This window comes from Microtus pennsylvanicus, chromosome 14 (assembly GCF_037038515.1).
Source record: "Microtus pennsylvanicus isolate mMicPen1 chromosome 14, mMicPen1.hap1, whole genome shotgun sequence".
Lineage (NCBI taxonomy): Eukaryota > Metazoa > Chordata > Mammalia > Rodentia > Cricetidae > Microtus > Microtus pennsylvanicus.
Genome location: NC_134592.1, coordinates 16,363,379 through 16,507,557, shown reverse-complemented (window position 1 = coordinate 16,507,557; position 144,179 = coordinate 16,363,379). Strand labels below are relative to the sequence as shown.

At 42.9% G+C, this 144,179-nt stretch overlaps 2 protein-coding genes across 5 annotated transcripts in view; both read right to left on the bottom strand.

The window, feature by feature from the left end:
- The window catches only part of Fbln5 (fibulin 5), a 70,599-nt gene extending 16,180 nt beyond the window's left edge, over positions 1-54,419 (bottom strand). Inside the window, exons 1-7 of one of the 2 annotated variants that reach the window (XM_075947748.1) lie at positions 53,990-54,419; positions 49,567-49,621; positions 47,141-47,192; positions 44,710-44,964; positions 8,364-8,486; positions 5,627-5,743; positions 1,914-2,033 (exon numbers count right to left, since the gene is read on the bottom strand). In XM_075947748.1, coding sequence (XP_075803863.1) covers positions 1,914-2,033; positions 5,627-5,743; positions 8,364-8,486; positions 44,710-44,964; positions 47,141-47,192; positions 49,567-49,621; positions 53,990-54,006 — 739 coding nt within the window. In that variant the 5' untranslated portion in view covers positions 54,007-54,419. Of the gene's footprint in view, positions 1-1,913; positions 2,034-5,626; positions 5,744-8,363; positions 8,487-44,709; positions 44,965-47,140; positions 47,193-49,566; positions 49,622-53,448 lie in introns of both variants that reach the window. The other variant, XM_075947747.1, reaches the window with a different exon arrangement.
- Positions 54,420-69,343: 14,924 nt separating this feature from the next.
- Positions 69,344-142,526, bottom strand: Trip11 (thyroid hormone receptor interactor 11). 3 transcript variants are annotated; one of them, XM_075948728.1, is made up of 21 exons: positions 142,010-142,526; positions 134,794-134,855; positions 129,761-129,871; positions 126,596-126,874; positions 123,546-123,605; positions 121,799-121,964; positions 120,988-121,350; positions 118,144-118,184; positions 117,000-117,086; positions 114,434-114,646; positions 110,678-113,707; positions 108,888-109,028; positions 108,069-108,262; positions 103,972-104,135; positions 101,629-101,732; positions 96,757-96,856; positions 79,908-79,989; positions 78,375-78,489; positions 77,694-77,810; positions 77,422-77,560; positions 69,344-72,941 (listed from the first exon to the last, which is right to left on the bottom strand). In XM_075948728.1, exons 1-21 carry the CDS (start codon positions 142,146-142,148, stop codon positions 72,721-72,723), a joined length of 5,928 nt encoding a protein of 1,975 aa, XP_075804843.1. In that variant the 5' UTR covers positions 142,149-142,526; the 3' UTR covers positions 69,344-72,720. The 3 variants fall into 3 exon arrangements, with proteins under 3 accessions (XP_075804843.1, XP_075804844.1, XP_075804845.1); XM_075948729.1 differs by lacking the exon at positions 108,888-109,028; XM_075948730.1 differs by lacking the exon at positions 134,794-134,855 and having other exon boundaries at positions 142,010-142,460.
- Positions 142,527-144,179: the final 1,653 nt, after the last annotated feature.

Here is a 144,179-nt window from a genome sequence, read left to right as displayed (position 1 = left end):
AAACCTGTCACTTCTAGGATCAGCATGGTTTAGCAAGTCCCCAGAGGACAAAGGGATTAGGCTTGGGAGCGTCCAGTGTGGCAAAGAGGGGCTACTCTAGCTTTGAGGGCCAAGTGAGGAGAACAGTTTCCCAGTACCTAGGAAAAATGCAGAAAACAAATCCCTTAGGCCACTTCTAGCTGACTACAAGGCCTGCTGGAGCCAGAGCTCCCATTAAGTTAGTAGAGGTGGTATCCAGTGGCCATGTAGGAAATGGGGGTCATTTCGAGTCAAGTGAGAAAATCCTGCCAACCTAGAAAGGAGTAGAGCTTGCTGTGAAGCCCAAGGTCCCTAATAGTAAGAGAAGATTCATTATGTGATCACGCCATTGAGGAACACCAGTTTGTCTAGTTCCTATGACCACTCTGTGAAGACAGTTATCCATCCATGAGGACACTGGGCTTGGGCAGCATCCTGGCCACGGACAGCAGGACCTAAATGAGGCCTTGAACTGAGCCCCATCCGGCTCCAGAGTCCTTATCTCAATGCCCTAGTCCCAGTGGTCTATGGGATTGCCAGTAATTCTGGAAAAGGTACTAATCAATCCCATAATGCAAAGCTTCCCACGCCTCTCAGTTCTTTGGTCCAGATTCCCTAAGGAATGCCATGAGGGGAATGGAAATCTAGGAAGAAAGGGGCCTTTCTTGCCTCTGGGTGGGCTGGTATTTAATCAGGCTGAGGCTCTGTAACTGCTTGATGTGGCTCTGAGGGCCCTGGCCCTGGAGAGAGGTGGCCATTTGTTTCTGAGAACTCTGTCCCTAGAACATTCCAGTCCCAAGGGAAGCTGGTAAACAAGTCTCATTCGCAGCCTTGGTAGGTCCCTGTTACGGAGAATCTTTCCATTCTGCTGGGTAATTTTCACACCTAAATCACCACCTACTTTTATTTTGAAGATAACAGGAAACACTATTAATGTGGACAGAGCTAACTCACAACTGCAGGGGAGGTTTAAAACTGGTGGATGCTTTGACTTTAGCAGAACATTTACAAAGAACAGAAAGAGAAAGAACAAGAGAGACAGACAGAAACAGAGACATACAAGTGAGCCCATACTCTGTGTTGTATTAGATGCCACAGACTAAATACAAATAAAACGTGTATTTTAGTTTCAAAACGTTGTTACTTTCATAATAGTTTTTTAACTATCCAGGAATTTGGCTTTCTGGGGGGAGAAACAGGAGGTCAATAAAATAATTACAACAGACTCAAGAAACTAGACTAAGCAGAGAATGAGAGCAATTGGGGCTTAGATGAAATCTGTAAAAACTTTAAAAAAAAAGTCAACTAAACCACATCTGTGTTCTCAAAACAAGTAGCTAAGATTTCACTCATTCAGCTGTCACACTCGTACTTACTGACCAATCCTTGTTTACTGTATGCTTGCTCTGTGCCAGGCCTAGAGCTGGGCTGCGGTTATTTGATGACATTCCCACAGTACACAGAGTATAGGCCCTTGCGTGTATGATTTATTTACTCAAAGTCCTCCTAACCTAGTGGCCAAAGCGATTATCGCTAGCTCATTGTCCACTATCGATACCATCTATACCATTTTCAGGCCTAGGGTCTGTGCTGCGAAAAGACAGACCAACAGGCAAAATTGGGTGAGTTCTCCCTCTCACCAGCTCCATCTCCGATCCAGACAGAATCTCTGCTGACTTTGCATTAAAGGTCAGATGATCAGGAAGGTAGGCCTGAACTCCATCCCTCAGGAAGTGACTCATCTCTGTTCTCTGTGTGGTTGTGTTCCCAGGATACTGGGAAATGTCTCCAACTAGGCACACAACCAGGAAATGAGAGGAAACGCCTGCGACAAATCCCTTGACCCAGCCCCAGCTCCCTGAGCAGGTGGACAGCGTCAAAGCCAAGCCCATTACCACTGCAATGAATGCCATCTTCCTCAAGTTCATATCCCGGGTCACAGCGGCAGATGAAAGAGCCATAGGTGTTAACACAGGTTTGAACGCAGGGATTCTCAGTTTCACACTCGTTCACATCTGTACAAAACCAAAGCACATCACTATTAGTGTGTCAGAAAAAAAAAACCCACAAACAAAGAAACATGAATTGGCAGCAAAATTTATTATCACCAAGAAAGAGCCCAGATTCCCAAGTACCAAGGATTCCCCAGGCCAGGATCTATCAGATCATAATTTAATGCTCTGTGAGACTGTCCTGTCCATTTACGGGCTCCTTCTGAGCCTTCAGGCACATTTGTAAGGGATTATTTAGCTTCTGGTCATGCCTGTGAGGGATGATGCTGAATAAATTAACTGAAGTGGGCGGCGCCATTCCCTGGATTGGATCCTGGGCGGAATAAATGGGGAGCGTTGAGTATGAGCTAGCTTTCATCACTCTCTGCTTCTTAACTGTTAGTATCACGTGACCAGCTGCTTTTGTGACTTCCTCATCAGGAGGGACTGTAACCTTGAACTGGGGGGGGGTGTCAAAATGAGTCCTTTAAGTGTATCAGGGTGCTTTGTCATAACCACAGGAAAAGTAACTACGACAGTCGCCAACATGTAACCTGAAGAGTTACAGCCTCCAGGCGCATGGCCCTTCAGAAGAGGCAAGCCACACAGGAGATCAACGAAACTTGCGCACATCTGTGGATGTGCACACTTGCACCTCCCAGGAAGGCTTCTCTCAGTGCCACCCACAGAATTTCCATCAGAACCTACTCTTTCCCATCTCCAATTCTCTCCTCTCTCACCCTCACTGATTTTGAAGTTTCAGGTAGATAATCATGGCAATTCCTAGAATATGTATGTTATGAATAAATAGCCTCACAGATTATTCTTGCAACAAATCTGCTTTCAGACCATTGTCTCCCATCCTCCATGTTACACAGGTAAAGGAGGGGATCATAAAGAACACAAGGAGTAACAGTGGATGCCTCCTCCTGAGTGTGGTGATGGTTTCATGTCAGTATAGACGGAACTGTGTGCCAAGTACACATCGGCAGTGCGTGTTATTTCGATGTTTCTAAAGGTTGAGATGCATGCCCCAATTCACATACCAGCAAGGGCTTGGCTAGAACTACAGTACAAGTCAGCAATCACTTCATAATCCACGGGGTTCATTCTGTCCAGTTCAAGGGGGTGGGGGCAGAGAGAAGTTCTTGGACACAGGCATAAACTGCCCTTCACAAGCACAATGCCCCCCCCCCCACCAAGCTTCATACGCCCATGGTGGCAAGTCTAGTTGAGGGATATTTTCGCCACCTCAAAAGTCCAGTTAAGCCTCTTAAAACTCTGAAAAGGGCTTTGAACATTCCCAGAAGTAAAGGCCTTTGTGGTAAGCAGCTTTCGAGGGGCCTTGCATAGGGGAAGGCTAATCCCATGCCCACAAAGTGCCTGCTTCCTGCCAACTCTGGAGACTTCAGAGGAAAAACAAACAAATGAACAGCCATGTAGGAAGGGTCTAGCGAGATATCAGCCTGCTCTGCTGCCCATGCGCCCAGCACTCAGGGGAGGTTGGCGTTTCTCCAGCCAGACTGGGGCAGGGCTAGGCAGGAGAGTGTCCCCGGTCTACTAAATCACATACCAGTTTAGATAGGCCAACGTTGCTGCCCATTCAGGCTGGCGTCCTTAGTTTCTGGCCAGACGCTTGCCGGTGATGAATGAGCTCAATACTGTTTCCATAGCTCAGAGCTACTTCTGAGAGGGCAAAAAGGGCTCTACCCCTTGAGCCCTAACTGCTTCTCTCTGCTGGATTTTCCAATGGGCACTTAATCCTGAGTGCAGTGGATGGAGGAGCCAGCTCAGTCAGCAAGCATGGCCATCTGCTTTCAGATCCTCAGCACCCATGTAAAAAGTCAGGCATGGTTGCTTGAGCACCAAGGTAGGCTGGAATGACTATAAACCCAGGGCTGGAGAGGTGGAGATAGGAAGACCCCTGGGGCTTCCCAACCAGCAGCCTGAAACCTCAGGGCAAGGTACCCCTGCTGACTCACTGAGCCCTAGGCCTTCCTCTCCACTCTGCCACCACCAAGTCACCTGACTCTGACCGAACGGCTTCACCTCTGTGAGGTGTGATTTCTTTATCTGTGGATCACGGCCATACTCTCCTGTCTACTTCGTAAGGCTATTGCTGGGGTCAGTGAGGTTAACAGACATTAGCGCTTTAAGGAGACATGAGGTGCTACGATTGCAAAAGCTTGACAGTACTTACCACAGCCTGCGTGACCTCTGGGCCCTGCTGATGCAATATCCTGGTGGCCAAGTGCCCAGGTCCAAATGCTGCCTAAGGACACTGTGCCAGCCTCTGGGGGAAAACCTGGGCTGGCACCTCCAACCCCAGCCTTGGCCCCAAGAAATCATCATCAGTCCTTAGCCGCTTATCTCAGCAGCAAGGGAGCCAGGCGCCTGCTCCCTGCTCCGGTGGGAAGGAAGGGCCCTGTTTTATTTATTTCCTCAACCTCCTGGCCAGCTCTGCTCTCAGACAAAAAAAAAAAAATTACTGCTCCTTGCAAAAGGAGCCCATGCAGGGGCTTCTTGGAACCATTAGCAGGACCAGCTTTAAAGGAGAGAGAACCTCACAGAGAATCCAGGATCAAATCCTTGAATGCTGTGCTGATGCCTTCCTGTTTATCCAGTGATTTAGATATGATTAAACTAATGGAGACACAATATCCTCTGAATAGCTGGCCAGGAGCCTGCACGCCAGAACTCACTCAAATGGTGTGACAAGGAAATGGGCCCTGTAAAACCTGGTGGAGACTCCAACAAAGGCCTCATTCTGTGTCCCTATCCAGATCAGGCCACTGCTAGACACTGCGGGCTGGAGCCAGCGGTGGATCCCAGGCCAGATCAAGACTTAAATTCATTCTTTGGGTCTTAAGGCCTTCATGGACTTCCTGAGCTGAAGAAGCCTTCCAGCAGGAACAACAATGGGCATGTAGCTTGCCTTTCTTTCGGATCAGGGTTGGAAGAAATTGTGTAAAAACCAGAAGGTACCTTTCTTTTATCTTGCTTTTGTGGAGCCTTCTGAGGAACCAGGGAAGGTAACTCACCCTTGACCGTGCTGGGCAATAGGAGCTCCTGACACAGATCAGAGGGCACGTTCCTGAGAGAGATCTGGCAAGGGCACACGGAACGTTCGCAGCATGCCTGTGTGTTTGCGTTGTGATTCATCAGGGTCAGGAGCTCTGAAAGCCACTCCTGCTAGCAGATGCAGAGCAACAGGAGGGTCCCAAACCATACGGGATTCCCGATGGGCAACTGTGGCTCTGCCCTCTGCCATTCTCAGAGGACTTCTCTAGCTGTTCCATATACATCGCCAGCTCTAGTTCCAGGCCACGGGGATGCGTGAGCACTGACTAGGAATGAGGACACACTGTAGTGACAAGTGTCCCACAGACAGCAACTGTCAGCCACGGGGATGCGTGAGCACTGACTAGGAATGAGGACACACTGCAGTGACAAGTGTCCCACAGACAGCAACTGTCAGCCACGGGGATGCGTGAGCACTGACTAGGAATGAGGACACACTGTAGTGACAAGTGTCCCACAGACAGCAACTGTCAGGCTCCGGAGGTGACTGCATCTAGTATTGCCTATTGTGTCCAAGTTATCCACACGTCACATACCTTGGCAAGATCTTCCATCCTCATTGAGGGTGAAACCAGGGTTGCACGTACAGGAATAGGATCCAGGAACGTTTGCACAGAGTTGCTGGCAGTAACCATAGCGACATTCATCAATGTCTGGAAACAAATGCAGGCAATGTCAGGGCTCCTCCCTGAGGCCACCATCAGCATGGGACCATTGCCCTCGTCTTCTAGGATGGGACTAGAAAGGGCTGTGAAAGGGGGTGCCCGCTAAGTCAGTGCCTGCTAAGTGTCAGGAATTGTGATGGCCTTTGTATCACAGTGCTCAGCTTCCCTACAACCCTCTACCTCCCCCAAACAATCCTTGTTCCATGAACACCTGAACCTACCATGAAATCCCTGACAAAATTTTTCTGCTTTGATTGGAATATTGCACCAAATGGCTTCTCAGAACTTATCCAACTCAGGTTTAACTAAGGCTTATGCAATATTAATGTTCAATGCTATGACTCTCTATGATCTTTATGAGCATGTATAAAGATCAAGAGAAGGGCTCCAGTGGACTGTCTGCCAGCTCCACTGACAATGACTCTGTCCAGTCGGCAGGAACAGGATCCCAGGCATCGGGAGGAACTGGGCAGTGCTACAGTGAGATCTGTGAATGTAGCTATGCAAGGATGCTTGTTCTCGCCTTGGTTCTTACCCTTACACCAGAGTGGACACAAACCTCCACATAAACACATTCCTGAGCCCTGGAAAGCAGCAACACGGTGGGAAGTATGTGCTTCAGCAGAGCTGTGCCCTATGACCTCCCTGTAACGTGTGCCAGCCCCTGAGGAGCCTGATGTCATTGAGAAAGCCCTTTATAGCATCCCAGACTGAAAGAGCGATGGGTTGGGTAACTCACTTCTATTAGGCAGGTGCCTCCAACGAAGCCTCCATTCTCCAGGAAGATGGTGTCCTTACACAGGCTCAACTGGGACCAGCTGATCTGACTGTGCTATAATTCCTAATGCTCCCTCCCTGGAACCTCAGCTCTTAGAGAAATAGAGGTAGCACTCTTTGTGCCTCGATCCCTGTGCCCAGTTTCTACTACCCACAGCTAGAAAGAACTCTTCCACCCCTATTCCAACCCATTGTCTCCTTTTAGGCCTCACTGGATTCTGTGTCCTGCCTTGGGATTGTGCTTTATCTCAGTTCCATTTACTTTGAAAATGGCCCCAACAATACCTCCCTGAGATGGGCAGCTCCTACTGGGCAAGCCTTTTGGCGTATAGAGTTGCTAATCTTACCTCTTCCCAAGACTCAGCTGGAAACATCACCAATGCCTGGAGAGGCATCAGAGACAGAGAAGGTACCTTTCTTTCAGGGTACATTGAAAGAAAGAAAGGCAGCCCTATCATTTGTGATCATATCTGAAAAAAGGCAAGGTCTCTAGCAGTGCCCAGAATGGATAGTAGGTAGCTGTAGAATGTTGAAAGAGAAAGAAGAGCTTGACCAAGGGAAAGCATGGGGTCAGCCAAAATTAAGAGAGGTCTCCACGTCAGTGGTGAATACTAGTTGGCCAAGCCACGTCAGCATGCTGTGCACCAGTGAGCATCCTTCCAGTGTGCTCTGTGGAAGAGAACATCCTTCACCACCAGAGGACCAGCCTCTTTGGGCATCTCTCAGATGGAGAGATCTGCCCTCTGGGTATCTATGATGGGCCCATGTACCACGCCTCACATCTCTCTAGTGCCCTTTGTGGTAAGAAAATATCTGGCCGGGGGAGCCAGAGACATCAACATTAGACCCAACTTGTTTTAAGTGTATCCAAAATGTTCCTCCTCTTTGAGTTTGTCTCCAGCTCTATAAAAGCTAGGTGACGTAATAGCTAACATCCTTTCCAGCCCTGGAGTCCTACTCAAGAGGTTCCTGTGCAAACGACTTGCTCTTGCTGGTCTGCTTACATTCAAACCAGTAGTATCACAGTTTCCATTAGAGCAGAGGTTGGTTTAAATGCACAGGGACTATCGTATTCCCAGATGCCCTCACACATTGGCTCATTGGAGCCTCCCTGCCAAGGAGAGCCATGCCAAGGCCAGGCAGTTTATTGTGCCTCAAGGATGTTTCAGACAGGTCACAGAGTAAACCCAAATTCAGCCTCAGTCTGGAGACCTGGAAGGAAAGGTTTTTGGTTTTTGTTTTGTTTCCTTTTCTATTTTTTTCCATAATGTTATTTGAATCTAACTTTGAGCCAACTAAATGCAAACCCAGAGAATAGACCTAGCCAGTGTCAACTACAAGGGATAAAACTGTCAACTGGTGATGATTGACACCTCTGGAGTACAAAGAAAGCACAGCTGTGGGGTGGACGGAGTGGAGTGGCAGGGACCGGTGCTAGGATGAAATGAGGCTGGGATTCCTGGTCTACCTGTGAGGTTTGGAATGTTTCTGTATCTAAGCAAAAGTAGTCCCTTGGTTTAGGATCATCTAACTAGAGAAGAATAACTCTCACTTCTATTACTTCCTGGCTAGCTATAAACTTCCTGAAGGCAGGAAGATCTCAGCAAGCTTATGCCCAAGCCCTTAAAATGTAGTTTCAAAAAAATATATGAAATGCTAGCAATGGTGAAAATGTCTTTTAATGGATGCTGACACATATACCATTGTTTAAGGGCTTTCTATACACACCCAAAGAAAAGCTCACTTGGATCTCCCTAATGTATCCACATTGTATTGTATCCCTAACAACCATCAACGCCCCTGATCCTTGGGAGCAGTGGAGAGCCCTTACCTAGACATTGGCCTTCCAGAAGCCAGTACCCGTCGGTGCAGGAACAGGTATACCCTCCTTCTGTGTTGATACAGATCTGGGTAGGGTTGCACTGGTGTGAGTCTGTCGCACACTCGTCCACATCTGGAACACAAAAATTATTCCAGGGTCACCCACATCTAAAAGCCCTGGGTCCACGTGCTGCTGCTCCTCTCTCGGCTGGGAGGCTGTTGATAATATCGCTGGGCTAAACCAAGAGACAGAAGCACCTCCCTCATAGGCACTTTTGAGACACACTGGCATCAAATTAGGACGGGCAGAGCTGGTCTTGCTCAGAGAAACATACAAAGGGGAGAGGCATGGCTGTATGTCCTCTTCGTCAGTCATTGCTAACCCTTTCTGAACACACAGTACACCAACAATGACTCATCCTTGCTGATCCCGCCCTCTCCTGCCTCCCCTGCTTCCACCCCCCACCTGACTCAAGTCTTCTCTATGAGGAGATGACAGAGGACACAGTGGGGCCAGGCAGATGTAGAAGGAGTTAGCAGAAGGGAGTGAGCTTTCACTACCTCTTCCAGGCCCCACTTCACACATACGCCTGTTGATACTGCAGACTTCAGACTCTGCCCCCCCCCGCCCCCGCATCCACTCAAATGGCATCTTCGGGCTGAGGACACAGCTCTATGTCAGTGTACCTGCCTGGCATGCCTGAGGTCCTGGATTCAATCACAGATAACATATTTGCATGTGTGTAGCGGAGCTAAGGGGGTCCAGGAACCAGAAGTGCGAGCTCCTTGAGACAAGCCTTTCCATAGCACTGAGTTTGGTGTGCTGTGTGCTCAGAAAGGCAGACCAGCTGAGTGATACAGCCAGGTAAGCAGGGGCATCTCTGGGCTAAATGGCACTGCCATGATATTGCCACACCCACTGTTCCCAACAACTTGATGAATCCCTGCCAGACTCCAAAGTGACAAGGTGTCTGGGTCCTATGGGGAGCCAATCTTTACTGCTCCAAGCATGGATACCCACCAAGAGCCTCGGTCCAAGGTGGTGGCGTATCCATTCCACCCTGACACCGTGACAACATGCAAAAATCCCAGCCCAGTTCTCTGCTGCAGACTCGCGCCCCTGCCCTTTGCCTTCCTTCCACCCAAGCTCTGCCCTAACAGCCCAGCCTCCCAGGGGAGCCAGGGGATAATGCTTGGCCAGTGGCCACTACTGTCCTAATCCACATCCAAGCTTATGACAACAAATAATGCCGCCATCAGCCAGGACATATTTACATTTTCCCAGCAGGGAGTGATGGATGGTGATTATAGCCTGGGAACAACACTGCCTTGGGAGTCTCTGCTCTTGTCCCTGACTTGAGAATGGGAAGTGAGAGGGACCAAAAAGAAGTAAGGAGCTGTTAGAGAGCCAAGGCGACAAGTCCCCAAGCCTCTGCCCTGTGTGACACGCAACATAAACGACTTGCCTGCAGAGCAGTCAGGCAGAAACCAAGCACAGGACACTGATCTCGGAAGGACATGGAGGAGCTCAAAATGGGCTTACTGTACATGCAAGCAAAGGTGCGCGCGCACACACACACTTTTTTCAAGGCTCTAGTGCTATTACCAAACTAAAGACTTCACTCTGCGATACCGTTTCTGCATATGTGTATATAACTGAAAATTTAGGGCCACAAAGATGGTTCAGCGAGTGAAAAGGTACCTGCCACCAAGCCTGACAACTTGAACTCAATTTCTGGGGCACATATGGTGGATAGAGAGAACTGGCAGTTTGTCCTCTGAGCTCCACAGGCATGCCATAGCATAACCACCTACACACACACACACACACACACACACACACACTACATAAATAGATAAAGAAGTAAAATGAATTTTTAAATTTAATTAACTTTTGCTAATTTTTTAAATGGAATTGTCCATAAAAAGTCTGTTTTGAGAACTCAGTGGCTCAGTACCCTGGAACAAGAGTGCCGTTAAGCCCCAGCCAGGTTTCCTCAGCCAACTAACTGACAGGACTTGGGGATGTGGGCTTTAACAGCAGCCATCCCCTCTGCAAACCACTGTCAGGTTACCCACCTGCCAGAGGAGCCCAAACTGCAAATGTTCACTCTGTGTTTCCACAAGGGGGTGAATGAGGCATTGCAGATTCCAGCTCGCAACCGAATTGCTTACATTAAATACATCTGACTTAAATAACAGAAGGAAAAATACATAGAATGGCTCCAAGGACATTCTTTGGCAGGGCGTCCTTTTCCGCAGCAGTGGAAAAGCACAAGTTACGGCAACCTGAGCAGGTGTCATTATCCTAATCATGACTATTCCCTTTCCTGTGTGATAGTTAGGAGTGGTCTCCTCAGAGAAAAGGATGCCGGGTAAGTACAATTGCTTGTTCATTCACTAATTCATCCTTTATGCTCTATGAGCTGTGCGTGTGTCTCTGAGTGTGTCTGTGTGTGTGAGAGAGAGTGTGTGTGTGTGTGAGAAAGAGAAAGTGTGTGTGTGAGTGTGAGAGAGAGTGTGTGTATGTGTGTGAGAAAGAGTGTGTGTGTGTGTGTGCGTGTGAGAGAGAGAGAGAGAGAGAGAGAGAGAGAGAGAGAGAGAGAGAGAGAGAATGAGGGGGAGGGGAGGAAGGAAAGGGAGAGACCCAAGTGGGGAGCTGGCATCAAGCACAGCCCTCCCATCACACTACTAAATACCATCTGCTGGCTCCCCGCTTCCTCCTAGGAGCTGCAGTCAGTCAGCTGCCCAGCACCTGGGGGAGTCTACCACAGTGATTCTGGCTAGTTCCTTCCCAGGTGGGACAAAGTCTAACCACTTTCCAGGTGACCAGCCCCTCAGTAACCACAGGGAAATGCTCAAAACATTTTTTGGAACGTGGCAAAGCCCAGTGTTGCTCCTGCCCAAGAAGAAATCCTTATCCGCATCAAGCCCCACAGCTTCGTTGTCCCATGATGCATCGGCTGAGCTGTCACAGTGTTCTTCATGTGTCCCCAATGTAGTATTCTCAATTGCAGACAACTGCTCACTCAGAAGAGCCATCAAACCAGTCAAGGCTGTGCTTAGATGCCTTCTAGGATGACAGACAGCTGAAACATGAAGAGACAAGTCTTACAGAACCCCACATCCATTCCTCAACCCTGCAGGATCTGATTTTTCCCTTTCTGTCCCCTAGCTCCAATCCTGTGGACAAGCGAAGCTGACTTAGGCAGCTTCCGCTGAACGTGCCTGTTCTAGTGTGAGAAAAACCATCAGCCAAAGTGCAGCGTTCTCACTGGGCAACCAGGAGAAGCCATCCAAGAGCACTTCACGTCCACACCTTTCCAAGGACTCCGCTCTTTCTTTGTGGGCAAGGCAGAAATCATTTCTGGTGTAGTGAATTTTTAGCCGGTGAAACAACATGTTTTTCCAGCCTGCTTTTTTTGTTCCTTCCTTGCCCAAGCTAATGGGCTCTGATAAGAAAGAGGAGAATAATACTGCCACATTCCTGCGCCTCCGTGTGAAGGCTATTTCAGTCTGGCTGCTGGGCTGGGTCACTGCCATTTTTCAGGCAGCCCAACCCGGCCAAGGCTGGAAGCCACACAGGACCTACTTCCCAAACACCTGCTTAATTAAAGACCTCAGCATTTGAGAACTCGCTTGCTAAATTCCTAGCGCATCTGGACTCCATGTGCCTGATGGTCTCGCAGGATCGTTAGGAGTCAAATCCTTCTGTGTCTGAGGCCCTTCTCTCAAGGCTCACTATTTAGCATTGTACCGCTAATTAGGCAACAAATATGTAGCCCGTTTTCCAAACAACAACAAAAGATTCCTTCCATCTTGGATGGAACCAACTGGAATCTGAGACCCAGACTCTCCCTGGATGCTATTCATCTATCCATAAAGTGAGAACTTAGAGAAGTATTCTCAGATGGCCGTAGCTCTGATCTTCCAGAGAGACTAAGTACATAAGTAATGAGGATCATATTGGCTGACGGGTAATTATTCTCATCCACAGGATGCATGATAAACAGCAACGGCTGCGCTTGCTTCCAAACTGGGCAGTGAGTTGGCCCAGTCCATCCGACTTGTGCCAGAGTACGGGTGGCCACAGCAATGGGGAAGAGACAACACACGGGTCTTCACAAGCATCGTGAGTCAAGACGTTCTCAAAGTTAGAGGCTAAGCCTGCAGATTGGCACTCTGGACATGGTTTTTTTTTTGGGGGGGGTTAAGGCTTAGGCCATTATTGTGACAATAAAGCAAACAGCATAACACTCAAATTAGATTTCCTTTTATTAAATTCCTGCCATTTGTCCATCAACAGGGAAGAGTTTTGGATGTATACCAGGCAGCATTTTTCCAACCCTAACTATGCACAAGAATCTCACTGACTATATGAGAAAGTCTGGGGCTGAGGCTTGGCAAGCTCTATCATTCTGAAGTGGTCTAAATGAGTCTGGGACAGAGCAGAGGGATCTGCACGAGAGCAAGGCTTTTCAACCTCCATCTGTGTACACAACATCTGTATGCACATCTGGGTGGATCTCGTTAAAACGGAGTCCAGAGACTCCGTCCACATAACAGCTCCCAGGTGGCATCACTGCTTCTGGCTCAGGGTCATCACCAGCACAAATAGGTGCTGGACTCGTCTGAGTGCGTCTGAGTTCTGTGCCCATGCGACAAAGTCTGCTGGCTACCATAGCACACTCAGTCCTCGGTATTGGTGGATTCTGCAGCCACGGGCTCCGACATTTGCAACTTTAGGACATAAGGACACTGGAAGTGTACCAATTTCATGCCCCCCCACACACACATACTTTAACAGAGTTTTACTATGTCACCATGGCTGGCCTCAGAGGCTCAATACTTCTTCTATTCCCGGGAGCTAGGGTGACAGACGCACCAATTGGCTTTTTGTGTTATCATTCCCAGCTCAAACAACACAACACAGATGCATGGCGTGTATGTTGTATCGGGTGTCATAAGCAGTCTAGAGATGGTTTAGAGCTTTGGATGGATAGATTATGAAATTATAGGAAAACACTAGGCAAGTTTGTAACAAGATAGGACATGAGTGTCTGAGGACACTCCGGTAACCAACTCCCACCCTCCTAGATGCACTGAGCGTTTAGTCTTATTAGAGCCCATTAGAGCTGAAGAGATGGATCGGAGGTCAAGAGTGGCTCTATTGCTGTGCAGAGGGCCCAAGTGTAGGTTCCAGGACCCACATCTGGCAAGTCAACAACCACCTGCAACTCCAGCTTGTCTTCTGGCTATCATGGGCACCAGTACTTACATGCCCACATCACATACTCACTCACAGATATTGTTAAAAATAAAACATCTTTAAAGATAAATAAAAGTCCTAGTATGGCCTGGCCTACACAGATTGCTATTCCAGTACAGGGCCTCCTCCATGACTCAGTCCTGGCCTGTAGTGGTGGGTGCCTGCTGAGCTCCTGTGTACCAGGCTTTGACCTACAGAATGCTGTGTCTTAGAAGGGCCCCTCCCTCATATTAGTTCATTGGTAGTGTTAGGTTTCCCATGAATAAACTCAATTCCCTAAATCTTAACTAAATTATTAGAAACACTGCCCGCAAGGTGATGACCAAAAGAAAGCACAGAGATCCCAAGTAGAAGATAGGTCAAGACTTTCCTACAATACATGACCTTATTTTTCACCAAATCTGCAAGATTGCAGCTCATAAATGCATGGATCTTGAATTCCGAAATTTTCCTGGCTCCCCACATGTTCGGTTTCCTCATCCTCTCTGAGCCAATTCTTCCACCTCATTCTTCTTCTATATTTCATTTTGAGACAGGCTCTCACTATGTAGCCTTGGCTGGCCTGGAACTCACAGAGATCCTCCTGCCTCTGCCTCCAGAGTGCTGGGATTAAAGTCATGCACCACAGTGACCAGTGTGTTCCTGTCTTTTTTTTCTGGTGTCACAGTCTTTGAACTCCTTATACACATGTGCACACACATGCACACACACATATGCACATGTACACACACGCACACATGTGCACACACACATATGTGCATGTACACACACGCACACACATACGCACAGGTACACACACACACATGCACACACTTGCTCCTCACTCCCAGTGCTGGTCTTAGTTAACAGCGCCACCATTTTTCAGCGTCTGGGCAAAGTCCTCTCGTGGTGCAGACCTCAAGGCTCTTTGTCCCAGCAGAGGGTTCTACCCTCGTGACCTCCTCCAAATACCACCACTTTCTAAGCTCTCACTTCCTGTTCCATCAACATGTTAATTAGGCAGGGGTGGACTTTCAAAGCAATGCCTGGTAAAGCTTCCTCCTTCTTCCTCAAAAGGCTTGACATCCCAGAGAAAGGTTACTCTGAGACCTGTCAGAGGAAGAAGATGGTGGACCGCCCTGCCCTGAAAGCAGTCGTCAGCCGCATCACTTGGGACACAAATAGAATCTATTTTTCCATCCAAAACAAAATCCTCATGAGGCCTAGTACTTGTGTGAGAATACGCAGGTGTGCAAATCCACCCCAAGGAATTAATCAGTCCAGCAGCAGCAACAAACATTTCCTCCTGGGCCACCCTCGGAGCTCAGCTGGTAAGGAAATCTGCAGGTGTGCCCTTCCCACCCTGAGGTGAGAGAGCCCTTGAGCCACCTCTGACTCCCTCGCCCATTCACCAGGATAAGCCAGTACTACTGCTGACCTTCTGTATCTCAGATCCCCGATCTCTGGTAGGGGCTACTTCACCTGCCCTCTTAGAGTTTGAAACAAATACAGAAGACAGGCATAGCTCATAAACAAGTATGCATACGGGACTGGGGCATGGCTCAAATGGTAGAGTGCTTGCCTTGCAAACAGAAGGACCTAAGTTCAACCCCCAGAACCTACATAAAAATGCTGGCCTTGGTGGCACAGCACAGACTTGAATTCCAGTACTGGAGAGTCAGACTGAAGGATCCCTAATTGGCCAGCTCCAAGCCAATGAGAGACCATCTCCAAAGAAAGTAACGTGACACCAAAAATGACACCCAAGGTTATCCTCCAACCTCCGTGCATACACCTTCACAGCACAAGAATGAAAACACACATACAAAATCCACGCTTAAATTTTTAATTAAAAAAATGTGTGAGCAGAACATGTAAGAGTGGAATGTCTTGACTCTGGGAGGTGGGGACAGATGTGGATGCTGACTGATGTAGGAGACTCTTCCTCACCTGCACCCTTTCCCGTAGCCAGTTTCCCAGGGCATGGCGGAAAGAAGTAACACACTTCAAGTGAGCCAGTGGCTAAGAGTTTAACACTCCGCCCAGGGACCTGCCCACTCTACCTACCATTCTCTCCTGCCACTGCCCCCTACCCTAGAAGAGGCCAACAATCTCTCCTTCCTGGTAGATCAGAAAGCAACTTCCCTATTACTAAAAGGAGGGGAAACCTTAGTGGGTAGGAGGAAGAGGTGAGGGTATACAGGAGTCATGGGGACAGAATGAAGATGCCATGAACAGCAAAAGTCTTGGGAGACACTGGCTCTGGATGAGGGGTGGCCACATGCTCTAACCCAGAAGCAAGGGCCACCCATACAGCCCAGGGCTGAAGCCTCCCTCACCTTGCTGACCACCCCTTCGACTTAGTAAGAACTGCATTACATCACCGAAAAGTAAAATAGATGCTGGAACTGAGGAAATACTTTTCAGGATTGAGTGTTTAGCTGGCCTGTGGAATGGGTGCCCCCCTTCATAACCACCCCTCTGAGGTCAGCAGCAGCCTGGGTTTCTCCAGTGAGAAACATGGGAAAGCAAAGGAGCTGCATGGGGGGGGCCCATCAACCGGCTAGCCACCCAGCCCTCCCCAGCCCTCCCCAGCCCTCCCCAGCCCTCCCCCTGCTGCTAAGGGCATGGTTCCCAGAGCCTGGCACCCACTCTGCATCTGCACCACACACATATGCCATGCATCAGGGATTCAAAGACAAATGACACATGGGCATATCTTTGAGAATGCACAGGGGCAGGAAAAGAAAAGAAAGGAAAGGAAAGGAAAGGAAAGGAAAGGAAAGGAAAGGAAAGGAAAGGAAAGGAAAGGAAAGGAAAGGAAAGGAAAAGAGAATGCACAGGGGCCAGACTATCCCCATTTGTACAACAAAGGGAATTCTGGGGGGCAATGCAAGGCATCCCCAGCAGGGATGGGTTTGTGTGTGATGTGTAAGGGGAACCAGGAGGCTACTGTGACAGGGACTGCAGCACCCTTTAGGAACCATTCTGCCAACAAAAGGCTTCCAGCTGGGAGGGAACAGTGTTCAGTCCAGAGCTTCTTCACCTTGGCTGCAGGTTAGGAACATCTGGGAGGCTCTAGATTAGAACGTGTGTCAGATGTTCTACCCCAGCCAATTAAGTGGGAACCCCCAGCAAGAATTAATGTGTAGCCCAATAAAGAGCTCCTGACCTTGCCAATGGTATGTATAAGAATTGTCTTGCAGGTTGTGTGTGTGTGTGTGTGTGTGTGTGTGTGTTGCAAATAGAGTTCCTATCTCAGGCTATCTGGAGCAAGTTCCAGTGGGCAGTATTTTTAACTGACATTCTACATGATGTTGATGAAAGTGTTCTTATGTTCAGAAACATGGATCTTGTCTCACCGGCAGACCAGTTTTACTATTGCCTTTGTAGACTGCCCCATGCCAAGAACAGGACCTGGCACAGAATGTTCATTTAAAAGCTAATTGCCTTGTACCCACTAAGATGACTACTACAATAAATAAATAAATAAATAAATAAATAAATAAATGTGTTCTCTCTTGCAGAACAGGCACTCCGAAGGTCAAAGACCAGGGCCTCTTTGCATCTAAGTTCAGTTGCTGGCCCATGCAGCTGCTGGCAACCCGAGACAGGACATAACCATCTCAAATAACAATGAACGTCCTCATTTGTGAAGGGCTGAGTTCCTCACCAACAACATCTCACCACGTCTTTCCAGCTGCTCTCCGAGGTTCTGCAGTTCTCACTTGCTGTAACAAATGAGTTAAGGCGCATGCCCCAACCAGCAGAGCAAATTATCAGTGGAGCAAGGATTGGGCACTGTAGCCCATACTCACCCATCTTCAGGACCATAAACCCTCATGAGTCACAAGTAGACTGAGTCGCCTTGTTTTAGGGCATTCTGGGGGGGAAGAAGGGCTGACTAGCCCTACTCTGTGTGTGACAACCTGAGGGAATGCTCAGGACATTCTATTAGGCAAAATGGGGCAGTTGCAAAGGACAGACACTCGCTGACTCCTTTCCTGTGACAAGCCGACCAGTAGTCAAATAGAGACAGAGCGAAGATTGATGGTTTCCAGGGGAAGAGACAGTTGTTTGATAGTTGCAATTATGAAAGTTGAAGTTCCGAAATCTGAGGTCTGTTTCGCTTCTGTGTAAATACGCTCAGCATGGCTGAGCTGTACCCTTGAAGACAAGGCGGCACATTTCCTACTGTGTGTGCTCTGCCACAATACAAACGCTGATGGCTGAGAATAAAGCCTACTTCTTTACTGGGCTTCATTCCAGATTTTGCAAACCGTTCCTAATCAGAGTGATAAGCAAGTGACCTATGATCTACAGCTAAACCCAAAAGGAAGACCACAGAGGCCATGCTGGGTCTGTACACAAACAGCCTGCATCATTCAGCAACTTAGTGACACTGCATGGGACCCAAAACCAGAGAGAGAAAGGCTGGAGAGGAAAACCATGAAGGCAGGGGGTCAATAGAGAGAGAATAGGTACAAAGAGCTCTGAATTATCATGGGTGGTGGGGGTGAATCCAGCCTCTAATGTCTGGGTTCAAAGGGCAACAGGAAGGTGGCCACAGAGGAGCTAGGCCAGACCTGGTTCAAGTCCTCCTGTCCCCACTTTTTAGATATATAATGAAAAAGCAGATGCTGATGGGGTTCTTTTTTGTCAGCCCCTAAAACACAGATTTTCTCATGTATAATGAGAATTAGTGATCATAGTAACTGGGTAGGATCAAGTATAAGCCAAGACCTTACCACAGTGCCAGTCAGGGACTGGTCTTCCCAGTCAGGAACTGGTCTTCCCAGTCAGGGACTGGTCTTCCCAGTCAGGGACTGGTCTTTGTACAAAAAGGCTGTGGAGGAATAGGAGGAGGATCTATCCTCTAAATGGGAGAGAGAAAGAAAGGTTTGAAACTCAGGCTCAAATCCCAAGCTAGCTCTACAATGGCCTTCAGGCAAGTGTTTCTACACCCCCACCTCCTCTGAGAAAACAGGTCTCCTGACTCTTGTGTCCTAAGAGGCTGACAAACCTAAATCCTCTGAGGGACAGGTGCCTATCGGAGCTGAGGCAGGCAGAGGAGGCCCCCTGGAGGACACAAGGAAAACGGACACCAACGCTGGGGAAGAAGTCCATGGCTTGCCTCAGCATACAAAGCCAGGGAAGGGAAAAGTTAAGGTAAGAGCAGACTGATGAGGGAAACTCGCCTGATGCCACCCCAGAAAGGACTCGGGAACAGAGTGTGCTGGCCTCTGCTTTCTGGTTGGCTTGGCATACCTCCATCACAAGCACCGTTTCTACAAACATTATACAGTTATACAGTGTGTATACAGAGGGTTAAATTATGTAAGCATATTAAAATACAGGATGGTTGTTGCAATACAGCAACACACAGTGTAGGAACACCGTATAAGCACAGCCATGTTTCCTAGGATTTGATCTGAAATCAGAATGCTCGGGTATTTCCAGGTGGACCCCTCTCCGAACCTGCTTGACAGGCGTATCAAAAGGGGCTCCTGAGAAGGCGGAACAGTGGTAATTTACTCTTCCCACTTTAATACAACAAAGTAGTTATCAATTCAAAAAGGGCAGTGTGCTGGTCAGAACCCGGCTCTATGTTCTTCATCCACCAACTCTAGTGACCGATGCTGACCAGCCCGGAAGTTTTCATTCTTCGTCCGCTGCTCTCCATGAGCAGAGCTAAGTCTGGGTTTTTATTTACATACATTCTTTTAGGCAAGTCTCTGACATGACCACCTTGTTATAAGTGATAAAAGGAGCCAGAGATGGTTGAGCCAGAGATATTTTAAGAACTTAACTGACCCACTATTAACTAGGTTGATGTCAATCTTCTATTTTTTTTTTAAATAAAAGCATCATGCCTAAGTTTGGGGGAGCCAATGAGATAAGAGATTCCCTTGATGGGCTGGGTAGAAGGCTCAGTGGGTAAAATGCTTGCTGTGTAAACATGAGAGCCTAAGTTTAGATGCCAAGCATCCATGTAAAAGGTAAGCTTGGGAATGTGTGTGTATCTGTAACCCCAACACTGGACAGGCAGAGACAAGAGGATCCCCAGAGCTTGCTGGCCAGACAGTCTGGTCCAATTAACTCCAGATTCAATGAGAGACCCTGTCTCAAAAACTAAGGTGGAAAACAATTGAGGGAGCTGATGTCAGCCTTTGGCTTCTTCACCACAGGCACTTGTACACACACATACATACATATATACATACGTGTAAACACATACACATAGCACATACACAAAGAGGAAGAGAGAGATTCACTGGAGGACATGCCATCTTAAAGGAATTTATAGAATTATTACCATTCTGGAAAAATTGCCTCTCTGTAAGTCATACAATAAATTAAGTGGGAAGGTCACTATCCAAATCTATGAAGTTCAGGACTGTGATAGAGTCTCAAGCCATCAGCTTTGCAGGCAGCAAAGCCTCTGTGTCTGCTGGAAGACAGTTCTTCAGATCACCACATTTCCGGATGTGTAGGCTATTCTGCAATTCGATCTAGTGACAGAGTTGGATGGTCTGACGTCATGAAAAGACAACTCGGTGACAAATGGTGAATAGGCATTCATTCATTCATTCATCATTCACTGTCTCTGCAAATATTAACCAAGCTAATTCGGTGTACTTGGTGCTGGTCTGGGCACTATAAACACTAAAGTCACAAACATACTCCACATGAGCTTCCCAGAACCAGTGTCAGGCAGACCACATTTCCTGATGAGAATGTGATTAAATGGGAATCACCATGAAAAGATGAATCCCAATAACTGTGTAATGTGATGAATTCACCACTGCATACATCACAGGCTCTAAGATGTAATCACAATAAAATCTGGAAGATTCTTTAATCCTCATAGCAGGAAAATGCTGTGTGTCCTATGACAAAATGACATTTCGGTCAACAACAAACCACACATATTGTACTGGGCCCAAAAGATGGAAACAGAGCTAAAAAAAAATTATGACCTTGCATTTAATCTTTAATCGTGTTTTAGAAATTAGACAGCTTTCCCTCAGACTATGGACAGAGCACACTCTCTAGTATGACACCAACTCAACACCATTACACTCCAGATTCAGCAGTCACCAAGCACCCACGTTCTCCGGGATCCACCCCACCACCCCATGTTTTTTATAGTACCTTCCTAGTTTTAGATCCACAAATACTTACTCGCTGAGAGGATATAAAGTAAATATTTAAATGTTACAAGGGAACAAGGCTGTACCATGTAGTCTAGATGTGGAGAAAACCATCTGTGATGCCTTAGATGAGAAATGGCCCCCAACAGCTCATATATCAATATATATTTGGGTCCCCAGTTGGTGGAACTGTTTAGGAAGGATTAGAAGATGTGGCCTTGTTGAATGAGGTATGTCACTGGGGAGTGGGCTTTGGGGTTTCAAAAGCCCACACCATTCCCAGTTGGCTCTCTCTCTCTCTCTCTCTCTCTCTCTCTCTCTCTCTCTCTCTCTCTCTCTCTCTGCCTCATGCTTGTGTCTCGAGATTTAAGCTGTTTGTTGCTCCAGTGCCGTGCTTGCTCCCCACCGCTGTGGTCATAGACTCCAACCCTCTGAAACTATAAGCCCCAAATAAACTCTTTGTTCTATAAGTTGCCTTGGTCACGATGTTTTATCACAGATCAATAGTAAAGTAGCTAAAGGCTAGAGAGATGACTCAGAGGTTAAGAGCAATGACTACTCTCCCAGAGGACCTGGGTTCAATTCCTGAGGAATTATAAAGGGAAAAAAAGAAACTCAACGTTTAAAAAGAAGACAATAAAAAACACAGCAGAGGGCAGGATAAGTGAGAAGTTGAGAATGCGTGCTGCTTTTGCAGAGGATTTGAGTTCAATTCTAGCACCAGCAGATGGCTTACAACTGCCTGTGACTCCAGCTCCAGAGGATCAGTGCTCTCTTCTGACCTGTGTGGGCATGTACACACACCTGCTGGGAATATACTACCTACCTATACAGAGACACACCTACTGGGCATGTATATACCTACCTATACACACACACACACACACACACCTACTGAGTATGTATGTGCCTATCTACATACAATCTCGCACATACCAGACATGTAGATGCCTATCTAAACATAGACACAGACATACACATAATTTAAAACAATGTTTTTGAAAGGTAACAGCAGAAAAAAATAAAAAGAAGGGAAAACAAGAAATGAAATTAATAAAGCTTAAAGTTGGTTGTTTAAAATGGGTAAATTGTTCTATGACTTGGCAATATTTGTCCTTAAAACACAAGTTAGAGGGCTGGAGAGGTGACTCGGTGGTTAAAATCATACTCTGCTCTTGTAGAAGACCCAAGTTCAGCTCACAGCCATCAGCAGCAGCTCACAAACTCCTGTGCCTCCAATTCTAGACCATCCAATGGCTCTGACCTCAGCAGGCTCTTACACTCGTGCATATAATTTTAAATAGTCAAAACTGATCTTTAAGAGAAAACTAAGTTAGTACAGAAATATTAGAAATGAAAATAGAAAAGAAACTATTGTTGCCGCAGAGAATAAAAAGGTCATTCAGAAAACGTAGGGAGAAGTTCATTCAAATGAATCTAAAAATATAAATGGAGTAATCTTTAGAAAAACATAGCTTTGCAAGGAAGGAGCTAAGAGTCAGATATAGTGATGCCTGTCTGGAATCCCAGCAGCCACAACTTGGGGGTGGGAACACTGCCCATTAGTGAACAGCCTGGACTCCATAGTGAGTCTGAGCCAAGCCTACACTACATAGTAAGACCATGCCTGGAAAAAGAGAAACTAGAAAGTCCAAATAGCTAAATTGCTCCATAATTGTAAAAAATTTATATTGGCAGCTGAAAACCTTCCCATTCACACACAAAAATACCAGACCTCAATGATCTTACAGGCAAATTCTAATGAAATTTCCACGAAACAGTCCATGAATAGATCAGTTTAGCTTTCCAGAGAATGAGAAAGAAAAAACATCTCACTCTATCAAGATGATATGATCCCAGAATCAGCCAGAATAATTCAAAACAGGAATGTGAGAAGCCGCTTTAATTTGTAGATATTGCTGTCCAAAATCCTAAACAAAGTGCTAGCCAAACAAATCAGACAGATATTTTAAACACATTATGCTATGTCGTGACCAAAGTGGTTATCTTAGAAATGAATATGCAAAATGGATAATAAGAAAACCTACCAGGGCCTAGAGAGATGGCTCAGCAGCTAAGAGCACTGGCTGCTCTTCCAGAGGACTCAACTTTAATTCTCAGCACCCATACAGCAGCTCGAAACGTCTATAACTTCAGTTCCAGAGGATCTGACATCCTCTCAGACATACATGCAGGCAAAACATCAATGCCCATAAAATAAAAGTAAATAAATCTAAGTAATAAAAAGGGAAGGAAGGAAGGAAGGAAGGAAGGAAGGAAGGAAGGAAGGAAGGAGAAGGGAAGGGAAGGAAAGGGAAGAAGGGAGGGAGAGACAGAGAGAGAGACACAGAGAGAGACACAGAGAGACAGAGAGAAGAAAACCTACCAGGAACTGGAGAGCTAGCTCACTCAGTAAATTTTTTGATACGTAAACATAAGGACACATGTAAAAGAGCCAGGTGGCAGTTTGTCTGTAGCCCCAGCACTGGGTGGCAGAGACAGTCAGATTCCTAGAGCTCACTTCCCTGCCAGTCTAGATGAACTGGCAAGCTCTAGATTCAGAGAGAGGCCCTATCTCAAAAAACCACAGTGAAGAGCGACTGTGGAAGTCAATGAATGTCAGCTTCTGGGTATCAGAACATTAACATGTACACACATACACACAACACACATAACACTGCAATACACACAAGTCTACAATGTAATCATGTAAGCATATTTTAAAGCATATAACTATCTCAATACTTGCATTAAAAGCGTTTGATAAGTCAACACCCACTCGTTATTTTATATTATTATTATTTGCAATGTTGGAGATAAAACCCAGGGTCTGCATTTACTAGGAAAGTACTCTATCGCTGAAATATATTATAATTTTTTGCATGTGTATATGTGTGTGACATGCATATATGAATGCATGTATATTGGGGTACGCGCGTGTGTGTGTGTGTGTGTGTGTGTGTGTGTGTGTGTGTGTGTGTGTGTAGGCCAGAGGTTGGTGTCAAGTGTCTTCCTCAAACACTCTCCACCTTGTATATTAAGGCAGTCTCTCACTTGAACTCTGAGATTGCGGACTCAGCTAGTCTAAGCAGGCAGCTTGCTCCAGGGGTGCCCTGTCTCAGCCCCATTGTTACAGATGGGCTATCAGGTCTGCATTTATAGTGGTGCTGTAGATCCAAACTCTAGTCCTAGTGGTATCCTAAGTGCTGTCCTCTGAGCCGCCTCCCTGGCCCTCATCATGAGTTTTTTTAAACAAGAGAAGCTCAGTAAGTATTATTCTTCATAATGAAGCATCCAACATGACCCTTTTATTACCCAGAGACAGACAATGCCCATTGTCACCACCTACTCTACATTACGCTAAAAATCTCAAGCAGTGCAGAAACCATGAGAAATAAATGAAAAATCATAAGGATCAGAATATAAGAGAGAAAAAATCTCCCATTACCCTTGAATAATGCGATTACCTGAATATATAAGGACTAGACATGATGACAGAACTTCACCAGGCATTCTGACGCAAGATCAGCAATCAGAAATAAGTTATGTTCTTCTACATTTGCAACAAAGAGACTATTGATTTCTTAAGTACCACTTTTAAAACAAACTACCAGATTGTCAGAAATCAAGAAGTCTGCCAATGTCAAGTGTTGGTGAGCTTTCGGATCAAAATATACCCTTGGCATTGCTGACTAGAGTGTGATCTGGCAGAGCTGTTTTGGAAAACAGCAAAGCATTATTGTGTAAAGTAGAAAGTTCTATGCATTTTGGCCTCGCAATATGCTGTCCCCATGAAAGGAGCCCACCCGTCGATTTTTTTTTCAATTGCAAAGAGCTAGAAGCAACTCAAAGAACTTTTGACAGAGGAATGCCAATGCCAACGACTGTGGTGCAGTCTGGCCACCCCGGGGCAGCCACATCAGCAGCATGGAGAGTCTTGGAAGACCTGGGGATGAGGAGGGCAGTGCGGTGGGAAGGCCGCTGTAGCCTGGGTGCTAACTTCTCAGGTGTGCATGGCACACAGCCTTCCCGCGCATGTGTGAGTTACATGTAATTTGTTCCTATAACAAATAATCAAATATTGTATGTCTCTTCCACAGTTCAGCTCAGTTTCCTGGGAGACTGATGAGCAAACATCAGCTGATAAATATTATTATATCAGAGCAATTGGTTCAGGTGCTCCGCAAGCAGAGTTCTGCAGATTTTGAACAAGGAACTCTCTCTGCCTCACTGAACACCTTCTGAGGTTGGCAGGGCAGGGATGGTTACCCCTACTTCACAGAACGAAGACCCAGGAAATCAAGACTTGCCCACCATCACACAGATAGGGAGGGGTAGAGCTGAGTGTCAGACCCAGACAGCCTGCGTCCGTCATCTCTCTGTGGCTGCTGCTCCCCTTAGCCATTTACAGAGAAGATTCCAGTCTCTCTGCTACCTCGTTACTGAGTACCTAGCCTGATTCTGAGCCGTTTTCAGCAAAGCATTATTCAATTGCTTAAGAGTTTATTCTTTCAGAGGTCAGTGGCACACACTGCTCTAGACAAAGCCCTCGGAAGCCATATCTCATTTTGTTAAGTGACCAGAGAGTTTTTCTTTTTCCTCCAGTAGAAATTATCGTAATAGACTGTGGCAGAGGGGATGTCCAGCTAGAGACAGCCAAGCATTGCCCTTACTGACCACCATCCAGTGATGCATGGTCCACACACATTATTTCTGCTTATTGGCACAGTAAAACCTACAAGGTATGCTTTGCTGCCATTCTAAGATACATAAACAAGACACCAAAGCCATTCCCAAGATTGACTAAGACAGAAGATCAGGTGATAAAAAAGGGTGCTTGGTTCTTTGTGTGAGTGGATGGAGCCATGGCCAGGGGTGATTAGCACCTTAAAATGAGGTCAGGGACTGGAGGAACGGTTCGGTGGGTGAAGGGCTCGCTGTGCAAGCATGAAGATTGGAATCTGGATCCCCAGAGCCATATAAATGCCAGGTGGGTGTGGCAGCCCCCCTGCAAGCCCAGCTCTTGAGGCAGAGACACTGGGCCCTTCGACATAAACTAACTGGCTAAACTAGCTGAATTGGCAAACTCTGGGCTCAAATGAGAGACCCTGTCTTCATAAATAAGGTGAAGAGGGATTGAGCGAGACATGAAGAGTGATTGAGCGAGACATCTGACATTAATCTCTGGCCTCTACACCCATACTGAATAGGACACTGGGCCTTTTGTGTTGACTGCAAACATGGTAACAGCCTGGTATTTATTATAAAGACGATTCATGGGTTTTTATTTCTGATTATTTCCCATGAAACTGAGAGGCAGTTGCCTTTGAGGGGTATTCTGGGTACCCTGTCTTCCTCCCTAAGGACAGATGAGTAGCCCCTTCCTTCTTTACTGATAACCCTGTCTCAATGTCACAGAAGAGTGTGTGCCTACATCTGAATCAGACAGTTAAGGCATCCCTTCTTCTTCTATGGAAGCCCAGATCCCAGGCCCAGCTCTTGCCTATCTAACCTCCAAACTGCTCCCAGGTGGTGATAGTACCCCCAATTTACTCTGAGACACTTTGAATAATCTTAGCTATACATGTGTTCCAGGTGGCCTTAGAGAAGGACTTGCTTAGTCACAGCCCCACAGTGACTGAACATAGCATGAGTTCCGGGATGGCAAGAGACTCAAGCTAGCTAGCAGCGCCTGCCAATGTCCTCCCGCTGATACGCTAGGGATCAAGGCAATCTCTCTGGGATAACTCATAAACATGGAAGTTCCCAGAGTGCCAGATGCAGCCTTCTTTGAGAATGCAAAAGCACATGGACCTGCGACAAGAAAAGGCCAAGGCTCTTAGATCCAGCCCTGTCTAGAACTCACATGTCTAGGCCTTTTCAGTATTAAGATACAAAATAGGCAGAGGGGAAGTTGGAGGGAGGGGAAGATATGAAATAGAATTAAAGCAAAACATACTAGGTGTGCCATGCTTTGCATGAAGGGTTCTTTTGTCTGTTTGTTGCTTTGTGTTCTTTTGTTGTTTTGCTTATCAAGTCAGGTGAGTTAGGTTTCTGTCACTAGCAGTGGAGATCACAGCCTTGCCTGCAGGGACCTGAGCAGTGTGAAGCTCTCCTCTTGCCTTTCGTCACTCATGGCCCACAGGGAATAGCGCAAGAACGCTTACAGCACACAGTTAGCAGGTGCGGATGGCCCAACAACTCAAGCAACCAAAGTCCCTGGAACCAAAAAGAAAGACACCTCGGGCACCATGTCGCTGTGTGTCAGTACAGAAACGTGGGTCTGAGGGAAGTCTAGGGATGAGAAATCTTCCAAGACAATCTCAGGTGAGTGTCCTCTTAGTGACACAGGTGGCCTGCCTTAGACAGCGCCACTCTTCCCTTTCCATGCTCCATTCTGAAAGTGCTTCTAAGTCATATACTACTTTTCAAGGCCCGCCTAAAACCACTCAGCTGTGTGCAGAGTCAGGCTTTCTGGGGAGTGCGGCTCTGCTTCCGTGGGAAGGACCCCGAGTGCTGCTGGAGCTGCTTTTGCTTTCACCAGAAGACCCAGACATTCAGCCAAGAACCAAAGGGCCAGAAGGCCACTGGGTTGGGGGTGGAAGGAGGAGTCTTCACAGAGTCGGGCCAGAGAATGCCATTATTTAAGAGATGATTGAAGACCTTCTTCAAAACTGACCCAGAGAGCCAGAGCTCTGGGGTTGCAAGAATGCCAAGCACCCAGTTTGCAGATTCTTTTGTTGACCTGATGTGGTCAAGCCACGAGAGGAGAATGGATAGAGTTTCTTTGCTTTACAAATTCAGTAGCTGGGCTTTGTCAGCGAGGGCAAAGAATCGAAGCAAAGGTTTGCTGCAGTGGCCTTATCTTCCTGTTTATTCAGGACTTATTACTCAACATTCTTGGACCATGGACCCATCCTCAGGCCAACACACATAACTGCCCCCCTCTGTGCTAGACAGGGGGTGAGGGGCTCAAGAGATGCAAAGACAACCAAGATGGAGGCTTTAGCACGAAGGTGTGGGTGTGACTATGATCTAGAAGAAATGGTGAGAAATGGCCCAGCAAAGGTTCAAGCAAAGGATTTGGGAGCTCAAAGGAGGAGGTTCTAGTGGGCTCAGAATAGGGATAGTAAAGACCCAAGAAGACCTCCTAGAAGGAATCGCATAGGGAGTATTAAAGACAAGAAGGAAAAAGTGGCTTCTCGATGGTCCCTGACCTTAGAAGGGTCCCTGCTAGAGGAAAAAGCCATGTTCCAAGCTTTCCTCCTCTTCAAATTCATACATTGAAGACTTGACATCTAGTATCTCAGAAAGTACCTACATTTGGAGATGGAATCTTTGAAGGCACAACTGAAGTAAAACAAAGCCCCAACCCACCGTGATTGGTGCCCTTCTAAGAAGAGAAAACTAGACAAAGGGAAGAGGAAGAGCACTCATGGCGTAAGATAGCTGGCTGCAAGTTAGAGAGAGACACACAGCAGAACTACACCCCGTGGCCCTCAGAAGTCCGGCCCTACAGCCACCTTGCTCTCGCCTTCCAGAAGAATGATGTAATACACCCCTGCTCATTAAGACACCTAGTTTGTGGCCCTCCGTTATGGACACATTTTCAGACAAACATTCTGCAAGACACACACACACATACACACACACACACACCTCCCACACTAGAGTCTGCTCCCAGGCTTCAGGGAGGATGGACTACCTCACCCTCCCCTCCTTGTTTGCTCTCAACAGCCTTGTTGACGAGACCCTATTAGTCTGCGTGTGGCTCTGCAGTTTGACTTGGAATCCCATATCCTCAGCTTCATGGTCAGAAGGCTGCCCTGGAATGTGACCCTGGCAAGCCTTCCCTGCTCAAGAGAGCCAAGGCCAAGTCCGCACTGTCTCCTGTGGTCTTGATGACTTTGTTTCCTATTAACTCATTGGTGACTTATCCATCCGCAGAGGTACCAGGGTTTCCTATGCCATGTTTTTGCTTGTTTATTTTTTTGTTTTGGTATCATTGGAGGGATAGAATATTAATAGTGAAATTACTCAATTTATAACTATTTTCTGAGCTTATATATGAGGGTAAAAAGGAGATGTACAGCTTATGTTTGATATGTCCATATGGTGGTTTGGGAAAGGATTTTGTGAATCTAGACTCTCAGGAAAAGAACTGATTGTCAAGAACTTACCTTAAAGAGATGTGGCTTACCACATCATGACTGAAAGTTAACGTGGGACAATATCAGACTTCCCGGTACCGTCAGCCTGAGGGTCTGCATTACTCACTGGCTCTCCCTCCTCCCCACATATGAGACTCTACACTCACCTCTGAGCATCCTCAGTCACTAGCGAAGCAATGACATGCCCATAGTCAGTTTCTGGACCCCCATCTCTTTCCACAACACCGTGTTTGTCTTGATAATAAAGAACCCAAAGGTTTTTAAGTGAATCTGGGGCACATAACCTCATATAGCAGTGCTATTTCTACATTTCCCCGTGGAGACTGCCTGCAGGAGAATTGGCTCTCCCAGGATGCTCCGTCTTTGTGCAGCCACACCGTGGTCTCAACAGGGGTTGGACTCCCTCCACTCACTGCACCCCATTTCCCATGGTCCCTTGAAGGAACTCAAGGTAAGGAGGAAAGAGGGATTGGTTGGCCAAAGCTGTCTTTGACAATTCCCCTGGCCACTGCCTCAACTTTCAGCTTCCTTTTGTCAGTGAAAGTAAAATTTTTATGGTTAAAATCTAACCGTAGTCTTGGAAGGTATCAACGTTTTCTGTTGTGAAGTAGAATGTTGGTTTAACTATGTAATATGTGTTACATTTGTTTAGGCTGCATTTGTTTAACTAGGCAAATGTGTATTGCGTTTGTTTTGCCTTGCCTGCCGAAGGCACCTGATTGGTCTGACAAAACGTTGGACAACCAATAGTTAGGCAGTAGAGGGATAAGTGGGGCTGGCAGGCAAAGAGAATAAGTAGTAGGAGGACTCTAGGATCAAGAGAGGAAGAGAAGGAGATGCCTGGGGCCAGCCAGGCAGCCACCAGGCAGCCAGACACAAAGGAAGCAGGAAAAGAAGAACATACAGAAGGAAAGAAAGATAAAATTCCAGAGGCAAAATGTAGTTGACAAGAAACAGGTTCCTCTAAGTTATAAGAGCTAGCTGGAAACAAACTAAGGCCCAGCATTTGTAACTAACAGTGTCTACATGTCATGATTTGGGGGCTGGTGGTCCAAGAAAGCCTGCTGCATCTGTCCTTAGAGATCAAAGATCAGAAGAGGGCCTCGCCACTCAGGGACACTCTCAAGGTGCCACTTCAGGAAGTAGAAGAAGAGCTCTCTGCAAGTCAAGTCATAAAATGCTAACTCACTTATCTAGAAAGTTCCCAAGAGTCTTGCTGGGGTGACATCTGCGCCACATTGTTCCAGGTTTCTCTTAGATTACAGACACACCCCAAATCAAGACTCGTCTTGGTGCTAATCTGCTTGACTAAAAGGAAAGCCCTAACCCACTGTCAAGTTTCCTGTTCCCATACGGCTGTCTTGGAACTCCTGCACTTTGTCCTGAAGGGTGAGAAGGCACCTGCTCCTTCCCTCCTCCCTGCTGGAGAGGAAAACAGGACTTCAAGGTTTAAGTCCCGCACTGCACAAGGGCGTGGCGATATCTTTAAACATCTGCACAGATGTTCTGAGGGCCTGGGTGGGATTCTGCCTGCTTTAAGGAGTTGGATACGATGGAGATATTTTGGGCTGGGGATGTGGCTCAGATGACAATGTTTGTCCTGCATGTATAAGTACCCAGCACACATAACTGCTTGTGGTTCTCACAATGTAATTCCACCGTTCAGGGGTAGAGGCAGGAGAAGCACACGTTGAAGGTCGTCCTTGACTAAAGAACAAGTCGGCCTAGATAAGTGAGACCCCCATCTTAAAACAAACAAAAAGGCTAAGCTATCCAGATAACGGAAGCATGTCCAGGAAGTCTGAGACAGGGCATTTTCTATAAACCTCTGCCACTGTGAGTCTCTTGCACTCATAAACACTGCTCAGTCTCAGAGGGCCCTGGATTTCCAAGGGGTTGTGCTCTACTTGGATGCTGCAGACCCTCCTCACACTCTACACAGACAGTGCCAGAGTTCACGCAGGACCAGGACATGTGCTCATCATCCCCAGGGCTGGCTGCATTGCCACCCACAGACACCCTCTTTCTGGAGAGGCTTGAAAAGGGCCCAGCTTCACTCCAGTTTAAAAGAGAGCTCGATAAGGAGCCTGAGAAATGGAGTGGCCTGTCACTCGTCACTAACGGTCACTAACTTGATTCCAAGTCACCATTCACCTGCCATCACAGCACACAGCGCATAGCACACGTGTGTGTGGGATGCTGGGGAAGGTGAGCAACAGGCAGGCTTGACGTTGAGGGAGTTGCTGGCCTTCTTAGAGACTATCCAGTTCCACTCACAATACCAGCAAGAGAGGGAACTAGAGTGCACCATCGTGCAGGCTTGCAGCAGAGAGCCTCCAAAACAGAAATCTGAAAGCAATGTAACAGTAACTTTTAGTTCTCCATTTGTGAAGCCTCACTCAGCTGCGTGGCTCCCAGTAGCAGACGGTCTAGTCCTGGCCAATATTCAAAGCCTTGTCTCTCATTCTAAGTCTATCTGCTCTCAGCCTGTGCCCATGTGGCATGTTGGGTAACATAAAAGAGCAGATGACCCAGTGAGCTCACAGCCAAGGCTGCCCCCCACTAGGAGACCCGAACATAACATGAACATACTCTGCGCAACACCTTTGCTCATGCTGTTCCCCACCTATTACCTTTCCCAACCCTACTCCAACCTGAAAACCCTCTCAAACCTCCTGGAGGCCAGAAAATGCCATCTCAGTGTGGAATTCACACAGAATGCTCCTTCAGCATCTGGCTGATATAGCGCCGGATGCCGAGAGGGGCTCTGTGGGTATCTGTCTAATTAAGTGGACCTGGAAATCCATGACCTCCCTGGCTAGGGCGACCCCAGTGTGGACCTTAGTTGTAGACCATAGTGTTGAGCGGTGATTACTTTGTCAGATTTCACAATTCCCACCAACTTGCCTGACTCCTGCCAAGAACTCAAGGAATGACTGAATTCACCAGCAATAACAAGTTGGGCCTTTGTGGACGACTCTACCTATGATGCTATCCGTTCCTCTTTCTCATTCAAATCCTCCTGACTCCACTCATCGTGTGTGGCTCATCTACTCATTCAGCAGATCCTCATCAGGCACTAAAAACACAATGGTGAACAAGACAGAAAGTTCCCTCTGGGCCTCGAGAGGTTAAATAACCAGGAATGTCTATTTATCACTGTACAGAGTGTGGGCCAGAGGACAAGTACAAGATGCTACGGTCACCCCTGAGTCCCCACTGAGTTCTTCACCACTGGTGGATGGTGCCCTAGAGAACATGGCCACCCCTCACTAGGCTCAGATACGAAAAACATATATCAGCTCTTTGTCCCCAACAGGAATAAAGCAGAGGCTGGAATCTTCTTTGCATTTGCATTATTTCATATATCTGCCCTCAAATGATTATCCCCCCTCCCACAGGAACTATGGAAGATGCCAATTTCATCCTGATCCCGGATGTGAAGTCTGTTCTGTCTGACCTCAGTGATTCCCGAGGGATGTGTAAAGACCTGTGAAATATGCAGAGCTCATAAATCAGGTCTGGCTGTATGTCTGCAAATGGTCTAACTTGAACGAGAGTCAGACAGCACTGAAAATCCCCCAGGCATCATTGCCTCTCCAGCACTACCACGTCAGACGTCTCTAGAGTCCAGATGCTGACTGCCTAGGGCAGGACCAGCTCAGGCTGTCCCCATCTCCCCTCTGGCCCCGCTCCAGCAAGCTGGAGGGAAATGGAAGGTCAGTCCTTGACTTCTTGTCTGCTGTCTGGAGTACCCCAGAGAGAAGAATTCTGTGAATGTCCCTCCCTAAACAGATCCTAAGGAGATGGGCCGAGAACCTTCCCCAGACACAGCCTCAGAGTGACTGCAGGTTCCCAGGGCATGTTGGCATGAGACACAACGGAAAGACAGTCTCTGGGCTTGTATGAGGGGGACTCTAGGTGCTGGTGGGTGTGTGGGAGCCAGTCTCTCCCATTATGTCCCCAAGAATGTCCTTAAGAACAGGCCAGTAGGGATAGAACTTCTCAGGTCCATCTAAGCCCACAGATCTTCACTGGCACCTGTTCCATTCAGCCTCTCTGCTTCCCAGGGCTCTTCCCAGGGCAGCCACATGCCAGCACCATGCTGAGTGTGGGGCCCCCACAGCGGCCATCGTGGTTCCCATGGTCTCCCTTGGCACTCAGTACAGCATGAGAAATCATAGAGGGTGGGGCTTATGTGAGGGCTGAGAGAGCAAGTGAGGAAGGAGGGGAATCTCATTCCCCGGGAAGTCAGCACCCACACTTGCCTTCCATCTGTCCATCAATCCATTCATCTATTCAGCCCTGAGATTTTAACTTATTGAGAGCCCACTCTGCCACAGGCCGTGGACACATAGCAGGTGCTGGTGTAATGCCTGCGGGCCAGGAATGCCCCCACCAGGAATCCAACCCCACTTCCCGAGCCCTGAATCATGCCCTCTATATAAAAGATGTAAACAAGGCATATACCTGTTATAGGGAGCCCTCTCTTTTCTGTTTCCAGCTTGAGGTTCAAGGAAGCTGGTTAGAAAGCCTGCCTAGCCCACAGCTCTCACAAATAGTCTGCCCTGACAGAACACTGTGGAACCCATGTGTCCAGATAGACTGGCAGTTCAAAAGAGAAGAGAACAAGGGTATTCAAGTTGCTTTGGTACCAGGGTCCCAGAGATGGCACAAGAGCCACTTCAGTGGGCACTGAGTGGACAAAGGGCAGAGAAGAATCAGCATCTTGCTTAGCGAGTCAGCAACAGGATGCATATATATATGAAGGCATCTGTGGCTAGCTTGGACCACAAATACGAAGGCGCTATCACCATATCCCACTTTCGTGTACTGGGAGGCACAATAGCCCTGGCCACCTCCAAGGCTGAGCTAGAAAAACAGTTTGTACCCTGAAGCTTGAGATTAGCCAGGACCACATACTGAGACTACCATCTCTACCATGCCCCTCCTACTAATTTCAACACTATATACTTAGTACTTCCTCTGACCTTGGCAGGTGAATTTGACCCAAGGTCATCCAGCAGGTATTCTCTGGGGACCTGGTAGCATAGCCACTTTGGTTAGAACCATCACAGCAGAACCAAGTGGGGCCTGTTCTTCAGCTGTAGTGACCACACTTCATCCCTCCCCTTGCAAAACCACTCTTTTCACACACACACAGCTGGCTAATTTGAGAATGAAACACAATTACAAAAAACATGACCAGCCCAAAGAACCTAAGATGAGAGCCAAGAAGAGCATGGAGGTCATTGAGAAAACTGCCATGCTGGGCACAGGGGACATGACTATAGCACAAAGACACCAGAAGCTGGCCACACCCTAACAGTGGAGTTTACCCAGCTCACGGAGGCCAGTCAGTGTACTGTGCCTCCACCAGCTGACCAGTGCCGACTACTAAAGCTATGGCTGCAGAGGGAAGGGGCGTGTTCTCTGATGACTTCAGAATTAGCGCCACCCAGCAGAAGGTGTCACTGTTTGAAACACAAAAGTAGACCAGAGTTGTAGCATCTGAACAGCCCAGGAGAGAAAGTGTTAGCAGAAAATTCCGAGTGCACAAGCATACACACGTGCGTGCATGCCCCTGCACATTGCACATGCACACACACACACACACACACACATATACACACACTGCTGGGCAGATTTGCAATGATAGAACATTCTGGAGCTAGAGGGGACCTGACGAATCACATGGTTCAGAGAGCTGTGTATGTGTACCACAAACCTGTCTTGCATGATTGGATTCTCCTTCTCAAAACAATGCTTTTATACTACATAAAAGAAAATCCATAGGACTGCAAAGGAAACCTCTATACTGAAAAGACAGTGATCAAAACATTTTAAAAGACAAATGTGTGATAGAGCTCTATATATACTTTTAAATAGTGATTTAGTTAGTGTGTATCTGTGTGTGTGCATGTACGTGTGTGTGTGTGTGTGTGTGTGCATGTACATATGTCTCTGTGTGTGTGCATGTACGTGTGTGTGTGTGTCTGTGTGTCTGTGTGTGTGTGTGTGTGTGCATGTGTAAGCAGGCATCTGGAAGCCGGAGGTCAATGTCTGGTGGCTTTGTCAGTCACTCTCCATCTTACGTTTGGGATGCTGAGCCTGGACCTCACCAATGCAGCTAGGCTGACTGCTCAGTAAGCTCCAGAGACCCTGTCCATCTCTCCTTGCTGGGGAGAGAAGCAAAGGCTGCCATGTCCAGTTTTTTTCGCTTGAGTGTTGGGATCAAACTTGACTCCTCACTAATAGCAGGCACTTTACTGACCAAGCTGTCTCCCCGGCGGTGTATATACGTGTGTCCTTATTAATGCGCTAAATAGCAAGGTTGGGCAGCAGACATCATGTCTTCCAGTAAATTCTAGAGTAGTGACAAGCATGAATAAGACTTCAAAAGCAGTTCAAACTAACTGCCCCAGCTGCGCTGTGATCTGTAAATACACGGCTTTATACAGTCAAGGGTCCTAAGACTTCCAAGGCAAGTTACCAACATACTGGATTGGCAATGGTAGCTTTCAATTATACATTAGCCAGGGATGATAAAACTAGAGGCCTTGATTTAAATGTACTGACCCCAGATTAAGAGGCCTAATATAATACTAACCCTTTTTACAGCTAACAGCACTTAAATCAGAGAGGCCAACTGACTTTCTTAATGCCCTCAGCCAATAAGTAGTAAACCTAAGCCCAGTCCTTACTCAGCTCTCTTTGCTGTCCCTTTAATAGTGCAGCATGCTACCTCAATTTAGGCTTTAATATCATCAGTTTTTAAGAAAAGTAAGACTTTTTAATGAAGTTAAGCAATTTGGGGGTTGCAATTAAAAAAAAAAATATTTCTGTCTTTCCTTAATGAACAAATGGGTGGACAGGGGCTCTGTGGCTTCAGATGTGGTCCCAGATTAACAACATTGCCCCTCTCCACGCAAGGTCAAGCTAACTCCGACAGCTGGAGATGAAATGATAACTCAACCCTCAGCCTCCGAAAGGAGAAAGAACACAATAGCAGCAACAACTAGGGACGCTAGGGCAGTGGGGACACAATGACGGGATAGGAGAAATCAACAGCAATGGTGAGGTTTGAAATCATGATGGTAATTGACTTGTGAACCCTCTGCCCGGAGCCAGACTCTGGATTAGACCACTCTCGTTCTTGTACATTATACTATGTAATTCTCAGAAGAATCCTTGGACATTGGTTAGTGCTGTCCCTGCTTACAGTTAGAAAAATGGAGGCTTGGAGATGCTAGGAAAAGAAGCAGATGAAGAACCCTGGGTGAGGGCTGCCAGGGCGCAAGCTTGCTGGAGCAGTTCAAGGGCTTCTGCCCAAAGCCAGCCGCGGAGTTCCTGCTTCTCTGGAGATACCATTTCCTCCCCAAGCCTAGTTGGTCCCAAATCCCTCAGCGGCTAAGGAACCCTCCACAATTCACATTTTCTAAGCCTGAGGTCTGGGCTTCAAGTTACAGCTCAAGCAGGAGTCCTGGAGAAAAAAAAAAGTACAGAACAGAAAAAAAGCGAGGGAAGGTCTCCAGTTCCTCCCTCGTTTGTGCTGACCACAGACCTGCCACACTGTGGCTGGGGTTTCTACATGCTCTTGGCCTTGTCTTTGGGCTGGGAACAAATGCCACACTGGGCTGACTTCCCATGGCTTTGTCTCATAACTTAAACAAACCAAGCTTTCTGGCACTTTGAAGCAGATTCTGAGTAGTCTCCTCAAAGCCTTGACGGCCTGCAGAACGGGTGTGGTCAAGCTCAGCTTTGAGCCATTTTTAAGGTTTCTAAAGAATTAGGTCTTCGGTGCATTTCAGACTGACTCGCCATTCTAGTTGCCACATCAAGACCCTAGCAACCTCCCCCAGTGAGTGACACTCCATGCAGACTTCAGGTGAGGTGTTCTCATACAAGCAGGCATGGCTACATCTGTTTTACAGTTTATAGACAAAGACATAGAACCCCAGGCCTCAAAAGTAGGAAGCAGTCAACCAAAGAGAAATTCAGAGTCTGGATGACTTCAGAACTTCAGCTCCTCCATTTCAGAGCCTTCCTGGCTCTGCCTTTCTGTGCCACATTATCAACTCCCAGGCCCCCTTGTCTTTTAGCTGCTTGCATGGCATCTGATCTCCCTTCCTCAACCACAGACCCCTGGCTGTTCCCCTCTGTGCCTAAATCAGAGAGCCTGGAATTAATGAAGCACTCTGTGAAGTAAATTAGTAGACCAAATACTGGCTAGCTGTCAGGAAAAATAACTCAAGTGTCTTAGGCCAATTCCGTGCATCTTCCAAAAGTATCTGTTATTTGTTGTTCTCTGCCGACTTGGGTGCAGTGGTCACTAACAATGCAATGTCGGACCAACTGGGGAACCAAAGGCATGGCTTTGGTAGTCTTAGGAATGGCCAGGAGGATCCCTGAAATCCCTGGAGCAGCACAGCTCTGGAAAAAAAACAGCTTTTTCTTCTGCAGAACAGACCACATCACAAACCTCTGTGACGGGAGGCGTCTCTAACTTGCTACTGAGCCAAGTTGGTTAGCAAACCAGGCTTATGCAGAATGTCACCCAGAGAGATGACATGTTGAAGGCCATAAGGAATAAACATTCAGAGGCTAGTGGCAACCACATTCTGGGTTTGGTTCTCAGAGGTAGTGTGTCATGAGGGAAAGGTTCCAGAATCACAGCCTGAAACTAGGAAGCCACTCGCTCCTTGCTTTTAGTTGAGCACAGCCAGCCTCTCTTTCCCCAGATGGCTCTTAGTTGGCTCACAACTCTTTGTGTATTGTTTGATCTGCACTATATCTGGGTCCAGGTCAGTGACCTTGGCTCCAAAAGCCTTTCTTCCATGTCAACTATGTCCGACTGCCCTCAGCCCCCATCTAGAGAATCTGGTCACCATATCTTCTGTGGTTGTAAGAACTGGTTGACACATTGCATCCAGCCAGGAATCCCAGAAGCCTTGTGGAGCTAGTCACTCCCAAGCCAAGCTGCCATTTTTCTCCATGCAAAGCATTCTTGGCTTGGGGACTGTAATTCTTGGGTCAATATGTCCTTGTCTACAAAAGTGTCCCAAGTAATCTAGACTTGTAGCCGGGGACTCAGACACTCCAACCTGAGGCCATACTGTTTCAGAACAAATAGAATTTAGTCACCACTGAAGTGGAACCCAAAACAGAGAGGTCAAGAAGGAAGCTCAGGGATATGGGGGGAACTGGGGACTCAGGGCTCTGTCAGCCTACCGAAAGAGGACACAGGCTTCTCTGAAAGAAAATCAAAAATGCTGCAAAGCTGGGCTCCAGGGGACAGAGACAGCCTTTAGCTTGCTCAAGGTGACTCTCCCACTTTATGAAAGGAAACCAGGGAATGAATGGAAGGGGGCAGAAGCCCAAAGGCAAACCATCATAAAGAGGTATATTCCGAACACTACACCAGAATTGAGACAAGTCTCTAGACTCATTTCCAGCTTCCAGAACACCAACGGGGAGGAAGAAATGAGCTATGCATAGCCACTCTAGACAAACACCTTTGTGTCCACAAGGAAGTAGCAAGGAAAAAAGACAGAGTTAGCAACTGAGGCAATTAGGAAAGCTGTCCAAATCAGACTCTATGAAAGCAATGGGGAAAAGGCATTTGCAGGGGGTGGGGAGATGCGATGCACGTGTGTGCAGATGCGTGCGTGCATGAGTGTGTATGAGTGTGTGTATGTGTGTGTGTGTGTGTGTACAGGTACATATGTGTGGGTGTTCATGTAAAGTTCAATACCAAATAAGTCTTCGTTTTTATTATATTTTATTTCATGTTCATGTGCAAACACATGTTATGCCACAGTGCCTGTGTGTTAGTCAGGGGACAATCTGACAGCACCTGTTCTCTCCTTACCAAGCATGTAGATGAAGTATTGTGGATCCCAGGAATCGACTTGAGAACCAAGTACCCTTACCCACTGATCCATCTTGTTGGCCCTCACTTTTTTTTTTTTTTTTTTGAGGCACGGTCTTTCACTGAACTTGGAACTTTGAAACTTGCTGATTAGGCTGGACTGGCTGGTCACCAAGCTCCAGGAATCTGCCCATCTCCACTTCCCTATAGTTGGAGGTAGAGGCTAATGCAGTCATGCCTGGGTCTTCTCTGTAGGTGCTGGGGATCCCAACTAAGGCACTGATGCCTGTGAGACAAGCATTTTGCTTACTAACCTATCCCCCAGTCCTGGGAAAAGGGCATTTATGAGACAATAAATCTAAATACCATCCATATAGGTATATCATGGTAAAATGGATTCTTGCTGACATTTATAGGTTTGATAATGAATTTTAATTGTTTAAGGGGGATTTGGGGTTGGTTTTGTGGTCTTCTTATAAAGAATATTTACCTTTTTTTAGCTCTTGGGTAGAGCAGAGATACAAGGAACATACCTAAACATAATAAAGGCAATATATAGCAAGCCAACAGCCAACATCAAACTAAATAGAAAGAAACTCAAAGTGATCCCACCGAAATCAGAAAAAAGACAAAATTATCCACTCTCTTTATATCTATTCGGTACAGTACTTGTGGTTCAGGCTAGTGCAATAAGACAACAAAAGGAGATCAAGGGGATACAAATCAGAAAAGAAGAAGTCAAACTCTAACTATTTGCTGATGATATGATAGTTTACATAAGGAACCCCAAAACTTCTACCAAGGAACTTCTACGACTCATAAACTCCTCAGTAATGTAGCAAAATACAAGATTAATTCCAAAAAAAATTAGTAGTCCTCCTTTACATGGAAGATAAATAGACTGAGGAAGAAATCAGAGAAACATCGCCCTTCACAATAGCCACAAATAATATAAAATATCTTGGAGTAACTCCAACCAAACCAATGGAAGACCTGTATAACAAGAACTTTAAATATTTGAAGAAAGAAGTTGAAGAGGACACCAGAAAATGGAAAGATCTCCCATGCTCTTGGGTAGGTAGAATTAACATAGTAAAAATGCCAATCTTACCAAAAAGCAATCTACAGATTCAATGCAATGCCCATCAAAATCCCAGTAAAATTTTTTAGAGACCTCAAAAGAATAATACCCAACTTCATATGGAAAAACAAAAAACCCAGGATAGCCAAAATAATCCTGTGCAATAAAGGGAACTTCTAGAGGCATCACAATCCCTGGCTTTAAACTCTACTACAGAGATACAGTAATAAAAACAGCCTGGTATTGGCATAAAAACAGACAGGAGGACCAATGGAACAGAATCAAAGACCCAGATATCAATCCACACACCTACAAACACCTAATTTTTGACAAAGAAACAAAAAATATCAAATGGAAAAAATAAAACATATTCAACAAATGGTGCTGGCATAACTGGATATCAACATGTAGAAGAATGAAAATAGATCCATATCTATCGCCATGCACAAAACTCAAGTCCAAATGGATCAAAGACCTCAACATAGAACCAACCATATTGAACCTCATAGAAAAGAAAGTTGGAAGTATACTTGAATGCATCGGCACTGGAGACCACTTCCTAAATATAACCCCAGTAGCACAGACACTGAGGGAAACAATAAATGGGACCTCCTGAATCTGAGAAGCTTCTGTAAAACAAAGGACACGGTCAACAAGACAAAATGGCAGCCTACAGAATGGGAAAAGATCTTTATCAACCCCACATCAGACAGAGGACTGATCCCCAAAATATACAAAGAAATCAAGAATTTTTTCATCAAAAGAACAAATAATCCAATAAGAAATGGGGTACACACCTAAACAGAGAACTGTCAGCAGAGAAATCTAAAATGGCTGAAAGACACACTTAAGGAGATATTCAACATCCTTAGCCACCAGAGACATGAAAATCAAAACAACTCTGGGATTCCATCTTACACCTATAACAATGGCCGAGATCAAAAACACTGATGACAGCTTATGCTGGAAAGGATGTGGGGTAGAGGGAACACTCCTCCATTGCTGGTGGGAGTGCAAGCTGGTACAGACCCTTTGGATGTCAGTGTGGTGACTTCTCAGATAATTAGGAAACAACCCTACTCAAGACCCAGCAATACCACTTTTGGGTATATACCCAAAGGATGCTCATCCATGCCAGAAGGACATGTGCTCAACTATGTTCATAGCAGCATTGTTTGTCATAGTCAGAACTTGAAACAACCTAAATGCCCCTCAACTGAAGAATGGATAAGGAAAATGTGGTACATTTACACAATGGAGTACTACACAGCAGAAAAAAATAATGACATCTTGAAATTTGCGGGCAAATTGATGGATCTAGAAAACATACTGAGAGAGATAACCCAGACCCAGAAATACAAATATCATATGTACTTACTCATAAGTGGCTTTTAGACATAAAGAAAAAAAAGCATCCTACAATTCACAATCCCAGAGAACCTAGACAACAAAGAGGACACTAAGAGAGACATACATGGAGCTAATCTACATGGGAAGTAAAAAAAAGACAAGATCTCCTGAGTAACTTGGAAGCATGGGGACTATGGAAAAGGGTTGAAGGGGAGGGGAAAAAAAGGGAGGGGAGCGGGAAAAATATATATAGCCAATAAAACAATTAAAAAATAAAAATAAAATGAAGAATCTTTACCTTTTTTAGATAATTCTACAATATTAAACTCATTTGGCATCTTGCTTTGCTTCAAATCACAGAACGAAGTAGAAACTAAAGAGATGGTGGCTGTGCCAACAACCACTAATCTTGGGCGGCAAGAAGAAAATCAGCCATTGTGTTCTCTCAACTCTTGTCCAGTTCAAAATTTTATAGAAAACAAAATGTCATTTGAAAAGGGAGTGAGCAAGGACTTCACTGGTAACACTGACTTCCACACTGGCTCTCCAGAAATCCTTCAATAAACCTTCACAGCCCACGCACCAGGTTCGTCATCAACGGTTCAAACAAGGACCCAGCCTGACACACAGTGTGGCCACAGACAGGTCTCTTAACTTCCCTGTGATTTGACCCCTTGTAGACACAACATAAATACCAGTCTTACTGTGTTACATGCTGAGGACCCATGACCCTGAGACACAAATACCGAACCAGTGCTTGCTGTCGGGACTGGGGCTGCTGCTAGTGATGCCGTTAGGTTTGTTTTGATGGGGAGGAGATGCGCTCTTCTCTCCATGGGCCACCAAAGTCAGAAATGTCTCCGGGTCTCATGGAATTCTCATCACTTCCTCAGGAAGAAGTCATCCCTGGCTCCAGGAATGCCTGTTCTCACCTCCGAAGGCCATCTTCCCTGCACACACCTGACCATCTCTTCCCTGCTACCTTGTTCCCAGCCCCCTGCCTCCTGTCCCAGTTAGAGAACTGCCATTCCCAGGCCTTTGCCTGCTCTGGCCCCCTGCCACTACCTCTCACAATGCCCATAGGGGCTTTGGCCTTGGTAAGTCAGGAAACGGCGGGGTGGAGGGAAGGGAAGTCAGAACTCAGAACTTATGAATGCATAATGCTGAACATTTTGGAAATGGATGGGCTTAGTGCCAGTCCTTGCTGGGGTTCCAAGATTGTACTCGGCTTACAAAAGAGCCATTATTAAAGGCTCCACATGTCTATGTAACAGGTTCAGAACCACAAGCGGTATGACGTCAGAGGGATCGCAAGATGAATAGGCTTCCCAGCCACGTTCTAAGTGCCAAGAGCTTTGAGTCCCTGGAAGGAGGTATGTGGGAGGAAGGAGGACCCAAAGAGCCCTAAGGCCATGAGTGCCCAGCTGTTCTACAGAAGAGGGTAGTGAGAGGGACCAAGACCTGTCCACACCAGGACCAGATGAGACCCCTTTCAAAAGCTTTACAGCCTTCAAGCTGTTATCACACCCCTTCCTCACCACACATGTGGTCAGTCACTCAGCTCATCTGCCCTCCAGGTGTCTCCTGGGTGAGCAGGGCCTCTCTCCCTCTCCATACTTATGTATAATTTATATATATTCTCTCTCTCTCTCTCTCTCTCTCTCTCTCTCTCTCTCTCTCAATCTGTCACACACACACACGTCCTTTGGGACCATTTCTTTTCTATGAAATGGGAGCTGTGAGCTGGGCTCACATCCTAAATCTGCAATGGCCTCACTTGCTGGAATCCATATTTACCTTTCCAAAAAGAGAGAGGTTGTAGCTAAAGAATGTCCAAAAAGTCCTTCCCCATTACAATGGCCTATTGTTCTGCTCTATGTCATAAGGAAGCAAGATGCTATCTTCTCCCCCAGAGCTATGAGGCATGTGGCTTGACTGGGTTCCACATTTTCTTTCCTAGGCTTGTTTCTAGTTAAGGTAAATCTCAATCAGCATGTACACATGTGTCCTGACATACACCCCAGGTCCTTTGAGAGCAGCAATGCAAATTGTGAGCTCAGGTATACCCAGTTTTCCCCAGAGTGTTGAAGGATATATATTTACATACAGTTTGCATATATTTAAATGTAAATTCACATCATTTACATGAATATATTTATATACCGTAATCATTACAGTCTCTCTAGTTGTTGGTTACAAACCAATACTCCAAAGCCCTGAAACCCACAAAATCTTATTAAGTAGACTGATGGTCTCCCACACTTTTAAGGCCATGGGAAGAAAGTATTAGAATTTCAATTCATATTTATTTTTATTGCATTCTTTTAAATTTCCTATTTCTTATGTGTGCTTTATATTCTTCAAACCACATGAGAATAACAGGATGCATGTGTCCTATATAAACATGCCTGTAATGGGGATCCAAGCCCAAACGGATTTGGCAGAGGGGGTGCTCATTCTGAAAAGTTGGAGCTTTCGCTGTCAATCTCTCCTCACCCTAGCTCTCCCAAGACTGGAGACAAGTACAGTGATTTAGTCCAACTCCTGCCAGAGGACTGGGCAGGACCCCAGGCAATTGTACTCCAAGGCAGCACTGGCCAGCGGAATCTGAAGCTCTCCAGGGTGCTGCCAGTTCCTTTGGGACTCATGGCATACGGTGTCTGCTTTTCCCCTGCATCCCCATCATCAAGGTTCCTTTACAGAAGAACACCGGCTCTCTCCCAAGAAACCCAGTTTCTTTTCCAGATCAGCTTATGTTGGCCCTCAAGTCTACTCGGCAGCAAGATTCAGTCCATTCAGTACATAAAAGACAGGGTGTTGGCCTGAGTCTGATGAGAGGCATTGGTTATTTAATTGAGAAAACTTGAGGTTGATCATCAATGAGATCAAAAAAAGGGGATAGAGGGATGGATAGATGAATGGGCGGATGTATGTATGTATGTATGTATGGATGGATGGATAGGTTATAGATATATGATGGGTAGATTGGTGGATGGATGGCATACGGTGTCTGCTTTTCCCCAGAGTCCCCATCATCAAGGTGGATAGATGATAGATAGATAGATAGATAGATAGATAGATAGATAGATAGATAGATAGATAGAGAGATAGAGAGATAGGAGATGGATGTGTGGCCTGATAGATGATGGATAGAAGCTTGGATGGATGGATGATGGATAGATGGATGATGGACAAATGGATGGATGGATGGTGGTGGATAGATACATTGATTGGTCAACTGACAGAAAGATCAAATTGGTTTTCTAGAGAACTGTTAAGTAAAGGGTAAAACTCAATTCCGGAGTCAGACGAGGACCCAGAAATATATCTGGAAAAGAACATTATGCCATCTATAGAGAGCAGACCACTGTCTGACGGGCACATTTCGTGGCAGCTGGTTCCTTTTGGGAAGCCACATTAGATTCTGACAGTGCGCTTGAGAAAGTGTGCCATGTAGAAGGACAGGAACTGCACTACTCACCTACACACTGGTTGCCCTCATCCATCTGGTACCCAAAGCGACAGACAAGGGGCCTCGAAATTGTGGGGTAGTTGGAAGCTGGTACTGGTGGAGCAGCTGCTGGGTATGGGCCTGAGTAGGATGTAGAGTAGGGATTCGAGTAGGGCCCTCTATACACGGGGTTGGTCCGAGGGATGCACAAATACCCGCCATTCTGGTTGACACACATCATGTCCCCACGGCAAGCCTCAGGGATGGTCCGGCATTCATCAATGTCTGCAAAGGCCGCAGAAAAGACAAGTGTCAGTGGCCTCCCGCATGATCCGGAGCTTGTGCATACTGAAGCAGAGCAGACGGAGGGGGATGACCCTCCAGAGCTTCACCCGACTCATTACAATCTGATGCTCCCCACATCAGCTAAACTGACTGAAAGTGACCTGTGCTGCCAAACATTCTCTTTAAGCCCCATCCACAGAAACCTGGACTATTGTTGACTTCATTTTTTATTGAAAGAATACATTTGTAACCCAGAAAAAAATGTGCTCTTTAACATATAGGAATATAGTAAATAAAAACACCCTTGAATTAATCAAAGAAAGCAACAGCAAAAATAGAGACGAGTGCTTGTGCATATAAAATCATTCCAGGTACTATCCTGTGTGTTTCCTATAGTCTGAAAAGGAGAGCAGGCCTAAGAATCATTCCCATTTCTATTCAAAGTAATAGTTGGGCAAGAGAGAAAGAGACTTTTGCGCCCAGAAAGACAAGACTTGGCTCAGACCTAGTACTTGCTGAGAAAGCAGAACATTGCTTTCAAGTTGGTTCACACGGTGCCAGCAATCAGGACCACAACTAGCCCTGCTGGAGAACAGCTCACGCTGGAAGGAGAGTGGTGGTCTGTCTAGAAAAACCAGGCTTGCTAGGGCGAAGTCAAAAGAGGCCCCAAGTCTGGCTCCAGTGGGCAGCAGACCTGGCTTTGGGTGCTGGACCCTGTCCCCGGCTCTGGAGCCTGCTCTGTGTGGGCCTGGATCCAGGCAGCTTGCCCACCATGTCATCTGAGAAACCCATGCCAGCTCCCAGCTTGAGAACGGAGAATACTGTGATTCAGAATGCAATGGTCTGTTCTCTAGTTAGAGTGATAGGCTGGACGAGAAGGCCCCTGCCCTCTTTGTGAATCCTTGAAGGGAGTACTTTATACAGTAAATACAAGCCTGAGTCTGGGTGTCCCAATTCATTCTGCCAAGCCGTCTGACACCCCTCTTATTCTCAGTTGATGTGACTCAGGAAAGACAAAGGATTTGACCTAAATCAAATCTGATTAAAAAGCCAACTATTCTCCCAGTATAGAGGGCTACACCTTACCCTCTCTACATTCTCTGTGTTCCGTCCACAGCATGCCATACCTAAGCTTCCTTTTCATGCCTGGTCATTGTCTGTGCTGTTCCTTCCCCTGTGGATTGAGATTTCTTGGGTTTTAGTCATCCTTCAGTACCCAGTTCAAACTGGATCTTCACCACTCCTTGCTGAGTCTGGGCATAAGGCACCCACCCCCCTTGCCCCTGCTTTTCAGGATCCATTGCTGTTACCACCACTCAGCAATGGTATTGTCCACCAGTACGTCATTACAGTCACTGAGTCTAAGCTTCTCTCCACTAGATGTCGTGGGAGAGAATGCCCTTCTTCAAAGTACTTCCTCATTCCTGGGACCTGGGAATCCATTAAGCCGCAGGGCTGATTCCATTCAGGTTACTACTGATCAGCTGGCTTTGAGATGGGAGCATTCATCCCAGATTACAGACGGAATGCCCAGTGTGATTGTGTGAGTGGTTAAAAGCAAAAGCAAGAGACTTGGTCGGAGATGCTACAGTCAAAGAAGGGACCCATAAATGTGAAAGACACTTGACTGCTGAGGGTTGGGGGACAAGCTACAACCATGGAACAAATGCCGTTTCTAGAGTCTGGGAAGGGCTTCCCCAGATGACCAGTAAGGATGAAGGACATGAAACTAAAATTTCAGGAGGGCGGATCCCACCAACCACTCCCACGAGCAAAAAGGTGCTCTTTCTCGAGTCCCAGAGGAACACAGGCCCACCAACACTTTCATATTAGCATGGCAGACGGATGTTGTGCCTCTAGAGGACTCTCGGATCTGAAATGTGCACCATTGAAGCTAATATGCTTATGAAACCATGTGGAGGCGACACTGGGGAAAAGATTCAACAGAAATGCTTGTTGAAAACAGAGGCCAATGCTTTGACCCTGGGCAATGCTTAGCACAAGCACAGGAACAACAAGGATGCCATTGGCTCATTCCTTCCATCACTGTGTTCTTCCATGGAGAAGGCATACAAAGATTTGACAACACTGGACAACAGCTGTGGCAGAAATGTCATGGCAATTGGGTGCTCACCAAACATCCCCCACTGAACCAAGGACTGTCAGGATCACATACCTAAGCACTGTCCTGTCTGGCGGTCCAGGTCAAAGCCATTTGTGCACTGTTGCTGTAGAGAGGGAGAGAGAAGAAACAGGCCAGGTCACTTGACGTGCGTTCTTTGTCCCTATAAAAGCATTGCAGAGCATTTGGGAAGAGGAGTAGAAGGGAGAGGCATACATAACACCCACACAGGAAGCGGGTCTCTATTTGGAAGTTCTTACAGTCACTGCATACTTAGAGATGTTTCTCAAACCCCTACACCAGTGCCTCGTGAACCCCGCTTTCATCCTTGTAGATTTTGTCATGCCCGAGTGATGAGGAGCAGTCGTGGCCACATATGAAGCCACAATGCAACAGCCCTAATTCCAGGGACGGAGACACCCCCAGTGATGTCCACCTACCTCTCCATAGAATCCCAAAATAACTCTTTGTTCCCTATGAAATTCTCCCTAAGTCTCAGCTGTATTCATAAGCCAAAAGCTACATAGCAGACGTGACCAATTTTCTAAGCAAAGATGATGGGGACATTCCTTTATTTCAATTCCAGCAAGGCAGTGGCTCAAAGGACACACATTGGCAGTCCCAGAGAGGTGTGATTTTACCTGTAACCTGAGCTAGAACTGTATATACAATTTTTATTTAGTTTACTTCTATTTTCAAGACAAAAATTTTATTGTGTAGCCCAAGCTGGCCTTGAACTCACGGTCTTTCTATGTCTGCTTCCCAAGTGCTGTGAGCATTTGTGCTTTGGGTTGTGGCCTGAGCCACCTTTCCAGCCTTAACTTTTCAAAAGCTGAACCGGGAAGAGTTCGAGGGCCCCTAGCACGTGTCTGGCGTCTGATACAGGTACTCCTATCTCTAATCATGCCTCTAGCCTCAAGGTCAGGTTTCCCTGGGCTGAGGGGTGATTGTGAGGATGCTGAGCTTGGCCTGGGCTACGGCTGAGGGTTCCAAGCCTTAGAGCCAGGGCAAAGGACCCAGAAAAGCCTGGAGTCTGTACCACAGAACCGATGAGACCAGACTCCAGGCCTGCTCTCCGACTCGGTCCTGGGGTAGAATGGGCTCAAGCCACCGGTTTAGTTGGTTTCTTATTCTCACTGGGCCCTTACTCTCTTCACCCCTTCCCTCTGCCTCAGTTTCCCTCTCTTAAAAAATAGGGTACTGTTATTACTTTTAAGTGGTTACAAAGAAGAAGTATGTTATTATATATGTCTAGACTAATTTACATGATCTTGTGACCACTGTCTTCTTCAGGCCTAGATGTTCTTGTCTATAACCCTTGGGGCTAGATTAGAAATTGCCAAGGTTCCTCTGAGATCTAAAATTCTAAGATATTCATCTCAAGCCCTTACTATCTTCAATGGCCTGAGCATGTCTAATGGCTTCTGTATGTACTTCATAATTCTTCCCCTCGCCTCACCCCAACATATTTTTTCAGTGCTAGCCATGAACCCTTGAGCATTCTGGAGAGTTTCTCCGCCCTGCCCCCCCTGCAGCCCCTCAGCCTTAGATGGGACTGACTTTATTTCATCTCCAAGACAGCAAACAGAAGGTCACTCTGAGTCATCTCGTCCAGTGGTTCTCAACCTTCCTAACACTGCAACCCTTTAATACAGTTCCTCATGTTGTGGTGACGCCCCTAACCAGAAGATTATCCTTGATGCTACTTCATAACTGTAATTTTGCTACTGTTATAAATCTTTATGTAAATATCGGTGTTTTTCTGTGGTCTTGGGTGACTGTTGTGAAACCCTCTCCCAATGGATTTGCCACCCACAGGTTGGGAACTGCTAATCTAAGGAACCCTCCGATTGCTTAGGACTGACACACCTGGTCCAGCCCTCTGTGTAGCTTCACAAATGAGACACTACAGCTTCTCTCAGACCCTCACCTTGAACCCAACCTTACTGTCCCTTTCACACTCCTCCCAGGAGAAGGGATAGCCCCCACTCCAGGCAGCTGAATTATTCAACCCCACACACTGTACGTTGGGATGTTTGGATAACCTCCACTTCTCCCTGTCCTCCCCACCCTTTCCACTAGATATTGTGTTAATGGAGACACACACAGACTCACCCCTGGGGGCCCTTTACAGCATTCTGGGGGCATCCTGACCAAAAAAACAAAACAAAACAAAAGAACCCCCACCACAATGAACTATCAAATATTTAAGTTAAAATGAATCTCCTTGAGGAACACAAATGAGGCAGCAAGATTTGGTTTGAACAGACTTGAATTGGAGCCAGGATGCTGAGATCCAAGACCACCTTTGCCACTTGGAGCCTACATCACCTTGGGCCAACCTCAGCCTCCTAGTGCCTGGGCTAAGATCTGTGAACCATGGAGTGTCTCCTGTTCCTGTGTCCTGGGATTCTAAAACACATCGCTGGCCTCCCTTCCCCTAGTTTTGTGACATGCTTCAGGACAACTTGAAACCTTACCTGTGCATTCCCATGGTGTGGAAGCCATAGCGCCAAGATGGCAACTGTGAGTATCCTGTGGGAGGCAAGAAACAGTGAGTGAGTTCCAAGGGATGTTTAAGTCTGGAAAGCCTGGGCCTCCTTCTGCCCGGGCATTTAGACGGTGGCTTTATCCTGTGCTTGCAAACAGAGAGGGCACACTCAACAGAGCCCAAGGGAGAACCCAGTCCCTAATCACACCACAAGAACAAGCCCCTTACACTTACTTTGTGAGTTGGAATTGTGAGTTAGGTCACATGCTGAATACAAGAGTTTGCTACTTAGGAGCAAAGGGCCAAAGACCCAGTTGTCTAGGTCTTTCATCATTCTGCATGGAATCTGCACAAGTTAAGCATTATTTAGACATGACTGCAGAATCAAGAGCCACCGTATCTTTAATCATGAAAACTAGAATATGAGGTGCTTTGTGTTCACAGGAAGTCACTCAACCAGAACTTGGAGCCCTCATGAGTTCACATATGTGAGGACCAGGTTTGAGTGGCCCAGCAACCCAGGGTCCACACTAGCATGTAACTTATGAGAACCTCCATCCTAAGGGTCAAAGACTGAGCAACCCATGCAATCTCCAGAAGAAGAAAGACAGTGGGAAACAGCAGGAAATGCCATGACACCATGGCTTAGCCAACATGGCCACCCACAAGCCAGTAAACAGCTCTGCCTGTGGGTAATTTGGTTCTTTGCTGTGGCTAAGCTTTTGTCTGGTGAAACTGTGGTCACCAGTATGCTTTAAAACTTCAAAGTCCGTGTCACTCACACCCAGTAAGATGCCTGTTTGTGCATTGTGCTCATATCAGTGTGTGTGTGTGTGTGTGTGTGTGTGTGTGTGTGTGTGTGTGTGTGTGTTCTTATGGAGGCCAGAGGCTGGCATCCGATACCCTCCTCTGTCACTCTTTACATACTGAAGCAGGGCCTTTCACTTGCACCCAGAGAAATCAAACACTCATATGCATAAAGTAATGTTTTTAATCTTAAAAGAATCACAGAACAGAAAACAGCCAATATAGGAGGATGTGGATAGAGCATAGCTCTTGTGCATTCCTGATGGGAATATAAAACTGGTGACCCAGCAGGCCCAGAGCATAGTCCCCAGAGAATTGAGCACGGGACCAGACAGACACATGTACTATGGTGTTCACAGCAGCACTTTGAACAATAACCAAAAGGTGGACACAGTGCCATTGTCCATGCAGTGAACAAAATGCAAACACACACACAAGTACAAATATTATTCAGACCTAAACTAACTGGAACATGATACAATATGGAAAGCTGGGCACATTGCTATGTGCCTGTAGTCCTAGCTGTTCCCGAAGGCCAAAGTGGGAAGGTCACTGAAGCCCAGGAGTTCAAGGCTATCTTGGGCAATATAGTGAAATCCTATCTTTAAAAAAAAAAAAGAAAGAAATTAAACAGTACAAGAAGGCAGATGAGAAGGCTCAGCCGGCAAGGGAACTTGCCTTCAAATCTGATGATCAGGACCCACGTAGCAGAAGGAGAGAACCACATCTTGAAAGTTATCCTTTGGGCTGGAGAGATGGCTCAGAGGTTAAGAGCATTGCCTGCTCTTCCAAAGGTCCTGAGTTCAATTCCCAGCAACCACATGGCTCACAACCACCTGTAATGAGGTCTGGTGGCCTTCAGGCATAACGCAGAAAGAATATTGTATACATAATAAATAAATAAGTAAATATTTTAAAAAAAAAGAAAGAAAGTTATCCTTTGACCTCCACGCAGGCACCAAAGCCCCCCCCCCCCATCAATATAAACAAATAAATAACATGTAACTAAAATAAAAGAAGAAAAGGTGTAACAGCAGGGCTGACCGTGAGGACATCAAGCTGTGAAGTGAGTGGGTCTCACACAAAACCACGCAGAATTCAGCTTGCGTCACATACCCAGAGTTTTCAGACTGAGACCAGAAAGCAACATGGTGGCTTCCAGGGTCAGGAGAGTGTTTAATAGGTACAGAGTTTCTTTCGTTTCTTTCTTCTGTTAGTTTGTTTTGTTGCTTAGGCTGCTGTTTTGCTTTTGAAACAAGGTCTTACTCTGTAGCCCAGGATGGCCTACAACTCACAGTATGGCCCAAGCTGTCCTAAATCTGTAGCAGCTGCACCTCAGCTTCCTGAGTGTTGGGGTTACAAGTCACAAACCATTACAGCCTTGTTTTCTTTTTAAGACAGGGTTTCAAATGTAGCCCAGGCTAGCCTCAGACTGGCTCTGAAGTCCTGATTCTTCTGCCTCCACCTCCTGGATGCTAGGGTTACAGATGTGCACCACAACACAGGGCAGGTGCAGGAGATGTTTTGCAGAATAAAGAGTCATGGAACCATCTCGTAGCACAAGGCAAAAGGTATGCAGATGCGGGGATCTGGTGTTGTTCAGTCTGCTGGCATAGACCGGACGCCACTGCTTGAGCCAAGCTAATGGGCAGGAGCTACAGAGCTGCCACCCACCTGAGCTAGACGCTTTGCAGCATGGGCCAGGAATGAGGGTTGACTTTGATGAAAATGCTAGAAAACTCAATGTGTGCTGAGAGTCAGGCTGAGGGAGGGACAGGCTAGTCAGAGGAGGCGTCCTGGAGGAGGTGCTCTTGAATGACTCTCTCAGCAGGACTAGGAACTTGGAGACCTGGTTGACCTGGTTGGAGGCTGAGGCTTGTAGCCACCCTATACCATGGCTCTATAGTCCCCGCCTTCTCAGAATGAGTGCTCAGAGATTACAAACTCATTGACATCCCTGTCACATGGCTCAGGAGAAACAGCAGTGGGTACGTAGGGGATCCAGAATTAAAGCGGCATCCCGATAAAACTGAGCCTGATGTACTGGAAGCTGAAAACCCACTTCCTTCATGTCCTCCTGCATCCAGTGCTGAGCAGACACGTTTCCGTTTCGTCTAACCACCTATGTGAGCCAGGTTCTCCAACACTGGAGACAGCTCTGACCTTATAAAGTGCACAGCCAAATCCCGGGACTTTTTGATATTTGCAAGAGCCAGACTTTATATCTGGAAGGAATGAGAGAACAATAACAAATTTATTTTCCAGTCTGTATATTATGAATTTCAATGTTTTCCTGTTTCTTCACATGAAGTTTCCTTTCAGGGGGTTATAAAATCCTGTCTCGTTTATGTTGGAGTCAGGACAGCCTGACTGTGTGCAGTGGAGTTCAAGAGCAACTGGAAAAGGCACGCTAATCCTACCGGCTTCTCCCCCTACCCCACTCCCCATTCCTTTAGACTAGAGCCAACCCAGAGCCAGCCAGCCTCAAGCCCAGCCTCCTGGAAGAGCTGTGGCTGGGTCCTGGGGGCAAAATAAGCTGCAGGCTAATGGAGAGGCTTTCCAGAAGGAAATAGTACCCAGTTCTGCTGCACTCACATCAATAATAGCTGTACTTTGTCATGAAAACCCTAAAGAAAACCTCCAAAAATGAAGTATAATTAATACCGGAGAAGGGAATTTGCGTTTTAAGCTTTCCTTTGGAATCTGGGTCCGCCATCCCCCTCCCCTGCCCCCGCAGCACCCCCCCCCAAAAGGAAAGTGAATGAAGACAGAACCTCCAACTCTCAGAACTGTCTGTCACTGATAATGCATTGCTGGTCTGGGAAGCAGGGTGTCAATACTGCTATGGCTTACCATAATATGGCTCAGTTTGTATTAGCATGCAAGCACCCCTCCCGCATGCAAATACACGCAGAAAAAGTGTGCAGATCTGTGCAGGGCAGCTATGTTTTCAAGAGATGCTGGAGAAAGGCAGAACAGATGTCATCCTTAAAGTTCCTCAAGGCTCAAGGATTACTTGACTGGAATTGCAATTTCCGCAAAGAACAGCAAAGCATTTGCTTACGTGCGTCTCTGTCTGCAGTGTCCACTGTTCCTTGGCTCCAAAGTTCTGGGTCCCATGCCCTCTGTGAATCGCACACATAGAGCAAACGCAGCCAGGAGTGTTCTGAGACTCTCTCGGCTTCGGCTTCTCTCGCAGCCTTTGCAGCAAAGCGAAGGCTGGTGCCTGGTGCCTGGTGCCTTAGCCAGCGGTTTCCCAAATTTAAAAAATATGTAGTGTGATATTTTGTAAAGTGCTCAAAAAGTTGCTACCCTTTCCAAAAAGAAAGAGGAATGACACAGAAAGGTTGTCTGCAGCCCTCTCGCGATGCTGGCTCCTGACACTGTTAGAAAAATCCCCACTCCCAAACGAAGCCTTGGAGATGGAACCTTGAGCGAGCGGCGCAGCTTTTTGTAATTAGCAGTGTCGTTGCATCACTAGCTAAACTCTTTCCCAGTGTCCTGACACCGGGGAAATCTCAGCCATAGCCATTTTCCACCCGTCAGGTCTGGAGTTAGGTTTCCCGAGCTTGGAGAAAGACAATCTCTGGAGCCTCCGGACCTACCTTTTTAATCCTGGCATATCCAAGATGCGCGGGAGGAGAGGCGACTCGAGGAAGGCAGGCTCTGCGGGAGGACCCGGGCGGCTTGATTCCGGAGGGGCTGAGCGGACTGCGCCGAGGGCTGGGGCAGTGCTGGGTGCTGGGAGCCACTGCAGAGCCCTCGCCGCCGGCACCTGGTTTCGCTTAACCCCCTTCAGTAATTCAGCATTAAACCAATTGGAGGAGGAATGTTAAAAATGAACACTTCATTTTCTAAGTATGTTAAACAATGCAAATGGGGCCTCGGTCTGGACACAGCTGGTTCAGATTACAGCGCTCACCAACTGGCTAGACTCCTCACAACAATCTTGGGGCGTCTGCCAGAGCCAAGTGCTCAGCGCTGGGAGGGGAGCCCAGCAGAGCGCGGCTGGGGGGCGCCCAGCCTCCCCTAGGCGGAGCAGCGCGCGTGAGGGGGAGTGTCGTCAGGCCCTGTAGAAGCAGTAACTTGAACTCACTACCAGAGACATGCAGGATGCCCCCAAGCAAGGATGTGGAGCAAGGGCAGATTGGAAAGAGGAAAAGAAGGGAGGCTGTATGAGATCAGAACCTCATTGGGGAAGGCTCTCCTTGGCGGCCCTCACCTCGTTCTCCTTGGCTTTTTCTTGCTTTGATTTGAATTAGTGTCTCTGGTCTTCAAAGGAAATAAGAATGGTGGACTTCACATGGGCCCTGAAGTCCTCTTTCCTCTTTTCCCCTCTCTTCTCCAGGCTTCTTCTCTCCTTCCCTCCTTTTTGTTTTCGAGCACTGGAATCTGCTCTATAAAGTGTAAAAGTGCCAAGGACACCACTCTCCAAAAGACCTGACCAGATTGCTGCCCTGCAAGCTCTTCCGCGCCTCGCGCCTGCTTCTTTTGGGCCCCTCGAAAACTCACTCCAAAGAGGGCCCCTCTCCTTCCCACAGCTCTGAGTAGTAGGAACTGGTTATTTCCTTGGAGATGGGGGTAAGAGAGGTCGGCTGACTTCTCTACCACACAGCTATCAGAGATGCCAGCGAACCTCCCAAGTCCACATCTTTATTTAGCCTTTTCTAAGGATACTTGCTGTTTTAAGGAAATGGAATCCCATCTAAAACCTCACTAGGCTAAACAAGGGCAGCTGGACGTTGATGCTGTTGAAACTCGGCATCCGATTGGCATGATCGTGTGTGTGTGTGTGTGTGTGTGTGTGTGTGTGTGTGTGTGTGTGAACGTCTAAGAAGAAACTACTTTTAGGTACATCTCATTCACAAGATTGTGCATCCTTCCCATCGTTCCAATAGCCAGGATTATAAACAACCTAAGGTCCATCAGTACGGCACCAAGGGAGCTAAATAAAGAACATTCCAGGATTGGAAGATAAATGAGTCATGGGTCAAAACGGCTAGACAGCCGAGCATGCGCACTGACCAGCTCCATCTACGTAAAATCCCAAGTCAGGCAGGGACTGGGGGGGGGGGGGCAAGGAAGCCTCTCAGGTGCTCCTGGTGGTAGCTTCTGACCAAGGTGTAGATTCAGCCTTCATGAAGTTGTGTGGTAACATTTTTTTAATGCTAAAAAGGCTCCTTACACACAAAATCAGAGAATATCCAATATATTTTTTTATTTCAAATAGTAGAATGGTGACAGTCACATAGATCAATGTAATAGATTAATATAAAAAGTATGACTGTGGAGCTGGAGGGATGGCTCAGCAGTTAAGAGCTCTGCCCGTCTTGCAGAGGACCTGGCTTCACTTCCTAGGACCCACATGGTGGCTCAAAACTGCCAATAACTTCAGTTCCAGGGGATCTGATGCCCTCTTCTGACCTCCAGGGGCACTGTGCACGTGCTGTGCACAGACATACAAGCAGGCAAAACACCCCTACACATACTATAAAACTTTAAAAAATAAAAATAAACAAATATACGTAATCTAAAGCTTTGTAAAAGTATGATATGGAAGGAAGAAGTCAATGAGCCCGAAGTATCCAAAGTAAGTTGTGGAGCTGTGGGTGAACCACACCACATTAGGGTTACCGAGCTCTCCTGCACACAGTTTGTAAGTAAACAGTATCACAGGTATATAAAGACAGGAAAAAGCATGGTGTATAAGGGGTATTAATGACTTTGGTTTCAAACCTCCACACTGTTTATTTCACATCCTGACCACAGTTTTCTCCCTTTCTCTCCTCCCATTCCCTCCAGTCACTTCCCCCACTTACCCCTCTCCCCAGCCCACTTCTCTGTTTCCATTCAGAAAGCTGCAGGCCTCCCATAGGTATCAACAAAGCATGGGGCTCCTCTTCCTCCCCAGTGTGTAAGTGGGTGCTTGAGCATGCTAGGTAAGAACTCTACCCCTGAGCTACATTCCCAGCCCACGTCCTCGGTTCTTTCAGCTGGTCAGCAAGCGACTCCAGGGCAACCTTGTCCATCTTCCCCCCAGGCTGCAGCCACCACCTGGTTGGTACTGAAGCTGCACCAGTGAAGACCAGCTGTGCCTGACCCTAACCCTCTAACCCTAACTGACGGCCCTCCTCCATCCTCTCTTCTTAACTATAGAGTGTCTTACATATGTGCCCCTATTACACTTTAATCTATTAAAACTCTTTTTCTTCACAAATTCTGTTATCAAAAGCAAGAAGTGTGTCCCTCAGTTGTGCTGGCACAAGGTGACTTCTTCGACATGGTCAGTTCCCTGTTGTGGGATATTAGTTGAAGGTGTGTTACATTTGTTTATGCTGTGAAATATTTGTCTAATGATGCAAAGATGTGATTTATGCTGCATTTGTTTAACTCTGTGAAGCCGCATTACTTTGCCTGCCTAAAACACCTGATTGGTCTAATAAAGAGCAGAACGGCCAATCGAAGAGAGAAATCAACAGGGCTGCCAGGCAGAGAAAATAAATAGGAGAAATGAGTATGAAAAGGAGCCAAAAAAGGAGACAGAGAGGAGGATGCCAGCCACACAGTCACCGTCACACAGCCAGCCACAAGTAAGAAGAAAATAAGAAGTATTATAGAATAAAAAAGATAAAGGTCCAGAGGCAAAAGGTAGATGGGATAATTTAAGAAAAGCTGGTTAAAAATAAGCTAAATTAAGGTCGGGCATTCATAATTAAAAATGTCTCTGTGTGTTTATCTGGGAGTTGGATGGTGGGTGCCCAAAGAGAAAAAAAAAACTACAGTTCTCCATGAAACTGTTGGAAGGGCCGGGTTCCAGAGTGGAGTTCTCTGTCACTGGCCTCTTCTCTTTTCCCCACAGCTTGGAGCAGCATGTGAGCAGGCGCCACATCCTACCTCACTGCTAGGTTGTTCAAGCACCACCTCAGCTTCCCCGTGTGTACCAGTCTCCACAATCCTGACTCTCCACCCGCTGCAGTCCACGCCAGCCTCCTCCTTCTACCTCACAAGCTCCGCGCTTCCACAGGGCGGTCATCTGGTCCACAGACTGAGAGATTCTGTCAAACATCTGATAACATCAAAGAACATTACCCCAGCGCTTACTGCTCACCCTCATCTATTTTTAACAAGAAAAAGAGGATGTAGGTGTAGCCGCTCACACCCTCGACCCCAGCAATAGAAGACTGAGTAGGAAGACCCCTGGGAGTTGGAGCCAAACCTGGGCTACATGGGGAGTTCCAGGTCCATCTTGGGCTACAGAGTGAAAGCTTGCTTCAAATGTCACCTCCTCTCTTACAGAAGGGGAGGGGAGGCGAGAGAGAGAGACAACAGAGACAGAGAGATACGGAAATTAGGTTTTTGTGTGTTAAGAGCTTGGTGACCCTTGGTGACCCTAGCTGGCCTCTCAGATCACTTCCTTCACTTGGTATTTTTCTTCTTCACTTGTAAAGTGGGGTCCCCCACACCTTCCCACCTCCCACCATCAGAATCAAATACCATCCTAAGTATAAACTGTGGCCCAAGCAGAAGAGCTGGCGATCTGCAGAAGGGGTCCTTCTTATCCTGTTTCAGTTGAATTTGTCACCATGATGAGGCTGCAAGACAGATGAGTAACTTTTCTTGGATTTGTTTTTGAAGTGGTGTGGCAAATTTGGGGAAGCTCAGTTATACGTTTGACAGTATAGATCATTATTAATGTAAACATTACCTCCCTGCCCCCCATGAAAATGAATTCCATCAAAATGCCTATCTAGGAGTAAATGTAGAAAGGGAGCTTACTGAACGCCTGTCACTATTTTGTCTCTGTTCCCTCTTCTCTGGTCTCCACAACTGCTTCAAGTGAAGATTCATTTGCAGATGAAGAAGCAGGTCATTGGGTAGGGATGTAGAGCAATGGTAGAATCTTGGCCTAGGGGCTCAACGCCCTGGGTTCCAGCGCAGAAGAAGGGAGAGAGGGAGGGAGTGGTGGAGGGAGGAGGAAAGGTGAGCACCTGAGCAATGAGGGCTCACAGACACAGAGCACAACCTGTAGCCACAAGCCTGTTGACGCTAGAGCTCTCTCTCCTCCTGAGTTTACCAAGCGTGGTTTTCTCCAAGATAGACAGCCCAGGTGGTAAAAGTGCCTGCTGCCAAGACTGATGGCCAGAATTTGATTCCCAGACACATGTGGTAGAAGGAGAGATGGGATACCTCCTTCAAACTGTCCTCTGATCTCCGAACACATACTGGTCTGGGTTTGTCTACATATATGCACACAAATTACTGAGGTAATTTAATGAAAAGAGTATACATAAAAAAATCGAGCTGTCATAGCCCTTTGATCCAAAATATCCCTTGGAAAAAGCAAGTGTGTGTAGGGGGATGTTCATTTCTTCCAAAGACTAACGACTTAGTAGCATGACAGGCTACTGGGTAGGGTGCAGATTCCTAGACTCTGCCTCAAGACATGCCAGAGACAGGCCACATCAGATTAGGTTGGCCTGATACAGAATCCGTAGGTCCAGTTTTACTTCTCTCTTTCTTTAGTTTTAGTTATGTGTATGCATGTGTATCTGCATGTGTGCACAAGAGAGGAGTATCAGCAGAAGCCAGAGGTGCTGGGTCATGTGGAAATGGAGTTGTAGGCAGTTGTGGGAGCTGGGAACGGAACCCAGGTTGTCTGGAAAGCAGTGAGGCCTCTTTCCTGCTGAGCTGTCTCTCCACCCCCATAGTTCATTTTTTCTTTAATCTCTAGCTCTCCTGGAGCATTGAGACATTGCTATTGAACATAGGGATGCTATCAACTTAATTTTAAAACAGTACCATCATCAATCAATTATCCCTGTCTTCCTTCTGTAGGCATTTTTTAGGAACTGGATATAGGGGTGGTTCCCGATCCCCTGATTCGTTAGTTTGCCTGCTCCTGTGCCAGGCCAGTTTTATTTACTGCCACACAGAACAAGGTGATGTGGGATTCCCTTCTGTGAGCTGTGAATATGTTTTACTATTATTGGTTAATAAAGAAGTTGCTTTGGCCTATGGCAGGCCACAATATAGAAGGTGGGAAAACTAAACTGAATGCAGGGAGAAAGGAGGAGGAGTCAGGCAGATGCCATGTAGCTGCTGAAAGAGGACACCAGACCTCATGACAATACACAGATTAATAGAAGTTGATTAAATTAAGATATAAGAGCTAGCTAGGAATACAACTGAGCCATTGGCCAGAGTTGTGATTAATATGGTTTCTGTGTAATTATTCGGATCTAGGTAGCCAGGAAATGAAAGCACACTTTCCTTTTACAACAAGGCGCTACTCTTGCACAAGACTCAGATTCACTTCTCAGCGCCCACAAGGTGACTTACAACTGTCTCCAGGTCCAGAGATCCGATGCCCTCTTCTGGTGTCCACTGGTACTAGGTATGCATGTGGTACACAGACACACATTCCAACAAAATACTCATGCACGTAATAAAAGAGTTTTTAAAACCTTTTAAATGGCATTCTGCTATCTGATTACTTTTTTTCCTGAGTATTGATCTGTTTATAAGAATCCTGTGAATTGTCTACAGGTATTTATTCTTCCCACTTTCTAAAAACACTATATTGGATGCTAGAATTTTATTAATTTTTTGAAACAATAGTCTTTTGGGGTGAATTGTCCTCAAGAGGCCTCCCAACAGAAACATGCTGTAGTTCTCCAGTTACTAAGACTTTTCAACATCCTTCATATGAAGTTTCATGGATTCTTTTATGGAGTTGGCCATTCATTCACCTGTCCATTCACTCACCTGTCCATTCATACACCTGTCCATTCACTCACCTGTCCATTCACTCACCTGTCCATTCACTCACCTGTCCATTCACACACATGTCCATTCACTCATGTGTCCATTCACACACCTGTCCATTCACTCACCTGTCCATTTGCTCACCTATCCATTCGCTCACCTGCCCATTTGCACACCTGTCCATTCACACACCTGTCCATTCACTCACCTGTCCATTTGCTCAACTGTCCATTCACTCACCTGTCCATTTGCTCACCTATCCATTCGCTCACCTGCCCATTTGCACACCTGTCCATTCGCACACCTGTCCATTCGCACACCTGTCCTTTTGCTCACCTGTCCCTTCGCTCACCTGTCCATTCACACACCTGTCAATTCATACACCTGTCCTTTCGCTCACCTGTCCATTAGCTCTCTTGTCCATTCGTTGTCTTGTGAATTTGCTTACCTGTCCATTTGTTTACCTGTTCATTTACCCTCTTGCCCATTCACTCACCCAAGTGCTTCCTAAGTGCAGTTACCCATGAGCTCATGAGCTTTCCATGTCAGACCAATTTGGTTTGGTTTGTTCATTATTTCTTCTCTGTGAGACCACAAGATAGTTCTTTAAGTTCACTGAGCTTTATCTTTCTGCTGTAAAATGGGGCAAAAATTTATCAGTGATCAACAGTCAGTGCCTATCAGCATGCACCAGTGCACATGGCCCTCAGCAAAACCAACACACACAGCCCTCAGCAAGGATTAGGTCCCACTCTTTTTATTCCTTCCTCCCTTTCTTCCCTCCTTTCTTCTTTCCTCTCTTCCTTCCTTCCTTTCCCTTCCTTTCTTCCTTTCTTTGCTCCTTCCTTCCTTCCTTCCTTCCTTCCTTCCTTCCTTCCTGTCTCTCTCTCCTTTCCTTCCTTCCTTTCTTTCCTTCTTCCTTCTAGCTTTATTTTATTTATATGTGTGAGTGTTTTTCCTACATGTATGTCTATGTGCCCTGTGTCTGCCTGGTACCCCTGGAGTCCAAAAGAAAGTGTCATGTCATTGGAGCTGGAGTTACAGACACTAGTGAGTAGCCTGATATGGGTGCTGAGACCCAAACTTAGCCCTCTGTAAAAGCAGCAAGTGCTCTTAACTTCTGAGCCATCTCTCCAGTCCCTGCTTTCTTTTTAAAATACAGGTGCTGGTTGGTTGAAAGTTCAAATAGAGGTGGACAGGTGTCAGGGGGTTAAGAGAGGGGCGCATATGCAAGGAACTGGTACCAAAACCAACGCAAAAACTAACATACAGAGGGTATATTTACCCCAAAGCAGGAGGCAAAAGCTGTCAGAACCAGAGCTTCCTACCTTCTGCCCCAGGATCCTTCTCCCACTATTACTTTTGGTGTGTGTGTGTGTGTGTGTGTGTGTGTGTGTGTGTGTGTGTGTGTGTGTTAATTCTGTTTATTTTTCTGATGCTAGAGATTGGACCCAGAGGCTCCAAGTATGGTTAACATGAACAGGATGTTGGGATGTTCTGCTCATGCCTGGAATTTACTGGTAATTTGGCAGATCATGGACACACCTGGGCTTTTTCTATATTCTCTTAACTGTGATTTTAACATATAGTTTTGTAAAACAAAGAAGTTTCCATGGAGTTCCAGAAATGGGATGCCTAAGAAGCCTGGTCAGATACCATACCAGACAGCCCCAACCTGGAGGCCAGAGGGACACTGGAGACCGTGCCACAGAACTCAGGAGCCAGGGACACTGGAGACCGTGCCACAGAACTCAGGAGCCAGCCCACACACAAGAACTGGGACTGAAGTGAGAGTCAGTTGGCCTGGGAGTCTGAGAAAGATTGTCCGTGGGACACAAGAGTGAACACATTGAAAAGAGAAGGCAAGGGGCAGCCACAGAAACCAAGCAGAGTGGCATTTGGATCCTGACCTGAGCTTGCACAATGTGAAAAGGAAGACCTTTAACACTGTCAGAAAGCATGGCTGCCCAGCGAGTGCTGGACAACAATAAGGAATCACTCAAGACGCACGCTAAAAATTAGCAGGGAATTAGTGGTTAATGTTTAGTCATGCATACAGGTTTGTGGAAGTTCTGCCATTTTTAGTTTTCTGTTTGTGAAGGACAAACTATTTTTAATTAAAAATTTGTTTTACATTTAGTTTGTGTGCTCATGTGCACACGTGCATGTGTGTGTGTGTGGGGGGTGCGTGCATGCCACACAGTACCCATGTGGACGTCAGAGGACAATTAGTGGGTACAGCTCTCTCCTTCCACTATGTGGGTTGCAGAGATCAATCCCAGCAATAAGCACCTTTACCTGATAAACCGTCCCTCCAGGCCAGAATTGTACTTTGTTGAACCAGGCATGGTGGGGTAGCAGAGGTTAGGCAGGAGGTTGGCCACTAAGATTGAGGCTAGCCTGGGGTAAGTAGTGAGTTCCGGGAGAGAGAAATCCTTCAATTTTTCACTTATTTGTGGCAAAGTATGGTCTTTTTCATCTCTCACCGTGAGTGTACATGTGGTGGGGGCAGCCGACGGCACTGTGAAGTTAGTACTCTCTGCCCGCTTTCCTTGGGTTCTAGAGTTTAATTTAGGTAGCCAGATTTGCACAAGTGCCTTCACTGGCTGAGCCGCCTCACAGGCTCCCCCTTTTAAGTATCCATTGCATGTGCACACTTGTGTTTCAGAAAGCCTGTCTGGCAGAGGTCAGCAGAAGAGGCAGGGTGTCCTCTATTGCGCTCAATTTTCCTCTGAAGCAGGTTGTCTCCCAGACCCGGGGACCTGTGTTATGGACACCAACAGTCCCAGTGATCCTTCTGACTTGCATCCACTCAAGCTGGGGTTATGACATACAGTGGCTGCCGGCTTGTCCCACGGATCCTGGGATGTGCACTCCACTCCTTGGGACAGCACCACTGAGCCATCTTGTCAGGCCAAAGTATGACTTTTTCTTTTTCTCCTCTCCTTGGATCCATTCTCCTTTGCTTTGCTAATGCATTGACTTATCAGCAATGTCCATGGACCTCTGGATGTTTGGTCGACATGGTAATCTGTGGATCTGATGCCCGATTACTCTGCCTGGACCACTCTAAGGAACATTCCATTCTAAAATGTCCATCTGAAACTGCACTGGAAGCTTGCTGAGTGTGAAAAGTTATGACCACAAAAGGAGACTTGACATTTAATTTCATCTTAGACTGTTTAGATGTAAGAGTCTTAAGGCAAGCTTTGCTGTGCTAATTCTTCCAGGGCCATAGCAAGATGTTGATCCTGGGGCTAGTCTTCTGTGCCTAGGACAACAGACGTGGAGCAACAGGAAATGGGATCAGATTATGAAATTCTAGTAAGAAGTTGCCTGGGTTCAACCCAAGTGATAAGGGTTGCAAATCTGGGACTGGAACTGGAACTCTAGAGAAGCTGAGAAACAGACAAGGCACACCTGGACACCTTCTGCAGCATCCAACACTGTTACAGAAGTGACTGGAGTTTCCTCATTTCTAGACTTAGACATGGCCCGTGTGACCTCTATTTCCACTGCCCCAGTTTGCTGTGATGTGTGCACACATCCCTGCTTCTTCCAGTGAGCGATGGATACTGTTGGGCTTTAGAAGCTCACATCCAAGCAAAGAAGATGCCAAGCATAGAGGCTTCTGGTCCAGGTCACACCTGCAGGTGGTAAAACAGGAAGCCCCATGCCTCCCTAGCCTGGATCTATGTAGGCATCTCTGTGAATCCAGACATGATGGAGTTGTAGTTACAATAGTAGCACTCCTGGAGAGGTCAGGACTGGGCGAGGCACTTACTGTTTGATGTCTACATCATCCTACACAGACTAACTCCAAGACTGCCTCCTTATTTGGTGTGGTTTTAAGATGTGCTGCTGTAAAAATGCTTTAAAAAAAATTGGTGGGAGTCCGAGCTGAAACAAGAACTGGTGGGCTTGGATTGATGTTGGTACAGCCGGTGGCAGGCACAGAGTTTGCTGTGATCCACTACGTGTGTCTGTGTTCAAAGCTCTTATTTCAAGCCTTTGCTAACACGGCACGGCTTACCACGTGACGAGGCACAGGCGCAAAGGCTCATCACTATGCTCGGCATTCTTTGGACACTCCTGAGGTTTCCAAACTTGCAATCACACTTCCAAGCTTTTGTGAGCCAAATGCAGCATCTTGGCCCACTTTTTTCTCTTCTTTTGCTAAACATGAGCCATACTTTCTTCTTCACATTTCTCATTATTTCTGGTTGAAAACCAGGCAATTCTGGATATAGTATAGCAACTACTGACTCTTGACTAAATTATCTAACCCAGCAGTTTTTCTCACCACAGGAAAGCACAGCTGCTCCTTCAGTTCTGTTTTGCTGTAGGAAGTCTTACAGCTAGTGGTTACCTGTCCACTGGGGCGTGCCTCTTATACTATATTTTCTCGAGAGAATGTTGAGCACCGAAGACACTCCACTTGGAGCTTGTTTTCTTCCTGGCAAAACTGGTCTTTGGGCAAAGAAATGCCCATGCCTCAACCACTGACAAGATACATGATATCCGAAAATGGATAAGCAGGGCTGTCAAATCTTGCCAAGACAGGGTAAGATGGTTTTAAAATTTTTTCTGCCTCTGAAAATGGTACGTCAATTATTCTAGGCCTTAGCCAAAGTTGGTTGCTTCAGCGTTGCAAATGAGACTTTGGGTGACTGCCCAGGTAGCCAGTTGTTTCTGTCATTTGTTGCACATTTTTGAAAGTTGCTTGATAGCACTTCCTGCTTACTCAAGTAATATTATTTCCCTTCTCGGATCTTCGATGGAGTTAAAGACTAGATAATTGTAGTTACTTTCCTTTCATGACTTGGCCAAGTTATTTATTATACAAGACTTAAACTAGTTAGGATAGGATAATTATTAAATATATTTTCTCTTATTGTATATCATTTTGTTTTTTTTTTTTTTTTTTTTTTTTTTTTTGGTTTTTCGAGACAGGGTTTCTCTGTGGCTTTGGAGCCTGTCCTGGAACTAGCTCTGTAGACCAGGCTGGTCTCGAACTCACAGAGATCCGCCTGCCTCTGCCTCCCGAGTGCTGGGATTAAAGGCGTGCGCCACCATCGCCCGGCCTGTATATCATTTTGTATTAGGCTTAGAACTCTTATTTAAAGAAAAGGGGGAGGTGCTGTAAGAAGTTTTACAGCCAGCGGTTACCCGCCCACTGGGGCATAGCCTTTTATACTATATATGCTGATGTACAGCATGCATCTGGCCTCTTTTCCAGCCTCTCTGTTTGGGTTGTGGGATTCATTTTCTGATCTCCGTTCAAACAGAGAATTCTGATTTGTGAGTCTACCCCTAAATAAGTAACCATCTCTTTCTCAATTCTGAGCTAGTGTGGGAATTCTTTTAAGCATCCATCCACACCTTTTTATATTCTTGTTTGAATTTCTAGTCTGACTTCCCAGGGCCAATCCTGCCGAGACCAGTATTCAACCATGCTTGTTCTTGCTCAACCTGCAGAGTCCGAGGCTTCCACACATAGTAGAGCACTGTTTGGAAGCAGGGCAGCCCATCAGGTCCTGATCTCCCTCCCAGTCACACTGTGGCTTCCCCCACCCAGGATCGCATCACCCCAGACTAGCTACAACTCTCCCTAGCAAGGCTGCAGTGGATTCCTGCTGGCCCACCACCCACCATCCATCTCCTGCCTTCATCCCCAGCCCTGAGCCTATGCCGTTCTGCAACAAAGCTGCTGCTCTTCATGACTGACTCAGAGGTATGGGTGAGAGGAGCCACAGCAGGAAGGCACCAGATTCCAAGAATTACACACAAAGTGCAAGAAGCCTTGCAGGAACTGTTTTCAACTTCTTGATTGCCCTTGTAACCTTCCCCCGTCAACTCCCAGAGCCTCCAATGGCTGCTTTCTTGGCAAGTTAGTTCGCTTTCTGCAGGAAGGACTGGCTGATCTCTCTGTAATGGGCCATCCAGGTCCCCTAATAGCTGGATCCGGGTATTTCGCACAGGTGAAGAGTGACAGCAGGGTAAATCTCAGCAAGCAAACCTGATGCCCAAAGTAGGAAATAAACTGGATATTGTAACCACAGCACTGTGGAGACAAGAACAGGAGGATCTATGCAAGGTCCTGTTTCAAAAACAACAAAACAACACAACAGGCTGCCTCCATGGTTAGGGGTGCTGAGCTGAGCGTTCTTCCAGCGGATTCAAGCTCAGGTCCCAGAACTCACCAACCACCTGTAACACTAGCTCCAAGGGATCCAACACTTTTGGCAACACACACACACAGGAATAAAACCTTTTAAAAATGATCAGATAGATAACAGGAGCAAAGAGAACCAAAGGCAGACCGAGTGGAAAGCGGAAGTTAATATAGCTATGAATAATTTGTATTAATATAGATTTTGCTTTATTGATAGAGATTTAAGGTCAATTTTGTTATATGTAATTTTGCTATGTTAAGGTTAAAGCCTTCCTTTTTTTGTTTAAACAGAAAAAGGGGAAGTGATGTGGGAGTATCATATATCAATCTGTTGATTTCATTGGCTAAGCAATAAAGAAACTGCTAGGCCCATTTGAAAGGCCCACCCTTAGGTGGGTGGAGTAAACAGAGCAGAGTGCTGGGAGGAAGAGGAAGTGAGGTCAGACTCCACAGCTCTCCTCTCGGGAGCAGACGCCTGAGAGAGACGCCATGCTACCTGCTCCAGGGAAGACACACGCGATGAAGCTCCGACCTAGAATCTTCCCGGTAAGACCGGTGCTCACAGATTATTAGAGATGGGTTGATCGGTATATCAGAATTAGCCAGTAAGGGCTAGAGCTAATTGGCCAAGCAGTGTTTAAATGAATACAGTGTCCGTGTAATTATTTCGGGGCATAAGCTAGCCGGGCAGGCGGCTGGGGTGTTGGGGACGCAGCCCCACCACTCTTCGCTCCATATTACTACAGGAAGTCTTCTGTGAAGAGTGGATGCAGCAGCCGCATTGCTTCCCCCACAGGTGCCAACTACTAAGCACCTCCCTGGCAGAAAACACAGCTGAACAAATGTATCTAAGACTCTGCTGGTAGCAAATTTACGAGGTGTGGCAGTGCTCTGAGGAGAAGAACAAACTTCCTAATGATTCTTTTCAAAAATTTAAAGGACTAAACACCTGTAAAACCTTTAAAGATAAACAATTAACTTGTCCATTTAGAATCTGATAAACCAGTATGGTAGCTCAGGAGAGGAGGTTGCCTGACAACTTCAGTTTGATCCTTGGAATCCACATGACAGAAAAAAGAGCTCCCACCTGATGCCCTGACATTCGCACACATACAAAATACGTTAAACTGTAATAAAAAATAAACAATTTATAATTTTATCCTGATGGTCCCTGTTATTCGAGAAAGTACCTGAGTACAGACTTGGCTAAGGGCCCACGGATGATGTCAGAGTTCCTTCCACCCCAACAGGCCATACAGGAAACACAGGGTTTCTTGCTTTTTCAAAGAAATGATGCCCCTTCCCCAGCTACAGGGGCTGTGCTCTCTGGAAGTGACACGCCCGTCACGGTGAGCCAGCGCTGGGGGAGAACTCACAGGCCTTGTGTTCCGGGGTGACGACAAAACAATGCACCTTGAATTTCTGCGCTATCTAGAAGTAAATTTAACAAACTTGGTATGAAATTCAGCCAAATACTTCAAATCACTGAGATTTAGCTGAGGGCCAGAACAGCGAACTGAAGTTAAAGGTTGTTGAGCTGAAGAATGCGTAGAGAGACAGCTGGACATTCTCAGTTAGGCATCACTACAGGAAATGACTGCCATCAACCCCAGCAGGCCCGAAAGGAAGACTCCATGGTAGGAACCAGTGCAGAAAACCAACTACGGGTTCAGATGCTTGCCTCAAGTGAGCATCTGAAAAACAACCCCATCTCCAAGATAAAAATTGCTGCAATTATAAAGAATTATTAATTTATAGGATGTGCCAAGTTTTGGCAATCTGCTTGATACTCCCTGTTACATCTTTATTCACATGGCCTGAGCAAGGAAGGAGAACAAGGCTCAGTTGCTAACGTTCTATACTCCACTAGAACTGGTCACGGTGAGGACCACCATCTGCTGTCATTCACTAGCTAGCTGCCAAGATAGGCTCCTCCCATTGGACTGCCGGCCCCAAATCAGGGCCCTCTAGTGCTCAGCAGTGTGGCCCCACGGACGGACGTTCCTCACACTGTTCACTCACCCACTCGGCGCAGCCTGAGGACAGACCTCACTCCTTCCTTCTCAGACTTCCCACAACACAGCTGTGTACGACCCACCCGCTAGCTGCACCTCTTTCGCTCCTGTCCAAGGAAGGGAGTCTGCCATCTGAGAACTCCTCCACCGAGGTTCTCACAGCCTTCCCAGTCTCACAAGGCCCCTCCACCCCTCCTGTCAGCAGAGCTACCTCCCAACAGCCCTCTCCCTGTCACTCCCCACCAGCAGAGTTTTTGTTCTCACCATTCCATCCGCACCACTCTACTCAAACCCCCAAGAGCAGGAAAATTACATGTAATACACATATGAACAAATGTGTCACTGTTCTTTATTAATGACAAGGCTAGCAAGGTGGGTATACTTCAGATGTGAGCAAAATGAGGCCCTCAAAGTAATTCTGTTAATGGTCACACAAGATGGGTGAAAGTCACAACTCCAATTTGGCTGTCAAAAAAAAAAATCTCCAATAATGCTATCACACGAAGAATTAAAACCAGGTTCTATCGGGGCTGGAGAGATGGCTCAGCAGTTAATAGCACTGGCTGATCTTCCAGAGGACCCAGGTTCAGTTAATCTCCAGCACCCACATGGCAGCTCACAACTGTCTAACTTCCAGTTCCAGAGGATCTGACAACTTCACACCAAAGCACATAAAGTAAATTTAAATAATTTAAAAATACGTTCTATGTCTAAGAGAAAATGAGATGCATTAACTACCTTGGAGAAAGACTAAGCAACCAGTGATCCACGCTCTTTCCTCTGAAGGGAAGTGAGGAAAAGTCCAGCTACACACTCAGACCCCTCCATTCACACACAATCCTGAAGAGTCTAAAGTAGTCTGTACTTAACATCTCCAGGGCTCAACCTGAATCCCAGCAGCAGACATCCCCAGTCAGCAGTCAGCAGAGGCGATATATGGAAGTCATTTCTCCTCCTAGAGACGCCAGCAGCTGTTTCCCAAGTGTTTTTATTGTGGATGAAGATACAGCCAACTTAAGTCATTTTTATTTGAAGAATTTTTTTTTGCCTTGCAATGCTCCTGAGAAATTCAAGAGTGCATTGGCTTTAACTCTATATAAAACACAACCGAATCTCATGATACAGTTGGAAATTGCTCACATTTGCTATTTTCCTATAAAGACAATGCATCAACTTTAAGTGATTAAATCATAATAAGTTAAGATGTAAAGATTGGCAAATCATCACAAATGTCAACATTACAATGATCATTATTTTTACATAGGAATATATAAAATAAATATTACCTAACTTAACTGATATTTACAGAAGATAAATTTTTGTTGCTAGATGATGCTTTAAATGCTTCAATATATGAAAATTTCTTTCATTTAAAAAAACCCAGTCCAAATGCAGCACTTTCTATGGTTTTCATCTCTTTGCCTGGGCCTGGGCCTGCCCCTCCTCCCCATAGCTGACTGAGTAAGCACTTGAAGGCTCCTGAGTCCTTGGAAGGTTAAAAGAACTGGAGGCTTTTCTTGGGTGATACTTGATGTTTAACTGGATAGCTGCGTGCCATCTCTTTTTGCTTATGTGCTTTGGTTTCCCCCTTTTAAAAAACAAACGAGAATGCCAGGAAGGAAAACTCACAGACATACATGATTACATTCAATCAGCTCCAATGGCAGGGTGAACGCTTGACTGTGTATTTCATTGTACTTGAAAACCATTAGGAATGTTGTGAAAAAATGTGGCTTCCAATGCAAAACTTAACCATAAAACACTGCTAGGTACACAGAGATATCAACAGTGAACTTACTGCAGTTCCAACAGTGCAGTAAACCTGTGGCAGCTGCAGATTCTACCGAGTGCTGGAAGCTGTCAAGAGCAGACTTACTGCAGTTACCGGTTACGGCTAGTGGTGTCCTGTGGGTAACACAAAGTGCATGCTTCTCGCTCTCTGCTAAGAAGTTTCCCTGAGCAGATGGTTCATCTCTGACACAACTTAGTTCAGAAAAGCTGATGAGTCATGTCTGGTTTAGATCAATGAACACTTAGCATGCACACAACACAGACATTAGGTACTGCAGCTTTCAGACAAAGTCATATATTTCAATAGCAGCCATGTAATACCATGTTCTTTGATGCCTGGGTGTGGAGCCCACCATGACAGCTTCCAAACTGAGGCCAAGTGAATGGGTGGGGAGGGCAGGTTGTTTCAGTCAAGGAATTTCAATGTCATAAAATGTACTTTAAATATAAAACACATTGTTTACATAAGAAAACATTTTACATCTTCCTTTTCTTAATATAAAAACTAGCTTTTCGGCTGCTTCATGTGGAACTTAATTTTCTCGTCACACAATAAATGACCCAACTAGTGAGCAAGAGTAAAGGAACATACAAATACCTGTATCAGTAGATCCTCAACTTACCATTGAGGCTTAACTGTTTCAATTTTGGGGTGTGCTGAAATGATACACATTAAGCAGAAATCATGCTTCAGATTTAGAATTTCTCTTTTCTCAATGCTGGCAGCATTAGAAGCTGTGGCTCCCAGTCAGCCCCGTGGTCCTGAGAGGAAGCAGCCTTGCTAAGTCAGGTTGGCTGACAGCTTAATTCAAGATGTTTTAATTACAATGGGTTTACTGGGCTGTGAGAGGCATCTGTTAACGTTGGTGAAACTGGTGGGAGCAGCTTAACATTTCTCTGATGGCAATTTCTTCTAACATAGCAGAGAAGGGGACTAGAAATAAGTTAGTTAAGGCCACAGGCGACACAAGGAAGCAGCGTTATCTCAGTTACTTAATTTTTCAGAAAAAAAGGTATTTTAAACATCAACACACCATTAAAACTGAAACCTCCAGTCTTTGAAACACACAGCTTATCACAGGGAAATTCACAAACAAGCCAGCTGAGCTCTGACGGGTGCCAGGGCTGTGGACATTTCTGAATTAGTCTGCTTCCCACCCTTCCTTGCTATACAGGCTCTTCTGTTTTAAAGGCTTATCTGGATTTACAAAATATGTAAGAAATGGCTTTTCAATGCACAACGTCAACAACTAATACAAATATGAACATCCTGGTACGAGAGCTGTGAGTCAGGACTCTTTCTTTCATAATGGCTTTGTGAAAAAGGACAGGAGCACTGCTTTCAGTTCAAACACCTGGTGCTGGAGTACGGCAGGGAGTGCCGCATCCCAGACAGCCGCAGCTCAGAACGGGGGCAGGAGGTGATGGGTCTCCAGGTATTGCTGGTGTAATACTATGGTGTAAGGGTTATGTGGATGCAGCCATACAGTGTAACACTTACAAAGAGTTACATGATTTTGTGCAGTTTGCAAGGAAACCTTTAGGTTTCATTTGTTTTTTGGCGTGTGTCCGTGTTTTGAGGCAGGGTCTCACTATGTTTGTTGCTCTGGCTAGCCTGAAACTCATTGTGTAGAACAGACTGGCCTCAAACTCCTAAGAATCTGCACGCTTCTGCCTCCCAAGTGTTGAGGCTAACCCACACACCCTAGGAACTGCTAGAAACCTGTAGATTTAGGTGGTACTTACAAAAGGACAGTTCAGTTTTCAAAACTAAATGATACCATGAGTTACTCATAGCATGTACTCCACAATAAAAGGAAGCAAACTACCGGTCCATAAAACAACATGGGGGATCTCAGAGATTATGCTATGTGGAAACACCCAACTCAAGAGGGTGCACTAACATGTGATTTCACTTCAACAGCCCTCAGGAATAACAAAACTACAGAAGGTTAAGTGGGGCAGCAAGAACTAGAAGAAGGCAGCTCAGGGCACCCTTTGGACGAAGAGTTGAGTATTAACTGTGGTGGCCAGATGAATCTACACACATGCTAGAATTGCATAGAACTACGCACCCACTTTGCCTCAGGACAGCCACAGCCTCCCAGAAACGGCTCTGTTCTCTCCCTACACAAGGTCTCTACAGGTGGCTGATGCACACCGCAGAGCATCTTCTGCTCTGTGCTGAGAAGCCTTTATTAGGCACCTTTGGGGGTGGTGGTGGAATAAACTCCTTATTTGAGAAGATGAACAGCATGCCCCTATATGAAATGGGCTTGAAAGTCCGAGGAGATAGCAGACAGTTACTCTTGCCTCTCATTTTTAGAGTTTTGTAAATTAAAAAAAAGTAAAACAAATGTTTCTAGTTTTAAATTAGGTAAAATGAAAAAATGAATAAAAAAGCAAATTACATAGCAGTTCTTCCTCTTCTGATACCTGCAATTTCTAAAAGCATTATGAATAATTTTATTAACAGACAAATTACAAATTACAACTACAACTCTTTCCAGAAGGCCACTTTGTGATAAAGTTCATACATACAGTGTTCATGGTTTCCTTAAAGTGCTGTACAGTCTGGCGTGGAAGCGCCCTACTGCTTTAGAAGGTCTTTGAGTACAACGCCAGCGCTGTTGTCAGGTGACACTGGCAAAGGTGTAAACGTAGGGAGAACATCCGACATAGGTTTCAAAAGAAGATGCCCAGGCCCACCAGGTCCATGTCCAGCTGGGTTAATAAGGGGCACAGCTGCTGAGCGGGGAGCCAAGAATGGACTCAGATCTGTTCTTCTTCCTGTCCTGGGTTCTGTTATATCTAAAAGATAAGAAAAGATGATTTGACTTCTACCCTTCACAAAGAGGTTAAATGAAATAACCCTGAACACATTAATATTAAGAAATGTGTTCCAATAATTTTATAAAACTCACCAACATGGTTGTTGCTGTCTGTTGCTGGGACAGGGGTCTACTCAGGCTGGCCATGAACCTAACAGCGGAGGATGCTCCTCCTGTCTCTCCTTTGAGAGCTGGAGCTGTGCTACCATGCTCAGTTTTAGCACATGAGTAAGCAATTTAGCACTACTATCAATTTTTAATTCACCCTGCTGATCAAAACACTACTTTTTAGCACAGGTTTTGGGCCATTCTTTATTCAAGAACACCAACAGATCCTCAAATCCTAAGCAGAAAATACTAACTACGGGCCAGCAAGATAGCTCGGCAGGTAAAGCATTTGCTGTGAAACCTCTAGCCCTGATAACTTGAGTTCAACCCCAGAATCCACATGGTAGGAGAGAATCCAACCCCCAAAAGTTGCTCTGACTTCCAAGGGTATACAGGAGTACACATATTTAGACACATATAGACACATGCACATACAATAAACAAATAACATTTTAAGAATACCAATGTGTATTATAAAAACCTCATCAAAGTTCATTTCTAGTCATTCCAAGCATTTTCTGATATTTAAAAAAACAATGCCACATGTACTTTAGGCTTCCATATTTGGCTACCTATTAATTAAATTAATATGGCACTGAGTTCTGGATCCTACAGCAGACTCTATCTATGAAAAGGAGATGGGCAAACGTGTGGGAAGACAGAGATCCTTGTGCTCACAGATAAGCAGGGGTAACCAGAAATGCTAAACACATGTGGTCCTTCCTTCAAACGGGAGTGGGGGCGTTTAACCTGTTTCAGCCCAAAGGCTGGGGATTGGTGTAGTTAATATCTTGGTAACCTTTGTAACTTTTGCGTGGCCAAGACCCCACTGGACCCTCCCACAGACCCTTATAGTGTGCTTCTTAATCTACAGATCCTATCTTTATAGGAGGTACAGGATACGGTCAATCTACAGAACCCATCTGTGTGGAAGATGTCATATGGACTTTACAAAGAGCTTTGGCTTTGATGTAGTCATGTCTTAAGCCTTATTGTGCACAGGGACTGAGTCATTTATCGCCAGAAAAAAATGTCACCAAATTGTGCTCTGCTTAAATATACCTAAAAAAACTACTCAGAGTCAGAGAACTAATCTGCCTTCTTGCCTTCTGCTGAGGCACTGCAGATCATGGTGGTCCCAGAGATCCCAGCATAAAGGAGAAGAAATGAAGAAAAAGGAATGAGAAAAGAGGACAGAGGGCATTTGTATGTGCAACAATACTGATAAAAGAATTTGATCCTCAAATTCTAGCTGTATAACGGAAAGCTTGACTGGCTGTAATAGTTTTGAAATAATGGTGTCTTGCTGCAAGGCTACTTTCCATACCTACCTGAAAGACAAAGGACTTGTGAAGTTGAGTTCCTAGGGATTATGATAGCTATGGAAATGCTAACATACCAAACTCTAGTGATATAGAAGTAATTAGATTAATTTGCCAGTAAAACAAACAATATATGCACACATGACTCATCTTTGTAGACATGCAAAGGCTGGAGACCATTCTCAGTGGCAGGATTTCCCTATTGGCTTGGAAAGCTATAATTCATTTGCATTGGAATAGGTTTAGGACTGGTTTTAGTGGCTAGAATTCTGGTTTATGACCTAAGAACGCTAACAAATCCATTGGTGAGAACTAAGAAAACCCTGCGAGGTTCCTTCTTATGCAATGGGAAACTAAACAAGTGGGCACCAAAGACAAAGACAAGACAGAGACAGAGACAAACTCGTGATGTGCGGCAGTAGCAGAGCCCGTCTGGACTCCCTGCTGGATTCATGTGACCACAGCTCTCCACACTGCAAGAGCTCCTGACACAGTGTAAACACAGCTGGACTCTACTCTCTACACCGTGAACACAGCTGGACACGAATCTCTACACTGTGAACACAGCTGGACACCAATCTCTACACTGTGAACACAGCTGGACACTAATCTCTACACTGTGAACACAGCTGGACACTAATGTCTACACTGTGAACACAGCTGGACACTAATGTCTACACTGTGAACACAGCTGGACACGAATCTCTACACTGTGAACACAGCTGGACACTAATCTCTACACTGTGAACACAGCTGGACACTAATCTCTACACTGTGAACACAGCTGGACACTAATGTCTACACTGTGAACACAGCTGGACACTAATCTCTACACTGTGAACACAGCTGGACACTAATCTCTACACTGTGAACACAGCTGGACACTAATGTCTACACTGTGAACACAGCTGGACACTAATGTCTACACTGTGAACACAGCTGGACACTAATCTCTACACTGTGAACACAGCTGGACACTAATCTCTATACTGTGAACACAGCTGGACACTAATCTCTACACTGTGAACACAGCTGGACACTAATGTCTACACTGTGAACACAGCTGGACACTAATCTCTACACTGTGAACACAGCTGGACACTAATCTCTACACTGTGAACACAGCTGGACACTAATGTCTACACTGTGAACACAGCTGGACACTAATCTCTACACTGTGAACACAGCTGGACACTAATGTCTACACTGTGAATACAGCTGGACACTAATCTCTACACTGTGAACACAGCTGGACACCAATCTCTACACTGTGAACACAGCTGGACACTAATCTCTACACTGTGAACACAGCTGGACACTAATGTCTACACTGTGAACACAGCTGGACACTAATGTCTACACTGTGAACACAGCTGGACACTAATCTCTATACTGTGAACACAGCTGGACACTAATCTCTACACTGTGAACACAGCTGGACACTAATGTCTACAGTAGTGAACAGTGTAGAAACAGTTTTTCACAATGATGAACGCAGCGTGGGGACTAAGCTCCGCACACTGGTGAATACAGTAGGAACACCTGCTTGTATTCTCCATGCAAACTCTGCCACAACACAGTTCACCTCTGACTGATACATACACTCAAGCTGAGTTCAGCTGAGGAAGGTAAGGGAGATGGTGAGAAAGAAAGCAAGAGAAAGAGAGGGTGGGAGAGAAGAAGGGAGGTCGGGAGGGAGGGAAGGAAAGGAAAGGGAGAGCGAATGATAGGAAATGCAGATAAATGAGCAGACTTTTCGCTGAAGAACATAAGAATCTCTCTTAAGAAACTAGGACCTAGTACAACATGAAAAGAAAAATGTCCTCAGCAGTCTGTACCTCCTAAGTGACTTTTTACTGAATTCAGCAGCCAAACCTTGTATCTTAGTGAGAGATAAACTTTATTACCTCACCTTCATATAAAAGTTCAAAAAACCAGAAACATCTGTCTTAACTAAAGAAGTTTTAAAAATTATAAAACAGAATTTATTTAATATTTTATTCAAATTTAACTATGGTATGTGATATGAACTATAAAGCATATGATATATACCTTAACTCTATACTAAAATATATGAGTCCAAATTAAAATATGTAAATTTAAATTATATGAAAAAAAAGAGAATTGGTTCACAGTCTCGTGGATAATTCAATTTCAACTCCAGAAATTTTACTATATGCCAATATCATCAGTATGAAATAAGGACTTTACAACTCAGCGGGACCAAAACTGTATACACATGCAGCCACCAACCACTTCCTTCCAGACAGATCTTTGCCACTAAGGGTGCTTGTCCACATTCTTTGGATTAGGTCAGTTAACTGAACCAACCTTACATTTATTATTTATGTGACAAAGTTTGGTTATTGAATACAAGAAGTCCAAAGCTGAAAATGATTTTCAAACTATGTGCATCTAACTTTGATTAGTAATGACTGCCATCAGAGAGAAATGAAAACCGGCAACAAAACAAAGATGTAACCAGTTCACCACCATTTCCAGGAGAGTAATTAAAACCGGCTTACACTGATAAAGGGAATAAAATCAAATGACTATAAATATACTACAATATATATGATCTGGAGCTGTGTGGAAGTGACCAATGAAATGTTTCTCATGTAGACAAAATGATTCTCAAAAAAAATTATTTTGACATATAAGTGAAAACATTTTATACTATTGACATTAATTAAAGCAAATAAATAACAAGATACAACACATAAAACCCAAATTTGGTGACATTAGAATTTTGAAAGCAGTATTACATATTTAAAAAACACTGAAAACGAGCCAGGCGTTGGTGGCGCACGTCTTTAATCCCAGCACCCGGGTGGCAGAGGCAGGCGGATCTCTGTGAGTTCGAGGCCAGCCTGGTCTACAAGAGCTAGTTCCAGGACAGGCACCAAAGCTACGGAGAAACCCTGTCTTGAAAAATCAAAACAAACAAACAAAAAAAAAACACTGAAAACTTAGTGTCACCATAAATCTAAGTCATAAGTTAAACGTCTGACTTTCAGCACTGAGGTTTACCTTTGGCACTTCCGGGTGTGCTAGTGTTCCTTCTCCCTGGAGAATCCAGTGGTCTCAAGTCATGAACAGACAGCTTTGGAGGTGGGACAGATGGATGAGATTCTGTTTCCAGAAATTTAACAAAAAGTTCTGAAAAGGACTGAAAGAAAATATTTGGTTATATCACTATGATTGTATGAGATGATGTAAAAAGAAATCTGTCACTATGCAAATGAATGTGATATTTAATCATTTCATTATTCATGTTCAGCAAGAGTAAAACTGGGTCTTACACTATTAAACACAGATTGCTGATTTGGTCTCAAAGGTGTACTGGGCACACTTTTCGATCCTCCTCCAAGCCATCCTGTCATCCACCGAGTAACACCTCCTTGATCTTCAGCAAACAACTGCACGAACATTTTCAAACAGAAAAATATTACCACATAAGACAAGAAAAATAAGAACCTCTCTTATGTGATTTCAGGGAACAGTAAATCATGCTTTATAATTCAAATTCCATTAAATGTTTCCTACTACTGACCGAAGATATAGAGAAAATATAATGCCCCTAGGCACAATCTGAAATAAATGTTCTGGGCACGGTTACATCTCAAAAATGTCAACAATCTGATGTGAGAATTAGTTTGTAAGTTGTAAACTAAACTAACATCAGTACAAACTGAACAAATCTATCTCTTTGATTAAGAAAATTGTATTAAACCTGTTATATATACATTAAAAAGAGACATTTTCTACTATGCCCCTATTAAAAGTAATTAGTTATAAACATATTTAGCATAAGAACCAGGATGTAGCTCAGTGGTGGAATGCTTACTCAACATGTGAAACACATGCTAGGTTCCATGCCCAGTGAAAGAGAGAAAAAGAGAAGAAAGGTGGGGTGGGGGAGACCAGAGAATGAGAGAACTAAAGAGAAAGGGGGAGTTAGAGTGGTTTTGCTGTCTAGTTACCTGCTCCATTTCCTCCCTTTTAACACCCAGGATGCTGCCCATCAGTTGTAGCACTTCATGACGCTGATTTTTAGGTGCATGGAAATGACCAACGAAGAGGTTTCTCATAAGGACTCTAGGAAAATCAAGGCAGAAACAGCTTAGGCCTACCTAACATGGCCTACCTTACTAACACAAGTATACCCAAACTTAAACAATGAGTGGCTTAATTATAAAAATTGAATAATAAGGTATTCTAAAGCAGCTTATTAGAGAAGTCTAACTAGGAATATTTCAGACAATCCAAAATGTATACTTTTTTAAAAAATCACTTATTAGCCCACCAAGTCTTCAGACTCATAATCAACTGAGGAGGTATCTTATAAGCAATTTTCAACACCTGACTAGGTGATTCTCACATGCAAGAGAAATGATGTTATATGTCCCCAACCACATTTACTGAAAGTTTAAAATAAAACCTTAAATTTTAAACTATTAAGTGAGATATTATTGCATGGATAACTAGATTTTAGACCTAATCTGATGCGGGGGTCCCCTCTGTGTGCTGTGATTACCATTAATGAACAAAGAAACTGCTTTGGAACTATAGCAAGGCAGAGCTTAGGTAGGGAGGGAAAGCTAGGCTGAATGCTGGGAACACAGAAGGGCAGAGTCAGAGGAGAAGCAATGGAGCCGCCACCAGAGTCAGACATGCCAAAACTTTGCCGGTAAGCCACTGCCACATGGCTCTACACAGATTCATAGAAATGGGTTAAATTAAGATATAGGAGTTAACCAATAAGAAGTTATAGCTAAGGGGCCAAGCAATGATTTAATTAATACAGTTTCTGTGTGATTATTCTGGGTCTAAGCTGGCTAGGCGGCCAGGAACCAACAAGCGGCCTCTTCCAACCTTTAAACATTTAAACATGCTAGATATGTTTACTTAAGGGTAGTAAAAAGGGAAAAATATGCCAGGTGGAGGTGGCGCACGCTCTTAATCCCAGCACTTGGGAGGCAGAAGCAGGCAGATCTCTGAATTTGAGGCCAGCCTGATCTACAAAGTGAGTTCCAAGACAGCCAGCCAGAGCTATGCAGAGAAGTCATGTCTCAAAAAAAAAAAAGAGGGGAAAATATTAAAATAAACCTTTTACTTTCTAAGTATTTCATGTATAAGCAATAATTTTTTTCTAGACAAGGTTTCTCTGTGTAGCCTTGGCTATCCTGGAACTTGATCTATAGACCAGGCTAGTCTTGATCATACCTGCCTCTAGTGCTGGGATTAAAGGCATGTGACACCACTCTGCAGGAGTGATTTTTCTTCTAACTCTTGAATATGGTTTTGAGAAAAGAAATGAATTGGGAGAAACAGACTTTAAAAATCAAAGAAGGTAAGTTACTCTACTGGCTGTCGTGACAACTATCTACACCTCACTCTGTAAGAAAAGCAAACTGCTTCTTGAAAACGTGGTCAGGTGTACACCTCTGTTGTAGCTCCACTGTTCCCTAACAGCAATTCCTGTAACCCAGGAGGAGTCAAAAGACAAAGCTCACTTGTCTACTTTTCCTTCTGTGCTGCTCACTAAGTTCATCAGTTTCTTCTGTGCATCGTCCAGCATCTCTTGGTGGAGCGCAACTGTTTACAAGGAAGTGGATAAAGACAGTATTAGCCAACCAGCCTGGACAAACACACAGCAAGACCTATTTAGAAATGTATGTGCCCTATTCTACTAGGAAATGGCCAATTGCAGTCATCTTTTCTTTGGTTCAGGAAACCTGGGCAGAAATTACCTAGAAGGCAAGGGATGCAGTACCCCACGTGTCTTGTCTCCAGTAAAACAGAAGTATAAAACTCACAACAGGTTTCCACCTGCTCAGAAATGCACAAGCCACCACCACCTGCTCACACAATGTATTTCCAGAACAACTCTCACTTAATGGGAGACAATGGGAAGGAGAACTTTAGGTTTTCCATGCTCTGTCTTCCTGCCTGGGCTCTGTTGTTGGTGAGCCAAACGAGTCTCTAACCAGCTAACACCATGGCTTAGGACAGCTGACAGAGCAGAGCACTCTGGGGGAAAAAAAACAGCAATGGAAATTAAAAGCATGAGCGCTAACATGTGAATCATGTTACAATGCTGTTGGCCGACTTAAATATGTTTAGGTGATTTCTAAATTTGTACTTTAAAATAAGCAAAACCTGTAAAATGGTTGGAATTTTTAAAATCAAAGTTTAAAATGAAATCAGGAGATGTCCTATGCACAAGCTAATCATGAAAGGATCAAGAGCTCTTGGCTGAAGAGCCTCTCCATCCAACAGTCTACACCTTCCACTTTGAAGCGGGCAGCAGAGCTGAAAGAGGTGCTCAATGGTTTTAAGGGGAAGCACAAGACATCATCCTAGAAGAAAGCAGAGGAGACTGCATGTAAGGTCCAATAATGGAGCACATGCCTACTCCTTCCCTGACAGGAGCCGGTTAGCTGAGTCCCTGGCCAGGCACTAGGCCTGGCAGTTACTTTTCCCATTCTGTGTGCCATTTCTCTTTCCCATTGCCTTTTGAAACATTAGAGTCTTAAATCTTTATGAAACCTATCTAATTTATCTTCTTTTTGGTTTTTTCACACAGTACCATGAAGATTTACTCCTACCTCTTCTAAGAGCTTTTATGGTTTTGAATACAAAATTTAGGGCCATGATCCTTACCAAGTTCATTTTTGTGTGTGGTATGAGACAGGTGTTCAATATGGCAGGCACCCGATTCTCTTCATGGGAAAGCAGTTGCTCCAGTTACATGGTGAAGTCCCATGCTTTTGGCACCATTTTGAAAAGTCAACTGACCATCAACGTCTGGTGTATTTCCTGCTCTTGCTTCCCACAGAATCCTGCTTGTTTTTCTCCCTCTGATGAAGAGTTCTCACTGACAGCTCTACTGACTCATAACCACTCCTCATTCTGAAGTTCCTAACTTCCTTCCTCTCGTGACTTTCCTCCAATACACATTAGGTCTCTCTGTTGTCTCCATTCTGTCCTATATAATGACTAGCATGCTGACTTACAGTACTAAATGAAAATATAAAGCACTCACGTTAAAGGTTTGAAATGGCTTGTGGTTCTCTAAATTGCAAAATTCTGAAATACAAAATGCCATTCATATAATAGGCTAACTTTACCAAAATAGAGATGCTTGCCATATTATAAAAACAAAGGTTTATTTTTGGATTTTTATATAAAAGTTTTATATTTATTTAAAACTTTCCTATCTTTCCAACAAGGAATTTAAATTGGATATAAAAGGTGGAGGAGGGACCTATTACTGAAGTCTGACTCAGTAAATAACATTGCTCTAGATTCTTCAAGTACTTTACACTATGGGCATGTGTCGCTTACCTAGCAAAATTCTAGATGTGACAGAACTCTTGGCCACAGGAAAAACACCAGATCAGCAAGCTGGAGCAGGAATCAGTGTAAATCACCTCCTCCAGGACTGCAGATGGCAGCCAAGAAACAGCCCAGCCTTCCCCACTGGATGCACTTGTGCCTGTACACTCATGTGGAGGCTGACAGGGACATCAGGTTATCACTTTATCACTCTCGCCTTAGTCCCTGGAGACAGGGTCTCTCACTGAAGCGAGAAGGCCTTGTGCTCTCCAGCCCCACAGTGCTGGGGTTATGGGAACAAGTGTAACCATAAGGCCTGGTTACATGGGTTCTGGGATCTAAACACAGGTCTTTAAGCTTGCATAGCAAACCCTTTTACCCATGAGCCACCTCTCTAGCCCTGCAACCTTCTCTTTCTCAGTGTGTCTATTACTATTAATTTTATACTGATTACACTTCAAAGTGATAATAATTTGAGGTCCTATTATTAAAAATATATTATAAAAATTAATTTCATGGGGTTCAGTGGTTAAGAGCACTTGCTGCTCTTGCAGAGGAGTTGAGTTTAATTCATGGAGCCTACATGATGTCTTACAACCATATGGAATTCTAGTCTAGGGGATCTGATGCCCTAACGGATATGTACTCACATGGTGCATATAAACCCATGGAGACACACACATATAAAAATAATAATCTTATTAAGATTTTGCCTTTAAGTGGATAAGTATTTTATCTGCATGCATGTCTGTGTACCACATGCATGTAGTGCATATGGAGGCCAGAAGAAGGCAACAGATCCCCTGGGACTGGAGTTAAGAGATGGTTGTGAGCTTCCATATGGGTGCTGGGAATCAAACCCAGGTCCTTTGGAAGAGCAAATGCTGAGCCATCTCTGCAGCTCCAATAAGTAATCTTAACAGAAAATGATTTTTATTCTTTTTTTGCTATTTCAAGGTAGTCATTAAAAACAAAAAATTATATTAGGCACAGAAGTACATGTTTGTAACCCCAAGTACTTAAGAACCTAGGGCAGAAAGACCCTCAGCTACACACAGTGAAGCTTGTCTATGCTTTCTCAAGAAAGATGAAAAGAGGGAAGAAGGAGAGAATTACATGGGACTCACAGTTTATATGTTTTACCACAGAAACCACATATAAAGCTACATTACACTGTCTCCAGTTGAAACAAACAGGAAAAACAGAAAGTGAGCCACTAAGCCAGATGGTCCAGCAGGTGAAAGTGCTGCTCTGTAAGCCAACGACCTGAGTTTTCTCTGGAATCCACACAAAGGTGGAGAGAGAACTGAGTCCACAAAGCTGACTTCAGGCCCCTATATTCACCATGGCAGGCCTGTGTACACACCCAGTGTTTATCATATGTACACAGAATAACAACAAATTAAAGTGCTTTTTTCTAATAAGTTGGGCACTATAGTTTGCACCTGTGGTTCCTGATGCTAAGGAGGCCAAGGCAGGAGGATCAGTTGAGCCTGGGAATTTGAAGCCGACATGAGCAGCATAGTGAGATCTCATCTCAAAGAATCCAACCAAACAAAAGGCTTGCACGATGAATAAACAGTTTCAGAGTAAAACTCATAAAGCAAAGATTCTAATAAAAGTTATTTTTATATAGTAAGTCAAAAAGCCAAGGCATTGTTTAGGTCAAATTGACAAGATAAAATTGTCTTGAACTCACTATTAGTCCCTGACCTAATACAATAGGGGATGAACATGGCTTTTTCAAACTCACGGGCTTAAATGTACTGTGACATTTGAGTAGAGAAAGGAAAAGAAAGGGACCTTAGAACTTAGCAGACAACATGGGAAGAAATGTATTAACTTTGAGAAGTTAGAAGAAAAGGAAGTTACACACCCATTCCAAGTCCCCAAAGACTCATCTTTTTCTCCAGCAATACTTGTTCTCCTTTCCTCAGAAATTCTGAATATTTCTCTACAAAAACTGGGCTCAAACCACAATTTGAAATCAGAACTTTCTTTATATGGTCAGGCAAAATATTATTATTCAGAAATGGGTTCTAGTCCAAATACAATAGTCCTGTGAATATCACACACACCCAAATAATTCTTTAGAAATGCAAGCTGGGCTGGGAAGCATTTTCAAGCTAAGCAATGAATCAGCTGAGATGGAGCCTGGTCTGCAGAAAGCATGACACGGAGTGTGTGACACAGTAAATGTCTCACAGAATTTCTTAGAATCAAAATCGAATGTGCAAGAGTGAGTGCATCGTAACTTTACCTCTCACTTGTGACTAATGACAGTGCGTGTGACACCATCTTCAGAGAACATCTTAAAGCATATCATACTCTCACGTTCCTCTGCTTATCTCATGACTGAGTACCTATGAGCAGGTTTACTCAACAGTCAGCTGAATGAGATAACTGGGAAGACCACAACGAGAACCCAGAAACCCAGAGATGAACCAGGCATGGTTTGCCTCTTTTAAAATGTGCTTCTTGCAAAGGATTCTGAGAGAATGAAATAAATGAGCAAATGTTAGTTTTCTAAATAGTAAAGTGCTACATACAATGGAAGTGTTCTTTTCTTCCTTCCTTCCTTTCTTCAGACAGGACATTACTACAGAGCCCCAGCTGACCTGGAACTGCTCTGTAAACCCAGGTTCACCTCAAACAAAGAGATCTACCAACCTCTGTTTTGGCTGCTAGTATTAAAAGCATGCATCACCATGTCCAGCGTTCATCTGGTTTCTTAAAATAACAAAATCATTGTTAAATTTTGCTTAATCAACAACAACACATCTCACATTGGTTGATACTGATATTCTGTGACTTTTTTTCCTTATTTTGCATTTTTCTCATTTTTACGAGCCAAGGCAAAGGAGAGAACAGGAGAAAGGAAAAAAATGTTTGTAAGATGATTTTATTTCTTTGTGTAATTATCAGTAAGTAAATTAGGTATTGCTGTGGAATAATCTTTCTGTATACTGCAAAAACATATCATTCTGATTGGTTTAATAAAAAACGGAATGGCCAATCGCTAGCAGGATTTTCAGAGCAGGAAAAACACTGGAAAGAAGGCAGAGTCACCAATGGATACAGACCTGCAGTAAAAAAGGTTAAAGCCACGAGTCATGTGGCACCAGGTAGATGACAGAAATGGGTTAATTTAAGTTATGAGGTGTAGTTAGAAGCAAGCCTAAGCTAACAGCTCAGCTTTCACAATTAATAATAAATCTCTGTGTTGTGATTTGAGAGCTGACTAGAGGAACAGAAAATCTGCCTACAAATGGCATCCAATGTCCAGCCACATATATCCACATTAACCCTTGAGGAAGCTTAAAAAGGTTATAAACACACAATAAATGGAGCCAAACACAGCTTCCTAGCTCATGTCTCTCATGCTGGCCACTGTACAGAGACATGTCTCCCAGCAGCTGCCTGTGAGCGTGAGTGGCCAGTGCACCAGGAGGTAATCAGCCTTGGTGGATTTATGATTTTCCTCATGAAGACAGAAAAAGTTAGATACATAATAAAGTAGATTCAGACAGGAAAAAAATAAAAAGCCTCTAAGCAGGCTACAGTGTGTTTAATAATTTGCATAGGCTTAAGGAAAAATTGGTAGAGACAGACATAGAAATAAATAAATAGCTGAAAATAATAAGTTCTTTACAGAATGAGTAAAGTTGTAAGAAAAAAAAGAATAAGCCATGTAGAGATGGGAAATACAAAGGGAGTTTGGGTCCTGTATGTTATTGTGTTGTCTTTGAATTTTTTGATTGCTGATGAACAAACAGCTGCTAAGAGACATTGGATTGTGGAAACTACTAAATTAAACCAACCTAAATATTTTTAAAATATCTTAACTTCAAACTGGAAGTCAAAAAATATGTTGTGTTGGAGAAAAGGTTATGCTTTTATTTTCATAGCAAACAAAAGGCTGTGGATTTGTTCAAGATTAAAAAGGATCAGGTTTGATTTGGGGAAAAACCCCTGAAAATCCTGGCTACAGACATAAAGAAATAAACCTAAAAAAAAAAAAAAAAAAACAGAAGATAGGTGGTGTATATTTTACCTGCTCAAACATAAAAAAAAAGCCATCTTTAACTGACTTGTGCACGTTTCATACTTGTGTTAATGGAGGCATTAACCTTTGAAAGCATGTGTTTTTTCAGAACCAGGGGCCCAAACACCAATGAAAACAGGTGGTCCAGGTGATCCAGCCTCTCAGAATGACTCTGCTGCAGTTTCCTTAAAGTTCTGCACCCAGAACAGTTTCAAGACTGCTGACTGAGATGGTCCAGCCTCATAGACTATTCTAGATAAGACCTGACTATTGCCCTAGTTTTCTCTGGGTCCCCCAAAGATTCCCACATTCCCAGACAACAGGAAGTAGTGTAGAGAAGACAACACCCACCACATTCCCAAGGTGTGAAATGGATGGTTTTTGGTCATTTGGTTGGTTATGGATGATTATCATTGCTTAAGGGGTTGGTTACAAGCTGTTATTGGTAATGGTGGAAAAAAGTTTAACAAAGGAAATTAGATTCAAGGATCTCATTCTGAAAAGAAAAATGGGGAATTTAGAAAAGATAGGATAAAAGGGCAGATTACTGAATCTACTCTTAAACTAAAAAAGCAACTACCGGTCTTAAGTATTTTACATTAGTATGGGTTTTGTATATTGGTACAAATTTAAGGTTATTTTTGTTATACTGCATATTTGTTCTATTCATATTTAAGGTATTGAACGTATGTAGCTTATTTAAAAGGTTATATAAAGTTTTAGTCTTTGAAAGCTATTTAGGACAATAAATACTGGTTAACAGTCATCTATAACTATCAAACTTACAGTCATTTTAGGTATGTTTTCAAGGTCATGCAGAGATACATTTTAGATAGATAGGTAATCTTTAAATATTTCAAAGACCTACAGAATATAGCATTTAAAATTTTGATTTAATATTCTTTCTTTATAATATAAGACTTTTCATGACAGTGAGACATGGCTACTCGTGGCAGCACCAATCTACTTTAAAAAAGAAAGATGGGCATAGAAGACTCTCCATATGAAGTTTGTTTTCTTTATGGCACAGGCTAGCCATTTGGGCAAGGGGCTGCCCTTGCTTTGACTGCTGACAGCATGCTTCCAAATTGGACTAGCAGGACACAAAGAAAAGCAACTATCAACCTTTGCCAAAACAAGGTAAGACAGTGCTTCAAAAATTCCTGCTTCACAAAGAAGCCTGACAGATATTCTAGACCTGTGAATCGAAAGATGGTTGCCCCAAAGCTGCAGAGGAAAACTGGGTGACTGTACAGGCAACCAGTCAGCTGTTTCTGTCATTTCTTTATTTTTGGAAGTTGCTTGCTCTGTACTTCCTGTTTGCTAAAGTAATATATCCTTCTCAGGTCTTTGATAGAGTTGAAGACTAGATAGTAGTAGTTATAGTTTTCCTTAGTTATAATAAAAGATAAATTAGGTACAGAACTTTAAACTCACCAAGGCAAGAAAAATAATAAAGTTATTTCCCCCAAATTGCCAAATACAAATGAACTAAACATTGGAAATTCTTTTTTTTTTTTTTTTTTTTTTGGTTTTTTGAGATAGGTTTCTCTGTGGCTTTGGAGCCTGTCCTGGACTAACTCTTGTAGACCAGTCTGGCCTCGAACTCACAGAGATCCACCTGCCTCTGCTGGCGGAAATGTAATTCTGACCTGAAAATTGTTCTCAATATATATAGCTTTACTGTGTTAGAGTTAAACACTTCCCTTTTTACTTAGACAAAAAGGGGGAAATGTTGTAAAGTTATCTTTTTGTATACTGTGAAAATATGTCATTCTCATTGTTTAATAAAAAGGTGAATGGCCAATAGCTAGGCAGGATTTTCAGGTACACAGGATGCTAGGAAGAAGACAGAGATGCCATAAAATGCAGAGTGAGCATGATCCAGTGTGTAGATGAGGTAAACGAGCCATGGGGCAGCACATAGATTAACAGAAATGGGTTAATTTTAAGTTACAAGAGCTAGCTAAAAATAAGTCTATGCTATCGGGTAAGCTTTTATAATTAATAAGAAGATTCCATGTAGTCTTTTGAGAGCTGGCAGATGAGACAGAAAAGTCAGACTACAAGTATTAGATCCTATTTGCATTGGCAACCTTAACAGTAATTAATTTTATTTGATTTTTAAATACGTGGTTGTGTGGGGGTATTGTATGTCTTAGTTAGGGTTTATGTATTTGTGAGAAAATACCATGAACAAAAACAACTTAGGGAAGGATTTATTATAGCTTGTAGTTTCACAACACAGTCCATCACTGAGGAAAATCAGGGCAGAAACTGAAGGTAGAAACCATGGAAGAATGTTGTTTCCCAGCTTGCTCCTCATGGCTTATTCAGCCTGCTTTCTTATAGCATCCATGACCACAAGCCCTGGGGGGCACCACCCACAGTGAGCTGGGTTCTCCCACATCAAACAAGAAAATGCACTACAGGCTTGCCCACAGTCCGATTGGGTCATGACATTTTTCTCAATTGAGGCTCTCTTTTCCCAAATAACTCTAGCTCATATCAAGTTGACATAAAACTAGCCATCCCAGAGTACATGAGTAGAAGTGCCCAATGGAAGCCAGAAGAGTATGTCTGGTACCCTGAAACTAGAATTAGAGTTAGTTGTATAAGTATGGGTACTGGGAACCAAACTTGGGTCCTTTACAAAAGCAGTACATGCTCTTAACCAGTGAGCCATCTCTCTAGTCCCCAAATTAAACTTAAAGTTGACACAGTATTAAACTTTATTTGGATTCTTCATTTAACTATAACCAAAGCAAAAGTTAGAAACTGGATGATCTTTGTGTGTACATGGGTGTTTGCAGAAGGCCAGAGCTTGACATAGGGTTTCTTCTTTGACTGCTCTCTGTCTTATATTTTGAGTCAGGGTCTCTCATTCTGAACCAAGAGCTGACTGATTCGGCTAGTCCAACTATACAGATTGCTCTGGAAATCCCTTGTCTACCTACCTCCTAAGCACCGAATTACTGCCTCTCAGCATTCATATGGGTGCATTGCAAATGCTTTACCTGCTAAGCCATCTCCAAAACTCTAGACAGTCCTTCAGTTTTGACTTTTGTTTGTTTGTTTTTGAGACAGGGTTTCTCTTTGTAGCTCTGGCTGTCCTGGAACTCTCTCCATAGATCAGGCTGACCTCAAACTCAGAGATCCACCTCCTCTGACTCCTGAGTGCTGGGATTAAAGGTGTGTACCACCCCCAAACCCACCAGACAGTCTTTTTATTACAGAATTTCAACTAGTACAAAATGACTTTTAACACTAAATGTTTTTTAAAAATAATACCACATCTATTTGTAATTTGAAACTGCTTTGTCTTTTAAGCATTTCTTTTTTTCTCCCTGGTTTTTCAAGACAGGGTTTCACTGTTTGGCTCTAGCTGTCCTGGAACTCACTCTTGCAGACCAGGCTGGCCTCAAACTCACAGAGACCCACCTGTCTCTGCTCCCCCCTCCTCCCGCCGCAGTGCTGGACATTAAAGGTGAGCACCACCACCTGGCTTCTTTTAAGTATTTTCAACCTATCAGGGAGAATTTTAAGGCCTATACAACATGGTAAATTTTGTTGTTTTGCTTTGCTTTTTTGTCTCATAATTATTAACTGCTGAGTAAAAAGTTAACTTTATGATTTTTCCCCAACAGGGTCTCATCATGTATCTTAGGCTGACCCTAAACTTGCTTTAGACAAAGATGAATTTGACCTTCCAATCCTCTGGCCTATCCCTCCTGAGTGCTGAGATTTTAGGCATGTGCAACTACACTTGGTCCAGTCAGTGCTGCAGACTATTCCCAGGGGCTTATGTGTGCTGGGCAAGTATTCTACCAAGTGAGGTATGTCCCCAGTTCCCAACCTAACTCTTGAAATTCTCTTGCTGGAAATAAATTCAATTCATTACTACAGTAAAATTAATGAGTTCTACTACACCATAATTGATTGGAATTACTATGTATGTTTGGAAGAAAGAAGACAGAGAAGCAGTGGACAAAATAGGAGGGGAAAGTGAGGGAGGAAGAAAATTACTAAGATTTTTCAGCAGTGGGGATTAATCCTACTGAGAGTTAAGTATTCTACCTCTGGGCCACCCAGAGATTTTATATAATTATATATTTGTGTGTGTGTGTGCGCGCGTGCGTGTGTGTGTGTGTGTGTGTGTGTGTGTGTGTGTGTGGCAGGTGGGAGGTATGCATACATGTGTGTGAAGGTCAGAAGCAACTGTTGGATGTCTTCTTGAAATTACTTAACACCTCATTTTTTACAGTGTCCCACTGAACCCCAAATTCACTGACTCAGCTATACTGGCTGGCCAACAGAAGTCCTTCTGCCAGAACTGAGGTCTGACTCAGAGGTCCTTTTGCCAGGCCCTCCCCAGCACTGACATCACAGGGGAGCCAGCATGCCTGGCTTTTATGTGGGTGTGGTGATTGAACTCAGGTCCTCATGCTCACAGGATAAGCACTTTATCAACTGAGCCTTCTCTCTATCCCCCAAGCACATAATAACATTTTTGTTTGTTTGTTTTTTGAGATAGGGTTTCTCTGTGTAACAGTTCTGGCTGTCCTGGAACCAGCTCTAGTATACCAGACTGGCCTTGAACTCACAGAGATCCTCCTGCCTCTGCCTACAAAGTGCTGGGATTAAAGGCATGTGCCACTATCGCCTGGCTATATAATATTTTTAATGCCAGCAAATCAAATATGCTTTCCCTCTCTATTAGTTCCCCTCAACCTTTCATTATTGATTCAAATGACATAGTTTCCATATAGAAAGTTTTTAAAGCATCCTTATAGAGTATATGCTTTATAAAAGAGAAAAGACATATCCCAAGAAAACTGAAATTCATCACTGAAAAGGAAAGCTGTAATGCTCCTCCAGTTAGTGAATGCTACTACTGCATCAAACTCCGAGAACAGAAGGTTTGTTAGACCTCAGCACCAACCTCATTTCCTACTGCAAATCACCATGGATGGTGTCCCCCAAGGAGGGACTTGCCCTGCCCACGCAGGGGTTTTGTTCTTACTAAACGCCTTTTTCATTGCTACTTTATAAAGCTTAGTATTTTTCTAAAAGGAAAGACTATTTACATGCAGAAAAGTTACAGATAATACTAGGAAAGGGCAGAGCCCAAAACCATGAAAACAGAGCAGTAAGCAGCAACAAAATTAACACCTACAAAAACCAAGCAGTGCAAGGTAAACAGCATACTTGAACCTACCACACAGGGCCTTTACAAAGCTCTAGAAAGCAAGCCAGGACCTATTATATGAAAATCCAGATTTCACCATCCCTTGCAAGGCCTAACACCTTCAGCACTCAGCTCACGAGCCTGTGCAGAAACAATGGGGTTGAGCTGAGACTCCGCCCCCATGTAAGAAACATTTCAATTCACCAGTTTGTACCAGACTTGTCCAATCTGTGGCCAGGAGTAGCTATACATGCAGCCTAACATAAAACTGTTACCTTACTTAAAGCACGAGAAGATTATTTTGGGGGGGGGGGTTGGAGGGAAGGTAAACCAACCATACTGTTCTCCCCAGTGTGATTATGATGTCATACTGTAAAGTCACCAGGTTGGACCCATTTGTGTTCTTTTCCCTTGCTGTTTTGGTATTAACAGTTGACGACCTGCTTGTGATTCATGACTAAGTTTCATCTTCCTACACAGTGATCACTTCCACTCCATCTTCCCAGTCCTGCATACCAACCAACCCACCACACCACACCACACAATCAAATGCATGCCACCTTTCAACATTTTCAGAGTATGCCACCTCATTTCATGTGAATACCCCCGTCTAGAAAGATTTTCCCTAGCTACCAATCTACTTAGCCTGTACATATCCATCACTTAAGAAAAGTCAAGTCACTCTTAACTTTGCTTACCTTCCCATACCACTATTACCAAGTAGAATAGATAACTCTTTCAAAACAATTTTAAATTTTTTTATTATTTCTGGATAATTTTGTTCCGTGTGCTTTATTTTACAATGTGGAATCCTCTAGATCCACTTCCCCTTCTCTACCTACCCAACTTTGTATGTTTTTTTCCCCATTTTAATTGAAAAAAAATTTTACACTCTATCTGTGCCGCTGTATTTATAACCCACCCAGTGCATGTATTTTTGGATGTGTGTCTTTCATTTGGTCACAGTTACTCACTGCTAAGGGACTGCACTAGTAAAGAAAACCTATGACTCTTCTCCACAGGCGCTATCAGGTGCCAATAGCTCCACAGCCAGGGGTGGACTCACCTCGCACTCCCTGCTGGGATTCTGTCTGACTTGACAGCTGTGAGTAGACATGGGCCCCCTGCTCTGTTCCTGTAGTTGTCCACCACTTCTGATTCTTCCAAACAATTCCCTGCATGTACTTGAACACATGTCCTCTTCCACTTCCTGCCTGTCACCCTCCTGAAGGAGACCTTTGTCATCTGCTTATGCCAAGACCTTTTTAGTGCTTGGTACTCAGAACATAAACAATGACTACTTGATATAACAATGAACGAATGACTGGTGTTTTCTAGGAAAGATGAAGAAAATAAATTACATACTGAACAACTCAGCCATTACTCAAAAAAAGGAGAAAAAGTACATAAAATATTCTCATCAGTATATAATTTCTCCTTTCTGCTTATAGAAATTAGTTTTCAATTACAACTTCTAAAACATTGTTCAGTTAGATATTAGTATCAAATATCAAACACATTTAAAATGTAACTAGAAATACAAAATAGCTTATTTACCTAATACACTTTTTCCCTTAATTTAAATGATGGCATTGTCTAGCATACCCAGATGTTTATACTATTACAAATAACTTTTAACCATTTATGGCAACCCAGAAAATTGCATTTGGTGCTTCTTTATATGTTTCCTCTAAAACCGTCACTTCTGCCAAAAACATCTATAAAGAACTCTCTCACAAGATTTGGGTAACAAAGCGTCTGGGAATGTATTTGGCTTATGTTCAACAGGACATTATATGTTTTCTTGTATAAATCATGTCCTGGAAAATGGAATGTCTTTATTTAATAACTCAGGCACACTCAACATTGAAAAGGTAGTTCCTTGTGAAACATTTTAAGCTCCTTTTGTACCCGTGGCTTTAAAACATGTTTTTATGCCTCATCTAGCACAGTGACTGTTACTGCTCATTTTATAGGTATTTCTAGACTTTCTAAAATATTCTGAGGGAAAATTTCCATTTCAACTCATACAGATATTTTAAAAAGTAGTCACTATTTTTAAAAAATTAGTTACAAAAAGCCTTTAAGGTACAAGTATAGGACTTGGGATACAGCTGACTTTCCCAGCATGCACAAGACCTTGGGTTCCATCCCCAGCACAGAAAACAGTGAAGATGCCAGGCAGTGGTGGCACATACCTTTAATCCCAGCACTCAGGAGGCAGAGGCAGGCAGATCTCGGTAAATTCGAGGCCAACCTGGTCCACAAAGCAAGTTTCAGGACAACTATGGTTGTTACAGAGAAACCCTGTCTTGAAAAAAACCAAAAACCAAAATAAAGCACTGAAAACATAGGGATAAACTGGCCAGGAAGAGCAAAAGATGTTCCTCATGCTAGGATTAAATTTTTACTGCCTACAAAAACTTACTTTTCTTTGCATACCACAAAACTCAATGATTTTTAGTATTAATTACCAAATCAAAAATTATCATACTTTTCATTTCAATTTCATTTTCATTTAAGAAGAAGTTTGAGAGCAATTAAGGAAATGGAGAAAGAGCAACGATGGAGAAATGAAAACACACACCTACGTACATGACAATATATGCATCTTTTAATGTCTCAGCTGTACTAGGTTTACACAGATGCTATTTTCTCATCAATAACAAGTCCACAGGAATCCCCAACTCTGATGAACTAAGGATAAAGATACCATCCCACTCAGTTCATAGACAGGTGGTGCACTGACTAAAAAGAGCAGGGCAGCATGGGAAAGGAGTTTTTGCAACTGTGTTAAAGAGTGTTCCAGGAGAAATGCTGAAAGACTAATCTCCAAAAGGAAGGACAACAGTAACCCCTCTGCTGCCTATTAAAACAGAGCATCTACAGGATGCTAGGGTTTCTCGTGTTGGGAATGAGTTAGCTTAACCAGTTCCTATGGTTTAAATAGTTTTCACACTTGCTAGGTAAAAACCTACTAGTGGCTAAATACTTTCTTCAAGTCTCCATCCCTTAACAAGAGAACTAAATACACCACTTAAGGCCACTGTTGTGCACAACTGTCTTAAATTACTACCTTATGATATTCGTCACATGCCATTTCCTTTGCTCCTTGAAAGGGGCCTGTCTAGTGTTCTACACAGCAGCCAACATGAAGTCAAGCAGCTGGTCTTTATTAGGTGCTTACTGACCAGTAAAGCGCCAGGCATCTGTCTTTATGTTTCTCATAAAGGGCCCATAAATGCCCTCAGTTCATAAGCATGGTTGCACGTACCTGACATTAACAATCACATACTCTCAGAGGGACTGACGTCATCCAGGCTGTACTGCTTTAATACTGGGGTCATATGTAACCACACTTTTCTTATGTTTGGACAGACTGAATCATATCTTGGTAGTAGTGATATAATCAACCATTCTGAATAAAACACCACTTTTTAAAGTAAATTTCCTAATATTGTCTAAATGTTGAAACAGCAGATCAACTAATCGTTAGTCTACAGAGGCTTAGAAATAAAACAATACTTTGCCTTTACAATTCAAGTCTGTGTATTTTCTTGCAACAAAAACCAATTTGTCTTTTTCAAAATTGTTTCTCCTGGCAAAAACTTTCGTTGTCTGGCCAACTTTTGTGTTAAAAATAAAATACAGTATTATAACATCAATCAACATGTAAAGTACTTAATGACTTATAAAAATATACAGGGATGCTTTTTGAAATAAGTAAGCCAATAAAGAATTTATGTATATTATCAAATCAAAAATACAGCATTGAGAAAATAAAATTGTATTTGTGTTTAGAGATATAAACGTGGCACTAAGCACTTAGGTAGTGTGAGAAAAACACTATTAGGAGAAGCTGTAAAAGGCAAGGATGATTTGAAGACATTACAACCACTCAGTGTTCCCCTTCCTGTCTGTGCCACACTAGCTCCCTCAGCCTTTCCAAATAGCAGGTGTACACGCTGAAGTAAGCAGCACTTTCTCTCTAAGACTTACTCCCTAGAATGAGCCCAAAGTTCCTACTTACTAATAGTGAATATTAATTATACATTATATATTAGACACAAAGAAGAACCCAGGCGACCTGCACTGCCAGCTATAGTGAAGAAAAACGGAATTATTTCTACTCCTAGAAGTTTAACTAGGGGCCTGGGCAAACACCAAATGCAGTTAAGTCACAGACTCTCACATCTGACCATGGCCTACTGGAAATGACTCAGGTGACTTCTAAAAGGGGATGTGGCCGTAGACATCAGGGCACACAGCATCAGGCTGTCAGAGCTCAATGACGTAGTACAGAACTCACCTTTTTTCCTTCCACTGATCTAGCCCAGCTCTAAGACATGGCACCATGGTTAACCCTTTGCTGCTCAGTGTTCTTTTTGGTTCACCATGTCTTCCAACTAATGTAGTTGCACTGGCTTTCTATCTAACTAGGATGTGTTCCCAATACACAGTTCTCATTAAAGAAGCCATTTCAACAGTGAGAGTTCAGTATGAAGGGTGCCACGGAGAACAAAAGACAAGTCGGACATTTTATAAACACAGGAATACAGAACATTGAAAGATCAAAGCTTGGGTACAAATAAAGAGATCTGCAAGGAAAGCTCAGTTTCTGTGTCTATAAAAGCAGACTGACGCTGCACACTTACAGTTGTTCATAAATGGCAAATGAGTGAAGAAATGACTAAGCACTCTAGTCTACGCTAGGTCAACTATTACAGATACTCACTAGGTACTGGTTCCTTGCTGCCTATTTTCCAATCTCAAATTCAGAGCTCCTATGCTGATCCATTGTCTTGAAACAAAACCTCAGAATGAAGTCTCAGAGTGAAGTTATCCCAGTGATGCCAACTCCCTTGCACCTATTGCTATTTTGCTGTGTGCACTTGGGATCCCCTGGTCTATGCCAGGTTATTTAGGTTGTACCTATGGGCCAGTGACTCCTGTGGGCTTATGTGCTAAGTATCCGTGTCACTGTTCCTGTTTTAATAGCATCTTTGTTCCATCTACTTCTACGTGTGCTTTCTAACTTCTATTTTGTGACACATGGTATCTATTTCTTAACTGCTGTGAGAACAGAGACATCTACAGCCAATGTATTCCTAGGCTCCATTACAACTTCCCAATCACTTCAAATCATTACCAATTAAACATAGCCCCAGAGGAACTTCAAGTCCCTGGCTACTCCTAAATGAGAGAGTAAATTTAATGATATGCTACCACTGTTGGCTGTTAGGCTCAGCACAGCACTGTGAACTACCCTACCACGTGAGGTTCAAAGATAATCCTAAGTACAGGAGATCAGCTTAGAGAACTGACAGAACTATGAGACACTTTACGAGCACCAAACCCAAACACGCTGAGTGCCTGGTGTAAAGTCCATCCACAACGAAATCTAGTAAGTTACACTCAGCCATTCATGTCACAAACAGTGACCCAGTATTTTTACTTGAGAATATGCCCCCTCTAACAGATCAGATAGCTTTGGGTGTAGCATGAACTATCAGAAGAAGACAAAACCATAAAAATTGCATCTGTCAAATCAGTCTCCTTGATCAACAGAACAACAACCAAAATACAGTCATAGCTTGATACCCAGGAGAACTAACAGGGCTATCCTAATGACTGGTTTCACTATATTTAGACTCAAACAGAAGCAATTGTACATGGGAATGGGAAGTGGAAGTCACATATCACTAGCCTTACTCAACTGTGCCAATGAACGGCAGAAGACCACACTTGATTCAACATAAGCACTGTTGCAGAGAACAAAAAAAAGACCTACTTTGCTTTTTAAGTTCTTCAATCTGTTCCTCTTTTAGATCTAACTGTTCTGTCAGTCTTGAGGCCGAATCCAAAGCAGCATTTGCTTCATCCAAACGTTCCTGGGAGTAAAGGGGAAAAGGAGGTTATTAAAAAGTAGTATGCAAGCTACAGGGCTGTAAGACACTTCAGCATCGTCAACAGCTCGGCCAGTGATGACACTGAACCTCTGTGACCAAGGCAGCTCTGTACAACCTACTGACCTCATACTCTTTTACAATGCATCACTGCCCTTTTAGAGAAACTAAGGAAAACTGCTACCAAAAAATAACATAACAAAAAAACCTTAAAGTAAAAGTAACAAGATAAAAAAATTAAAAAGATATAAAAAGTCAAGTGGTGGCTTATGCTTTTAATCCCAGCACTCAGGAGGCAGAGGTAGGTGGATCTCTGTGAGTTACAAGAACTAGTTCAAGGACAGCTAATACTGTTACTCAGAAAAACCCTGTCTCGAAACCAAAAAAAAAAAAAGTCAAGAAATACAGTAATAAATGTTTTATTCTTTTAAATCTTTGTAAGCTAACATATATAATGGGATGTTTCATTATAACTATCATTACACATCTTTGTTCTGTTTCTACAACAGTTGGATCTATTCTTATATGAAAACCTCATGGCATACTGTTTGTGTATTTCTCCTGTACTGTCTCGCTATCAGTTTGTGTGAGCATCTTGGACAGTTAGACAAGAATCCTTTGCTCTCTGAGCAATGAAAATGAGGTCAATCATTGGTCTACTGACTAGCCTTTAACTCCTTTTTAGTGATATACAAAGAGGTTTTCCTTTACTCTTATAGCTTCTTGAGTTTAAGCTTGATTAAGATCCTCCTAACTTCTAGACTGTACACATAGTCTAGAATTTATTGTAAGAGTTTGTTCTCTGTATTTAACTTTTTAATATAGCATTTCTCAATGAATATATTTTGACAATTCCTAGCCTATTAAATGTCAGAAGAGCCACCCAGTCTCTACACCATCAAAAGCAAGCATTCTCATATCCAGATGGGTAGCATAGGCTTGTACTCTAGATGCAGGAGTGTTCTGCCACCCTGAGCACAGCAAGATCCTGTCTCAAAACAAAACAAAAATTACTCTCAGAAGCCAAGGCTCCTACCAGGTAAGGATTCTTGTCTTGATATAACTAGAATTTATTTCTATATATGGTGTAAGATGCAACACAACTTAATTTTGTCTGTATGGGCAGTTTGCCAATATCACTCATTTTTAATTTTTATGTTTACTTTGAGAAAGAGCTTTAACATATAGCCTTACTTGGCCTAGAACACCCGACATAGACCAACAGGCCTTGAACTGACAGAGATGTGCCTGCCCTGCCTTCTAAGTGCTGCACTTACAGCCCTGCCCATCCAATATCATTTTAGAAAATTTTCTTTCTCCTTGAGTTAAAAATAGTTCAAGTCGGGATCTTTCCCTCTCTGGCCACCATTGGGGGAGGAGCTGCCCCTGGTCCATGCTTCTGTAATGAATAGTCCTGCAAAAGTGCTTCAAGAGAAGGAGCAGATGTACAGCACCAGAACCAATAATCTCAAATCCTGCACCAAATTTCCACCACAAGACAGAGGTCTTGTAGTCATGAAACACAGATATGGTCAGCGAAAACCAGCTACTTCCTACGTAAGGACAACCACCAACAAGAATGCACAGGCACACTCGGCAGCATCAGGCACAGGATCTGCAGAAACAAGTACTGCCCTGATGTGGGCATGGGGCCATCTGCAGGGCCAGTGCCATTCTGTGAAGCCAGAAGCCTGGGGTGGTGAAGGGGAAGCCAACCAGCACCACCAAGAGCTCCTGAGCCCCACAACCCAGAAGCAGTAAAGAATCCACTGACTTTTTCAACAACAACAACAAAAATAAAATAAAAAGCAAAACAGCTCACATCCGCGTCATTTTAAATTCTCAAATATATTCTGGGCTCCACCTCTGGATTCCTCCTTTGTCCCATTGATCTAGACCATATTGTACTGGCTCTATTTTGATACAGTCCTTCCTCACAGCTTTTCTTTGTTCTAATTTTCCTTGTTATCCTGAAGAATTTACTCATGTAAATTCCAGGCCACGGTTTTGGCCTGAAACTTGTCTGGTGTGTTACCTTGGATAGGTTACAGTACCTAGTTATTCATCAGTTACTATGAAGGGCATTTTGCAAGCATGTGTCAAGCCCTTAAAGAAAGCTCCTGAGTAATCTGGAGATCCGTGGCTGGACCAATCATAAATTCTTAAAGGCAGAGTCTAGGCTTCCCCCAAAATGACAAAATCCCTTTGATGGACAGCAGCTTCTTCCTAAGCTCACAAAACTCCCTCCATCTGTGACGGCCCTAACTGCCTGAACTCAAAAGCTCTGTCCTATGCCTGTGAGTTCCAGCCAGGCCTTTGATGTGGTCGTCCCATCTTGACTGCCAGCCCTCCAAACTCAACCAATCATGAGCAATTTCCTGTAATCAAGTTCACGTGTGTCTACATATTATACTCATTAATGTATGGACACATACACTCCTTATTGATTCTGCTTTCTAGGGTTTGAACTCTGATGGGGTCTGAAACAAAAAAAAATTAAATAGAAATATATTATTCCAAATCTATAAATCTAAATTTGGTATTAAAAAAAATTAAATATTTTTTTTAAAAAATCTAAACATTAAAGAAAAAACCCAAAGCACAACTTCATAGTGTTTATATGTACACAGTGGGTTTGCTGTGGTGGAAGTGGAACCCAGGGTATCACAGGTGCTATGCAAGTAATCTACCATTGCACCCCACACCCTAGTCCCAGACCTCTACAAAGTCAGAAAAAAAAAACCCACAAGCCTCTTTGGACATTAGCACTTATATTTTGTTGTTTCGACATTTGTTTGAATTTTATTTTGCTTATTCACCTTTTATCTTTATTAATTTCTTCTTAAGTTTCTTCTGGCATATTTTGCTTTTCTAAAATTGATAAATTATATTTTAAATTAAGAAAAAAACTGGTTTTGTAAAAGAAAAAAAAAGATTCAGACTTCTACTTTAAGAATCTAATAGACAAGCTATCCTAATACCACTGGTCGCAATTAAAAGTATGATTTCTGAGAGTTTGAGGCCAGCCTGGTCTACAAATCGATCTCTAGGAAATCAAGTACTACATAGAGAACCCTGTCTCAAAAAACAAAATAAAATAAAATATGCCTTCATAGATACATTGATAACTTTAATAAGGTAAATGGAACATAGGAAAGCAGGGCCTATGGAAGGTGTTTGGGTCACTAGAGCACTGTCCTTCAGGAAGAATGAATGTCACTGCTGCAGGAGGGGGTCCTTATAAGAAGGACAAGTTCAGGCCACTCCTGCTGTATCTCTTTAGTTCTACAATGGGACGATGCAACAAAAAGGCCCTTGTCAGATACAAGTCCCTCAATATTGGAGTTTCCAACCCCCAGAACCATCAGCTAACAAAATTATTTTCCACAGGAAATGAGAAGCTGTGGATTCATTCTGAGTTAAGAAAAAGTAGGTTTGATCAAAGAAGACCCCCTGAGAAATATCCAATAGGAGTGGATGGCCCAGATGTCTAGGTTCTACATCCAGAACAGTTTCAAGACTGCTGGCTGAGATGATCAAGCATCACAAAATACTCCAGTTAGGACATGATTATAATTCTAAACTTTCTTTAGGTCCCATAAGATCAGCATCCCCAATCAGCAGGAAGTAGCCTAGAAAACTATACCCACATTCCCAAAAACTGGATTATGGATGTTTGTCTTTGTTTAGAGTGTTAGTTACAAGTTGTTATGGATAATGGGCAGGTAAAAAGCTAAACAAAGGAGATTAGATTCAGAGGTCTTGTTTTGAGGGAAAAAAAGGAAGTGCTGTGGGACAATGGTCTTATACCCTGTAAAGATTTGTCAGTTGTATTGGTTAATAAAATTCTGATTGGCCAGTAGCCAGGAAGGAAGTGGAGGCGGGGCAACAAGAACAGGAGAATGCTGGGAAAAGAAAAGACACAGTGTGCAGTCGTCACAGAGGAGACTGCCTCGCTGATAAAAGGTACCAAGCCACGTGTCTAACAGAGACAAGAATTAAAGGTTGATGAAAGATATAAGAGTTAATAAGAATCTTGAGCTAATAGGCCAACCAATTTATAATTAATGTAGACCTCTGTGTGTTTCCTTGGGACTGAATGACTGCAGGATTGGGCAGTATAAAAATCTCAGGCAACAGAAGTCACTTTGGTGTCATATCTCTGCAGCAGGGTTGATTTCACCCATATCTTCCTTATGACTTTATATATAAAATAGAAAATAATAAGGAAAAAATCCAAGAGGCTTTAAAAGGAAAGACTGAGCATGGTGATTCACTCCTGTAATCAGCATCTGGAAGGTGGAGGCAAGAACCAATTACTGAGAGCTCAAGTACAGTCTGGGCTACAAAATGAAACCCTGACACAAAAAACAAAACCAAGACAAAGTCGCTCAAATTGCTAGAATCAGTAATAAGGGAGGGAACCCTTCTTGTTCTAAAAGATCAAACAATATATAATATTAATACATAACAAATACAATATACAAAATTTTATTCAAAACAGAAAAATTCAACTTAATCTTGTAGATGAATTAGTTTTCATTTTGCAGAGTCCCCAAGATACTGAGGTATGCTAAAGCATTTAAAGTTCCTTTTATCTCACATTCACTTATGTCACCTGTGAGATGCTGAGCCTGACAGTTCATTGTTAAACCCAGTAGAAGGCTGAATACAATCACTCAAACATTAAATAGTAAATGAATGGTTTATGAGAATATTTCCAAGACACAGCTCTTAAAAGAAAGTATTTTGCCTACCTGCAGGGATAACACTTTTCCTTCCAGAGTCTCTGCTTTCTTCTTCCATTCAGCTAAGATATGGTTTTGCTTTTCTAATTCAGCAGAATACATAGCTTTTTCCTCTAAGAACAAAGGAAAGTTACAGTAATATTTTCCAACAGTGTGTAAAGCTGGAATTTTACATCACTTGGGCTTTTAATAATTAAAAACAAAACATTTAAACATCTCAAAAGGGAAGTACAAATGTCTCACTAAGACATATCAAGTGGCACTGACACCAGGAGCCGTGAGCCTCGTAGCCATGATGACCCCATTCTGCCTCCCCTTTAGCAATACTCTCTACAGCCTCTTTGTCCACGCCTTTGTTCTCATAGTCAGTCTAGCAATTACATTAAAAATAGTCTTTTTATTTTTCAGTGCCACTCCATAGCCCTGGCTCATGTGTAACTCAGAGATCAGCCTACCTTTGCCTCTGGAATGCTTGGATTAAAGGTGTGAACTACCCACCTGGAAATCATATATTGAATTTCAACTAGATGGACAGCCCTAAGGGGTCACACAATTACAAATTTAAAGATTTTCTTAGGCACAAAAATATCCTCTATCCCCCTATCAAACTAACAGTTAACCCAATTAATAATTACCAGATGTACTTAGTCAACAAATTGATGGGTCAGTGATTTAAAGTGGGTAAACCTAATGATGGTAGGGAGAATGTGACAAAGCAAACTTTTGTCTTAGAATAAAAATGTTCTGTCTGTTTGAGTGTCTCTAAAACAGTACTTTTCTATTTGGAATAGAAAATGTAGCCACCTCAAAGCACAAATGAACAGCTAAGAACAAGCTAGTATTTCAAAGGTTAGTTATTACAATTATTAACACTTAAAAGGGGCTTCAAGGGCTGGAGAGATGGCTCAGAGGTTAAAAGCACTGGCTGCTCTTGCAAAGGTCCTGAGTTCAATTCCCAGCAACCACATGATGGTTCATAACCATCCAAGATGAGATCTGGTGTCCTCTTTTGGCCTGCAGGCATACAGAACACTGTATACATAATAAATAAAAAAAGGGGGGGGCTTCAAACTCCAGCATCTCAAACCTAATCATTCTAAGAGTGTCATTTTCCTCTTGTATGCGCTTCTTTTACATTCTCTCTCTCTCTCTCTCTCTCTCTCTCTCTCTCTCTCTCTCTCTCTCTCAGTTTTTGAATTTTTTCTTTTTCTTTTTGTGGGGGTGGGGGTTATTTCAAGACAGGGTTTCTGTGTAGCTTTGGAGTCTGTCCTGGAACTAGCTCTTGTAGACCAGGCTAGCCTTGAACTCACAGAGATCAGCCTGCTTCTGCCTCCTGAGTGTTGGGATTAAAGGCGTGTGCTATCACTGCCCAGCTGGTTTTTGAAAATTTTGAGTCAGGGTCTTCTCTATGTACACTGGCTGTCCTCGAACTCATTGTGTATATCAGGCTTGTCTCAAACTCACTGACACCGGCCTGCCTTTGTCACCCTAGTTTGGGTATTCATGGTGTTGTCACCACATCCAGCCCCTTATTTATTTATTTATTTCGTGTGCATGTCTGAGTGCACTTGGACAACAGTGTGTGTGTGGAGGTCAGGAGAACTTGCAAGAATGGGTTCTCTCCTTCCACCATGTGGGTCCTGGGGAATCAAACTCAGGTCCTCATACTTAGCAGCAAACACCTGTTCACTGAGTCAACTCAGCAGCTCTGAATAATCTCCTTTATCACTTGATTCTCCTTCTTCATTTTATTTACCTTTCTAACTCCTCAACTTTTGGCTCAGCATTTAAGTGCACTGGCTGCTCTTCCAGAGGACACAGGATCAATTCCTAGCACCCATATGGCAGCTTACAAATGTCTGTAAACTCCAGTTCCAGGGATCCAACATCCTCATATAGACAAATGTGCAGGCAAAACACCAACACACATAAAATAAATACATAAAATATTTTTTAAATAAGTTGGATGGCAGTGGCGCACACCTTTAATCCCAGCACTCAGGAGGCAGAGGCAGGCAGATCTCTATGAGTTTGAAGCCAGCCTGATCTACAGAGTGCATTCCAGGATAGCCAGGGTTACACAAAGACACCCTATCTCAAAAAGCAAAAACAAACAAAAATACGAAAAACAACAAAAAACAGTTATACTCCTCAACTTTCACCTTAATTAGTAATAATATTCTAAACATTTTTTAAAAAATCAAAATAGCTTTAGTCATAAAAGAAGTGTGAATTTACTTGGTGGTGGTGACATTTAAGGATTTCCTATACCTAACTTCATATTCAAATAAGGCAAAGTTACCATAACCAAAATTTTTCTTCACTAAGACATCAGCCAAGTAGGTAACATACCTTGTTGGAAGTGCTCGAGAACCATCTGCAGATTGGCTAGTGACAGAGCATACTGCTTTACTTGTTCCTGAGAGACAGAAAGCTGCAGGGCAGTCTCATCCCTCTGCTTGGAGACCGTGCTCAATTGTTCTTGCAACGATTCAACTTGCACACTGGCTTGATGACTTCAAATAAAAGAATACAAGCAAACTGCTTCATCCACTTAAGTAATTTAACAAAAAATACTCTTTACATCTTAATACATTAAATTCCAGTTAGATTGCAAGGTATTTAGTGAGCATGTAGCAAAACAAACAAAAGTTTCTCAGGCACGGAGTCTAATCACACCTTTCTGCACCTCACACAAGGAATCATGGTGAACCTAGAACTTTCTGATGGTCATCCCACTGACAAGTTGTTCTGATTGCTTATCTTTTTCTATTATCTTTCTTCTGTCTATTACACACACATATGGAAGCCCTTCATTTCTCTAAATATGAATCTAAAGATTCCCTAAGAGATTTATTTATGTAGCAACTGTCTTTGTTGCTTTTCTCCTTACTGTCACCAAATACATGACAAGAAGCAATTTAAGAGAGCTTATACGGCTCAGTCTGCAGGTATAGTCCATCATGGCAGAGAAGTCACAGTGGCAAGAGTTTGTATAAGCTGCTGGCCATGCTGCATCCACAGTCAAAAGGCAGTCAACAGTGCATGATTGTGTTTAGCTTGCATTCTCCTTTCTATCCCGTCCAGGACCTCAGGTCATAGGAAGGTACTAACCACAGTTGAGATGGGTCTTCTCAGCTCAATCAGCCTCTCTGGATAATTCACAGGCATGGCCAAGGATTTGTCTGCTGGATTCTAAATCTCCTGTCATACTGGCAATACTAACATCATAGTACCTATTCAGGCTTACATCTTATTTTGTTTATTTGTGTTTGTTTGTTTACTTATTTATATTATATTATTTTTTGAGACACGGTCTCACCATGTAGCCCTTGACTGGCCTGTAACTCAATAAGTATACCAGGCTGGCCTCAAGCTCTTAAGATCCAACTGCCTAGAAAGTGCTTAAGGGCATTACAGGGATTAAGGGCATGCACTACCACACTTGGCCTGGTTTATATATTATCTTTGAGTGTATCTTTGATGAATGAAGGTTATTTTCAGAATATCACAATGGTCTTCATTGTATTTAATATCCAGTTAAACCATACTCAAGAGTAACTAATAAAGCCAATTAAAAGCAACTCAAATTGGAAGATATTTTACCCAACAATGCCCTCTTGTGGAAACAGAGGTAAACTAAGACCTAAAATGTCCCCAAATCCTCCTGGGATTTATTCATTCCGATGACTGGTTAGCAAATCAAAGTATGACTCTAAGGATAAACGAGCTTTTAAAATACTCAGCTAACAGACAGAAGGCATTACTTTGTTAAACGATCTAAATATGACCTATAGATCGAATTTACATATATGACAAATATTTACTATTAGTTTATGTTTAAGATATGTTGTGGGAAGGATAAAAGATGAAACATTTTTAGATACAGGCAAACTTACACTTTCTTTGATATGAGAGAGGTTAAGACATGCAACAATTTGTTATTAAGACATGCAACAATTACTAAAAGTAAATATAAGGGTCATCAAAGACTCAAAGCTCTCTATACAGTTCAGAAAAAGGCATTACTACAGGGTTTGGGTTTAGAAATGAGGGACGGGGCACTAAATAATAATCCTTTGTGAAGAAAACATAATTTGAAAAATAGGTGAGAATCACAAAAAAACACTTAAGAAAGTCAGGTCCATCCTTCAGTCAACATGAAAAGAAAAAGTAGGGGGGAAAAGAAATAGGAAAACAGTACTGGGAAAATGAGTAATTCAGATTGGTCAGAGAAGGCCAAAACTTTACTTGAGGCTGCTTATCTCAGAGGTTATAGGGAAGGACAGAGACCTGAGGGTGTTTTGCATTTCTGGCAATGTAATTATACAAATGTACAACCCACTCATTGTTTTCATTTCACATTAAACAAGCTTTCTCATCTAAATCAGAAAGCACAACAACACACTATGTAAGTAGGGAAAAGGAATCACTTTTAGTGCTGTCTCTACTTACAACCTCTTTGAAGACAGAACTATCTACTGTCTCCTCATATCACCCCCAGCACTGTACACAGTAAAAAGAGTGGGAAATGTAATATAGAATTTAGAAATATATTTGTTGTAGAATATTATTTTAAGATGTGTTACATTTGTTTATGCTGTGGAGTATTTGTTTTAATGATGCAAAGATGTGTTGCATTCTTTTATGTTGCATTTGTTTAACTCTGTGAAGCTGTGTTACTTTGCCTGTCTAAAACACCTGATGGTCTAATAAAGAGTTGAAAAGCCAATAGCGAGGCAGGAGAAAGGTTATGTGGGGCTGGCAGGCAGAGAGAATAAATAGGAGAAATCTGGGAGAAAAAGAAGGAGTGGGAAAAGAAGGGGCCAGCCACAGAGTAAGAGTGAAAGCAAGATTACAGAAGTAAGAAAAGGAAAAAGCCCAGAGGCAAAAGGTGGATGGGATAATTTAAGAAAAGCTGGCAAGAAACAAGCCAAGCTAAGGCCAGGCATTTATAAGATTTATTTGGGAGCTGGGTGGTGCCACCCACCTCAAAAAAGCCAAAAGTGTAAAATAACCAACAAATAGTCATAATTTTCCTATAAGTTCATTAACAGCATGATCTCAAAAGTTTTAACATGCCCCTTGACCTACAAGTTCCACTTTTTCAATATTTACACGAAGGAAATATTCTGACATCAACACAGAAAGCATATTGTCAGTTAAAACACTCTAGGGCTAGAGAGATGGCTCAGTGATTAAGAATGCTTTCAGCTCTTCCAGAAGCCAAGTTTGATTCCTAGCAGCCCCATCAGGTAGCTCACAATCCAGCTCCAGTGGGAATCAATGCCCTTTTGGGGCTCCTACATAGGTACCTGCATGCACATGGTACACATAAATATTTAAAAAATGCTCTAAGTGTCCAGTAAATAAATTAATGGTATACTATGCAGTCATAAAATATTGCTGTAGAAATATACATTTTACTGTATAATGACATACTACTAAATGCTAAAAAAGAAGTCACAAAACAGTAGCAATTATATGATCCATTTTTGCTCTTAAAAGACAAAATACAATACAAAGATGTAAAATGGTACAAAGGATGATTCTGGGTGAATGGAGCTCTACTTTCTATCTTTCTAGCTTGTGTGACTTTCTAAAATGTAATATTCTTGTAGGGTGCAGTTACGTACACCACTAATCCTAGCACTTGGGCAACAGAAGCAGGAGGATTTCAAATTTGAGGCCAGTGTGAGTTAATGAGACCCTGTCTCAAACCAAAACCAAGTACTAAGAATAAAATCTTTCTACTGAGAAAATGAAAATGTAGAGTATTTAAAGTCAGTCACTCAAAACTAATAAGCCACAGGGCGGTTCCTCAAGCTGGGCCAGGTCTCTGAGCTGCCACTTCTTCTACACTTTCATCCCTAACATCCACATGCGGTCAGCTTTTAATCACCTGCTGAAAAGTAACGCCAGATGAATTAAATTAGCTCTCGCGGGACTGGACAGAACCCAATAAGACCTGCCAACATCTCAGGACCAGTCCCCTAAAATGACAAGTGACATTAAGTGTGGGGAGGGGCGTAGTTAGACAGCAGGAAGTCTGAGAGCTAGATCCTCATATGTGCCTATCTTGATCAAGTGTGTACACCACTTTACCCTAAGATTCTGCAACCATAAAATGGAGACAATGACTTTTGTGAAAATGAATTTGAACCAATATGAGCAAAATGTTTACTGAGCACGACACTCAACAAGTGACCAGTTACAAGTCGCACAAAAAGGGCTGGAGAGATGGCTTAGAGGTTGAGAGCACTGGCTGATCTTCTGGAGGTCCTGAGTTTAATTCCCAGCAACCACATGGTGGCTCACAACCATCTGTAATGAGATCTGGTGCCCTCTTCTGGCCTTCAGGCATACAACGAGGCTGAACATTGTGTACACAATAAATAAATAAATCTTTAAAGAAAAAAAGTCGTGCAAAAAGAAAAACAAAAGTTTACCTCGCATTTTCCATCGCATTCGAAGATGAAACTAGCTTTTCTTCCAACATCGCCACTTTCTTCCTTAGTTTGGTCTCTCTGTCTTCTGCAGCCAAAGCTTCCCGAGTATAAGAATCTTCAGACTCTAAGAGGTGGTCACGCAATCTCTGGAGCTCCTGGTTTAACCGGGACTCTTTGTCACGTAAGTGTTGAACCTAGGTAGAGGACCTTTCTTTACTTTTCTTTCATGCAACGTCCATTCCCATAAAACACTTATACCATCAAATTATTCCATATTATGTAAATGTATTAATATATTAACATTAATTATACATAAGTACCATTATGTAATTATAACAGCTAATTATAACATTTATTTTAAATAATTCTTCTTAATTATAATATATATTTAATTAACTATATAAATAACATGTTTTACTTAGTTATAACCAGTATAATTATTATTATAAATATCAATTACATTATGTATTATATATAAAACAATATATTAATACACTAATGTCTCACATTTACCAGGAAAACTTCTCCCCAAATTACATTTTAAAAGATTCAAATAGAAGCTTTACATTTGTAAGGTTCATCTGCACGGTTATAACAGAAATAGAATACAGAAGTAATGGGCTCTTATGGCAGAGTAATTTTTAGTAAATCTCATAAAGTGAGATAATTTTCTGATACACAAGGTATGTATCACAGTTAATCTTTCAAAAACTAAATTATAGTGTACCCCAATACAGCATATCAGAGGAAGAGAAAAATCACAAGATGATCATTTGCCTTAAATAACAGTGTGTGTCACTGGCCATTACAGTGCAGTACCTCACTCTGTAGGGTACTGTTTTCCATTTGCTTCTGTTTCAGGGCCAACATAACTTGGTCTCTCTCCTGCTGGAATGTAACTGTCTTCTCCTGCATTGATTTAACTGCATTTAAAAGTTGATTTAACTCCCCAGCCTTGCCCTTTTGGAAAGAAACAATTTTAGCTTTAAAGAATAATAGATTTTTCAAAATGACATTTTCTTCATTAAATAGTTTTAAAATATAGTTAATAATAACATCAACAAAATCCAAAAATGTCCTGAGAAAGACGATCTGAAGGAGTTTAAGGAGACATGACATCTAATGTGGTATCCTACACAGCCCTGCACCAGAAGGACACACGGCGAGAACTGAAGGGTTCAATAAGCATGAACTTGCACTGCTGCAATGTTGGTTCAGCATCTTAATAACTCCTGAAATACATAAGACAGGACCAATAAGAGAAGCTGTGTGTGAGGTAGATGAAAACTCTCTTCACAATCTCTACAGCTCATCTATAAACCCAAAGCTGTACTAAAGGAAACATTTATTAGAAATGTTTTAAAGAGGCTTGGTGCTGCTTCAACTTGATATGCTAGGCTTTGTTGACTCTCCATTGGAGGCCTTACCCTTTCTGAAGAGTGGGTGGGGATGAGGGGAGGAGAAAGAGGGGGAACTGTGGTTGGTATGTTAAATTAATAAAAATATTTAAAAATTAAAAAAAAGAATATTAAACAAGCAAACAAAAAATGTTTTAAAGAGAGCCAGGTGTGGTGGTACATGCCTTTAATTTCATCAGAGGTCACTGGATCTCTGTGAGTTTAAGGCCATCCTGGTCTGCACAGTAAGCTCTAGACAAGTCAGAATTACATAAGACTCTATCTCAAGAACTTTCCCCTTACACACACACACACACACACACACACACACGTTTTCAAGGGCTCTAGGAATCTATCTTATTGGTAGAGGACTTGCCTAGCACATTTGAAGAGGCCAAAGTTTCAATCACTAGTATTTAAAAAACAAAATACAGAAAAAGGAAAGAAACATTTTAAGATAGTAGGACATAGGAGATATGAAGGGGAAAATGAGAAAAATCAGAGGAGACTTTTACCTTGGGAGTATAGCACAGAAGAAGAGAGAAGGAGGAAGGAAGTAAAGAAACAACACTAAAAGCATTTGAAAACACTATAGAGAAATATTATTTTGTTTACTTAAAAAAATATAGGGATGTGTGTGTACATACATACACATAGTTTAAAGGAAGTCATACTATTTGGAGTTATACTACAATGTCCCCTACAAGAGCCACAGCCTACCCTACAAAAACCCCAGTGCTAGGTGTTAGACAGCTTCCTTTGAACTGCTGGTCAAGAGGATCCAGGAGACCCCAAACAGCACTGACATTGCACTTGGTTGCCTTCCAGAACTTGAAGATAAACCCACTGCTGAAGACACCACACACTGTGGACACAGGACTGGAGGAACTGAACTGGCACTGACCTGGAAGCCTCTTTCTTGAGCACTAGGCTCTCAGAGTGTCTAAAGGTGGATGCAAGAGGCATAAGGAGAAAAACAAGCTATCACCAACTCAGGAGGTTATGAAGGATTAATCTACTACTAAAAACCTTTGAAAATATCTTGTAATTTGGAGGTGAAGAAACTGCTCGTGAACCCAAAATACCTTTAAATAAATATTCCTAAGTGAGCAAGGTCAGACTTCCTCAGAAACAGTAGCAATAAAGTAACTAACACATTAAAAAGGCTCCTTGGTCATCAACATTTGTCTGCATACCCCACTGAGAACATACCTGTTCTTTTTCTTTCAAGAGTTGCTCAAAAGCAAGCGCCTTCTCTCTCATCGAATGGCATTCAAACTCTTTTTCTCGCAACATCACGGACAACTTCATGTTGGTCTCCTGCAGCGCCTGGTATTCTGTTTCCTTCCCCCTGGAAGTCTCCATTATGTTTTCATTTTCCCCCTTTAGTTTAGAAATGTCCATTTCTAAAATCAGTATCCTCTCCTTCAAATTTGTCACAGCTTGTCTCAGAAGCTCATTTTCATTCACTTTGTTAGTGAAATTTTCATTTGAAGAATGCAATTGGTCACTTTTGGCTTTGATTAAGAGGTCTTTTTCCTTAAGTAAGTTTTGTAAAACCTCTTGTTTCTCCTTCAGCTGCTTCATTTCCAAATCAGTTTGCTTGTGTTCTCTTCTCCCTATCTCTGAGGAGGCAGCCACAGACTCTGACAGTCTCTGGTTGTTTTCCTGGAGTGTTCTGATCGTGGCATCTTTTTCCTGTAGTGACCGTCTCAGGTCATCCAGTTCTTGTTGAAGCAACTGAGAGGACTCACACGGCCCAGCAGACTGGCTTGTCTTCAGAGGTTCTGCTGACTGAGTGGTAAGTGATGAGCCAGAAGAGAGCTGGGGTGACATAATATCAAGTTTTCCTAAAAGAAGATCCTTGGTGTTACAAAGCTGCCCTATGCTTTGCTGAACTTGTGCTAATTCCTGCCCAAAATTCTTCAGTTTGGTTTCATTCTGCTCGTAACTTTGAATCAGGCCCGTGTAGTCTACTTGTAATTTAGAATTGTTATCACTATCAACCAAAACTTGGGCCTGAAGTTGATGGAGCTCTTCCTGAAGCTGGGCTGACTCATGCTGCATATTTTGGACGGTGGTCATCACCTGCTGTTTCCACTCTTCCATTTTCTTCACTTGCTGTTTTAGTTTGTCACGTTCCTGTAAGAGCTCCTCAAACTGATTACTATTGACTCCTCCAACCTCGTTACCTGTGCCAGAAGTTTGCAACACTGTCAGCAGGGTCTGACACTTCTGACTCAGTGCATCTATTTCAATGTCTTTTTCTCGAATAATCCGTGATAAATTCTGAATAGTTTCTTTAAACATATCTTGACCACTACTTTCAAATCTAGCAGACATTTTTTTATTCTCATCTTGCAGCTTAATAAGGGCTGCTTCTTTGGCACTAATAATATCTATCATTTTGTGATAGTCTGTTTTCAGCTGGCTATTTTCCCTTGTCTTCTCATTTAAGACAACCATTACTTTCTCTCTTTCCATAGCGTAGGCATGCAGCTGCTGCTGGAGGTATGCAACATCCTGAGAATAGGAAACTGAGGAAATCCTGGCATGAAGCGCTTGTATCTCCAAGTCTTTCTGCTGGATAATTTGAGTGAGCTTGCCAACTTCATCTTTGGACAGCTGATCTATCTGTTTAGTTAAAGACAGATTCTTTTCATTCAGAAGCTTAATCTCCAGCTCCCGATCTTTTATCCCCTTCACTAACCTTTCCATTTCAGCTTTGGATAAATCATGCTTTTCACTTTCATTTTCTATATTAAGGCTCTGAACTTCTGTTTCTTGAAAAATATCAGAATTCTCTGTTGGAATGTCCCGTCTTTCTTCATGCAACTGGGCTTTTATTTGTTTAACTGTTTTTTGCAAGTTCTTAATTTCCTCATCTTTTTCTAAAAAGAGCTGGGTGTGTGTGATACTCATTTGTTCATGCTGGTATCTTAACTCATCCATTTCTTTCTTCTGCTCCTGTAGAGACTGGAGCAGTTGCATTTTATTCTGGTTTTGATCTTCAATCATCTTCTGGTGCTGTTTAATTTCTTCTTCCAAATTATCCTTGATGATGTGGAGCTTAGACAGCTCAGACTCTAGCTCTGTGGTGCTGTCAAGGGTACTACGCTCAAGCACGGGCACAGTCCGACTCTGCTGTTCCCTGAGTCGCTCCAGTTCTTCTTGCAAGTGGTTGTTCTCTTCTTTCATGGATCCAAGACTTCTATCCTTTTCCTCTACTGTCTGCCTTAGAGCCTCATTGTTTCTTAAGGCCTGCGCACATTTGTCCAATTCCTCCTGCAGTTCTGAACTTTTTTCTTTAAGTTTCACAATACAATCTTCTTTTTCGTTTATAAGTCGTGTCAATTGTTTCTGTTCTTCTAAACTAGACAATAAAGTTTCCTTCATTTGTTGATGATCAGTATCCATTTGCTCAATACTCTTTTTGAGCCCTGCTATTTCAGAGTCTTTTTGCTGGCTGAGCTGAATTAAGTGCTCATGTTCCATCTGTAAGGCAGAGGTACTCAGGCTGCGTGCGCTGGACAGTTCCTCAATAGTTTGCTTGTATTTGTTCGCTTCCTCTAACAGCCTCTTTTCAGCTCCACACAAGTCTGCTTCTAGCTGCGCCTTTTCGCATTTCAGAGTCTCCAGCAAGGCAGTTTTTTCCAGAGAAATCTGGTTGTTGCCAGCAATAGATTCTTCCAACTGATTTCTTACATCCTCACATGCTACAACCAACTTTTCATTTTCTGTTTTGAGATCAAAAGCAACTTGCTTCAAATGTTCATTCAGCTCTTCTATTTCTAAAAGATTCTGTTTTAAGTTTCTAACTTCATTTTCCCTTTCCTTAAGTAAATCATCCTTCAAATTACTGTTAGAGCCTTGGGTTTGAGACCGCGTCAACTCACTCCTGACTGTGGACAGCTCCTCCTCATTCTGCCTGATGTGTTCCCTCAGTTCACGGTTCTCCTTCTGGATGCTGAAATTATTTTTCTCTGATTTACTTAGTTGATCTACTAAATCTTCTACTTTATCTTCAAGCTTCTGTTTGGTTAACTGTAAATCACTTAGGGCCCGTTCACTGTCAGTTAGCTTTTCTTTCTGCATGTCTAACTCTTTGGTAATGTTCATTTTATCATCCTCGAGTTGATGGATTCTCTGTTTTTCATCATCTAGATCTTCTTTTAGCTTCTTGATGACACTATCTCCTTCACTTTGCTGTTTTGATAGCTGATCTTTTATCAAAATCACATGCTGAAAGAAAAATTAATTTGCACAGTAACTTTGTGACATTTTCTCATGTCAGTATCTAAAGAAAATTTTGTAAAATTTCATACATCATATAATAATAAAATGAGTATTTCTATCCTTCTTTAAAAATAACTTTCTAACCCACTATGTTTCACAAAATAATTTACAAAAGTTTTTCATTTTAGGCTGGGTGGTGGTGGTGCATACTTCTAATCCAGCACTTGGGAGTCAGAGGCAGGCACATCTCAATAAGTTCGAGGCCAGCCTGGTCTACCAAGCGAGTTCCAGGACAGCCAGGACTGTCACACAGAGAAACCTCGTCTTGAAAAACCTTTAAAAAAAAAATTTATCATTTTAGGAGTAAAAATCTAAAATCAGAAAAGGTTAATCACACGTTCTTTTTCTAACTTTTAAACACCAAAACAAGCATCAACAAACAGTAGCCCTCAAGTTGCTAACTATCTCTGTACATAGTTTACCAAGCAAACTCATGCTTGCTTGTTCACATATCCTAACTCAGTGAGATGAGTATGTTCCGAGATATGTTCCACAAATTTAAAACATACTTTACTAACTAGTATTTTAGAGACAAAGTCGCATCTCTGATTATATCAAAAGCAAATTAAAATATGAAACCACCAAAGTATATCCCTGTCTATGTTAGTTCAGTACCCAGACGACTGGCTGGAGTGTGCTCCTCACGCCTCATCATATTTAATGCAGTTTTACCTTAGTAGCCTCTTGGTTCTGCTTGTCCAGTTCTTCAAGCTCAGCCGTGAGTATTTCATTTTCATGAATACTCTGATTCAGTTCTTGTTCCTTCACCTCCAAGTTAAGTTTCAAGTCACGAACTTGAGAAAACAAATCTATGTCCCTTGTAGCTGTACTTTTAATGGCCTCATATTCATTGTTCAGTTTGGAAAGTGATATCTGAAGTTCTTCCTTAAATGACAAGAGGACAGGGAAAGCAGGACAAGCCATCACTCAAGAAGAGACATCAAAAGGTGAACCTTACAGGCATGAATGGCCTATAATAACAGGGTATCTATTTTAAATCCTTTGCATGGGAACAAGTCACAGCCTTCAGTCACAGAGTTTTACATAGAGCTCCAAGCAGAGCATTTCTACAAGTCTGTGTTCACCTTCTAGCCTACCTTTTTTGCAGAGGACCATTCCTAGGGCAGAAGCCTTTTCTATTCTAGTCCCATAAATACCAACCTTATCCTTATACCTACCAAACACACACTTAATAAAAGCCCCAATCTCTTCTCTTCCAGACAAAGTAAATAAAAATGAAGAAAATTGGTACTCATTCAGACTATAAGCTCTAATTAGAAAATAAAAAGTCCATTTTTTTCATTCAAGGAACTTAGTTATTATATGATTAGATTAGTGTACAAAACCTTCTCTTAATTGAAGAATGAACCTGTTTCCTTTATCTTCTGAGCAAGACCACCAGGCTCCCTTCTCAAAAACCCAACATTACTAAACACAGACCTACACATGTTTTTAATAATCTAATATGTAATAACATTTTCTTAAAAAACCTAGGAAGTTAAATAGTCCTCTATGATTCAACATCATTTTCTCATGATTATGTTTATTATAAGGTACATAAAGTCCCAAGCTTTTTAAAACTGAACTTTTCTGAGATCAACTTTGAAATAAATAGTATCAATTTCCTTTAAAAAACCTAATAGTTCCATATAAAAGAGGCCTATAAAACTGTATGAGAGTATCGCCACCATCTCTCTTTCTCATTTCCTTTCAATTCAAACACTTATTCTGAACTGTCCTTGAAAGATGGAGCCTGTGTAGGGGTTCATGACTGTCATCCCAGCACTTGTGGGGGTCAAACAAGAGGACTGCTATAATTTTGAGGCCAGCCCGAGGCTATATAATGAATAACAGGCCAGGTCAGTCTAGGATACAGAGTGAGACCCTATCTCAAAAAACAACAATAACAAAAAAGAAAAAAGGTAGGTGAAAGGTGAACAGACAGCTTAGTAGTTAAGAACCCTTGCTCTCATAAAAGACTCAAGTTTGGTTCCCAACGTGCGGCTCACAACAGCCTGTAACTGTAGTTTCAAGGAATCTCATAATCTCTTTTGGCCTCGACAGACACTAGGCATACATATGGTCCATATACTTCATGCAAGAAAAACACTCGTACACATAAAATAAAAATAAATAAATTGTAAAAAAGGAGGAAAGGAAAAAAGAAAAGAAAGAAAGCATTATTTCCTTAAGTCTTTCTGAAGTCATCTGACCTTTCTCGGGCTGATCTGAGGAGCACATCTGGCATTAACTGGGAAACAAATACAATTCAGTCAAGAGTTACAGAGACTTCTCACGGTGGCCAGAAAATTGAAAAGATAAGAAAAGCTGGGAGGTCCTACAGGGTTTGGGAAGAGAGGCCTACAACTAAAAAGCGTAGTTAGACCAATTCGATAAAGAAGAGGATTCCATAGGAGCAGACCCAGAAGCAGCACACACATGGGAATAAGAACAGTGATGTGAGTCATTACCGGTACTCTGTGGAAAACAGCAGCAACCATCTCATGTCCAGGGCTGTACACTACAACCTAGAACTCAAACCCATCATGCCTCTCTGACAACACTGCCTATATACTGATGTAGAAAGAAGCTGAAACTAAAATCTTAGGGGACTTAGAGTAGCATGTTGACACTGCTATTTCTTAAGGATATATATGCAGAGGCAGACATGTATTGACATACCCAGGAATAGTGGTATTCTAGGAATATGAAACACAGACTGTCTTTGGGTAGGAGGCCACGTAACAGAGGCATGAAGTTTTTCAGTGTGTGTTTACGAGGCAAACATAATGCTCCTTCCTATATTAAATAGTGTATCATAGCACTCTATGCCATCTTTGCTACTAACGCACACAAAAAAAATAAGATTCTAATAGCAAAGCTATCTGTCTTCACTGTTCAACAGTAAAAAATTTATACCTACCACCACAGGGACTGTGGGGAACAACAGCCAGACATTTCCCCTACCTGTAGGTGCTGCTGTCAGGGCCCCATCAGAATCACACCTCTTCTGCTCAGACCTAAATGCCTACTGGTTTGTTTGCACATACTATACTCTGGCCAGCCTCTCACACTCTGAACCTTGCCCAGCTACTCCAAGCTGGCTGGGCAAGCTACCAATGAGCTTAGACTTACTGCGAGGTCTCTATCGTTAAGCATTCCACTGATATGAACTAATCCTTAACCATGACCTATGACACACACCATTTTAATTCTACCCCATTTTAACAGCACCTACCTTTTCTTGACTCAATAATGACTTCTCTCTTTCTAAAATTTGGACACATGTTTGAAGTTTCTGATTGTCTTCAGCAAGACTGTTATCCTATAAAAATGTTAAAGTAGTATTTTCAGATAACAGAATTTTCAGTTTACAAGAAAGCAGTCTAGCTACATATTTGTATAATTATACTCAGAATATTTTTAGTAACATATAAAAGTTAAAATAATCCAATGTTGGACAGTTTAGAATCATTCACTCATTTTAGACATTCTTATAGAGTATTTATTATATTTAAAGGATATAAAAGTGTCTCCAGGGCTGGAGAGATGGCTCAGCGGTTAAGAGCACTGACTGTTCTTCCAGAGGTTCTGAGTTCAATTCCCAGCAACCACATGATGGCTCATAACCATCTGTAATGAGATCTGGTGCCCTCTTCTGGCCTGCAGGGACACATGCAAGTAGAACGCTGTATACATAATTAATAAATTAATCTTTAAAAAAAAAAGTGTCTCCAAAAGTAACTTGTAATTAATACACAGGGGCCGGCGAAACGGCTCAGCAAGTAAAGGCACATGCTATGCAAACCTGGCCATCTTAATTTGGAACCAGGAACCCACATAAAGTTGGAAGGAAAGAACCAACTCCATAAAATTATTCTCTTACCTCCATACATATGGGTACACACACACACAACCACATGTACAAGAACACAGATTAAAATAAAAAAAAAAAACTTTGGCCAGGTGGTGGTGGCACACACCTTTAATTCCAGCACTCAGGAGGCAGAGGCAGGCAAATCTCTGTGAGTTTGAAGAGAGCCTAGTCTACAGAGCAAGTTCCAAAACAGGCTCCAAAGCTACAGAGAAACTCTATCTCAAAAAAACATTGATTTTTTTCTTATTTTAGGAAAAATCAAAATGCATTCCTTACTTTGATATAGGATCAGTTCCTGTCTATACTGTCAAGTCACCAATTACACACCCAACATATCAATTTATAATGCAAAAAACTTTGTTAGTGATCATTAAGCACAGATTACTAAAAGTTCCTGGGGGAAATTTACATGAATTTATGAGAAAACAAAGATAAGCAAAAACAATTAATCAAAACTCTCTTAGTAAAATAATGCCCAAAACTTTCTCCCATAACAAGAAGTTACCTGGTTTAAACTACTTAGTCTCATTATTTCATTTTCAGCATCTGTAAAAACAATAAATGAACCTGACATTACTTAAAATATTTTAATAATTGCCTCTCACATTAAACTCAGAGGTGCAGTCCATTAAGACAAAGTATATTTATCACTAGCAAGTAGGTTGACAGTTTGAAATACAAAAAACATTTCTGCCATTTTTCATTTCATAACTATAAGAAGTAAAAGCTTAAAACCATGTTAAAATCCAATGCTCTGGAAAAGTGTAAGAATTATCACTGTAAGTCACTGTTCTGATAAAAATAGTAATGATGTGTTTCAAAATATAATCCATTAGTTTGAATAGCTAAAAACATATCAGGTCTAAGACTGTTGTTTAAAAGAAAAACTTGAAAAGCAATAAATAAAAATTTACACTGCAACAGTATAATTCTCTCTCACATATCTAAAGTGACTTAGAAATGAGTGTACTACATACAGATCCATAGAGAAAAAGGTTCTGGAAAAGGAACCCAGAGACAGAATATCATGAGATCAACTAAAGCACTTCATTTTATGCTCATTACAACCGAGCATTTACGACAAAGCCAGTGTTAGACAAAAGACAGAAAAATGCAACTCTTGCTCTTTATGAGCTTACAATTCAGAATAGAATTGTGATAGAAGCAAACAATGATTACAATACAGTGTGACATAGCAAGTACAGCACTGTGAAGGCAAAAGTAGCCAATATCTAGTCCAAACCAGGTGAGAAAAAAGGGCCCAGGAAGTGGCAGTGCACTTCTCCTTCTCCTCGGGGGAGTGGGGAGGTGAGAACTCACTGAGTCAATGTGCTAACAGTGGCCCAAAAAAAAAAACCTAAACAAAACAAAACAACACAGGAACATGCTGTCCGGACAATACAGTAAATATAATGGAGAGAGAACTAGAGACTACTAGAGATTACTGAAGAAAGCACAGAGTCCACTATGACTAAAACTTACAAAGCTGGGCAATGAGAATAAACTGAGGAAGCAGATAGGGACCAGATGAAGAGATATGACATCCAACTAAGTAAGTTTGGATTTCATCTTCCAGGTCCTACTAGAAATAGGGGCCTAACTGGCTTTGCACTTCTGAATATTTATTCTCGCTTCAGAAATAACGGACTGAAGAATAATGGAAAGCAGAGAATAAAAAGCCAACACTTTCTAACAGGCACTTTGGACCAGATGCTGTTCAAAAGGAAAGCCTGCAGATAGCAACTCACGTAGCACATAGGACTACTTCAGACCTAAAAGGAAGATAATACTCTTACCCAACCATCTTTTTCAAAGCTTGATTTACATGTGTAAGTTCATCTGTGTGGTGGCTCACAAGCCAAAAGAAGAGGTTTCCTCTTCTGCCTCTCTCCATCTATCTAGTAGTCCTTTGAAGCAGGGTCTCTTCTTTCACCTGGGACTCATGTTTTCTAGGCCAGCCTAGTACAGCAATTCTCCTATTTCAGCTCCCTCAGAGCTGAAGTGACAGGTACATACAGATGCTCAGCTTGACACATAGTCGGTGTCAAGGCTAGTCTTCATGACTGTGCAGCAAGCACTCTGAACAACTGAGCCCTCTCCAGACCCAACTCTGTTTGTTCTTTAACCATTTTTCTACTTACTCTATTAAAAGCTATGTAACAGAAATTATGACTGATTGAAGTCAGTCCATGGCTATAGGAATGGGAAAAGTGGGAAGGACTACAGTAATGGCAAACTGTAACTACAAACGTAAGTGGCTCCCTCAATATGATTCTCTTATTTTATAAACAAGTACAGCTACTTGGGGGTGCAGATCCCCACTGAACTGCCTTCCCTTAGCCTAAGTGGCAGCTCCCAGGGCTTATGCACCCAAGAAACCCTGATTTTTCGGACACAATCCTGAAATATCACTTATACAGAAAAAAAAATTTTTAATGAAAAAAATAAAGGAAATAAAAACTACAAGGCTTGGTCAAGTTTGAGTTCTAGAATTCTGTTTCCCAAAGGTTGGGGAAGGAATATGAGGAAGGGAGAGGAGAGATGATCTTACTCTGAATTTAATTTCAGGTTGAAAATCCATGTTATATGACCGTTCTGGACAGGAGATCATGATAGAGTGGCAGGGAGGAGAGAAATATGGGTGTATACAAGTACACAAGGCTGGAAATTTTCAGAGAAGGGATAAATGAGTTCATATAGAGTCTATACTATATAAAGAAGACAAATGCAAAATAAAATGCTTATTTCCTGCTGAAGAGTTCCCTCCCACTATTTTCCTCCTATCTATGAATACTGATGTTTTACCTATAATACTAATTTTTTATACTAGTATTTAAAATTCTAAGTATCAGTTGGAGAATGGAAAATAACAGAAAATAATCCATGGCTATTATCACTCAAACCTTTGCTTCTCTATAGATCACTTCAAAGGGTAACAATGGAATGCTACATTCCCTAACCAGAGAGTCTGGGCTCTTATTAGTTACAGACAATGGTCTGTTCTGTCTACATTAAAGAAACAGACCAATACCTATATGAATAACAACTCCAATTCCCATAAACATTTCTCAGAAATCTATCTGGCTTCCAAAACCACTGAGTTCTACATAAATACCTAAGAGAATAAGGAAGGGAGGAGGCTAAGAGACAACCTGCTAAGCCTTATTAGCTTATTATTATTATTATTGCTAACCCTTATTAGCAGACAATTCCTGTTTGGTACTCAATTCAAACCCCACAATTCTACTCAAATGACAAAGTCATTTACATAGAATATGCAATTTAAAGTGCTTGTCTTAAAAAAGACCTAGTGTGCCAAGAAACACCAATGTAAGTTCCAAACATATACCAGTCAAAGCTTGCTGCAATCTCAAGATCTCTGCAACTGAGGAACTCTGTGGGAGAGTCCGCTCCTCCTCTGTTACAATGTCCCTCTGCCCCAGAGCAAGAGGCTGCAATTTGCTGCATTCCAGCTTCAGGCGCTCACACTGCTCAGTCATCTGTCGCTTTTCCACTTCCAGTCGTTCCTGTTCTCTCTTCCAGACTTCTTGGTCATGCTCTGCAGAAGATAATCTTTCATATATCTCTTTTATTTTATCCTCAAGTTCTTCAATTTTTTTTGTAGATTCTACTTTTTCCATCTGTAGACTATGAATGGTGTTTTGCATATCATACATTTTAGAGTGATCAGTTACTGTAACTTCTGAGCCACCTAAAACATTAAACAAACAAAACAAGAGGAATAAAATGTCAAGTTCCAAAAAGTAAATTGCTTGCTTAAGAGACTTTAGAACTTGGGACAACTTAAAAAGTCAAATTATTAGCTTATAATTTTAAATAAATAAAAAGTCAAATACTTCATTAGAACCAACTACTAAAAAGTCTATATATTTAAGTTTGAAACAAAATAATTTTTTTTTGCTGAAGTGTCATCAGTAAACAATGTAAAGCAACCCCTTACATAAGTGCAGAAGGCCTTTCCATATCTATAGACCAAGGAAGTATCACCACAGACTTAGCAATGAGCAGAATGAGTCACTTCTTAGTCCATGGAACTTGGTCTGAGTTTACAACAGTATTCTGATATTCTGATCTGTGAATCACCTAAGGCTTGCTATTTAACAATGCCGTCTAGTCTGTGAAGTCAGTAAACTCATAACCTTGCTGTAATAGATTTTCCAATTCTTCAATTCGTTCCTCATAGTCACTTAGCTCCTCTCGATGCCGATGAGCTATCTCTGTCAGTTTCTGTTGATGCACATTCTGCAATGCTGAAATTTCTTGCTGATGGTCATCAATTTCTTGACTTCGATTCTGTTTAAGTTCCTTTAAACAAAAAAAAAAAATTTAACCACTTGTATGATCAATAGTCAAGTAAAAAGTGATTCATCTCACTGCTGTTTAAAAGTCTGTTATTGAAATTAATTATTTGAACATATTTAAGCTGAAAAGCATTCAACCAAATTAAGACAACTCAGACAGATCCATACCTTCTTAGGGTTTTAAAAAGTTGTCTTATTTTAATGGAGAAACATCAAGAACACAATGAAACAAAGAATAGGTAAGATATCTTTTCCCTTATTCCAGTGGCAGAGAACACCTTCTTTTGATAATAACATAGTTACTCAATATTAGAGTTAAGAACCTGGCTTTGTTTTGTTGTTGCTGTTGAGTCAGGTCTTTCTTGTTATGCAGCCCTGCTTGGTCAGGAACTCGATCTATAGCTCAGGCTCGACTTGAACATGTGATAATTCTCCTACCACAACCTCCCTAGCACTGGGATTACAGGTGCATATAGCTACATCCAGCTCTCTGACTAATCTTGGATGGTGAAGGCAGTGGGGTCACTGCAAACCTCTGACAACGAGCACAGCTAGTCACGTTCTCATTCTAAGGAATGCAGTCCATGCTGCCAGCACAGCCTAAGTTTAGGGTGCTGGATGTATCATCTAGTTATGTCATCTAATCTGTGAGACTAAAGTTGCTCTAACAGATTCGAGTTCTTCGGTCCATACAGGATTTCCCTTCTGCTGCTGTTCTCTTGCTCAATCATGCTTTGTTAGTCTTGAACTCCCAAACTGCCAAGAGCAGTGCCTCCACCCAAGCTAACAGACTTCTCCAGGTCCTGATCTGGAGAACCACCACAAGAGCTGCATCTTCAAGTCTGCCTAGCATGTTCTGAGAGGGTCACAGAGCTGCTCTACTCCTGTCCCTCCTGACAAAGATGACTTTGGGTCCAGTTAGTAAACCTTCTGCTTTACCAAGTCAAAAGGTTCTTGTTATGTATCACCAAGGATGCTGACAAGAAAATAATTCTGGAATCCTACAGATCCATGAGCCAGCACTGATCTTTACACTGGCATCTCTGAACAACCCTGAAAGATGGGTGATCTGACTGGTGAACAGACTATGGGGAAGGGTATGTAACATGCCCAAGCAGCACAGCTGATAGTGGGTGCAGCTAGAATTCTGGTTCTGGGATCTACCTACACTTGCAATGTAACACTAAGCCAAGACTAAAGGTTCTGTCCCTGACTACAATTAAAAACAATTCACTGCCATGATGAATATATGTAACCAAAACTTTTCTCATAAAGGAAAAACTGACAAAAGCCAAGAAAATTCTATCATTGATGTAAAATAATTATTTACAATGAATATTAGCATTTTAGCCAATATTCTTTAAGCTCAAACCCTTAAAATGTCATCAACCTAGGAATAGGAGGAACAGAAAAACACAGATTTAGGATTACTGAGAAAACATTTAAAACCAAATGTTCTTGGGCATATTTTTATTGTAAAGAACAAAACAGTTGAGTATCATAAGAGTTCTACTAATTTGGCTTATATCTTTAATATACAGATGTTAAATGCATAGAAGACATTGGCAATTGCAGTTTGATTTACCTTAATAATATTTTGCAGCTTGCAGATTTCGATCTGATCAGAGTTTTGTGTTCCCTGCACCTTAGTTTAGAAAGAAAGAATTAGAAAACAATTACACTGATTTTTTTTCTGTAAAACAAAAAGTCACAAACTAACTTTATTAAAAGGTTATTGTTTTGTAAAACAAGAGCATTTCCCAGACATATTCTGATAAAGAATGCCATATACTTTACAAAGCCTTTAGTCTATTAGTACACAGTAAATAAAAGACATCATAGTCAAGAACTTTTCAACTAGCTGAGATAACAGTTTTACAAAATAAAGCTACTATAGAAAAAGAATATTTTATTAGCTAGCCAAAATATGAGTATGAGGATAACTGAATAGCTTCCTAAGATAATCAAAAGTTACCCAATATCAATGCCAGCACAAGTTTTATTAAAATGATTTTATGCCTGGCATAGTGGTGCATGCCTTTAACCCCAAAACTTGGGAGGCAGGTGGATTTTTGTGAGTTCAATGCCAACTTGGTCTACATAGTGAATTCTAGAATAGCGAGAGCTACATATTATTTGAAAACAACAATAAAAAACAATAAATAAATAAATAAATATGATTTTATACAGGACTGTGGATATAGTTCCGTTAGTAGAGTGACTTAGGAGTCCCTGATATAAAACCTATAATGCCAGCCCTTAGAGCCAGGAGGATCAGAAGTTCAAGTTCATCCTTGACTACACAGACATTTAAGACCAGCCTAATTGACGTAAGATTCTGTCTCAAATAAACTAAAGACAAAATGACTTTACCCATAAGGTTTCTACCTTAACGCAGACTAATTTTTGTTTGACCAAAAAAAACTTTAGATTCCTTTCAATGTTATATACTGTCAGAGCTAGAGAGATGGCTTAATGGTTAAGAATACATGCTGTTCTTCCAGGATTTGCATCCAGTTCCCAGCATCCATGTCAGACAGCCCAGAACTGCCTGTAAACTTGAGCTCCAGGAGACATGACGCCTCTGGCCTTCATAGGTATCTGCACTCACATGCACATGTCTATGCACATGGACACACACACACCCTAACTACCTACATACACACACACACATACACACACACACAATTAAATTTTTAAATTTTATACATTTAAATTTTTAAATTTTTTAATTGATATCTAGTAATTCTGCATACTTATGAGATATACTGTGGTGTTTCAATTTATGTACATACTATGCTGTAGCACAAATAATAAAAACCCAGAGACAGATATTGGGGTTCAACCTGAAGATCAGAAAATCAAAGCAGCCAACCACTAAAGAGGTCTTACCTCTATGAAATCTTCAGACTGAAAGAGAGCGAGTTCCTGTCTCATCCGCCCTATATTCCTCTTTAGTGCTGGGATTAAAGGCATGTACTACCACTGCCTAGCCTCTATGGCTGTCTAGTGTGGCTACTGGGATTAAAGTGTGTGCCACCACTGCCTGGCCTCTATGGCTGACTAGTGTGGCTATTTTGCATCCTGATCTTCAGGCAAGCTTTATGTGTTAAAATGTAAATGAAATATCACTACACCATACAATATTAGATGGTTAGAATAATCATCTCAAATGTTTATTGTAATGACAGTATCCAAAATCCTCTCTTCTAGCTATTCTGAAATATATATTATTACTTTTATCCATAGTCACCCTAATATACAAAGAACTTCAGAACTAATTTCTGTCATGTATAGGTATTTTTGTATTTGATCAACATCTATCCATTACCTCTCTCCACTACCCAACCAAACCTCTAGTATCCACTCATTTATCTTTATTAACATTTATTATATGACATGTTACTGAACCAAGCCTGCTATAGAATTGAAAAATACATATAATGGTAAGACTTCAAAGCTCCAGTCAAGATATCTATCTGGGCCTGTGCACGCCTTTAATCCCAGCACTTGGGAGGCAGAGGCAAGCAGATTTCTGTGAGTTCGAAGCCAGACAAATTCTACAAAGTGAATTCCAGAGCTAAAAAGTGAAACTCTGTCTCAAAAAACTAAGAAAAAATGTCTATCTGAGCAAGTGCAATTGTGTACACCAACAACCTCACTAGGCAAAGAGGCTACGAAAGGAAAATGACAAGTTCATGCCAGCTTGGGCAACATAAGACATGGGGGGGGGGGGCACAGGAAGTGCGAAGATTTAGGGAGCTTTAAGTTTTCACCTTTAAGATTACCTCTCAGGGTTCAATTAAAGACGCCATGGATAGCTCCAGGGAGGTTAGAGATCTGAGGGTAAAGATCTGAGGGGGAAGAAATCTACTCACGATGGGAATTCTGTACAAGTTTCTTTATTCTCTCTCTTCTTTCTCATTTCTACTAATTCTCCCTTGCTCTCTCTTGCTCTTTCTTCTACACCGTTCTACACTGTCCCTTATCCCCAGTCATATATACTCTTAAAATGAGTAATTCCCCAGCCCTAACAGATACCAGGGCTGGAATTATTTTGCCCCACAACAAATCATGTAAGAGTTTTCACACACTCACACCACACACACACACACACACACACACACAGATCCACAAAGTGGCTAGTTCATATCTGGTGTACTCTTTACTGGAGAAAGTTAGTTAAGAAAGGGAATTAAATCATCAGAAAATTCTAGAGGGGAAGGTTAGTGTGCTATGCTACAAGTTACGTGGTAGATAAAAGGTTACAAGGTTTATTTTCAGTAAAATTATGAATAGGGCACGGATTGTTTAAATCAGCGCACCACTTCTTTTCTCCCAGTATGCACAGAGGTTTCATGGTAACTAGGCAACCTAAGGGAAGCTGATGGCTCTTGATAAGATAGCTGCACCAGATGCTGCAGTGAGACTTACTGCTCTAGGTGATAGAAACGAAGAAGGGATCTAGGCCTCTAAATTGTTAGTTCCGGCCTTTGCTATTATCAGCCGAATGCTGCATAGAAAACAAATATACCTTTTCTACTTTTGTAGTCAAGAATTTCCGGTTCCAGATGCTCTGCCTAAGCATTTTATATCAACTCATAGTTTTCACAAATTCACCCAAATTTTACCAACCTGAGCAATATGTTTCCAGTGTCCCAGTTCAGATTCAAGTCGTAAAACTTCATTTGATAGTCTATTTATTTCTTGTTGTGATGAAATCATATCACCAAAGTCCATGTCGTCTTCACGGAAAGCTGGCACATGAGGACTGACGCCGTAACTGAATGAAGGTGATGCAGCGGCTGCTGGTACCCCGCCAGATCCTGAGTGTACAGACTGGGCAGCAGACTGCAGTCTGCGTAATTCATCCTGCAGTGCAATCTGTCTTGCTTTAAGGTGGCTGACTTCTTCCTATATATTTACAATCCATGTTTTAGAGAACTTATATTTATTTAACACTGCTTATTGGCCTTTTTATAGATTCATGTGTGGAAAGGCATGAAGATCCAATAATAGCAATTAAGTGAATCCAGATATTCCACCATACCCTAACCATAAGACTGTTATTTGAAATCTTGAAATTTGAAAGACAAACATAATTCCTATAAAGTTAGGATAATGTTCAAATAGTATGAAGATTAGAATTTCACTCATATGTTAACTAAAGTAACGAATTTCTAAGTGGAACATTAAGTTTGCTATCATCGAAATATAGGTAATTTCTCAGAGCTCTGTTTATCATTATTAGACATGAAGTAAAACAAAAGCTGTGCAATTTATACATTCAAAAGTTTTTTTAGGGGAGCTGGAGAGATGGCTCAGTGGTTAAGAGCATTGCCTTCTCTTCCAAAGGTCCTGAGTTCAATTCCTGGCAACTACAGGGTGGCTCACAACCATCTGTAATGAGGTTTGGTGCCCTCTTCAGGCCTACAGACATACACGCAGACAGAATATTGTATACATAATAAATAAACAAACAAAAGTTTTCTTAGAACTCTCCTGCCTTAGGTAATTTAGGTAATCCAGAGAAGGGCTCGATTTAGGCCCAAAAGGTCCATGACTGTTCTGCAACACAGGACTGAAAAACTGCTTTGATTTATTAATCCAATCTTTCTAGATAAGATAACACAGTCAGACTACGATTATCAACCCATGAGTCTTAGAAAAAAAATGCATTAAAAGAGGCCTTTGCTTTAACTAGCCAAGAAGAACCAATGAAAACCTGACCCGATTTAGAGAGATAACAGTAAAAAAAAAAAAAAACAAAAAAAAACTCCTGAATTTTTAAGCAGAGTTCTAGCTGCAGGCTGCCAATAGCAACTTATAAAGCTAAGTGTGGTGGCACATATCTATAACCTCAGAAGTCAGGGGCTGAGGCAGGAGGTATTGCTGTAAGTAAATCTAAGTACATCCAGGCCTATACAGGGTAAGTACTGGAGCAGACAGTGCTACCTCACAAGACTATATCAAAAAATGAAAGAAAGAATGAAAGAAAGAAAGAAAGAAAGAAAGAAAGAAAGAAAGAAAGAAAGAAAGAAAGAAAGAAAGAAAGAGAAGCAACACACAAACCTTCCACCACCACCCAAATTCAAGCTAGTGATGTAGCTTAGTTGGTAGAGTTGCTTTTCCTCGTAAGCATCAAGTTTGGATTGATCCCCAGCAGTAAATAAAATGGGGCATAGTAGCACATGTTGCAATCCCTGCACTCTGGGAGACTGTGACAAGAGGAGGCTCAGAGCAAGTTTGAGGCCAGACTGGACTATAATAGATCCTCTCTTAAAAATAATTTTAAGAAGAGAGCTAGAATATAGCTTAGCTGTGAAATGCCTGAACATGTGCAAGATGCTGGGTTCAACCCTCAGTACTGAAAAGAAAGATAGGCATATAACCTTAACCTGAATTTGCATCTCTACTTTTTTTTAATCTTTTTTATTTTTGCAGTAACTTATTTTAATATAAAATCATCAACTATCAGATTATGAACTTTAGCTCTGTTTATTTTTATCTTAAAGAAGTTTTTTTAAAAATATTTATTTATTTATTATGTATACAACATTCTGCCTCCATGTATGCCTACATACAAGAAGAGGGTGCCAGATCTCATTACAGATGGTTGTGAGCCACCATGTGGTTGCTGGGAATTGAACTCAGGACCTCTGGAAGAACAGCCAGTGCTCTTAACCACTGAGCCATCTCTCCAGCCCCCAGAAGTATATTTTTTATTCTACTTTAACATGTCACCAGAAGAACTAGAAACCAATTCATCTAAATTTTGTATTTTGGTGTATTTTAGTTTTGTTTTGTGGTCCTGGGAACTGAATCCAGGGCCACCCATGCAAGGCAAGTACTCTGCTCAACAAGTGAGCTAGAGTCCCAATCCTCGTTCAAATTCAAAATCCCAGAGATGATTGTGGTAGAAAAGAATAGTTAACAAACTATAAAGAGTATCCAAATGATCTGGATAATAAAATAAGAAGTTGTTCAACTTAATGTAAGCATTCACTGGATTCTACATATGTAATAAACACAAAAAAAAAAATTTACAACAGAAATCAGGGTAACGTTGGTTAAATTATATAATACCTACATATTATCAATTTTTTTTCTTTTTTGGTTTTTCAAGACACGGTTTCTCTGTAGCTTTGGTGCCTGTCCTGGAACTAGCTCTTGTAGACCAGGCTAGCCTCGAACTCCCAGAGATCTGCCTGTCTCTGCCTCCCGAGTGCTGGGATTAAAGGCGTGCGCCACCACCGCCCGGCCCATATTATCAATTATTAAGACTTCAAAGAAAAAATAAAATAATGCTAAAACAATCATTTTATTCAAACTAAAAGAAAATAGAAACATTTGTAAAAAAAATTAAATTGAAAAACATTTAATATATTTTTATGTGGAAAATTGAGTACATGCCAATACAAAATATATAACATGTACAGTCAAAATGTATTTTTACAAAATATCACTAGCAAAAATCATACTAACTTTAAAGTCAACTTAAAAAAATATCTAGCATATGCAGGGTCCTGGGTTCACTTCTAAGCAGTGCAAAAGAATTTAAATAAACGATTTTAAAAACCTAAGAAAACATACATTAAATTCTATTTCATAAATATCAGAAATTATAAGCAACAATTATATAAAAGACTCTTTCAGAAGCTAGAATTTACTCTTCCTGAAAGTAAGCTTATGAAACAAAATAGGAATTTCCCCAATTTTATTAAATTTGGTATTCTTAATACTTTCATGACTATAAGACAGCCATGAAGTAAGAAAGAAGGAATGAGGATGAGCTCTTGCCTCTTTCTGCTGCAGTTGAGTGCGGTAACTCGCAGACTGCTGCTTTATCTGCAGTTCTGATGCTTCGTGCTTTTCCTCTAGGTCAGTGTAAAGCTTTTTAAGTCTTTCATTCTAGAAGCAAAGAGAAGAAAGATTTCAAGTCAAGCATGTTAGCAATTATTACATGCATGCATCATAAAAAAATTACACAAAAATAACATAAAATATCAAAGATCTTAGACTGAATTCTGGCCTTTAATATACACCTTTAAATTAAAATCCTAATTTTAGCCCTATTTAATCTTCAACAAACTCAAAAGTTGGTAAAGTCCCCAAAATATTTATCAGTTTTAAAGAAACAGGGAGAAGCAGAGGTAAGGCTAGGGAGATGACCAGTTGGTGAAGTGATTGCTATGGCAACTCAGCATCATCTGGTCCTGAGCACCTGGTGCTGTTGTACAGTACCCAAATTTGGTTCCCAGTGAGAACATTAACATTAGGGCCTTTTTTTCTTTCCACCAAACACTGTAAAACTTATGTTTATGACAAGGAATTCAAAGACTTTTATGCAGATGTTTTAATCCCATACACAACCAGTAAAACCTTGCTTTACACAAAGGCCCTGCTGTGAGTTAAGTGGCTTTCTTTCATTTCCTTTGAGACCAATCTTGAAAGACTGTGAGGTCAGACCCCAGGCGATAGAGAAGACACCCAGTCACCAGCTATTAGAATAAAAACCAAGTTAACGTCCTATCCAGATGTGCTCACTCTTCTGAGCACACCCTCTTGATCAAGAATAAAGTTGTGCTTCTTCAGGTCACTTCCTGGGCACTGCATGCAAATGGTGCTCAGACACACAAACATATTAAATGCCCATATACACTTTAGGAAAAAAGTCAAACAAAAATACAAAGTGGATAGCTCCTTAAGAATCACATCCAAAGTTGGCTGCTGTCCTCCACATGCACATAAATGTTCACAAAAGAAAAGAGAAGGAAGGAAGAAGTAACAACCAAAAGTCTACACAGAAGGCAGCTGAACTCTATAATCAATAATTACAAGATAATTAGGTTCCTGCTTATACATAAGTTAGTAAGCAGCCAAATGAATCCAAAGAACATTGCCTATTTTGTGTTTGTTTTGAGACAAGGTTTTATTGTCTCATCCTGACTGGCCTGAATCCCAGCCCAAGTGATCTTCTGCTTTAATGTTCCGAGTACAGTTAGGATAACAGGCATGTACCATCAATCACACCCAGCTCTCCATGCTTTCAAAGCCATAAAATGGGAGGCTGGAAATGGCTCAGCATTTAAGAGCATTGGTGGTTCTTCCTTTCAGATGATCCAGGTTTGATTCCCAGCACCAGCATGATAGTTCAGAACCATCTATAACTCCGGTCCAGGATTATGATACCACCTTCTTTTCTCCACAGGCACTGTACCCATGTGGTACACAGACATGTGTAAGCAAAATACACACACACATGAAAATTGGAGTATGCTATTATATTAAAATGTCTGGTGAAGTCAGAAGTGGTGGTGCAAACCTTTAATTCGAGCACTGGAAGGCGAGACAGGCATATATCTCTGTGAGTTCAAGGCCCATCTAATCTATAGCAAGTCTGAGAATAGCCAAGGATACAAAGAAAGACCCTGTCTGAAAGAAAGAAAGAAAGAAAGAAAGAAAGAAAGAAAGAAAACAAAAAAGTTCTTCACTGTCATTTTATTCACACTTCTGAAAAATGATAACATAAAAAAGGTTAGAAGAGTCTACTAGACACAAATAATGAATGCAATAACTATTTCCTTGGCAAAAAGAGGGAAAGGTAGCTAAGGTGAATTCGTACGGTCTGCAATTAAAGACTCCTAACTAGGACTTGAAATAGGTTAGCCAGTGACACAGCAAGACCCTGTGTCTCCAAAAAACAAAAAGAAAACGAACAAGCAACAACAAACAGAACAAAGCTAGGGAGGTGGATCAGTGGGTACAACGCTTGCTGCCTAAGTGTGAGGACCAGAGCTCAGAACACCAGGACATGCATGTAAAGCCAGACACATCTATAATCCCACTATTCTTACTTTTTTTTTAAAGATTTTTTTTAATATTTATTTATTTATTATGTATACAATATTCTGTCTGTCTGTGTGCCTGCAGGCCAGAAGAGGGCACCAGACTCCATTACAGATGGTTGTGAGCCACCATGTGGTTGCTGGGAATTGAACTCAGGACCTTTGGAAGAGCAGGCAATGCTCTTAACCTCTGAGCCATCTCTCCAGCCTCTATTCTTACTTTTAGTTGTAAGGTAGATTCAGGAAAATCCGTGGAAGCCTGTGGCCAGGTAGCCTGGCATATGAAGCAGCAAACCACAAGAGACCCTGTCTCAAGGTGAAAGGCAAGGACTAACAACTGAGGCCCTCCATCCCCCATGTGCTGTGGCACACACATAATCTGACCCGCACACACAAAACAATGAAGGAAAAAAAAGGAATCCTAAGGAATTCAATCAACTACTCACAGGCAAATCTAATTTCCCCTGGAAACACACTGCCTGTCTTCTAGACTAACACTTGCTACCATCACCTTATTCTTGGGCATCAGTGAGTATTGAACAAGAGATCACAAGATGCTAGACAAGACCAAAGCAAAAGCATGACATAACCACATGTAGGCATATACATGTGCAGCAAGAACCACTTTTATTTACAGTACCACAACAATAGAGCCCTTGTCTTCCTCTGGTATTTGAGTAGCATCAAATGAGGAAGTGGCTTACAGGAGGTAAATGTGTCTACCTAAATAAATATTTCTAAACTCTAGAACCGTGCTTACCATAGGTGATATGGTCATAAGGAGGATTAAAGGGACTGAAATCTACAGAAGGACAGAAAATTTCTATTTTCTTTCCAGATTCAGCACAAATCAGACATCATTCAAGTAGATTAGTCTTTACTTTCCCCCAAAATACTAGAAAATTCCCTTAGGTTACACGAGCGTGCACCCTCTGCTGCTAACGTTTTTGGGTGGGTCTGTACCAGTGAAGGGCTCCTCAAGGATTTTCTAGCTCAGTCTTACTAAGAACTCATGAGCCACTACCACACTCGTGTTCCTTATCAAGTGACTGTGCTAAGGTCTCAAAGTGCCACCACAATGCCATCTTCTACAGGCTCAGTGCTAATGTCCCTCTCTCGCAAGTCCCTCCTCTACTTTCAAATTCCATACCTTACCTTGATATCCTAGACCAGAGTTCAACAAGGCTTGTTAGGAAATACTGTCTTGGCATCTAGATTCAGTGTTGTCTTTTTATAGGCTTAGAATTGAGGGGATCATCCTTACCACAGTCCTCTAAGAACATCTCTCACTACAACACTAAGTGTTTTTTGATGTTCTTTTTTTTATATATAAAGATTTATTTATTTATTATATATACAGTGTTCTGGTTGTATGTCTGCCTGCAGTCCAGAAGAGGGCACCATATCTTATTACAGATGGTTGTGAGCCACCATATGGTTGCTGAGAACTGAACTCAGGAGCTCTGAAAGAGCAGCCAGTGCTCTTAACTGCTGAGCCAGTTCTCCAGCCCCTCTTTTGTTGTTCTCATCCCAAGGCTCAATTGTTGAGCTCTGGTAGTCCTTTACAATAGCTCCCACTCTTAAATCCTTTTAATTTCTTTAGGGCTTCCCTCTGAACTTTTTCAAGCTTTTCTCATTCCTACTAAGTATAATATAATGTCCAGAATTAGTCACAACTACATATTGACTCATAAGGAACAAAACAGTAAAGTTAGCTTATTATTCCTATATTCTTACTTCATTGCTCCAAATATTACACTATTATTCTAATGTTAGGAAATGTAAAACTCTAGAATAAACAGAATTCCATTCTTCATATTATATTTAAATACACCACTAACTGATGTGGGATTCCCATCTGTGTGCTGTGAATGTTTTATTACCACTGGTAAATAAAAAAAGCTGCTTGGGGCCTATGGCAGTACAGAATAGAGCAAGGCAGGAATTGCAAGTAGAGATAGGGGAGAAAAGTAGGTGGAGTCAGAGGGACACCATGTAGTCTCACAAAGAGACAGACACCCACCAGAAACTTAGCGGTAAACCACAAAACAATAGAAATGGGTTAATTTAAGATGTAAGAGTTAGTGAGAAATACGCTTAAGCTATTGGCCAAACAGTATTGTGATTAATACAGTTTCTGTGTGGTTATTTTGGGTCTGGGAAGCCAGTAAATAAACAAGCAATCTCCACCTACAACTAGCTAGGTGTGATGGTTCAGGTCTTGTGATGGTTTAAATACAGATATTCTTCCCCCATATGCTCATATATTTGAATGCTAAGTCATCAGGGAGTGGCACTATCTGAAAAGGATTAGGAGGTGTGGCCTTGTTGTAGGAACTGTGTCAATGAGTGTAAGATTTGAGGTTTCAGAAACTCACACTGCGTTGTAGTCTCTCTTTCTCTCTGCCTGTAGATTAGGATATTGCTCTCAATTACTTCTCCAGCACCATGCAGGCTATGCTTGCTACCATGCTTCCCATCATGATGATGATAATGGACTAAGCCTCTGAAACTGCAAGATAGCTCCCAATCAAATGCTTTCCTTCATAAGAGGAAATAACTTGGCCATGATATCTCTTCATAGTAATAGAACATCGACTAAGATAGGCCTATTAGCCCAACATTCATGAGGCTGAGGCAAGACCATCAGTTCAAGGACAGTCTGGGCTACATAGGAAGCCTTAGTAAACAAAATAACAGATAATAAGTACAAACAAATGTACCACTACAATGTAGCACATTGCTGGATAATGTCAATGATAAACTTTTACCACAACTATTTCTACATTTGGTAGTTCCTACAGCTGTGGCAAATATAAACATTCTTCACTTCAGGGAGATCTGTAAAAGACAAGACAAAACCCTGTCAACAGGAAAGGCTGAAAGACCAGGCAGTACATTTATAAATTCTGAAAGTTTCAGTAACTTTCAAGGCTTTAAAAGAGAAAAGCCTGAAGTTTGACAGCTGTCTTTAATTGTCCTTACCTCTGATCTTAAGACTGAATGAGTAGCTTCATTTTCCTCTCTCCCAGAACTGGAGAAATCCACTACAAAACAAACAGTATATGCTGAGTGTTTGATGAACACCATATGAAGTAATAAACAGTTGACTTTTGGCGGTCTGACTGGTGCTAAGGGACAGTCCTAGGCCAAGTCCACATCAATCATGTGCCCACCACTGTGCTGTTTCTTAAAGGAAATGCATTTTACTGAGATTAAAGGCATGAGCCACCACCACACTGCAAAAGAGAAGTTTATTTAAAACTTCAAATGTTAGCTGAACTGTGGTGGCACAGACCTTTAGTCCCAGTACTTGGGAGACAGAGGCAGGCAGATCTATGTGAAGTTAAGGCCAGCCTGGTTTACAAAGTGAGTTCCAGAACAATCAGGGCTGTTACACAGAGAAATCCTGTATGGAAAAACCAAATAAGTAAATAGATAAACTTCTCATAATTTTAGGTGAAACTTACTCAACTGGAGCTTATAGTTTACTTTTACCTTCTAGGCCTAAGACTATAAAATAATTAGTGACCTATAATTAAAACACAAATATAGCCTGAATACTTAGAGTAACACAAACGTAATTTATTAAAAATAGTGATGAGGGGCCAAAAAGATGTCTCAATGAATAAACATGCCTGTTCTCAACCCTAATCCCTTGAGCCAATCCTTAAATCTACATAAAAAGCCAGATGGGGTACCAGAAATCTGTAATTCAACATTCCTGTGTCAAGACAGGAGAGAAATAGAGAAAGAGGGGAGAATTCACAAAAGCCCACTTATACAGTGCAAGGGCAGAAACAAGAGACCCTGATTCAGAAACAAGGTGAATGGAGAATTACTCCTAAAAAGTTATCCTCTGACCTCTGTACACACCAGGGCATGCAAATGCACATATGGGCTCTTTTCTCCCTCTCCCCTCCCTCCTCCTTCCCTCTGTGTGTGGGTCTCTCACCTATGCTCATGCATACATACACAATAAATCTTAAAAACAAAACAGGGATGAATTCATTCTGACTTGTTCTCACTTGAAAGTAGTCAAAGGATGTTGACAGAGGTTTCTGCCCTCCCAGTCCTGCAGCTGTTCAGTCCCAAAGAAACACTCCGAGGCCTACATTAATTATAAACTGGTTGGCCTATTGCTCAGGCTTTTTATTAACTAACTCTTACATTGTACATTAACTCATTATAGTCTGTGTTAGGCACATGGCTTGGTACCTTTTATCAGTGAGGCAGTCTCACTTTGCTTCCTCTGTGTCTGGGTGACAACTGTAGACTCAGCCTTTCCTCTTCCCAGAATTCTCCTGTTCTGGTCACCCCGCCTATACTTCCTGCCTGGATACAGGCCAATCAGCATTTTATTAAACCAATATAAGTGACAAATCTTTACAGGGTACAAGACCATTGTCCCACAGCAATAGGACTGAGAGATACAGCTCAGTTGGTACAATATCTATCTGGTATATGCCAAATCCTTACTAAATACTCAGTACCGAAGAATGAATGAATCTGGGGTGGAGGGGAAGTATGTATCTGTAATCCCAAAACTTTAAGAGTATGTAGTAAAAGGATTTGAGATGGAGGCCAGCCTGCACTATAGAGCAAAATCCTGTTTCAAACAAGTAAGTGGATAAAAATTAAAATAAATAAATTAGTAAATACAGAAAGGGTTCAACAATGCTAAAAGGGCAGCACTAATTCTGCTGGAAATTGTTACCTACTCAGTTACCATTTTTCCTGTGGCGACTAGTATTTTCTCATTACCACATCTAAAACATTATAAATGCACCGCAGAAGGGGTTGGAGAGATGGCTGAGAGGCCACAAGCACTGGCTGCAATTCCAGAAGACCTGGGTTCAATTCCCAACACCCTCATGGCAGCTCACAACCATCTATAACTCTAGTTCCAGGGGATCTAACATCTTTATACCAAAGCACAAAAAATAAAATTAAATAAATTACTTTAAAAAAAATCAGGGCAGAAGATAGAGCTCTTCAGTAGAGTTATTTGCTTAGTCAAGGTCTTGAGCCTGAGCCTGAGCCTACAATAAAAAGTAAACAAAAGGCCCAGGCTAGAGAGATGGCTCAAAAATTGAGACCACTTTCTTCTCTTCCAGAGGACCTGAGTTCTGTTCCCAGCACTCACAATCACCTATGATTCCAATTCCAGGGGTCCAATACCCTCTTCTGACCTCCAACATACATCTGGCACACACACACACATACACAATAAATAAAAATTTTCATTTAGAAGAACACTAACAGCACTTTAAAAAACAACAACAACAACAACAACAAACTAAGCTCTGTGAGTTCGAGGCTAGCTTGGTCTACAGAGTAAGTTCCAGAACAGCCAGGGCTACACAGAGAAACTGTCTTGAAAAACCAAAACCAAAACAAAACAAAACAAACTAAGCCTGGTGGTGGTGGCACATGCCTTTAATCCCAGCACTTGAGATGCAGAGGTAGATGATCTCTGTGTTTGAGACCAACCAGATCTATGGAGTTCCAGGTCAGCCAGGGCTACAAAGAGAAACTCTGTCTTGAAAACAAGACAAAAAACAACAATAATAATGGACATTATAAACAAAACTTCCCAGAACTACCACTTACAAAAAAAAAAAAGGCAAGTGGCTTATGAATTGGAGTGACACTCTAGTGAAAGTCACCAAGCAGGGCTGTATAATGAGGAGCGGCGGGCTGTGTTCCTGCCACCCAGCTCCCGGCCTCCTGGCTAGCTTATGCCCCTAAATAACAACACACAAATTGTATTCTTTTCAACACTGCCTGGCCCATTAGCTCTAGCCTCTTACTGGCTAATTCTTACATCTTGACTAACCCATTTCTAGTAATTTGTGTGGCTTACTGGGGAAGAATTCTAGTCTACGTCCATCTTGAGCTGGAGCTTCATTGCATCTGGCCTCACTTCCTTCTACCCAGCATTCTGTTCTGTCTACTCCACCCACCTAAGTGCTGGCCTATCAAATGGGCCAAGGCAGTTTCTTTATTAACCAATGAGAGTAACACATAGACAGATCATCATTTCCTCCATCAGGATTGCTTTTAGATGCAGTCTAAAAAGAATGCCTAATTGTTATTCTCAATAGGACAAAGTAAAATCTAATTTGTTTAGGAAAGCAGTTGCTAAAAGCAGCAATTGCACCAAAAAAGGACTTTAAAAATTAAAAGTTTCTGCAGACCACCTTAGCTACCCATGCAACTCACCCTCCCTCAACCAGCTTTATAAAAACTCCCCAACATTTCTCTTTTTAGTGCTGGGGATACAACCCAGGGCCTGTTGTGCTATGTTCCCAGCTCCAAGATCATGCCCATTGAGAAGTTTTATGACAGGAAAAACAAGTAAACAACAACGAATCTCTGGCCTTCTCAGTAAGGGAAAACCTGACACTTGTTTTTAGTGCTTGCTATTTGCTGGGCACGGTTCTAGACAACACACATTCACGATTTCATTTAATTCTCTGACTTACAAATGATGTGCTTATTCTTTTTGAACAGAGAAGGAAATTCCCTTTTGGAAATGTATAAATGTGGGCCTGAGTGTATGTGTGCACACTGTGCACATGCAGGAGCCCTGGATGTCCTTAGGTGATGAGATCCCCTGGAACTAGAGTTAAAAGTAGTTGTGAGATGGCACCTGAGTGCTGGCTGGAACCAGACCTGGGTCAACAGCAGGAAATAACCTTAATCACTGAGTCATCTCTGCAGCCCCAGAAACTGCGTCAGACATTAAGTATTTAATAATTTATCAAAGATCCCACAACTTATAGTGTATGGAAAAAGAACTGAACCTATTGCAATCTAATTTAAAAGTTCTCTGTGCTTATCGTACACAAGACCCTTGATTCCAATACCTAGTATCACTGAGGGAAAAAAAATCAATAAATAAAACCGCAAACACAGTTAAAAGTCCAAGCTCTCAACCTTGACTACAGAAAATGGCAAAAAAAAAAAAAAGCAACCTTCTAACAGTATAAATATGAATGGTTTTCAAAATGTATTAAAGTGCTATTTGGAGGAGTTATTTTCTTGTTCATTTCTGACATAGGGTTGACACTAAATATCTGAATACCTTAATAAACTCGACTCCAAACTAACTTTTTTAAAAGTTTCAACGAATATCAATCAAATCCCATATAATATGAAGGGAAATTTTTCTGTTAAATTTGTATGTTATAATGAACATACAAAGGAAGATGTCCTATACTTGTAATACATGTAAAGAAAAAAGAAATCCCCTTGCGGTGGCTTTAACAAGAATGGCCCCAAAGGCCATACATTTGAATGTTTGGTTCCTAGGTGGAACAATCTGGGCAGGATGAGGAGGTGTGGCATGGTTGGAGGAGTATGTCACTCCAGGCAGGCTTGGAGGCTTCAAAAGCCCATGGCATTCCCAGCTAGCTCTCCTTCTTTCTGCCTTGTGCTTGTGGATCAGATGTAAGCTCTCAGCTACTACTCCGGCACCATAGCTGCCTACATGCTGCCATGCTCCCTGCCATACTGGCCACGGACTCCACCCATCTGGAACCATGAGTCCTCAAATTAAAGGCCTTCTTTTTATAAGTTGCCTTGGGTATGGTGTTTTGTTACAGCAATAGAAAAGTAACTAAGACATCCCATATGACTAAAACTGAGACTATAAACCAGGCTTGGTGGGATACACCTGTAATCCCAGGCAGATGCAGGCAGATTTTTGAGTTCTGGGCCTGCCAAGGCTACAGAATCAAAAATTTAAAAAAAAAATAATTAATTAAACTAAAATTCAGACTATATGAAGGCAGGAAAGATGCTATTTGAAATCAACCTTGGGCTATAATCCAAGTGCCAAGACAGCCTGGGCTACAGAATAAAACCTTATCTCAAAAATAAATAAATAAATAAAAATTTTTTTAAAGAGTGGGGGTTTTGTGGTTTTGAGACTACAGGAAGCTCTCTGGTGAGAAAAATGAACTCTATATCAGGTTGAGGGGTACCTGTTGTCCCGCTTAAAGTCAAAGAAATACTGTTATTCCCTAACTATAACACAGTGAAAATCTAGTCTTTCCCACAGCTATTAGCCTTTTCTGCTTCAAAGTCCCATGACCTTTCACTGGACACATGATGACCTTTCATTCTCACTGTCCCAGGCGTGAACCTTCCACTCAAGGGGAGCCCAAGCCATGAGCCTTCCTTCCACTCAAGGGGAGCCCAAGCCATGAGCCTTCCTTCCACTCAAGGGGAGCCCAAGCCATGAGCCTTCCTTCCACTCAAGGGGAGCCCAAGCCATGAGTCTTCCTCCCTTCAAAGAAGTCCAAGCGGTAAAATGACCCAGTTTTCCTTCTAAATTTAAGAACTTTTCCTATCAAAACATTTTACTGTTTCCAGCAAAAACACATGGCTATTAAACCATGATAGAAAAAAATTGGGGAGTTGAGAGTATAATTCAGTCGCGTGTACTCACAAGTCAGGAGACCCTGAGTTCAATCTCTAGTCATCCTTTCCTATAGATTAAACCAGAACAGTAAGCTGTTCATTTATAAAAAAAAAAATAACACTGGGGCTGGAGAGATGGCTCAGAGGTTAAGAGCACTGGCTGCTCTTCCAGAGTTCCTGAGTTCAATTCCCAGCAACTACATGGTGGTTCACAACCATCTGTAATGAGGTCTGGTGCCCTCTTCTGGTCTGCAGACATACATGGAGGCTAAACACTGCGTACATAATAAATAAATAAATCTTTTTTAAAAAAAGAAAGAAAAAAGAAAGAAAACTGACATAGTGTGGTGGCATGAGGCTGTAACGCCAGCAGTGAGAGGCTGAGGCAGGAAGACTGTCACCACCAGGCCAGCCTGAAATGTACAGCAAACACTGACTAGAACTTTAAAACCTTTCTATTTTATGAATATGGCTGTTTTGTCTGCACACGTCTGTGCACCGTTTGTGTACGTCGTGCCTGGTGAGTCCCTAAGAAGGTATCGGATCTCCTGGAACTGAATGACATTAAGAGACAGTTGTGAGATACTATCGTCTAAGAAGTGCTAAGAATCAAACCTGGGTCCTCTGGGCGAGCAGCCAGCAATCCTAACCTCTGGATTATCTACCCTTCCCCTTGACTAAAACTTTTAAAACCCCTACCTACACAAAGCAATGTCAAGAACAGTAATTAACCTAATCACCGACTACAATTCAATTCTAGGTCACCATTCATTAGGACAGTAAGATGATGACTTCAAAAATGACTGAAGGAGGCTGGCTAGACGAATCCGTGAGTAAAGGCACTTGCCATGACAGCCTAGAGAACTAAGTTACATGCCCAGAACCCACCTAAAGGTGGAAAAAGAACAACTCCACCAGGTTCTCTTCTGACCTCTCCACATGTGGTCACTGTGTCACAGACGCCGGTACATACATCACACACACACAAATAATAATGATAATAATAATTTTTAAATAATTTTAAGTTTGAGAAGTAGATAAGAATATTCAAAAGGACAAAGTATAAAGTATTTCACTGGTTCTGTCAAAAATATGGGAGAGCCGGGCGGTGGTGGCGCACGCCTTTAATCCCAGCACTCGGGAGGCAGAGGCAGGCGGATCTCTGTGAGTTCGAGGCCAGCCTGGTCTACAAGAGCTAGTTCCAGGACAGGAACCAAAAAGCTACGGAGAAACCCTGTCTCAAAAAATCAAAAAAAAAAAAATGGGAGAAATGTGCAATCCAACACAAAAATATTATTTTTAGCTGCAATGTGTCTTCACCATGAGCAAAATCAGAAAATAGTTGAAGAGACAAACAGCCCTATTCACCTGACACCTTGCTAAAGACAGGACAGGGGTCACCTTATGTTTAATTATGAGTATTGAAGAAAAAAATTAAGGAACAGGATCAAAATCAGATCCGCCCCCCAAAAAATAAGGGCATAAGAAATAAGCATGGACAGACCAATTAAGTCCCTATTCGGCGTAAAAGTAGCATCTCCACTTTACTGAGCTATCCAGGGTTTCCAATAGGGTTGGGGACGGGGGCACCCAGAAGTCTCCACGGGTGGTCCCGCAGACTGGAAAAGCGGCTGTGGAGGGCAAAGGAAAACGTGCGGGGCGACTCCTTAAGAGACCCGTCCGCGCCTGCCGATGGATCGGCAACCAACCCAGAACCAAGAGGACTTTCTCAGGGTCCAGCCGAGCCCTCCCGCCTCGCTCCAGCTGTTACCTGGCACATCCTCCGTGCCCTCCATCAACATATCCTTCGTGAAGTTTGAAATCTGGTCTGTGAGGGACGCCAGGCTGCCCCCTACTTGACCCAGAGACTGGCCCAAGCCGGAGCCGAGGCCCCCGAACCAGGAGGACATCGCTGCGGGTGGAGAGCACGGTGTCCGCTCCAAATGTCCCCGAACGCCCGCGGCTGGTGTGGATCCAGACACCAGGACTCGCAGGACGCGGCACTCCCACCACCGGCCGCGTCAAAGCCGAGGCCCGGCCGGGCGCTTCGCCAAGGGCTCGCCGCAGTGGGCGCCGAACGGGGCCTCTGCCCCTTCCCACGACTTCCCACCCAACGACTGGAGCACTCTTTGTCAACTTTAGTGACTTTCATCAGTTTCCTGGGACAGTCCTGCCAACTCAACGCCGGCCGCCACAACAGCGCCGGCAAAGTGGCAGCGACTGTTGAGATCCTCGGTGACGGGTGGCGTCAAACGGCCGCTGTCTGACGCGTCCTAGCCGCGAAGGACTGTGGGATTGCGGAGGTCCGCCTGTGGGCGGGCAAGACGGTAGTTTCTGCTCAACCAGCGGGAGGTGGAGACGGAAGAGGCGATGGAAGCCGGGCGCTTTCCACCAGCACAACTGTGTTTGTTTGTAGGTGGGAGGCAGCCCTTGTGGGGGACGTCTCCTTAATCCTACCTACAGGAGCTGTTGCTTGGCTGCGAGACAATTCGACAGGGTCCTCCCACCACGCGGGGAAGCCCACCCACATTACTCTATTTTCCAGCCTTTGTGAGTCGGCTCCGTGCCAGAGCCTTGGAAACAGCTACAGAGCTGCAAAAGCGGAACGCAATTCAAGAGTCCAAGCAGAAAGCACGTTTTTGTTTTGTTTTTAGTTTTTCGAGACAGGGTTTCTCTGTGTCGCCTTGTCTGTCCTGGAACTCTTAGATCCACCTGCCTCTACCTGCCTCCCGAGTGCTGGGATTAAAAACTTGTGCCACCACTGTCCAGCCTCGCCCTCCCACCCCCCACCTTGGCCCCGCCAATTACCTTGTACAGAAAGGAACATTAAGAGTATCCCCAGTATGTGGAATCTGATTACCCCTTACCGAATTATCTGTTGCTGGAATCTGAATAATCTCACCAGATATCTATCTACTTGAGTGCCTCCAAGGGGTTTTCAAACTTCCGTGTCCCAGAACAAGGAATTGGACAGGGATGTATGAATAGTAGCAAGGAAGGTGAGAAAATGCATTGAGAAAAAGCACAAACCAAAGAAAAGAAGCAAACCAGAACATTGTCTGTAGTGGTGGGGTTGAGGAGCTACATCTTCAACTTGATTTGGTGAAGAATTTTTTTGGTGCTGAGGATTAAGTCCGGAGACTTGTGCACACCATACATATAGGTTTAGCTACAGTTTCAACCTTTGTTTGAGACAGGAGCTCCTGTAACCCAAGTGGGCTTCAAACTGATGATCTTTCTACTTCCACCTCCTGAGTACTGGAATTACATATACCATCATGTACAACATTTGGGGGGAGGTAGGGTTTGGGTGTGTGTGTGTGTGTGTGTGTGTGTGTGTGTGTGTGTGTGTGTGTGGTGTGTGTTTGGTCCTAAATAGCTATGGAGCCAGGCCTGGAAGTCGCTCTGTAGACAAGGCTGGCCTCGAATTTACAGAGATCTGCCTGCCTCTGCCTTCCGTGTGCTGGGATTAAAGGCAGGTGCCACCGCCAACCCGGCACAACATTGTTTAAATGTAGCGTGCATCACCGTCACATGACTAACATGTCTACTGTTATTCTGGGCACTGGGGATGGAGCAGGATAAGATGCATGGTCTGTGAGCTTATAAAGACTGCATCTGAACCGGAGGGCACAACTAGACATAATGTAGTGTTAGATAGGAGCTGATGACTGACGTTAGGGGGGGAAAGGAAACAGGGGCATGGGATGGTAGATGAGGCACTGGTTATGCAGAGGATGGTTAAGGCCTCAATGATAAGGGAATCTTGGGTAGAAACTTTAAATAAGTGAGGTATACAGATACAGGGGGTCTAGACAGGAAGAGACAACTGAATACAAAGTCCTTTAGGCAGGATATCCTGGCCAGCTTTGAGAATTTATAAGAAGGCGAGACAGTCTTGAGCAGAATGGATTGAGATTTGTAACCGAGGGCCTAGAAAG

What these genes read in the sequence shown, in the direction of transcription:
- Trip11 (XM_075948728.1), bottom strand. Translation starts at nt 142,148, where the DNA reads ATGTCCTCCTGGTTCGGGGGCCTCGGCTCCGGCTTGGGCCAGTCTCTG. An exon ending in ACAGTACCCTACAGAGTGAG is followed by an intron (nt 108,263 to 108,887) that starts GTACTGCACTGT and finishes TCCTCTACCTAG; the next exon opens with GTTCAACACTTACGTGACAA. An exon ending in GAAAAGTGTTATCCCTGCAG is followed by an intron (nt 96,857 to 101,628) that starts GTAGGCAAAATA and finishes CTTTACTCCCAG; the next exon opens with GAACGTTTGGATGAAGCAAA.